We start from the raw sequence: 142,392 nt of genomic DNA on the forward strand, positions 1-142,392 counted from the left end.
CTCCCTGAAGTATTTACAGCTCCCTGGTATGCCATTACAACACTCTGCGTGTGCATGTGTTGGAGGAGGGGGTTGTGAGGGCATGATTAGACAGGGGCCAGGCAGGCCGCAGGCAGATGAGTGGGGTCATGACAGGACAGGATGACAGGTTACTAAGTGGTGAAAGGAGGGCAGCGGAACTGATTAACGGGGCTAATTTGTGACTGTGTGCAGCTGAAAAACAGTTTTGATGTGTGAAAGTTTATGGCTGACTTTCGTATCCCTCCATTCAAAACCTGTACTTTTCCACTTTGTCTTCATGTTGCCCACCACAGGTCAGGATTAAACAGTACAGGATGGATGTTCTACTAATGTATATGACACAAACATTGCATGGATTAATATATTGATGGAAAGTTAAACAGTTATGGTTTAAAAAATTGATCTATTCCTCACACCATTTATCTGAACCCCCCCCCCCAAAAGAAAAAAAAAAAAAAAAAAAACCCAGTCAGTTTTTCTATCTTTATTACCAGGATTTGTTATAAATCTCTGGATTACTGTATATAGGATTTAGACTTGCAGTTGCGGCAGCAATACAAATTCATAATACTGTTACCTAAAGAATTTGGTGTGTGCTGGTTTACATATAATGTGTTGAATTTCTGGTTGCCGTGCAGGTATCTGTTTCTCTTACTGCTAATGAGACCATGCCAGGGGATGCTGTGACCCTCCACGTCCAGGGAGAAAAAGGCTCATGTGTTTGTGTTGCTACTGTGGATAAGAGCATGTATCTACTAAAGCCTGACTTCCAGCTCAGCCCAGACAAGGTTAGCCCGAACTTTAAAGTCAATTTTTATTATTGTATAACCCAACATTTCCTTAAAGTGAAAAGAAAATTCATCCTAAACTAACATTTGCTTTGTCTAAAGGAAAATAACCTCATAAACGTGATGTTGAATATGGAGCAGTGAATTTAGTGTGTATCCGCCTTTGACCTGACTAATGCCTTTCTTCTGTTTTCTCTAAAAGGTTTTTAAAGAGCTGGCAGACTTCGATGTGTCGGATGCTTTTGGCGTTCCCAAAGATGACGGACACTTCTGGTGGCCTGGGTTGTCATCAAAGAGACGCAGGCGTTCGTCTGTCTTCCCGTGGCACTGGGACATCACCAAGGATGCACGCTTTGCTTTCACAGTGAGAGCACACATTTAGTTACAAAAGCTCATTGATACACTGATCAAAAAATACTCATTGTAGTCACTTTGTATGTTTTTACTTCTTTGTGTGTTGAACTCAGGAAACAGGACTGGTTGTGATGACAGATATGGTGAGTTTAAACCACCGGCAGAGTGGAGGCATGTACACAGATGAGGCCGTTCCTGCCTTCCAGCCACATACGTCCACAGTGGTTGCTGCAATGCACCCCCGACCCACTACCAGGTAAATGGCCTACTATAGCGAGATTTGGAAACAAATAATAACATAAATCTCAGGTACTTACAAATGCAGATGTTCTGTTCCAACTGGGGCTCTTGAAAAAACTTTTTTTTAAACTTTTTAACTAGTCCATTATTAGTGAACACAAAAATAACACAACACATTTAAATATGAACACACAACTACATTTCTACAGGAATGTTGAGGTGAATGTCTGACTTTAAATTTAAAAGAAACACAAACATAATGTTAGTAATGCCTGTTAGTTGTGGTATATTTATGGTTGGGTCAGTCTCTCTGAGCCTGAGTAGGACAGCAGAGTTTTTAATTCATGATAAATACAGGTCAGCTGTTTTTGAGATGTACTGTGTAGCACTCTGAGCTGAATCAGCCTTTCAGGCACAAAGGGACATCAAGTTCATAAGGTTAGAGTATGCAAATCTAAGTTTAAGTCCTGATAACATGTTGCAGCTCAGTTGCCAAGTCACAATTTAGATTAAACATCAATAGAGATAACTTTAGAAGGGTTACTTTAAATAGAGGACTGTATGATGAATAATGAATTTGAAAGGTGAAATTGTATTGCTTAATATTTGAAGCATTTAATAGCTTTCCTGTGTCATTCCAAAGAAGCATACCGGAAAGATGGTTTAACATAAAGGTTTGGTGCGATGAGCTTCGAAGAAAAAAAAATAAAAAATAGACCATTAAAGAGTGCTTACTGCCTGGGTTCCGGATAGATTTAGTGGAGAATCCAAGCAATGCAGGGATCGACAGGCTGCTTGTTGCCCAATGCAGCTTCATCACTACACATTCAAAGAAAGACCAATTAGTTGTGTATTCATGAAAACAGAAATTTGGAAGAGTTAGATCAAAAGTTGGGGTGTAATTTTAAAGCTGAACCTCCTTCGGCTCAAGGTGCTTACCCTGCCAGACAAAAATAAGTCAGGATGGTTGAAAAAGGATCTGGGGATAAAAATGGGTGAGAATAAGATACCTGAAAAAGTACAAAAATGTAGGTAGGACTGAATAGACTTTTCCTACTAGAGACCAGGATAGAGGCAACTACTGTGTCCGTTTCTTTTAAGCTTGGTTTAACAAACTGGAGAAGTTCTCTTTTCATAGGTTTTCCTATATATTAATATACTGTATATAAAGAATATATATGTTGAATGATATGCCCAAATTAGAAAACCTTTTTATTTTAAATGACATATTATTGATGGGCATCAGGTCTCTTTTCTTCAGACTCAATTTATATTTTGAAAACTGGCCAAACTGACATGGTGGAGACAGACAATAGAACAGTTAAGTGCTACGGTTTGAGAGAAAGAAAACATCATCAGCATAGAATGAAACCTCAGACATTTTGTAACTTAAGAAAGTTGCGGTGTGTCGACAACCAAATAAAAAAACATGGGATTTAGAGGGTACCCCTGGTTCCTCTTTGTAAATTAAATGGCATTGACTGCTTAAAATTGGTGCAAATTGAGGCAGAATGTCATAAATTTGGCAGCTTAATCCAATTAGTAAAATTGTCATCCTAATCCAAAACTGTCAGGACCTGGATTCAACTCGGTCAAAATCTTTTTCATTCTTGAGAGAAGCTAAATCTTCAGGTACCTCCCCAGGAGCAGAACAAATAACATCAAACAGGCTAGAATATTAAAATAGGAGTGTCTGCTTTTGATAAAGCATGTTTGGTCCTTTGATATGGTTGTAGGGAGGACATTCTGTAGTCCATGAGCCAAGACCTGTCCTAAAATTTTGCTTTTGTGTCTAAGAGGAAAATAGGTCCATACAAGGCACATTCCTTTGGGTCTTTCCCTTTTTTAGTGATGAGAGTGATGCAAGCTTCAGCGAATGATTGAGGAAAGGAACATTGTAATATTCAGATCGGACAAAGAAACACTGTCTGGAGAGATCGGTTATAAGGAGAACTTTGTTTTTTTCTTGATTCCACCTGGTGATCATCAGGACCTGAGCATTTATAGCCAAAATAGTTTCTGCTCGGGTATGGCATTGTTTTTCCTCCTGAAGTCAAATGAAAGTTACTCCTGCATTATGGTCAATCTGAGACTAAAACAATCTGAGAATAAAAATTCCAAAATCTTCTCCTTTTCCTTTCGGCTTTTCCCTTCAGGGGTCGCCACAGCAAATCAATTGCCTCCATCTAAGCCTGTCCTTTGCATCCTCTTCTCTCACACCAACTACCTTCATGTCCTCTTTCACTACATCCATAAACCTCCTCTTTGGTCTTCCTCTAGGCCTCCTGCCTGGCAGTTCAAAACTCAGCATCCGTCTATCAATATATTCACTATCTCTCCTCTGGACATGTCCAAACCATCTCAGTCTGGCCTCTCTGACTTTATCTACAAAACCTCTAACATGTGCTGTCCCTCTGATGTACGCATTCCTGATCCTATCCTTCCTGGTCACTCCCAAAGAGAACCTCAGCATCTTCATCTCTGCTACCTCCAGCTCTGTCTCCTGTCTTTTCCTCAGTGACACTGTCTCTAGACCAAACAACATCGCTGGTCTCACCACAGTTTTGTACACCTTTCCTTTATTTTAGCTGAAACTCTTCTATCACACATCACACCTGACACTTTCCTCCACCCGTTCCATCCTACCTGTACACGCTTCTTCACCTCTTTTCCACACTCTCCATTGCTCTGGACTGTTGACCCTAAGTACTTAAAATCCTCCACCTTCTTGATCTCTTCTCCCTGTAACCTCACTCTTCCACTTGGGTCCCTCTCATTCACACACATGTACTCTGTCTTACTGCGGCTAACCTTCATTCCTCTCCTTTCCAGGACAAACCTCCACCTCTCTAGCTTCTCCTCCACCTGTTTCCTGCTCTCTCTGCAGATCACAATGTCATCTGCAAACATCATAGTCCATGGAGATTCCTGTCTAACCTCATCTGTCAGCCTGTCCATCACCACAGCAAACAAGAAGGGGCTCAGAGCTGATCCCTGATGCAGTCCCACCTCCACCTTGAACTCCTCTGTCACACCTACAGCACACCTCACCACTGTCTTACAGTCCTCATACATGTCCAGCACAGCTCTAACATACTTCTCTGCCACTCCAGACTTCCTCACACAATACCACAGTTCCTCTCTGGGCACCCTGTCATAAGCTTTCTCCAGATCTTCAAAAACATAATGCAACTCCCTCTGGCCTTCTTTGTACTTCTCTATCACATCTTCAAAGCAAATACTGCATCTGTAGAACTCATACACTCACAGTACTCAATAAAAATTCCAAAATGTTCCACCGATTTGCAAGACGTGCTGCTGCCATCCCTTAAAACGTAAGGATATTTTGTTTCACACTAAAACTCCTGAGCTGGTTAGCATGTGATCACATTTATCTGTCTCAAAAAAAACCAAATCTTATTTTCTAAAAGCAAGTTTTCAGTTGACTGAATCACAGACACTGGAGTTAAAAAGGAAGGCGTGAATGCAAGATGTTTTTTTTATTGTACTAACAAACATGCTAAATAAATTAACAGATCCAGCTAGCAGGTAAAATTATCGCAAATTCGTGAAACTACGTGTTCAGAAAAGTTGTGAAAACAGAAAAATATACGAGACAATTCACAAATACAATCAATTCAGTGTTAAATATCATTGAAATAATATCACAGCCACAGACCTTGTCATGGACTATATTGTATGTTTCAAAAGAAATATTTTAGCTGATAAGAATTGAAACCCCTCTGGCTTTGACTTCAAAAGAGAAGTGAAAATACCTTACACTCCAGCCTGAGAGTCTGAACTGTGAATACCAGTTTCTTGTAGATGGATTTTCTAATTTAAGTTGATTCAGGTGAATTCTATTCTTTTAATAGGCTGGTTGAACCCTTTATCGTTACTTGCAGATTGATGGAGAAGAATAAAATGTGCACATAGTGATCCAAGTGTAAACTGTAGGCTGGAGCTGTGTCAGATGAGTACTTTAAAGGAAAGAAAAAGACAACTAACCCAACCATGAAAATTGAAAATGGTAAGAAACACGTTTTGGAATAGATCTGTAGATGGTGAGACTACTGGCACTACAGGAATTTCATTTGAACCAAGATCTACTTTCTCTTAGATTGAGTGACTCAGATTTGAATTTAAAAGATGATGAGATGATAAAGCAACACAAGTTTAACTGAAAACAAGAACGTCAATCAAGAGGAAACGCAGCACCTACAAGAATCAAGTGTACAGTCTTTTTTTTTTTTTTCAGGAATGACATACAGAACAACTTTCTGCTCAGATTCTTATGATCTTACATCATTAGCAGATCGATATACTGTACTCACCTTGTCTAAAAGCTGTTTTGAAGAAATACCGAATATAAAGAAATACAAACGTAACTACAAGTTAACTTAGAGGAGATTGAGATTTTGTATTTTGTTCAATGAAATTCATCCATCCATCCATCCATCCATCCATCCATCCATCTTCCACCGCTTACCCGGAATCGGGTCGCGGGGGCAGCAGCTTCAACAGGGAGCCCCAAACTTCCCTTTCCCGGGCCACATCCACCAGCTCTGACTGGGGGATCCCAAGGCGTTCCCAGGCCAGTGTTGAGATATAATCCCTCAATGAAATTCAGTTTTCTGAAATGCATATAATGACTTAATAATTACAGTCAATGAAAATGTTCATAGGTTTTCTAAATATTTTGATATTCTGAATTCATTTTACTGAGATAACCTTTCCTTGATTGAACACCACCAACAAAACAGTGGACTAATGGTTGGCCTGAATACAAAACTAGGTTCTGATCAGACTTGAAATGGGATGCTGTCATCTACAGTGGCTGACCAAGTGACAGTAAAAAGTTGGAATTGCCAACTATGACAAACTATGCCTGGATATTAATTACTAAAAATGATGGATTTTACACTCTAATTGACTGAAAAAAGATTTTAAAAATTCAGCAATTATCCATTTATATGTTAGGGTGATCTCTAACTATTATGGATCTATTATTTTTTAAATTATCCCATAAAGTATTCTGAAAGCAGTTCATCTAAAAAAAAAGTTCACAAGGGAACAACTACTACTTACTATATTCTCACAATACACATCCCAGTATTTGTCATGCTTGAATTTAACAAGGCTCACGTAATGACTGATAGATAAGCATAGAAAAAACATGGCAGCATAATTATTTTTGTTAGTTTGGCCATATTTCTCCATTCCTTATCATCACAAATGCTTCTCAGTCCAGTGATGAACATTAAACACATCATACTGCTTTGAGAATGTCAGCATGGAATCCAGAATAATACATTTTCCAATTATGGTTTTGTTTTATTATGAGCAGCTGAAGTCTTTTTATTGATGTCAGCTTGTGTTTTGTTTGCAGAGCCGAGAAGCGCAGGCGTACATTTTTCCCAGAGACTTGGGTGTGGCACTGCCTCAACATCAGGTATTTAAATGTTTATAGAAATATTTCATTTATGTGCATGTGTGTGCGTCTGTGTGCGTTTGTGGTACACGCCTGTAGCTATGCATGTATCATGGACACCATATTGTCCATACTTACTGTATATTTGACTGAGTCACAATCTAAAGCATTTAGGGAAGCAGAAAACTTGAGAGGATAGAGGAGTAAGAACAACTAAAGCTGAAATAGAAACAAGAGGTTCAGACTATGAAATTGAGAGAAAAAGAAGACAGGCATTCAGGAGAAGAGAAGATTTAAAGATGACATTTAAAGCAGAGGAAAACACTTCTTGTATGCAACAAGATGAATGTTCCATCACTCCAGCAGCGCCCACCATTTCCCCCCTTTTGGGTGTTAATGTGCCTCATTTAAATTGGGCGATCTTGGAAGAGATTGTCACTTTCTCAACAGTTCCTTTCATTAATTTTCCTCCAATATAAATTAACTGCCCATAGATTTCCATATGCTTGATTCCTTTGGATGGGACTCCCGCTCTACCTAATTTCCTGTGAAATCCAACACTCTGATTTCTTTAAAAGTCTATTAAAGTGGATTTTGGGCAACTTTGATCAAGAGGAAGGGCATACATGCAGTTTTTAATGCCCTATGACAGTTTGCCAAGACCAACATTAAACATGTGTTGCCAATAATGATCTCAGTCCATTTCATTGAAAGAAACAGATCAGGTCAGCACCTGACAGTACCTCATCCAGTGTTTACTGGCGTTACATTGGTGCAGGTGTTGGTGTTGACACAGGTGTCAGAGAATGATTCAACCCCCATTGTATAGCAGAGGAAATCCTTGAAGAAAACAACTGGCCATCTGTGAGGAAGCTGTAGCTCAGGCGTCATTGGACATTCCATAAGGACAATGATCCCAAACATACTATAAAGTCCACCAAGGCTTGGTTTCAGAAGAAGTACTGGAACATTTGTGGTCGTCACAGTAACTTGACATAAATCGCACAGAAAACTTAATGTAAACCAAGGAATACACTGCAAAAAAAAAAAGAGTAACTACAAAATTCAATTAAAATAACTTAAAAGTTTTAATATAGTTTGGTCAGTTTATAAATAAGTTCACTAAAAAAAAATTATAAATTGCTTGTAAAAGAAGATGTTTAACAAGTATTTCTAGATGTAGGATTTTTAACACAAGGAGTGGACAGGGGGGGGGGGCAGCATGGTGGTGCAATTTGTATTGTTGTAGCCTCATAGTCAGAAGATTCAGGGCTTGATTCCTTTCTGTGTGGAGCTTGTATGTTCTCTTGTATGTTTGCATGGTGTCTCATTCGGTGTGTACCCCGCCTTTCACTCCCGTAGCCATCTGGGATAACTATCTCAAAATGTGTCACTTACAGCTCAGACACCGGGGAGGCTGAGCTGCGACTAGATGTGCCAGATTCTATCACCACATGGGTGACAGAAGCTGTGGGCCTGTCAGAAGACAAGGGGTTGGGCTTAGCGAAGAGAGCAGAGCTCCGTACCTTCAAGCCCTTCTTTGTTGACTTCACTTTGCCCTACAACTTAATCAGGGGGGAACAGACCAAAGTCCCCCTCACCGTCTACAACTACCTGCCAACCTGCGCCGAGGTGAGGTGATGAATGAGGGGGGAGATGGAGGGGAAACAAGCTGCTTCTCTACAGAGGAGCAATAAAACTCAGCTGTTGTCGTTACCCAGTACAAACACACAACACCTCAGTCATACGTCTGGAGAGGACAAGGGCAGCACTTCTGTCAAGTTGTGTAATTTAACATTATTTTAAGCCATTTCTCAAAAGGTCTTTGAAAATCAGTGCTAACATTTCCTCTGTGTATCTACAGAGGCATATTACACTTACACATATGTTTTTGGGGATATTTTATACCCCAATCAGTCTTTCACAAGCAGCCAGATTTGTTTTTCAGTCTTGTTGTGTTGAGACAGATTTTTGTTTTGTTGTCCATCTCAGACCACAGTGACAGTAGAGTTGTTTCAGCATCATTAGTATCCTTTCATGTCATATATTCCCATTTATTGTTCTGATGGTAGTGATTGTTTGTGACTAAGACAAGACAATGCCAGTAGTTTTTGATAGTACTACAGCACTAGGAATTACTGAAACAAATAGCTGTAACAATAGATACAATATATTAGTAGATGATTATTGGCCATTTCTATGTGCTTTTTAAAACTTCTAAATCTAATAATTCATCACTCAAGTGAAAAGAACTGGTTGCTGACTTCATAGACATCAAATGTGGGAGTTGCCGTTGAGAAAAGATTGAGGAAATCCTTGAAATGTATCAGAAAATGTATCAAAACTGTGTGAACAGTTCCAGAAAGTTGATCTTAATTAGTAGAAGAAAGTAGGTTACAGCTTGATATCCCAGTCTTCTGTCTTTATATCCATAAACACATGACGTGCTTCAGAGCTGATTGGTTAAAGCTTACAAACCATTGTGACCTTAACATTTTTTCTCGTTCTGCAATTATCATGACCGGAGTGATGTCAAATCAATACAAGACTTGTTCTGGTCTTACAGGAAGCACATGTTTACAATGTGCAGATATGAGATCAAAACACACGTATGTTTCAGTGCTCACTTTGACTACCGTATGCTCTGTCTTGGCCATAAATGGGTCCATCCTGTGCTCTGCAGAGATGACATCATGGGTTAGCAGATAAGCAAAGTGTGTGTGCTGCCCTGATGTCATGTTTAGTGAATATGCAATCCAGAGCATCCGTTCCTTTCATGCCCACCCAGCAACATGGGATTCCTGTTGTTTCTGCTGGCTTATTTATGACTTGTGGCATGTCTGTGAAGAAGAGTGAAAACATCCCTTTGCATTACTAAATCCTCTGTAAAATTTGGGACAGTGATTGAATCTTAATCCTTCAGGGAGGTTGAAAAGCATGAGTCAGTCAGCATGGAAAATTCACAATGTGATTTAAAAGTTCTCTCTTGGTTTCAGAGCTTTGAGGAGAACACGCTATATGAGGGAGGGGCATACAGGCTGACATGATGTCATTGTGGTCTGTCACAGGGGATCTAACTCCTCTCCTCTCCTCTCCTCTGCTCTCCTTTCCTCTCCTCAGGTTCATGTCAAAGTCTCAGTTCCTAAAGGCATAAAGTTTGTTGGCCACCCTGGAAAGCACCATCTCACCAGGAAGAAGTGTGTTGCTCCTGGAGAAGCTACACCCACATCCATCGTGTTATCGTTCACTGAACTGGGGTCAGCAAACATCACAGGTACCATAGAAGCAGGTGTTAGAGGGTCACCTGTATCTGTTTGACCATTAAGAACCTTTTAAGGTATTTAGATAAATGGGCTTTCATCACTGTTTGTAATGTTAGAGAAATTTTTATTTTGTTTAACATCACTTTGTTAAGTAAACTAGATAAAATTAAAATAATGCTATGTGTCAAACTCATGGCCCTGTTGAATCACCAATCTTTTACAAGAAAGAAAAAAAAAGTTGTAATAATTTCAAATTGAAGTTTTCAGGTTAACATATCCCAGGTACGATAAATGTAAACTCTGATTTCACTGCAACATAGACTCTTTCTTAAATTTCAGCCACTTGTGTGATCAAGTTTGACACCCCTGAATAATGGCATAAAAATATTAAAGTGACTTCAGGTTTTCTATAATGATAAATTGATGCAACAATAAGGATAAAGTAGTTATATGTCCAACAATATATGTTGCAAGATGGGACTGAAAGCCCAATAGAAAAGTGTTTTCACAGTTTGATGCTTTTCTGCTCAAGTAAAAATAAGAGATTGTGGAAATTCACTAGTGTTTTGTGCTTTAAAATGTGTTCATGGCAGCATTATAACAGCACATCAGGGCCTTCAGTGTGATGCCTGACTAAAAGGCAAGCCTGTGACTCAAGAGAGTTATGCTTGCCAAGAAGCCGGGCTGTGTGTGATCTGGTCACCCACCCAGAGTTACAAACAGTCCCCTCCAGAGCGCATGTGAGAACAAAGCAGGCCAGCAGTGGGGGAGAAACCAGAGCTGTGCTGTGACACTCAGTGGCATGTTGATGAGTTTGCAGGTCACTAGTGGTCAATGGGCCCCCCATGGCCCACTCCTAGTCCCCTGGCCCCTTGCATTTCCCTCTCAGTACACACACACAAAGAGACGACACTGGCGCTGGGCCACATTTCCAATGTGCTCCCCAGCAAGAGAACTGGGAGTCCTCTTCCAGACACGTTTGCCCCTGTAACATATGTCGGTGTCCCATAAAAGACATATGAGGTATGGTCTTATCCAGCTATTTAGAGATGTTTGATGCTTGACAAACACATTGGTTTTTCTTCTTTTCCTCAAATCCATATATAATTTAACAACTTCATTAAAAAACCGTATCAACCAGCAGTCACAATCTTCTGGAACACTAAAGGCTGATTGTAAACAGTGTCTCATCTACCAAGCAGACAGATTTAGAGGACTTGACCACACAGGATATAACTGTGCTCTCCTACCCCTGTAGCCCCAACCCTACCATTAGCATTTTATTCAGTACCACTGCATTTAGATATGGGCAATAACTCAAATGTAGATTTCCTCTGACTGGTTAAAACCAATAACCTTTCAGGCTTTACAGAGCATCTTTGCCATCTATGCATGTTCCTTGAGTTGTTTTGGAACCTGGTGACTAACTGAGGGAAACACTCCACAGATCTTCTAGACAACCAACACGGGAAATATTGAGCTGGGACGAAATTGAGAGGAGGAAAGCTGATTCTGTTGTTTGTTGTCCCAATAGCCCGGGCTATTGCCTACAGTGAACCAAGCTGCTGTTCAGATGGACTCCAGACAGGCAAAACGGGTAACGACATGGACGAAAGAAGGGCCTCAATCGGTTTGGACTATGTCCGTAGGACTGTCCAGGTGGAGGTAAGAGAGATTTATAGATCTTTACATAAAATTCTTAATTTATTCAACATAGGACTAATACTATATTTCTGAATGTTACCGCTTTAAAATGTGTCGTTAAAGTGGGATAACGATTTGATCTTTTTAAGTGAGACTAGGACAAATAAAGTTTTGGCTAAACCATTTTTGTTTTACAATTTTATCTTTATTATAATTTGCTTTACTCTTACACTTTCTGTCCCTTTCCCTTTAGCCAGAAGGCCTGCCCAGAGAATACACCTACAGTGTCTTCTTCTGTCCCAATGGTCAGTGCAGATACACTTTCCTGATCAATTTTTTTTTCAGGAGGCCAGCAGCAAATGGATCTCTTGCATATCCAGTCCCTAATTACATCTCTTAAACTGATTAATACATAATGTTTGTACTGGTATACTTTCTTTAAAAAAAATTCTGTGTGTATTTAATATTTCCATTCTCAGAGAGAATCCACATTTCCACCCCCAACAAATATGAGTATCAGTATGTGAAAAAGCCAGCCAGGATGAGCCAGTTCCAGGTGGCAGTCAAGACCCACAACGACGCCCATTTTGCCCTCTCTACCAGTCCCCACGATAGTGCTGAAATGATAGAAATTGTACTCGGAGGAAGACAAAACACTCGATCCTGGATCTCCATGGGCAAAATGGGCGAGCCTTTGGTCAGTGCTGCTACACCAGGCATTCTCTCTTGGGATGAATTCCGCAGCTTCTGGATCAGTTGGAAGGGAGGCTTGGTCCAGGTGAGGACGTGATGAAATTGGGCATACGCACTTCAAGTTAAAACTAAAAGTAGCAGTTTACTGCATTTATCAGTGGTGCACCAGAGGAAATGTGCATCTTTTCTAAAGGCTTTCCTCTTACTGCTATTTTTATGTGACGTGTTTGCTATGATCCGTGAAACAATTGGAAAATTCCAACATACCAAACTGAGTCTTGATTACAAATGCATCTGCCTTATTCTCCAGGTTGGTCATGGTATACATCCATCCAATGAGTCCTCGATCCTCCAGTGGTTGGTGGGAAATGTGCAATTTCATGTACAGGTTTGTCTCCTTCATGGTATTTTCACATTGGTCACAATTACTTATTTTTGGAGATCATAAAAAAAATGTTTGTTTTTTTTACCTAGGTGCGTCACATAGGGTTCTCCACAGGCTGGGGCTCAGTTGGAGAGTTTAAGATCTGGAGGAAGGAGGACTCTGATGAGAACCACAATGAGGCCTTCACTCTGGGGGTCCCACACAATGTGGTGCCTGGATCTGAGAGAGCTACTGCATTTATGATTGGTATTGGTTTATTATGTGTCACATGTCCATTATATCTCTTATAACTTTTGTCAAGAGCATGCATTTATTAATTTGAATTTAATACTGCATTTTTTGTGTGTGCATCTTTATCAGGGGATGTAATGGGTCCAACCCTAAATAACCTGGACAAACTGTTGAGGCTCCCGTTTGGATGTGGGGAGCAGAACATGATCCACTTTGCCCCCAACGTGTTTGTTCTCAAGTACCTACAGAAGACCAGACAGCTCAGCCCGGAGGTAGAGAATGAAGCAACTGACTACCTGCTGCAAGGTAAGCTACATCTGGTTTTCATAACACTTTGACCAGAGCTTTCCCGCTAACTGAACATGTCAGGCCTACAAAGCTTTTAAAGAATTGCTGCTCTCTTATCTTGTCATTTTGTTACAAGTATCTGTCAGGGAAATATGGGTTTCCATTTTCACACTTCAGCATTGAATTCTTTTATTTTTTACAAAGTGTCTTTTGGTGTTTTACTCTGTTGAAGTTCTCACTATAATTTTGGTTTCGATATGATGTCCAGTAAAATGTCATGCAAAGGTATTTATTACAAGCTGAATGTCAGGAACTCTTAATTCTTACAAACTATTGGACTGCTTACTTCAGACATACCGATCTACTGTCTATTACTACTGGTCATATAAGTGATACCATATTTACCTAAAGATGAGCTGCATTCCTAACATCCTGCTGACCTACCTCCAATAAGACTTCCAATTATGACCATTTGTATCTTGTTGTTGGGTTTTCTGGAAACTTCTATAGTGAAGTTTACTTTGGATAAAGCTTTTTGTTTGTGGAACATTTGGTTTTTTGACATGAGGACCTTTGGTCTGGCTGGTACTTCATCCTTTGGCTCATGGATTGGAACAAGAAGCTAGATGCTGTTACTCAGATCGACCCTGACTAATCTTCCCCCCACTTCTGTTTTCTCCACTTACCTTCACAAAGACTCTCACATTCAGTAACTTTGGCTATGCGTTTCCAGCATGGGGCCATCATACAGATGTTATGTGGGGTGATGTTAAAGCTGATTACAGGCAGCAAATGACTCTGAGGAGGCAGAAAAGACTTGTACAAATTTTGCAAAGAGAGGCTTAGAGGACATATGTATTTGGAGTCTTATGATCAGATTGGAATTCATTTCAATTTTGTCTAAAGACCACACACCTTATGAAGTTAATAAAACGCACCATGAAAAAGGTAGAAAATATTAATCCAGCTGTTCGGCTCTTTAAAGTGTAGGAATAACTGCTTGTACACTGATGCTTGCCTAGACTTCCTCTCATCCCAACTTCTCACCATGTGTGCTGCAAGAAAATACTGAATGAGTGACCAAAGAGTATTTCAAGGTCAAAGAAAAACCACATGTGGAAGTGTTGCTTTTGCCAGTCTTAGCACCACTGGTAAAATATTGCCAAGACTTCAGGTTGAACTCTCTGCGTCTTGTTTCCTGCCCAAAACTCATATATGGCAAGATGAAAGCAGAACACTCACTTCACACCCTGACACGTTTCTAGAACATAAAACACAACTTGATTTAAAATCCATTTGCTCGAATATGATGAGTTTACATCCTGCATTTAGAATTTGTTTATCCCACTGCGTATCGTATGCGAGGATCCTATGGCATGCTTTCTTTGAGCTGTGGGAGTGATAAGAGTGTTTTTATGATAATGATTGATAGGGAAAATGTTCAGTGCAGTTCTTAGAGAAGCAAAAGGTCGTATACAAACCTGCAGCATGTAGGTAATAGTCACCTCTCTTGTTCCTCATTCTTTACCAGGCTACCAGAGACAACTGACCTACAAACGACAGGATGGTTCCTACAGCGCCTTTGGAGAAAGGGATTCTTCTGGCAGCATGTGGTAAGTCATCATAGGTGTAACTGTTAAAGTTTACACAAGTCATACCAGCCAAACTAGACTTATCCGAAGCCACATTCTTCAGATTTAACCGGGAAATAGTTTGTTGACCAAAGTAATGAAGTTTTTTTTTATCAGCATTTCAAGTGTGTTATGCTCAAATTAATGTATTCCTGTTGTGTTTAAATGATGGGTGAGTGTTTATTATGTTTACGCTCCTCAGGGGCAGGCGGGCAGACAGAACCATCTCATGATATTTATAAAAGTGAAATCAATGCTCCCAGTGGGGACCTCCACTGCTTGCATTTTGAGGCCCATGCACAATGTGCATACCTCTGGGTGATTTATGAGCTGAGGTGGGTATTGTGATATTTAATAGAGTTAGCATTGTGAAGTAGCAGGTTACATGAATGGCAGGGTGTCGTAAATAAACTGCATAATTAAATCACAGATGTAGGCAAAGCTGTCAAGATTTATTTGCATTTAATCAGACTTCATATCCGTGACGCTGAGTGGATCCCTGTTGTTTTAGCCCCAACGAGAAGCCTTTAATACCATAATTGGAGATGGTGTTATCAGTTGTCTGGAGCCACTTCACCAAATTATTTGCTGCCGTTTTTCAACACAGCCTAAAAAATGGTGGAGCACGACTCCCAGTGAGTCACTACCTGAGTGTAATTGGTAACATTAAACTGCTATGGAAACCTTGAACCTTTCCTGTGATGACTGTGGGAGGATATGAGGATGTAACAAGCAGTGGTTTGGAGTTTTCTTTGGCGGCCAGGGCTACAAGTGTGGATTGTGGGCACAACCTAGATGGCAAACTCTCATTAAACTTGCATCAAACACATTATGAATCCATCAACAACATGTTCACATCCAAAACAAGCACAGCTTTTGTTTTAGTTCCAGAGTTCACGAGTAGAGCAGTGCATTTACAACCTGCTTAAAGGTGCCCGTAATGCAGTGTTTATGTATTCCAGCTTGTAAAATGTACCTGAGTGGAACTTGACAGGATCTAATGAAAATATTGAACTTAAAGACAAGTGCTGGCATTAATGGTTTGGTGTGCAGCATAAGCTATCTTTTTTGCCAAGTCTATTAACACTATAGAGAGAGAGCTGAAAGTTTGCTGACTTAATGCAATCAAGAGTGGCGCTGAAGAGGAATAATAAGGGTGATTAAAGTTTGTTTTTAATCCCTGGTTCTTCTGATGTTGACTTGAATGAGAGCTATCCGCTGCATTGCAGACTCAGCGTTGTTAAACTCAACAGTGAATACTTGACTTGATCTTATAAAAGAAGCCTGTAGGTTTATATGTATTCAACAGCTTCAGCTAAGAAACAACAGCTGAGGTTCCAACAAAATTTAACTTAACAATACCGTAAAAGAAAGAGCAAGATAGGTCTTTTTTTCATGTTCTCTGAGTCTCATTCCTTGGCTCTACATGTTGAGACTGGCATGACGTTCATGTCTTCCCAGAGACGGATCTGAAGCTTTAGCAGGGTTGGGGGACTGACTATCAGAGATTGAAAGAACTGATATCTGATGTGGGAAGTCCTGTTCCGAGCTGGCATGTGGTGAAGAGTTATTTATTCCTTTATCTAATTCTTGTAATCCTCTATCTCTGTGTTCACCAAATTAAGCTTAGCACAAAGGTAAAACTCAGATAAAAAATATCCACCAAATAGTAACAGGGAAACAATCCACCACAACCATTTGTTAACATCTCAGTCATATTAGGATTTAATTTACTCCCAATGTACTCCCAATGCAAAACATTTATTTCCATTATATCAGGTAATACAGTTCATTCTATAAGTTGATGTAATAAACTTCTAAATACTTTTCAAAGCAGCATGATCAATAATGTGTACATGTTAAATACTTTTGAAACAAGTTTGAAACATGACATTCCCCTCTAAACTTGCTGGCAAGAGCTTCAGGTTTGAGTGTTATTGGAGTATTTTTAGTCTTTCAAAGATTCTTCAGATGTACTCTGTGAAACATGTCACTAGAACAGAGCAGCTCAGAGAAGAAGTCAGAAAACTGCATAGGAATGATTAAACTTTATTGGTATTGCACAGTTGTCTGTCATTAAACATACATAGCCATGGAGATATATGTTGTGCTTTTGAATGACTTCATCAAAAGTAAATAAGGCAGGAGGAGACTGGGGATGAAGGGGAGGGGGTGACCCAAGCAAAGGGCTGTGTTGAGGAAATGACTGTCGAGTTTTTTCTTCCAGGTTCTAATTAATAAAGCAGTATTTTTCCTGTGATCCAAAGTTTAAAGTGTGTTTCATGATTTTATGTAATGATATGTAAATAAATAGATACCATTTGTTTGTGCCTTCATCCCCGGTTTTAAATAAGATCAAGTTTCCAGTCATGCTAGATTTAATGTTTGCTTTATGTGAGCAATATTCATCTTTTGCTGCTTATCTCCTCTGGTATTGTCTCCTGGATTGCAGTCCCTCTCACAAATGTAGAAGAGAGATGCAATTATTAGTCAACAAATTGAATAAATTATCTAAAGAAAATTACTTAGCAATAGCTTTAATAATTGAGTATTATCATCATCATTTCAGTCTTGCATCATAAATTAGTTCAATATTTACCAATTGAACTTTCTCAAATGTGAGGATTGGCTTTTGGATTTGGTTGTGTCAGACAAAAGAACTGTCACGTTCATGTTTGGGGAATCATGATGAGATTTTTCTCCATTTAAATTTTTTTTTTTTGCATTTTAAAGACTTCACTATTAATCATTTAAGCTTGAAAATATTCAGCGAATTAATTTGAATAAAAGTAATTGTCAGTGACTGACCTACTACTGAAAAACTACATTTTGGGTTTCTTTATAGCTAGCAGTTTGTCTCATCCTGTAAGTTAGTTGTAGTCAGAGGTACCTCACAGTCTTGAGGTGTTGTTGGTCAAAAACTGCAGCTTTCAATCTCTACTTACTGGGAGGTCTATTGTTTATGGATGAGTGTGTGTTTATTAGCTCAGCCGTGTCCCCCAAGGTTGACCTTGGCCTTTCTCTGTGGTTCCCCTGGTCCTCACCATCAAATTTCAGACGCACTCCTACACCAGCCAGATTCACAACCTTTGCCTGCCGGATCAATGCTTGTTTATGTCGTGAAATGTGTCATTCTTTCTGGGAATGGCCAACTTTTGAAAGATAAATGCCAGGCTTGTGAGTTATTTCACAGTATCAGTTGCACAACATATACATCCCTCTGTTCTCTCTGTTAATTAATATTCTTTAAATCTGTGTATGCCTACCAGTCTCCCTGTATCTCTGACAAAAACATCCCTCCATCTACATTGTTCTCCATCAGGACCCAGTCCTATGTTGACAGAAGACATGACTTGTTGAAGAACTTGTCATTTGATTGAAAACATGATTGTTGTCCAACTCTAGAAAGTTACCTATTTTTTTGCAGGATTCGCAAAAACATGTTGTAGAAAATTTTAGACAATTTCCTTTTGCCTGTTTGTACTTCCTTTGCCCCTTCACAAACCTTCATCCGCCTCGCATTTTCCACTTCCTTCTGTTCTCTTTCTAGGTTGACAGCATTTGTGCTTAAATCCTTTGCTCAGTCTCGGGGTTTCATCTTCATTGATCCAGAGGAGCTTCGTGTGGCCAAGTCCTGGCTCATCAAACACCAACGAGATGATGGCTCTTTCCCTGCCATGGGGCGCATCCTCAACAAGGACCTGCAGGTAGGCTTGTGGATGATGATGGTTGAGGGATGAGGGTAAGATGAAGAGCAGGAACAGACTTGGAAATACCAATGGTTTGCCAAAAGAATTAAAAGGAGCTATCTACTATAAGATACTCATTAATCCCTGAGATGATGATGATGATGATGATGATGATGATGATGATGATGATGATGATGATGATGATGATAATATGGATTAGGACCAGAGTGGTTGGATCCCCACCCCCTGCAATCTACATGTCCATGTGCCTTGTGTGAATCAGTTAGCTTCCAGTGTTTGTGTGTCATATCAAAACCAGTTTTTGCAGAAAAAAGTTCTTGGGCAAAATCAACCAAAATATTTGCACTTGGCAAAAACTGAAACCTGAGATGCTGTTTGCTGTTACCTTTTCCACAGGCTGACTTTTTCATAAAGAGTGCCAAACTCGTAGCTGCTGCAGAATTCACATGATTTACTCACATGGATTTCTGGATGAAATATTTGTTAGTCTTCTGTGAGTTTTATGAGAGTAGCCTTGAAATTAACTGAAAACTGATATGCATTTCTGTCCACAGGGAGGGATCCATGGGAAAATATCACTTACCGCTTATGTGGTAGCTGCCCTTTTGGAAACTGGGATAACCACAGAGGTAAACAATCCAACAAAAAGCATCAGCTTAAGCAAAACAGCATGTGATGTTACATTAAAAAGCCTTTTGAAGGAATAAAGACAACTCATTCTCCTTGCCTGATCCGTGTCCTACATCAATGCACTAATATATTATTATTAATCATCTGAAGCAGCATGTTGAGCACTACCTGTCCGATTAGAACCATTTATTCCCATAGCCCGTTCTACCAGCCTGCTGTGAATGTAAGTGCAGGTCATGTGTGGACATATCTCTGCATTCCTGATATAGTTGTGAAGAATGGTGAGCTTGCAGTTACCCTACTTGTATTTGTTATGCTCCAGTTCTGCTAATCTAATTAAACTTTGGACGACATCAAATGATTTAGACTTCTAGAGATGGTAAAGCTCTGCGAAAGACACTTTGGTTCACATCTCTTTTTTTTTGTATTGAATATTTTTTACTCTGTCACTCCATAATTAAACATCTGCATCACATGAATGTAAACACTGTTCTTAGCATTTCCTCTTTCCAGCTTGTCTGCATACCCCCCCCCCCCTTACTTCTGCAGTCTATTCTAATGGTTTTCTGTCATTTACTATTGATAAAATCTCCAATTATTCTTCACATCAAAGTAAAACCTCCAACCCAACTTAATTAAAGGACAACTGCTGTAATAATAATAATAATAATAATAATAATAATAATAATAATAATAATAATAATAATAATAATAATAATAATAATAATAATAATAATAATAACAGTGAGTAGCTTGAGGCTTATCGTTCAGAGATGAGCTGAAGGTCACATCTGCATGAGATAAAAGACAACTCTCAAAGTTTTAATGGCCAAAATCAATGTTTAATATCTGCACCTGGTGAAAGGATGAATATCAGAGTTCCTTTTATATAAATTTGCTTCAAATACACACTTGACTTCACGCAAATGTCACCACTGGGTCATTCATGAAAGGTAATGGAAGCTTGTGAACAGCCAGCAGCTGAAATTAAGTAGAGAGATGATTTCAGAGCTTAGAAGATAGTTCAATGACTTCACAAACTAACCCCCGCTTTTCATCAGTCCCCCAGTAGCTGCTTGAAGTTGATTTAAATGGTTCTACAATAGCTTTCCCACCATTACTGCATCCAACATGCTCGGTGCAGCTGATTTCACTAAACATCATCATGCTCATTTTCTCACTCAAGTTAAGATGTGAAATTCTTTAACGTGTGGAAAGATGCAAAAAGACTCAATTTGCATTGTCCAGCACAAATTTGCAGCTCACAGCGTTGACTTAATAACTTTGGGTGCCTACAGGACGACGCAAAGCACAAGTATTTGCACATTTCAACAATAGCAGGTTGTCAACAGAATAAATGAACATCAATGTTTTGCCATGTCTCGTAAAATGCAGATCACCACGGTCATAACACTCTGATTATATTTGTAATATGTACTGTCCTGTCCTGTCCCAGGAAGAGAAGGTGGCCGTAGCAAAAGCCAAGAATTTCTTGGAGAGCAACACCTATTCTGCGGATGACCCTTACACCACGGCCCTGTCTGCATACGCCTTGACTCTTCTACGCAGTCCTTACGCCCCACTGGCCCTGCGTCGCCTCAACCACATGGCCATCACGCAAGGTACTGCCACACACACCACTGGGAGTCACAACAAGTTCCTTTATTCAGAATTAAGTGACCTGAACATTACATGTTTTACCAGCTGACAAGCAGATGTGGTGTGAAAATACTGAATATATTGAAATGTAAAACTCTGGGCTTATTTCTGTGGTCAGATTTTTAAAATGACCCAAAGTCTAAAGAAACCAAATCAATAAAATGTAATGTAAACATTTAACAAAAAAAAAAACATGCTTATGTTATTCATGAAACATTTCAGTTTAGATTGCTGTGCAGCTTTAGATAATTTTGTAACAATTTATTGTACATTTTTAGGTGGAAAATTTTTTCAACAAACAGAAAAAATTAGAAATACATTTATATAAGTGATTTGTTATCTTGTCGTTGAATTAATTCTTTGGATGTCTGGTAGTTTGGCTGAGGATGTGGAATCTCTCCAAGTTTGTGTTTTGTTAGTTCAGGTGTTAATAAATTGTGATAAATATCTTTATTTGACTCATGAACAATGAGCATTGTCAGTGTGGACTGCAGTAAAACATTATGAATTCTGCCCCATTATTGTGGCTGTGTGCTATTGCCTGGAGTTTATCTTGTCTGCTGTCTTTGTGAAATCCATCACCTTATGCTAGACACAAGAACAGAAGCAGCTCACTGACTGGTGATTATCATGATTATTTCTGCTGTGTGATAGGCTAAAAAAATCAACTCATATTTATATCCAGATACCAGTATACCAATATACATTTTTACTGGATCCCTAATCAAAAGGGTTTTTTTGTTTTATCTTTCAGCACTAATTACACATTTGCTTTGAAAGCCTCCTGCCCAGAGGCTGCTTGTAGTTTTAAAGAATCCAGGCTCAAACCCACCTCCCCTCCCCCCTCTGTCTCTTATCTATTTTAGTTTCCCATTGCCATTTCCTTCACTTCCTCTTAACTCAAACTTTGTGCAAGTTTTGGAAGATTTTACTCATTTTAGGGGGAAAAAATGATGCCATTACTGGATCAAAACTTTTTACTGTACAGCAAAGACTCAAGTCTTGGTAGCATAGTCGCTGAAACAGTTTGATCATTATCATATTGCTACAGTGTGAGATAATGCAGGATGCCAATCCTGCAACCTCCCTGCCTTTATCCACTGTTTGTCTTTGCAGATGGACTCACCCACTGGAGTCTGACAGGCAGCACTATGACAGATGAGGACACTTTCATGGGCTTCAGCGATGGCCTCTCTCAATCAGGTATACAGTAAAGCATAACTACTACTCCCACGGTGGGCGGCACAGTTACTCAGTGGGTAGCACTGTTGCCTGACAGAGTGAAGGTTCCGATTTGATTCCATTCTGTGTGGATTTTGTATGTTCTCCACATGTCTTCATGGGTTCTCCAACTTCCTCCCAACTCGAAAAACATGCAGTTGAATTGGTCACGCTAAATTGTCCATCGGTGTAAATGTGAGTGGTTTGTTTTTGACGAGCTGGCGTCTTGTCCGGGGTGTACCGCATTGGAACTAGAATAGACTAGAATAGTTTCATCTTTAAGGACATGGGTGGATGGATGCTACACCTTCCTGCATTACAGTACTGAGGCCACATTTTCAATGAACAGAGGGTTGATTCATCAGAGTGAATTTAGCAGTAAAGATGTTGGTGGGTTGGGCAAGTCTGTTTTGAGGTCGTAGTATCAGGTGAACCACTTAATCATGCCGCAGTGGTAAAGTTTATCTGTTGTGTAGTTCTGGTCTGTATTGATGATCAAATATTGGTCAGTAACTACTATTATTATTATCTTGTCCAGCCACTCATAGCTCTGGTATTTTTGGAAAATAACATGAAGAATCCAATTCAAACTCAAAATCTGTTCTTTTTTTTTTTTCAGTGGTGTCAGCAGAGGTGGAGATGACAGCCTACGGTCTTCTGACCTATACCCTCCTCGGGGATGTAGCTTCCGCCCTGCCTGTGGTCAAATGGCTCTCCCAGCAGAGGAATGCATTAGGTGGCTTCTCCTCGACACAGGTAGCCCTGTTTGTCTGTTTTCTTGTGTTTTAGCTACGGGTAGCAATATCATTCCGTAACTAAATTAAGTTAAACCAACAAAAAGCTGCTGGCTGTGCAGTGTGAATAAAACAAACGTACAAAAATACAAGTGTAGAGTAAACTGTCCTGAATTCTATGTGCAGGACACGTGTGTGGCTCTGCAGGCCCTGTCGGAGTATGCCATCTTGTCCTACGTCGGAGGGGTCAACCTCACCATCTCACTGGCTTCCACCAACCTCGACTTCCAGGAGACGTTTGAACTCAGCGGGGAGAACAAGAAACTCCTCCAGAGTGCCAAGGTGACCGCGGACGGAAACAATTATAAAACGAAACATCCTCTTTGTGGCTAGAGTCCTCCTCTGTGTTTTCGTAAACAGATGAGGCACGAGATGATGCCTAAAGATCGTTTGCCAAGGTTGACGGCACTTTATCGACAGAAATCGTCAAAGACACTAATTGATTGCCAGTGGTTAAGGGTAGAAATTTTATTGAAGAGAACGTAATGCAAGTTAAAAAAGGTTCCCTCCTTATTACAGTGATTGATGAGCAACTATGCACCAGAGTCCTAGTTTGGCATTAAACAGTAAGCTCCATGTTTCTGTGTCCGGCTGTTTGGTAGCCAACCTTTTCACGTTGCCAAACCAAACCTGGCCTGAATGAGCTGGATTTCCCAAAAGCACTTTGTTGATATGATGATTTAATAACTCTGTTTTATTGGCTCATTTACCCACACATTACAAACTTGACATTGTGGTCACAAACCACCGTGGCTGTGGCGTCAGGTCAGCACTACTGAGAATGTAGAAGAGCTTCATCAGACAGACAGAGTGGTTCAGGTGAGAGCGCGGTATGTTCCCTCTGCCGGGCATGTTCCTCTGCTGTGATTAGTGGTGTCAGCTTAATTTGGGGTAATTAAGTACTGCTGGTTAGTAGCCAGGGAACCCCTAGTGGCAGTCCAGCAGCCTACAGCATCCATTCACCTCCTCCTGCCCTTTCTGACTCTCTTTGTTTCTCTCCTTGCTTGTCTTTTTTCAGATCCCCAGTATTCCCACAGGCCTTTTTGTCAGTGCTAAAGGAGAGGGCTGTTGTCTCATGCAGGTACTGTAGTGCTCACATACACAAACTCACACATATGGACATATTTCCAGTCTTGGACATTGCCCAGGAAGGAACGTAATACTTAATCTGCAAAGAAATGTAATAACAGAGTAATCAGTTGCCGTTGCTTCATAATGCCCAAATTCCTCAGTGTAATTTTGAGTAATCCGGTAGAGTTTACAGAGTTGTTTTGGAATGTGTTGATTATTCCTGTTGTCGTCTGGACAGGACGCTGCGTACTTCCTACCTTGTCACTGGCGAGGAGAAAAATAGTTTTCATAAACAGTAGGCGTCATTTTTCCTATTTGTCCGATGGTATTCTGTTTGAATGTTTGCCTGCTTTAAAACCAAACAAGGCATGAATGAAAAATCATTCATGATCAAAACGTTTTTAAATACAGAAACTTGCGTGATATGATTTGAGTCGAGGTAGAGCCAGACATAGCCGCTGATGCTTTGCTCTCTTATGCAGTAGCAAAAATGTCTTTACGTGGGTTTCTCACACACAAATGCAGAGGCTTTCTTCACACCTTCCTGCTCCTCTACTTTCTCTCCGTCCACACTTTTCCATGCGTCAACACACCCCTCTTACAGCCCCTCAGGCCAGCAGCACCTGGCCTCTCGTGAAATGTAAGAGTGGAGCAATCAAAGAGCCCTGTCTGAAAGCGAGTGTTTGTAGACATGCTCTGTGATGAGTACGGTATATGTCCTCTGCTTTGGGATTATTATGCAGTAGCTTTGCAAAGGTCTCAGATCAGATGTACACACTGGATGATTTATCTCATGTGTACATTTCTGTTAATAATGATGTTCTGCAAAATTCAAAAGAGCAGTAAGTTGTCCTCGGGCTGAAATAGTAGTCTTCCTCAATACTCAGGTCCAGTGAATATGATTTGTGGTTTATGCTTGAAAGGGCTGCTCATGTTTTTTCTCCCTGACTTTCTAGTCTTTTCAGTGCCAGAGGTGCTAAATGTTTGAACTAAGCAGTGTGTTTCCAATCCATGATGCCAAAAAGCATCAATTTTAATCCTTCATAGAAAAACATGGCTGCCTCAAAGACATACCAAATATTTGGCAAGCTCGTGAAAACCTGTCTTGATAGTAGACATTACGAGAAAATATCAAATAATTTGTCATACGTTATGCCTTCTACAGGGCCCCTGCTTGCTATTGGTCATATTCTCTCATGAAAAAGCAAAGATAAAGTCAAAATAAGGCATTATTAGCGAAAGACTTGCTGTCCAAAATCACAAATGTTTTGCTGAAATGGCTGAGTGGGTCGTGCCAGGGGCTTTCTATTTTGGCAAATTAACAAAGACAATGTACAGTTGAAGATAATGTAAAGTTTAGGCTAATAGGCATGTTATTATTTTTTTGCTGATGTGAAGCCACACAGCTGCTGCACATTTTAACTTTTTTCAAATAATAGAATTATATTTTGAGTCAAATGTTCAGTTAAGTTCTTCCAAAAGCATAAATTTTAGCCTCATGATGGAACTAAAGGAAAATTGAGGGAATAAAAAAAGCCAGGAAGGTCCATCCTCTGGGAATCCAGAATATCTAGTGACATTCTGGTGTTATTCCATTTAAAGAAGTTGATGTACTGTATTTCAACTTGAAAGTGAAAACTTTCGGGAGGCACTAGTGGAAAAGGCATTGGCATCATCTTCTGTGCACCATGAATGCTATTAAAGATCTTTTTAAAAATTCTAAAGTAAACTTGTAACAACTGCTCATCTTGGACCAAAAACTGTGCAAGAAGGTGTCACATCCCAATAGCAGTTCACACCGCCCTAATGGAGTATTTAAAGTCTCATTTTAACAGACATCATAAAATACTTCCCCCTCAATTCTCTGTCTCCAGATTGATGTGTCTTACAACCTGCCTGACCCGGTGTCAAAGCCTGCCTTCCAGCTCAAGGTGGACCTTAAGGAGCCTTTTCAGGAGCGACAGCTGCAGACCTCCTCCTCTTTCTCCTCCTCTTCCCGCCATCCTTCTTCACGCCCCCGCAGCCGTGCTGACAACCGCTCCGAGCTTAACCGGAAGCGACGAGCTCCAATCGATGATGACGACCCAGCAGCCCACCAGGACAAAATGGACTTCCATATTTCCTTAGAAGTCTGTGCTAGGTAGAACACCCTCACACACCATGTGTAAATAAATACAGCAGCCTCGTTCGTAGCTCTGATTCTCAAAATTTCTAAATCCAGATGGCTCCATTCAGGCTCTTCCAACATGGCTGTTATAGAAGTTCCCATGATTTCTGGCTTCCGGGCAGATGTGGAAAGTCTAGAAAGGGTATGTATCATATAATTAATACACGTACCATCACTTTTCACCAAGATGTTTACAGAATGTGCATCATTCTAAACACACAAACATATCCACAGACTGCCACTGGTTATTTCAGTTGGTCATAGTGACTAAAACCTAAAAGTTCTCAGAAAATGGTTTGAATGCATGTGAAAGCTGTTTGACAGTATGTCAGCGAATTTATCTGACTCATGTTTCCTTTGGTAAACTCCAGGTTTACACATTAACACACCAACACAGGAAGCATCTTTAAACATAGTCGAGTAAACAAACGAACACATATTTTGGATATGGATATTATTTTTGTGGTACAGTCGAAGGTGTTCGGGTAAATATTTGTTAGAACAGGAAGGAGTCAAGTCAAGTGTTTACCACTTATCGCCTCCATTGTTGTAAGGAGATGCTGTACAGAGCAGCTCTTGAAGATTTCCTATAAGTGACCCTCTACATGCTGCATGCTACACGCACAAGCCTATGCAGTGTGAAAATATTTCACGTGTTGTCATGTGTTTGTATGTTTTACTGTCACAGGATTGGTCATTAAGGTTTGATAAGGAAAAGACCAACCTGCTCAGGTGCTGTGGCGTATTTGTCAAGCACACACGTATAAAATACAGCAGCTAAATTCGGATGTTCTGGAGACACATGCAAATGTGTAACAAATGGTTTGTTCAGTGTAGAATTGTTTGACACTGATGTAGAGCCAGAAACACTGATGAGAAATATAAGGGCTGGATCCAGGTCATCTCCCCAGCCACCCATCAGAGGCCTGTCCCTCATTACCAGACAGTTAAAAGGCTTCCACCTCCAAAAGAGCCACCTCCCTTTACACATTTACACACACACACACACACACACACACACACACACACACACACACACACACACACACACACACACACACACACACACACACACACACACACACACACACACACACACACACACACACACACACACACACTGCTGTGACTGTGTCAGTCGAGTCTGACCTGAGTTGTAGTGGCTAACAAGCTCAGTTTACACCCCTGCTGGCCTCCCTTGGAGTTTTACTGCTGCCTGCCTGACTGCCACTTACATTCCTCAATTTATGGTGGCAAGCTTGGCTTCTGCAGTCATGTCTGGTTGCTTTCTTGGAATGAATGATTAGTCCAGTGACTGAATGGAAGCTACCACATCCACAACCTCTTATCACCTAATGTAATGAGCTTTATTTAAAAGCTTAGAACACGCTGTTTGAGCAATGAGAGTTTATGGGCAATGTTTAGTTGCGAGATACACAAACGACAGTTTTGTAAACAGAGAAAGACGGAGAGAGAGAGAAAGAGAGAGAAAGAGAGAGAGAGAGCGAGTGTGTGTGTGTGTGCGTGTGCGTGTGCGTGTGTGTGTGCGTGTGTGTGTGTGTGTGTGTGTATCTCGGTGGCGCCAGCTCAGGCTGAGCACCTCATAAACCCCTGCTGTCCAAAGGCTGCCACCTTTGACAGAATGAAAAATCTCCCTGTGGGGGAATTAACTCTGCTGGCTCCTTATGCACACACTCAAATGTTCAGTAAACAGCTCACCCATGACTCATTCATGCACTCTTATTTACTAGATATGGTCATGCATGTTAGACCTAACTGTACACTTTTGCATAAGGTTCCCAAAATACCAGAAACTGTCTCCAGCACAGATCGGGAGATCCGAGAGGAAAACTGGGATCCCTTGTTGATTTGCTCTAATATAAAGCTTGCAGAGTCATGATTGGTGGTGACCTGTACATTTTCTAGCCCTGCCATCATTTTATGGTGGAGTGCATATGGTCTGCATTGTAGCTGTGGCCCACAGAGCACATTCAAATGCAGACCATGTGGCCTCTGACATTTGGATTGCATGGTAATCAAGGTGCAAGTCAGGAATCGATTCAGTTCAGTTGAAAGATTAGTTTTTTGATCATAAACAATTAAAATCTCCACTTAACGTTAGTTCGATAGGTACAAACACATCACCATTCATAAAATTGTACTGTTTAACTGCAGTTCTGTCTTAACTTAATTGCCAAGCTGTTACCACTTTCCCATTCAGTAAAAAAGTGATGGCAAACACTATTTATATGAGCTCTGCTGTCACATTTTCACAACACTTTTCACATTCTGATTTTGTTTTTATCGTTAAATAATCTTTTTAATATTGTCAGCTGAACTTGTAATGAGTTATGATAGCTCTTAGTATCCAGTGAGTACTCGTCAGTATCTGTATATTCAGACTACGTTGGTATAGAGTAGTATATAGTCAGCCTGAGGTTATGTAAGATATTTAATCCTTGACATTTGATCTCTGACGTGGAGCTGTTCAGTCTGCTGTGGTGCTGATTGCTAATTTTGACAGTTTCCATGTCCATGACTACCAGCTGTACATTAATAATAGAATTTAAAGTGCTCCAGCTCGACCACCAGCCTTGTGTTCGCTATTCATAAATAGACATTTTATATTCCTCATCATTAACAAGTCTCACATTTAAATAGATTTTAATCCAGAAAGATTCAAAGCAAGAGAACTTTAATTTTTTGTTTGTTTGTATTCATTCATTGTGCCATGTGAAATCATGTAGTTATAGAGGAAGTGGTTTCCATCACTATGTTTCCACAAGATAATGCTAGAAACACGTCACATCATACCACATCTAGCACACTTTATTTTAAAAAGTGTCCGCTACTATAGTGCCTCACTCCTCATGCAAACAACACACACCTACAGTATGTACGCAGACACTGCAGCACTTTTGATCCACTTCCAGGAAAAAGCCAGAAAAACCTCCAGGCCTGTGTCTGCACAGATCTGCTAAAGTCCAGTTACATTGTGTGGTTTTTTTTATGTAATGCTTTACTGGTGTATTCCTCCCAACAGCTGCTGATGGACAAGCGAGTGGGTCTAAAGAGATACGAGCTGAATGGGAGAAAAGTGTTGTTCTACTTTGACGAGGTGAGTTCAATTTCAAATGACTGATTCTTTAAAAATATCTGTCAGCATGTGTAGTTTTTCTTCATATCTGTGCTTTTATTTCCATTTGTCTCCCCTGCTCAGATTCCCAGTCAGTGTATGACGTGTGTGGCCTTCCAGGCTGTCAGAGAATACATTGTAGGCAAGACAGCGCCTGTTCCGGTCAAGATCTATGACTACTATGAACCAGGTGTGCCTCTGATGAACACTTGAAGTACTGCTCTTTAAAGAAAAGCAAGGAAAAAAAGTCCAACTCACCTTGATTTATGAAGTGGCTTCTTTTTTTGTGTGGAAATGGTTGTTTTCTTTATGTGCATGACCTAGTTATGGTGAGCTTCATCATTGCTTTGTGTGTGCGGATGTGTGATTGTGTCGTTGTGGATTTGTGCTTGTCATTCAGCATTTGAAGCAACCCGGTTTTACAACGTGAGTGAAAGCAGTCCACTGGCACGGGAACTGTGTGACGGACCTACTTGCAATGAGGTGGAAAGTTCAACCAATCAGTGGATAGGTGAGGCTCATCATGCAGCCTGAATAATATCTTGCCTCCATTGATCTCCTCATGAATATTTTGTCTGTAGGTTTTGTGCAGGCAAACCAGTGCAACAATGTGTTTGGCTGTCTGGAAGAGGAGCAGCTTGAGCGATGCACTTGCTACAGAGACTGCGGTTATGATGGGGAGCCAGTTTGTGGCTCAGATGGTCAGTTGTACCAGAACCAGTGTCAGATGGAGGTGTTTGCCTGTCGAAATGGGACACGAATCAAGCAGGCACCGCTCTCCCAGTGTCCTCACAGTAAGGGCTTTAAAATATGACCCTCTCTCACCTGGATTTACAAATACATGTATATATGTGTATGTCATAATTACTCACTAGTGTTACCTGATTCCAGACTTTCAGCCCAGTTTTATTTAAAGATTCAAATAGGTTCTCTCTCATTGGAGAACCCAGAGACCAATCAAGTTTAGTAGGCAGGATAAGGATGAAGACGGTGTCATTGTCCTATATAATTAGTGTATTAGCTCACTAGATCTCTGAGAAATCATGAGAGCAGAGTGGTACCAACTGTGGATGAGTTTGTCTTGGCTATAAAGCCTCATAGAAAAACAATTCTTAAATGAATTCCACTGTAGATGACAGGACAGTTGTGTTCCTCATTGCTGGTTGTTAAGGCACAACAAAATCAGAATACCAAGCCTAACTGTCATATTTACATCACTGGACCTAGATGTCTACTTTTATTTTGAAGGGAATGAGTGTTATTATATCCTGCTGTCTGCATTACTGCTAACTCAGTCAAAATGAGAGCATTCGCTCTATAGTGGGAAAATAACCGCTCTGTTCAAGCTCACACGGACTGTGTAGTTTTAATTTATACAAAAACAGGACTGTAAATAAATGATATCTCCACCATATCAACTGTTTGTCATGTGTTAAATGTATATTCCTGCAGCTCTATGCAAATTCAGCCTCATGTCCAGTGTGTGTGCATCTGTGTGTGTGTGTGTGTCTGTTCACATGCACATGACAGTGTGTCTGCTCTCCTGCGTGTGTTAAATGATCTAAGTAGAAAACATCTGTTCAGGTGTTGAGCTGATTACTGGATGAGTTTCTGAGGGGGAGCCACCCGCCGCACACCCCCTCCACTCGCTCTCTGCTGTATTACAGGGCTCTCTCCAAATGACAGAGTGCTTTTGTCCAGCCCTTTGAAATCCTTGTCACATTCCTTTCCGACGCACAGCCCAACAACAAAGGAGCCTTCATGTTGTAGAGCACATTGGGAAAAGGAATAGACAAAACTGTGGTGGGAAAAGACCTCCGTTTGTGCCAAGTGCTGTTGATTATCAAAAGAGCTGTATTTTTGTCTCCTGACCTTGTTTGTTTGTGTATGGTAGCACAGCAGAGATCCATGCATGCATTTTCCTGTTTTGAAAAGGAAAAAGATATAATTTGTTTCCACACACAGACTCTGTTTTGGCTCCGGCTATTTCTGGAAAGATTCTAATGCAGGCCTCGGTTGAGACTGAGGGTACATCATTGTTTTGCCAAGAAGTGTTGCTCAGTGGGATGGATAAGGCTTCTGGGCAGTATTTAGATGTTGGATTCCTGATTACTGGGTTTTAGGTGGTGTGGTAGTCACAAAAAATGTGAATAATCTGAAAGTTGTGTGTTTTTGTGTTTCCAGTGGAGGCCGTGGTGGAGGACAGGCAACCAATCGCAAGCCAGGAAACAGAGCAGCCCTCAGTGCCTGTTCACACAGGTAACATCTTATACCACACATTTCCCTGCCTGCACACAGTTATGCATCACCTGAGTTCTCCCTGACATGTTCTCCTCCACAATGTTTACATTTCAACTCTATCTTGCTCACTACACCATCATAAGCCCGCTAAGGACAGCTGCAGAATTCAGTTGTAATTCAATGGATAACCTACCTAAAGTAGGTTTTACTCCTGCATTTGAAGCTGCATCGATTAGACGTGATATTCATGTTACAGTCAGCAGAATGTTGTCTGCTGTCTGAATGCTTCAGGTTATTCTTATTCAAGCAACGGATAATATGCTCCATCAGCTAAATGCAAATTTAGTCAAAATTTGAAGCATGTTATGCGATATTTGCATTTTTTTTTCTTTGTATTGTGGAGACCCAATGACAGGAAGATGACTGAGTGAGATGTAAGGAGATTAAACAATGTGTGGGAGGTGAACTGAGAAGGCAAAGAGGACGGACCAATAGTCAAAGAGGGATGGATGGGAGGTGAAATCAAGGAAGGAAAAAGAAAATGGAGCAGAAAGAGAGAGAGGATGAGAGGAGGAAGAGAGTGGGAAGGTGGGTTGGGTGTGTGACAGTGCATTCCCTTGCCACCGCATCATGTCTGGAAATGGTGTGATGAATAGGTTGATAGGTTTCACACTGCAGGCCTGTATGTTGCTTAGCCACAAGCTCAGATCAGCCATCGCTTCCACAGAGGCAGCCAGAGAATTTCTGATAGGATGTTTGAGTCTGTGGAGCGAGGACGAAGCTGTGTTACATTTGGCAAGGACGAAAAGACGAAAAGGCACTGCAGTCATTCACACGACACGTGTGTGTGTGTGTGTGTGTGTGTGTGTGCGTGTGTGCATGAAAGAGACAGACAGAGAGAGAGAGAGAGAGCGAGAGAGCGAGAGATGACACAGCTTGCGCAGACTTGTTTTCCAGCATGCAACTCCAGGTAGAAGCAGCTTCCAAAGCTGCACATAGTCAAAAAGCCTCAGTACGAACGCTAAGATATCATACTCACCACAGGAATGCTGGTATGCAAATATGTAGAGGTTTGTGTGGATGTGTTTGTGTGTGTGTGTGTGTGTGTGTGTGTGTGTGTGTGTGTGTGTGTGTGTGTGTGTGTGTGTGTGTGTGTATATATATATATATACTACGTGTGTAGCCACAGCTGCCCTGGGGCAGACTGATGGAGGCTTCTACAGCTGGCAGCGCAGAATCCCCGCGTTTTTGTTGATAGTCCCGTCTTTGTTCTTTTTATAAACAAACTTTCCGCCCAAAGGTCCGAGTGGGCTTGCCTCGCTCTCCTGTGTCGCGTCCATTTCTATTGTCACTCTGCTTTTGACTACTGGCGCAGATAGGAAGTGACGTTACTGCAGCCTACGGGTCCTTCAATGGGCCAAATTTAAAATGCTTGTGCATTGACTTGCCACTCGCAATTAATTGCGTTAATTTTTATAGCGCGTTAATTTGCAGCGTAATTAATTAATCTAATTAACGCGTTAAAGTGACAGCCCTAATATATATATATTTATATTTACAGTATACAGTATGTTACATACATATAATTAATGTAGCTGCAAGAGAGCACAAGCCAGTGTCTTATTGTGCTGGTCCCAAGCCCGGATAAATACAGAGGGTCGTGTCAGGAAGGGCATCCGATGTAAAACTTTACCCAAATCAAACATGCGAATCAAATCTATGACTTCCACACCAGATCAGTTGAGGCCCGGGTTAACAATGACCACCATCGGTGCTGTTCACCTACTGTTCACCTACTGTTACGGTTTCCAAAGGAACCAGGTGCGAAAGTCAAAATGCCACAAAATCCAAATCCTTTAATCAGTCTGTTTTCAAAAACCAGGAAAGCTCAGATTTACAGCACCAGGGGAATATCCAAAATCGTGGTCAAACAGGCAAGGGGTCAAAATCTTAAACAAGAACAGACAAGGCAAGGCTAACTCGTGGTCGTACAAAAAGCTGTCAAGGAATACAATAACGATTGGCATACACAAGACTCTCTGCTCAGAGGAATACTGAATAACACTGAGACCACGCTGAACTAAAGTGAAGGCCTTAAATAGACAGACCAGGGTTCTATATTTGTTGCAGGTGGAACTAATGGTCAATTAATTAACTAGGGGAAGAACTAAACATGGATTGGCTAAAGACAAAACGAAACAATTATGGAAAACAAACCAGGTGCAGCGAATCATGAATAAGGCAGTAACAGAAAACCAGAAAAGTATGTGAACTGAAAACCAATAAACAAAAGACAATGTCAGGAACGTATAGATAATGCAAAACAGGACATGGCAGATGCAGATCATTGCACCTACAGGGTGTCGATGGAAATTGGACTATTGTTGGTCGAAGAAGGAGAGGTGGAAAGTGTGTTCGTAGGAAGAGAGAGAAGAGGACAGAGAGTAGGCATGTTGAATATCAGAACTATGACAGGAAAAGGTAGAGACTTGGTTGACATGATGCAGAGGAGGAAGGTAGACATACTGTTTGTCCAGGAGACCAGGTGGAAAGGTAGCAAGGTTGGAAGTTTAAGAGCAGGATTCAAGTTGTTCTATCATGGTGTAGATAGGAGGAGAAATGGAGTAGGAGTTATCTTGAAGGAGGGGTTTGTTAGGAATGTCCTGAAGGTAAAAAGAGTGTCAGATAGAGTGATGAGTCTGAAGCTAGAAATTGAAGGTGTGATGTTCAACGTTGTTAGTGAGTATGCTCCACAGCTAGAATGTGAGCTGGAGGAAAAGGAGAAATTCTGGGTGGACTTTGATGAAGAGATGCAGAGCATACCTAGAAGTGAGAGAGTTGTCATTGGAGCAGACTTCAATGGATATGTTGGTGCAGGAAACAGAGGTGATGAGGAGGCGATGGGCAGGTTTGGTATCCAGGAGAGGAATGCAGAAGGACAGATGGTGGTTGACTTTGCAGAAGGATGGACACGGCTATAAGAAATACTTTCTTCCAGAAGAGGCAGGAACATAGGGTGACCGATAAGAGTGGAGATAGGTGCACACAGGTAGACTACATCTTGTGTAGACGGTCTGAAGGAGATCAGTGACTGCAAAGTAGTGGTAGGCGAGAGTGTAGCCAAACAGCATAGGATGGTGGTGTGTAGGATGAGTCTGGTGGTGAGGAAGATGAAGAGGACAAAAACAGAGCAGAGGACGAAACGGTGGAAGCTGAAAAAGGAAGAGTGTTGCATGTCTTTTAGGACGGAGTTAAGACAGTATCTGCGTGGTCAGGAGGTGCTTCCAGATGACTGGACAACTACAGCTAACGTCATTACGGAGGGAGGTAGGAGAGTACTTGGTGTTTCATCTGGAACGACAGTAGATAAGGAGACTTGGCGGTGGGATGAGGAGGTACAGGAGTGTATACAGAGAAAGAGATTAGCTAAGAAGTGGGACACTGAGAGGACTGAGGAGAGTAGAGTTCAGGAAGATGCAGCGTAAGGTGAAAGTAAAGGTAGCAAGGGCCAAACAAGGGGCTTATATGACTTGTATGCTAGGTTGGACAGTAAGGAGGGGGAGACTGATCTATACAGGTTGGCAAGACAGTGAGACAGAGATGGGAAGGACATGCAGCAGGTTAGATGCGATTAAGGATAGGGGTGGGAGTGTATTGACAGGTGCTAGTAGTGTAATGGGAAGATGGAAAGAGTACTTTGAAAAGTTGATGAACGAGGAAAAATGAGAGAAAACAAAGACTAGAGAGGTGGCTGTTGTGGACCAGGAAGTAGCAAAGATTAGTCAGTTTGAAGTGAGGAGGGCATTGAAAAGCGGAAAGGCACTTGGTCCTGATGATTTACCTGTGGAGGTATGTAAGTGTCTAGGAGAGGTGGCAGTAGAGTTTCTGACTGGGTTGTTCAACAGGATCTTAAATAGTGAGAAGATGCCTAAGAAATGGTGAAGTGTGCTGGTGTCCATTTTTAAGAACAAGGGAGACGTGCAGAGTAGTGGCAACTACAGAGGAATAAAGCTGATGAGCTATAAAATGAAAAGAGTAGTAGAAGCTAGACTAAAGGCAGAAGTGAGCATTTGTGAGCAGCAGTATGGTGTCCTGCCAAAAAAAACAGTACTACAGATGCAGTATTTGCTTTGAGGATGTTGATAGAGAAGTACAGAGAGGGCCAAAGAGAGCTGCATTGTGTTTTTTGTAGATCTGGAGAAAGTTTATGACAGGGTGCCCAGAGAGGAACTGCGGTATTCTATGAGGAAGTCTGGAGTGGCAGAGAAGTAGAAGCGGTGCATACATGCAGGACATGTATGAAGACTGTAAGACAGTGGTGAGGTGTGCTGTGTGTGACAGAGGAGTAGGTGGAGGTGGGACTACATCAGCGATCAGCTCTGAGCCCCTTCGTGTTAGCTATGGTGATGGACAGGCTGACAGACGAAATTAAAAAGGAATCTCCATGGACTATGATGTTTGCTGATCACATTGTGATCTGTAGTGAAAGCAGGAAACAGGTGATGGAGAAGCTAGAGAGGTGGATGAAGGTTAGCTGCAGTAAGACAGAGTACATGTGTGTGAATGAGAGAGACCCAAGTGGAAAAGTGAGGTTGCAGGGAGAAGAGATCAAGAAGGTGGAGGATTTTAAGTACTTAGGGTCAACAGTCCAGAGCAATGGAGAGTGTGGAAAAGAAGTGAAGAAGCGTGTACAGGCAGGATGGAATTGGTGGAGAAAAGTGTCAGGTGTGATAGAAGAGTTTCAGCTAAAACGAAAGGAAAGGTGTACAAAACTGTGGTGAGACCAGCGATGTTGTTTGGTCTAGAGACAGTGTCACCGAGGAAGACAGGAGACAGAGCTGGAGGTAGCAGAGATGAAGATACTGAGCTTCTCTTTGGGAGTGAACAGGAAGGATAGGATCAGGAATGAGTACATCAGAGGGACAGCACATGTTAGAGGTTTTGGAGATAAAGTTAGAGAGGCCAGACTGACATCGTTTGGACATGTCCAGAGGACCAAAGCTGAGCTGCTAATTACCTTCAGAAGATCTGCTAGTGGATGTGATTGCCTACGGGAATCATCACTGACACCAACATGCTGATTCACAGTACAGCAACAGCAATCCTTGAGATGCTTGGCTACAAGATGGGCTAATAAAATAACAAGCAGTTCCCTCCATGGATGAGATGGTTAGATAATGGCAAAATAAAGAGAATTTAGCCAGCTAGCAGAGTGAGCGGCAGACATTATATTCTTGTTGTGAATAAAGGGAACACAGCAGGAAATACAACACACTACCCAAGGCACTCAAAACTGCCAAACACGGACTAACAGCTCTAGCCACCTGGTTGAAGAGATACACTAAGGAAGTAGAGGCCAGGAGAAGAAACAATGGGTTGTCCACTGTATTGGCCAAGGTGTATTCTCAGTGGAGGAGATATAACAGTTGTTCAGACCCACCAAGAGCTGAGATGGAAAAATACTGGAAGGACATACAGTATGTAAGAGAGAGGCAGCAATGCCCAGTGACTAACAGACCTAAGAGCTGACCATAATAACCTCCCAGAAGAAGATCCAGTAATCATCCAAGTGGCAGACATCCAGGAAAGAATAAAGAGCTGGAAAGCACTGGGCCCTGATATTATCAATGCATACTGAGAAAGCTAACTGCAAGGCACAAACGCCTAGCAGAAAAGAAGAAGCAGCTGCTAAGGAATGGGAACCTGGGCAGGACAGTCCTAATCTTGAAAGACTTCCAGAAAGGACCCATCTCATTCAACTACCAGTCAATCACGTGTCTCTGCACAATATAAGTCATTTCAGCATCGTTGTGGCTAAGATGAGCAAACCTGTGGCTTAATACATGAGCAGGGCTCAGAAAGGAATCAGTAGTAACAAACACCAGCCAAAGACCAGCTGCTTGTCAATAGAGGAGTCTCCCAAGACTGCAAGAAAAGACTAACCTGAGCACAGCCTGGATTGACTACAAGAAAGCCTAATACTCACACAGCTACTGGAATGTGTAAATGTGAAAGACAACCATAGAGGCCAACTCATTGCTGATATCCTAAATTACATATATCAAGGAGATGCACTACTACCACTGCTGTTCTGCATAGGCCTGAACCACTTTAGTCAGATCATCACAAAGAGTGGCAATGTATACCAGTTCCGAAATTGGGCAACAATCAATCACCTGCTCTACATGGATGACATCAAGCTGTATCCCAGCAATGAGTGAGAAATCGTTTCACTGTTCCTCACCAGGATCTACAACAACATAGGCATGTCATTCAGAATGGACAAGTGTGGCCAGATGACCCAAGATGCAGACTGATTCCCCTGAGAAGGTCCAGAACATAGAAGCAGCACATATTAGCAGGGTGTAAGATGCTAGCTGGATCAGCTGTACATGGAGAAGCACAACAAAGTGACAGGGATAGTGTACCAGAACATCTGTACCCAATATGGAATAGAAGTACCCAAATCCCAATGGGCCATATTACTGAATGTGGCTGAGAACAACAGGGTTCAGTGAGAGTTCAGCTTCCAGACTGACAAACAGCTCCTGGCTAAATAACCAGACAGTGTGGCCTTTTTGGTAGTGAGTGCACTTGGTGCAGAACCCCAAAACTGTGAGAGTGGCTCCAACAGATACCAGGAACAACATCTGAGGCCTCAGTCCGAGAAAGCGCAGTTCGTGCAAAAGTTAAGATACTGCAGAGAACCCTCCAATTCCAAGGCAAGCTTGAGGATGATACAAATGCCACCCTACGAGGGTGACGTGTGTGTGTGTGTGTGTGTGTGTGTGTGTGTGTGTGTGTGTGTGTGTGTGTGTGTGTGTGTGTGTGTGTGTGCGCGTATGTGTGTGTGTGTATGATTAGAATGAATACATATTATTAGAATATTGATTACACATTTGCTAAGAGCCTCCAAGGAAATGACAGTTTCCATTGCAGCAGTGGAGGAAGCTCAAAATCTGGAATTAGCTTCCCTGTGCAGACTTGTCCCAATAGTGAACCAGAAGACAACAGTATGATGAACACACAAGCTCACAAGCTTTATTAGAGATGACCGTTTCCTTCATGTGCATATGTTTAACCATTTAATTTATAAGTTTGTTAAAGTTATACATTTCATTAGAATTTAGGGCTGTGTAGTTTTTGCGTGGACAGCATTATGAAGTTGTTTTTTCCCCACAAACCTATGAATAAAATCTGAATAAAATGGATTCATAGTAGGTACTGATTAGAATAAACATATACTAAAGCACTACTCTTCTCCAAAAGTGTGGTTTTGAAGTAGCGCTCTGTGTTTCATACAACATTTTAAGCAGGGAGGGACCCCTACTGTCTGTGATGGGGTATTTCCTTTAGATGTACAGGATATTAAAGGTGCCCTGTGGAGTTTTCTTGTAAACAAGTTATGTTTACATACCCTGTTTGTCACCGGAAAAAAAAGGTCTTAGAAACATGTTGAATGTATTTTCTTCCTCGTAAAACATTTGCAAGGAGTTTTTTACCTCAGACATGTAAGTTAGCATCTATCTCTCATGTTCCAGTGCGGGTGTTATATTTGTCACCAGTGGAATAAAATAAACACACTGCCTGGAATGTTGGATTTCCTGCATGGACAAGCATTTTTGGTGCTCTGCCAGACCCAATAGAAGACATAGTTTTAAGTGTCATTTAAGCAGGCAGGTGAGTTCTGTAGTGAAGCACTGGCTGGAAGCAGATGGTTGTAGTATCATGGACCAGCAAACTAGCCCTGGATGTCTGTGCACATTGATCCTTTGCCCGACTCGATCTGACTCAGCATGTCAATCTGGTGCTGCAGAGATTTGTATCTCCATCTCAACAGGCTTGACGCCACGGTTGTCTTAGTTCGATCACACTCAAAAATGGCATGCTGGTCCATGTGGCGGCTTGGCGAGAAGCAGCAGTAAAAACGACGTGAGACACATTTCATTTCCTTTGCTATTTTTGCTGCAAGTGTTTTTCCTTCGTGCAGCCCGGCAGGTGAAAGTTGTTTACCTGCTGGAAGTGAGTGTTTGCTGAGGTTCACTAAAAGAGCTTGTTGTCTACAGGTCTTCATCGACATTCCAATGCAGCTGTCTTTGCTCGTAGGCTTCCTTTCTGGAGTATTATTGAAGAATAGCAGAAAACAAAGCTCTCCTAATTCAGTCATAAATATGTTTAATTTCCTTGGAATTCTTTGATATGTCCCCTTATTTTTTTATGAACTAATTTTTTTTTTTTTGTAATACAGTAAAGTCATGTTCAAATTTTAACCGCTTTTCACCTCCCCTGATCTCTCCAGGTGAAGAGGAGCAGGGATCCATGGCTGAGCTGTCCTATTATTCCTATGATTACGACCCAGATTCTGAGCCTTTCCTCGCTGATGCAGACAGAGGGGATCATTTTGACCTCCCTGAAAGTGGAGGGGATGTCGGACAGAAGGTGCTCATGTCAGCAGATACTCAGCTACCCACACTGGACACAAAAAACACCCCAGAGCGATGGTATGTTGTTTTCATTCATTAGTGTACAAATCAGACTACAACTTCAAGAATGTTGTTCCCGTCATCTGTCTGGGATTATTTTCAGATGCACATGAAGACACATTTGGTCTTTTGGTATTAATAGCCTCAGGAGATTTACAGTATATGGGACTGTCTATAAATAAACTAAAGTGGCTATATGCGTATGACATGCTAATATTGTTCAGTGTCAGATGTTTTGGCAACACCTGAAATGTTGGTCTGAGGTGATGCAATAAAACTACAATCTGTTTTCTTGTCGTCCACAGAAACGCTTGCAGAGTGAAGCCATAAACGCCTCCAAATTGTATATTATTTGTGAATATGCTAGTGAATGGAAAAAGCAGAGAGACTCGCGGTTTTACCCCGCCTGAAAGGAAGAGATGATAGAGTCTGGAGAATGAGAGTGTGACAACCTGTGCTGTAATTTGTTGTGAGTGAATGCGTGGATACATTAATACGTTCTTGGATATGACTGTGTGTGAGTGCTACGAGACGAGTGTCCCTTCAGACTTTAAATTTTCTTCCTCCAGACTCCTGGTCATCAAAAGGCACCATAGCATCTTTGTTATTCACTGTATGGCCTTTATAATCACTAGAATAAATAATCAAGTATTTATGTTTGTAATTACACCTGACTTTAAACAAAATATTTTGTTATATTTTCTATCTGTGGTATTTATTTTTAGCCAGAGGTCATATCATTTTTATTGTTTTTGTCATTGGCGGCCCATACACTTTACTTTTTGCCCATGTGATTCACTACACTCAAAAATATGTACTGTCAAGAACTTTTTTTTCATAGCAAGCTTTAACCCAATTACTGAAATGTTTGATGAATTTCCTGTGCTGGTATCCTGCTGGAAAAAAGACATATGTTACACACATGCTTTACAGAAAACATAAGCTTGGAAGTTTTTCATTTTTCAAAGTTTTTGTTAGACAATGCAGTAAAGGTTGACAGGAAAGAGAACATGACCGTGAAATTAACGGTTACAAGTCTTTCAACCACTGGACCACCAGCCCAAATTTTTCTGGAACCATCATCTACTCTCACATCATTGTTCACCTTACCTACCTTGAGATTTGATTGTACAGTTCATAAGCTATTGTGTTTTTGTTTTTTTGTTATTTTGATTCATGAAGTAATCAACCTAAAAATCAAGAATGAAGTTTTAAATTGCTGTAAATGTACCAAATTTGATTGAGTGTAGCCCCTATTCATATCAAAATAGTGTGCTTTCAAAAACAAAGCAGAATAAAATTTGTATTCTATCAAAATTTTTTTTGATTTTAATGTGTTTAACTCATGAGTTCATCCACTGATTGTTACCTGGGTGTGAGTTGTGCCATCTGCACCTCCTACTTCTGTTTTAGCTTTAGTTTGAACTGTAGGGAGAAGACTACCCTGAATTAGGTTAAATATAATCTTTTTGAATACATCTGCTCTTCTAGCAAAGAAACTGCAGTTTGTTTGTGAAAGCTGTGTAGCTCCATTTCCTTTGAAAGGGTTGTTAAGTCTGGAGATAATTTCCTGTCAGCAGTGAGCTATATTACAGTCCTGCTGCTTCAGAGGACCTTCTGCTTTGATAAATGCTGATTCCTGACATTCTTCTCTGTCAGAGACACAAAGAATGTACATGTGTGTTTCGGTTTTATACATAGTGTACACATGTCGAAGGTTTGAATTTGTTTGTGTAACTGCTAACAATAGATTCTGGTTTGCTAAAGAAGCAGACCTGGGGAGAGTGAGAGTCCATTAAAGCTTAATGTCTGTTTTCAGCACACATCACTTGTCGGACCTCTCAGTTACTGTGGCCTCGGGCAGGTGAGGCCTTTAAACGAGTCAAATCCCGACTACAAATTATCAGTGGGATTTGACATCAAAGACAGCATAACTGTAACCGCATTGGGGTAAACAGTTTGACCTGAAGTTAAAGACGAGAAACTAGAGAGTTGCATTTTGGCACTTCAGTAGAAAGTAGACAACCTGTAACTGCTCCAGGTGTGCTGCACTGCATCTGACCCTGCATTATGGTTGACATTTCATGCATGAGTGTTTGGGGGAAGGAGGAGTCAAGTCAAGCATTGCACTAAAATTTTAGGGACAAAGCGGAGATAAAGCTGTTGAACTTCACCCTCTAAACTAAAAGCAGATGCTGCAAGATTTACTTCTCCAGCCTCAATTGAACCACTTCTTGAAAAACTCTCTTCTGTGGTGTTGGTGAACCAACAGAGTGGGGGGACATGGCTGCAGCAAAGTATCCACAGTAGTCTCTGTGGCAACTGGTGCATGGCTGAGGAGTGATATTGCATCTCCACACAATGAGCAGAAAGAGTGAAAAGGGAATGGAGGGGGGCTGGGAGGGTATCTTGGTTTCATGGTTTGCAGGGAGGTAGCATTACATGAGAGAGAATCAGGGTGATGACATTGTTCCTGAGAAGCAGCTGAATGCACCCGTACATCCACCACTGCAGAGGACAGGCTACTCACCTGTCAAAGCCATCCCAGATGGAACACTTGGACAAAGGGTCACCCAGGCAGATGGATAGACCCCTATTATTAATTGTAGAGTCTGCTTTGCTGTTCATAGTTTGATATGTGTTACACAGCTCATGTGTCATCATTGTTTCAGAGGAAATTAAGGATTGATTCAGGGCCATCCTGTGTTCTGGATCTCACTGTCAGCCAGGGACCAGGCGATGCCGGATCCAGGAAAAAGAATACTATTATATGGAGAAAGACCTCCAGGATGGACAAGGAGTGAGGTGCTGCCCTGATGCTCACTTGACCACTTCAATAAAAATATGCAGCCTGCTTCATCTGTGGATGAGGGGGATTGTTCCTTTAACCTGCATCTATTTGTTAAGATTGACCTGTGTGAATATTTAGTAGCATTGCTTCACTGAGGCATTCCCGAGGCATCCATCGCTATAACGGCGTGTCACATGGAGAACAAGCACCCAATAATTGCAGGAAGAGAAAAGGGTAAGTTCAAAAAAGTTAATCCAAATGTTTGACATTTGATATCTCGTGTGAAGGCATCCAAGTCATTAGCTGTGATCTTGCTGGTCATGTTTTGTCATTTCATAATTTCAAGCAAGGATTACTGACTTGAACAGACTACAGTTTTTCTAAGACTTGCAGGGACTCGCTCCTTTCAGTAAAAAAATGTTCTCACTAGCTCGACTTGTGCACATGCCCCTGAACCCTTGTATGCTGATGTAATGTTCACCCTGATGATTATCTGTATGTCTGACACAGTGCACACTTGATAGGTCAGCAGTCGGCACCAAGTGTCGGAGAAATGTGTTGCTACATGCAGATACAGCCTTTCTGACTCTTATTGGCTGATAAGTGGTCATTCTGTTATGTAATGAACTATAATATTGCAGGTGACATGCACGTAATGGTAAAGCATACTTTATGCGCATGACCATTGTACAGCTGCAAGAAATTGCTCTACATTAATTCAGCAGATGACTCAAACTATTCCCACCTAATGTCCCTTACTACACACCAGTATCTGATATTCAATGATGATGAATCATTGAGAGCTTATGAAACTCATGTGTGCTATTTCCTCGTCACTAGGGCCAGGACCTGGGCGCTATGGCCTTCCATCTACAATTGGATTTGCAGGTCATGACTTCACCAAGCCAACATGCCCTGCCTATTCTTTCCATGGCAGAATGAGTGACAATAGTGGGTTCTCCATTTAGATGATTGTCAAATATCAGTTAGTGTTGTATTAAAATACAATTATAGATGCTTTTAATTTACATAATTAAATGCTTTGATATTGTTTTAATCTATAATCAAACTGTCATTTAATAATAAATGAGAAAAACATTCAAATTAATCTTTACTTACATGACAGTGTTTTTGCTTCATGTTTTCAGAATAATTTCATCTCCTCAAATACATAATCTAAACCACAGGCATAACCCATCTGATGTAATGTCAGAATACAGCCACTAAGGGGAGACATCTCATAATTCTGTAGTAAATGTTTGGCCTTCAGTTCATATACTGTATATTTGAATTGATAATACATTTTAATTTCCTCTCCAGTGTACTATGTTGACTCAAGTCCAGGACCCAAGTATCACATTGATGCAAAGATCACTCGATTTGGAAGGGATGGCACACCTTCATACTCAATGTTAGGCCGGATGAAAGCAGAGAGTAAGCCCCCATTCTAATTTGTTTAATAAATTATTCTGAGTGCATGCATTTTTAAATATTAATTTGGATGTTGTAAAAATGCATTTTAATCCAAGACTAGTAGCTCCTTTTTCTTAGAAAAAACTCCTTTAGCAAAAGCCTCTGTCGTTGATACCACTTCCAGTGATCCAGTCAGCTGTTACAACAGAAAACTTGAAATATCTGCTGCCATATGGTGTTGATGGTATATGATTCAACCGTTTTTTGTTCACCAGAGGAGCTTTTCCAGATGCCTGGACCAGGTGCATACAACCCTGAGAAAGTCCCACCATGTAACCTCCAGCGCAGAGCCCCAGCCTACACGATGAGCTCTCGCACTCACTGCAGAGGCACTGACTCAGTTCCTGCTCCCAACAAGTATTTTCTCCCCCAACTCATGGGCTCTCAAATCCCAAACAAGGCAGCCAGCGCAAGCTACACAATGTCAAGGAGTTATAGCACAGGGGGACATTCTGTGGATTTAGCCAAGACACCTGGACCTTGCAGGTACAACAGCATAGATCCAAGTATTTATCTACCCCGACAGCCAGCATTTTCCATGCTGGGACGTCACAGCTTACCCCGAGATGCCACCAAGATACCCGGCCCTGGAACGTATAGCCCAGAGAAAGTGACAGCACACCAGGCTCGGGCCCCAGCCTTCTCCCTGGGCATTAAACACTCTGAATTCATCACTCCTCTAGTAGTCAATGTTTCTGACTGAATTTCACCCATTCTCCAAAACTACAAAAGACAAAAACGTGAAGTTTGTTTTATTATTTTATCCTGTTATTTCAGCTGGAATGAATGTACTGAATCAGCATTTACTCAGTTTCCATACATGTAATATTTAGAAATAATATTAAATACACAAGATAAACAAGGATTAAGAAAACATTCAGACAATTTCACATGGGCAAATCATAGGCTTGAGAAATAAAATCCATTGCCTTTATGAAAACTCAAATTAAACTTTAAACATTAAAATGTTTAATAACCACACAGACATTCACCTTCATATATTTTGTAAGGTTATGTCTCACAGTCAAATCAAGCCATTTGTCCCCCAGTACCTCTAAAAATTGAGGAGTGTTGAGAAAAGAAAACAAAAAAACACCAGAAATAGAAATATTCTCTACACAACAGATATATGAACATGGAGGAGATGTATAGTCCCAAGATGAAATCAACAACAATTATACCAAGCATTTTACAGACTGCTTCTACTTATTCCTTTGGGAGAGGTCTTCTGAAAAGCAGTATGTGTGGCTCTGGAGAGTAAAACAAATGAGTTTCTGTCAGAATCATCCACAGTACAGCAGTTATATCATACCGTCATGCATACAGCTGTGTGTGACGCTGTATGGTGTGCATCAAATCGCACAATGCAGGACACGGATAGATGTGCTTGGTTCGGTCTCTTTCCTCTCCATCTTCATGCAACACCGATACGATCAATGTTTGATTAATGTTTAACATTTTTTATTATGATCTGTCTTCTCCACACGTGTTACAAATAGATTCCTCAGAACAGACAGGTTATCTTTAAAAGTACAAAGTTTCACTGTTGGACTTATCAATATTGTTTGTTTGCTAAGCAGTATCGTACTGAGTGTACCGTACTGAAATACAAACAAGAACGTTTTTCAAAATAAAGTTGCAAATAACCGTTTCCAAATAACAATTTCGTCACATCGTAGATAATACCTTTACAACGATCAATGGTACTAGCAGGAACCCGTGGAAATTCCACGATAAAATAATAACATCAGACTTCGTTTGTTTCTTTTTTTTCCCCTTGCTGTCACAAGAAAACAAACTGATGTATCCGACGAAGCCGTAACGGCTCCGTGTGTGTGGGACAGACGAAGACAAAGGCCGCTTTGACGTTACGGTCCGGCCATCTGGGTAGACGCTGGATTCGTGAGTTCGGTCCAGGTGAATAAAGCATCGGGATTCCCCACACGCCTACGTGAGGTCCGTCACAATCAAAGAATATAAAGCGCTATGTTTTGACAAAGCCAAAACGGCTCCGTAAGTGAGAGACATGGACAAATGTGAAGTCTGCAGCTAACTCGGCTAGCGGAAAAAACTTCCGGGTAGATGCTGGTCAAAACTGTTCACAAGAAAACGTTTGTTTTCTTGTGTACAGTGTGTTTGCATTATATGTCAATGGACATTAAACATAAAATAGAGTATTTTTTGTGGTGACAGGTGTAGATTTAATTCCACAATGCTCCCAGGAGCTCTTGTTCACCTGATTCCTTCTGGCAGATGCGCCGTGATTGGTTGGGCGCTTGATTGACAGGTGGAGTTAAAAACCTTGACAGAGTGAGGTTTTAAGGTGAGCTTATTCAAATATATAGGTGGGGAGATATAGCTACAGGTTATATAGATACAGGTTAGTCCGTGGCTACTTGCCTGGTTTGTGGACCATGTAGTGAGTCCAGCCCTGGCTCTGCTGGACCCCCAGACCCCTCCACTCGTCCTCCGCCATCAGGTGGGTGGTGGGCACCAGCTTAGACAGCTGCTTCGGAAGCACGACGTGTCTGTCGAACATGGAACAGTTAATTAAACAGTCAACAATGACAAGGATTCAAAAGAATTCAGGTCACTTCAAGCATAACAGAGCCTGGATTTACAATTTTATTAACACACGTAAGTGTTTGGTGTCACCTTTTTCACGACGGAAGCGTTAAAGCAGCGTTCATCGGACCACACCACACCGGACCGACTGTCACTTAGCTGGACGGCGACTGTTAGCAAGGCTAGTTGTTACGTAGGCAACACGGTATTTTTTGCCGTCACAGGAAATTAGTCTATTGTGAAATTTAACGTAACACAAAAAACAAACAAACATATAGAGCGTTGTCTTTTCGCTGACTCACCCAAAACAGAAAAAAATTGTCAAAATTATGAAGTTACGTCTGTGGTGACGGAGCCGTTCTAACCTAAGACTGTGGCTTAGCGTTGGGCTAACAAACGTTTTTAAAAAGCAACAGTGACATTAAAATATAGAAATAAAAACACTTTACACACCTGTACTCGAAGTCTTCGTCGTTGTACTTGTCAGAGTAATAAATCTGTTTTTTGGACATTGTCGGTTCCTTGTCAGCAGGGAGATATGAAGTCGAGGACGATGTTTTCGGGTGAAACCAGCGAGCGCAACAAGTCTGTCATTTGCCGCTGACAATTCAAACGCCAACGGATTCACGGGTGTTGCGGATTGGACGAGGCAGCGGCACGTGGACGGTCCTTGTGCATAAATCGTCTATTTTGGAAAAGATGTCTCACTCGGCTCTGGAAACAGGACGTACAAACGAGGAAGCACCAACGTACGGCTGTGAGTGTGTTTCTCTATATCCTTCAAGAATCAATATTTTACAGACATTTTAGTAAATTTGGTATTTAAAATCATAGAATGAGGGGTATTAGAGTACGTTTTTGACCTGGAGTCTGGTTTTTGTTAACGCGAAAAGTAGGTGAACGACAGCTCTTTACCTCATTGTGACAATCGCTGTGAGCGCGACCACAATCCAGAGGGAGGCGTTGGCAAAACGCTGAATGAGGTGAAAGGCAGGGGTGGTGGCCAATGTGTCCAGTTTCAGACAGCAACGCTGACCTCACTTTACCAGTATTAAAGCCGCAACTACGGTGAAGCCACCAAACATTTATTTTATAGGACATTTAACCGAACAGAAGCTTTCAAGAAATTTGCAAATCACGAAGGCCTGATATACAGAATTTAAAATGATTTTTAATACTAAGTCATTTGCACGGTCTTTGTTGAGCATGATAATCACACAGGTGACAGACAGGTGTTTGGGGGTTTTTCTGTGAAAAGTAACCACAGGATTAATATGAAGTCTTTTTCAGGAGCAGATCTGAATATTCATCTCAGATACGTATGTTTGTTGGGTATTAGTGATATATTCATCCTTTAGATTCAAGTTTTAATCCGGTTTGGGACTGATGCTAATTTATCTTGGGTTTTCTTTGTTTTCTATTTTATACATTTCTCCTGACCTAATATGTGCAATTGGTAATATTTTACTATTTAATATTGTGTACTCTTATGCACAAGAAATCATGTTAAAACTTTCCCTTTACATTAATATATTACACTCCTTGGTCACGGATTTGTAAGTAAATTGAGAGTAAAGTCACATCAGAATTAAACAGTCTAGTTAGGACTCTGTTTTATGTGTAACACATGTTTTTTCAATCATTGTTGTCAAGGTAATGCCTGCTAATGAGTGTTGTTGTATTCACTGCATGATTTGTTCCACTTGTATATGCAAACTGCTGAAGTCAGTAACTCGTAACATATGTGAAAACCACAGCACAATCACCAACCAATAATCAAGTAAAAATTAAGCAACTTGTCATTTTAAAGTAGTCAAATACTTGTTTTTTAATTACTTGACTTGAGGGAATAAAAATGCTGTATTTTTTTTTTTACATTTTTGTTGATGTTGCTAGCTTTTCTTCTTCTTTTTTTTCTTCTTTTTTTTTGCAGAAAATAGGACAGAACATTGTGACCAATGCTTTGTGCATTGGTCACATGCACTGACTCCACCTGGTTTATCAGTAACTTGCTCTAACACATTATAGCAAACAACTCAGAACTGACTGCTTGTTTGGAGGAAGGTGGTGTTGCAGTGGTGTCGGGGTGGGGATGTTATATTGTGTCTGATGGTCATGTGTGTATGTCTGTGTGTGGCTTTCTCATGGTGTATAAATTTAATGTCTGCTATCTAGACTCTGGACATTCACTGGGCTAGATCATATTTTCCTCCTCTTCCTCCTCAGACGCTGGCATACAAGTAAGATTCTGTTTCTGAAGTTTCAAATATGTGCTCAATTTGAATTTAATTTGTTAATTTTTAAAAAAAATTTCAATTTATCTGAATCATATTTTTTTTCTTTTGAGAATATCTTCATTTCTTACTGTGTAGCCATTGATTCAACAATAACATGATCATGCACTACTGTCTGAAGGGATTTATGTGTCAACACAGATTGTAATGGCTTTCTGCATTGGATTGTAACAGTTGAAAGGTACATAATGAGCTCTTCCATGTCTGAATAGGTGATAGTATATAGTCAGGAGATATCTCTTGTTCTCATAGAACAGATGACCCTGTTATTTCACAATCAGTACAGAAATTGCTCTAATCTGTATTTACTGACGCTTGTTTTTGAACACAGAGGCTTCTTTGTATTTTTTATTAGCCGTTTTCTGACTTTTTTTTTCTAATTTTCTCAAAATGACTAATCTCTTTGGCTGTGGTTGATCACTTCTGACGTGATGGAAAGACATTAAGCTTTTTTTTTAAACTCACCCCCACCTTCATCTACATAATCTTAATAACAAAGGTCATCATGGTGCACATCCTTTCTTCTCCCACTTATCTTTAACTCTATTTATCCTGCCCTCAGATGCTTCCTCATAATACATTTGTATCATATGGGTACACAATTGTAATTGGAAATGGTGCTAAAATTTAGAAAATTATATCAGAGAAATGGTAGGGAAGGAATATGAAGATGATAACATGGAGGGCTTACAGAATCATGGTAATATGGCTTATTGCCCCCCTGGGAGGTGGATGGGAGGGTAGGTGGAAGGAACTTTCAGGCAGATGGGATAGGGTGGGTGTGAAAGACAAAGATTCCCTTCTCAATGTGGATGCATTGTTGCCCCTTTTAAGTTGGTATCTATTACGTGGAAATACAGAATTCTACATGCTTGAGTTAATCGTAGCTGATGTTTATGACAAATAAGTAAAACACAATGATAAATAACACAACAGAGGGACAGATGGGATTAAAAGATATTTGTTGTGGGGACCAAATACAGAGAAACTGGATCAGTTTCCTCTCTGTTAGCTTTACTTCATTCTGGAGGGTATGATGGTCTACATGTGTTTTGCTACCTAACCTCAGTAACACCAATCATGGACGATCTTGTGTTTTCTTCCCATTTGATGCACATCAACAGAGACAGTTTTGAATTTGCTTCAAGATACCTAAAGTCAAGTGTATAACCTAAGTGTATTTTATAAATCATTGTCCTTATCATTTCATAGGAGCCTTAACATAGTCTGAATATAACGCATAGTGACATGCAAAATATTTTTTCTGTAAAAAAAACAAACTAAAAACAAAAACGGGGGCTCTGCAGTGTGAATGTGTCTGAACACAGGGTGGTTCAGGCACATGTGTTTTAGCTGATGCAGGCTGGGAGCAGCCATGAAGGGCAGGGCTAATAGATCCAATGACATCATCTAGAGAGAGAGAGGCTGGGCAGATGAGTGAGCTAGCCTAAGGCGGTGAGGGAGGCAAGCCAGCTCACACACACACACACAGACGAGTGGCATGAGGCTGGGACAGTGTGTGTCCGTCTGTGTGAATGGGAGAGGACCAGACAGCAGTCGGTTGAAAGGATACGGGACTCCATCTGGAAGATTTCCCTTCTAGATTTCTCTCTTCATCCATCACACCCCCCTTCCCCCTTTCCCCTCTCCCCCCCTCCTCATCCTCTGACCATCACCCGCTGCCACCCCCCCCCCCAGCTCCTGCTTCAGGCGACTCCTCCGGGCATGCTCCTTAAGCCAAAGTATGGCCGCTTTCGCAACGAATCTGTGACCTCCTCCTCTGACGACCTGATGCAGAGCTTAGCCATGAGCGGCAAAGTTGTGGCCACGCCGGTGGCCCCCTCCTCCACTCCAAGCCTCCCTCTGCCCCCGCTACCTCCTCTGGATCCCAGTGGCAGATCATCATCCTCTGTTGGGGCTGCAGCCTTAGTCGACTCCCCTTGCCTGGATGGGGAACAAGATGCCACCACTACCTTCTGCATGCTCATCCCGAAGATGCCCCAGTGGAAGTTCTCTAACTCCCTCCTCAGCCGGAGCCCCTCCAGCTCCTGCTCCAGCAAGGACTCAGGCAAAGCAGCAGCTCCCTCCCAAGCATCTGCCTCCCTTCCTTCATCATCACAGAGGGCCAGTGGAGTGACCTCGGCTAGTGGCCCCGTGGCCAGCCTGGCAGCGGTGCTTAACTCCTGTGACCCTGTTTGTGTTACCCCCTGTTCCTTGCAGGCCTTTCGGGGGCAAAGGGCAGTAGCCGCAGCACATACTGCCAATCCGACTTCCCATGGATTTGGGGCATCAGAGGCCATGTCGAGCCCTGGGGGTTTCAGCAGCTCCAGATCAGGAATGAACCGCAGGACAAGGGTGGAAGGCATGTGGTTGGGGGGAGACGACTTCATACAGAAGGGTACCTTCATCAACAAACCCTCTCAAGGCTGGCTGCATCCTGACAAGAAGATTGCAGGACCAGGGGCCTCTTACATTGTCAGGGTGAGTCACTTGTTTTGCAATGTGTACTGAATGTGTATTGTTAAGACGGATCCAAGTGGAGTGTTTTTAAATTTTTCATTTTGCGATAATCTGATGTTAATCAAGAGCCCACAGTGATCAGTGACTCATATGATGTTGATGACCACAGGTGAAGGTTGCTCCATCTGGGTGTGAAACAAAAGGAACCTCAGTGCCAGGTGGTTTGTTATGCAGCTCATGTGGCTGAGCTACAGAATCCATAATTTAATCCAGAGAGATGCTCAATGTGGCCAGTAGAAAGACTGCGTCAGGGCGGAGACGGACACACCATGAAACCATGCATGCCCAGTCCATGTAGGATCTGTATATTGCTGCAGTTTTTACTATATGCCCTATGTATCGTATAATTTACTCAAAAGCAATAACGGTCTGCACCTACAGTAAGTGATAACCTGAGTTCCCACAGGAGGCTTGTGGGAGTGGTATCCTTTGTGTGTATCCGGCTTTGTTTACATCCATGTGAGAGTAATTTTATCCATAGAATGTGATTTTTACACAACCTGACAGCACCGTAACATCCCGAACCATACCATAGCTGGCATCAATACAACAGAGTATAAAAATGGAGTGACCGTTAGTATAAAAACTTTTGTTATTATTAGATCAGCTAAGGCGAAGTGGATGCTTCTTTGTCCCACTAGAGAAAAGAATTTTATAAATGGAACTAGGCAATTTCCTCTTTCTAAGAGTTGTCTTTGTCAATGTGTTCACGTAATTTGTGTTTTACAAAGGCTCGCCAGCCCCAGCAGACTGTTGATGTCAGTGCAGTACCCTCCCATCTGTGGTGCCCCACACCTCCGCCCCCTCACATTGGTCTTCCTCCTTCCTTTTCCTCAAACTAATAACATGGCTCTTGATTAGTCCAGCCTGGAGCCCAAGCACACATTCTAATGGCATTATACAGGCACCATTCATTCCTATATTGAATTACAGTTAATCACATTCATTTCCATCATGTGATGTGGAAGATGTTGGATCGTTATGGGAGAGACCCAGCCGTGAGTATGTATAGGCTCTCCTTCCCCATGAAGGGCTTCCCTAAATTCGTATTTCAGACCAGCTAAAGCAGTCTGTATGTATAGAGCTGAATTAACTCTCCACTGCTGACATTTCGTACCATCACCCTGAATCTAGTGCACAATATTTCTCCATCAGATTCTGTGTATCGATTTAGTTGTTTGTTGGTGCATATGTCAAAAATAATCCTTCAGTGCTTCAATAAGCCAAGCATATTTTTATTCATGTACAATCTTTTGTGAATAGTCCTCCAAAGCTCTGAAGGAAGCTGAGCTTCAAACAGCGTTTCAAACAAGACATGGTGCTGTACAGCATTTTCTGAACAACCCTAATCATTCAGTATCTCCGTGGTACAAATGTTGTCTGGCAACGAGCACTCGAACTTTTAATGTTTGCCCATCATCTGCCTTCCGTTTGGTGTAGAAAATGCATGGATCTTCTTGAAAACTGAAAAAGTATTTGGCAATAAATGGTCCCATGCGACACTTCCTGCACTAGTGAACAATAAACCCACTCAAAGAAGTGAACCACGATGTAACAATGTTTAATTGCCATTTTAAATTCATGAGGAATTCTTCCTGGAAAGTCGATTTCTTAGAAGTCAGGAACCTTGTTTTGGAGATTTGGCTCGAATGACAGGAGCACAAATAGGGTTATAGAGGAGGAGATGTCTTAAAGCAGAAGATTAGTTTGTGACTATGTACACAATGGCAGTGGGAGGAAAAGAAAAAAAGAGGGAGCGAGAGGCAATTTCTCTGATGGAAGCCTCCTCCTCCAGATCTGGTTAGAAAGCTCATTAATCTTGGGCTCAAAGGCTCTCTTTTTCTCTCTCTCTCTCTCTCTCTCTCTCTCTCTCTCTCTCTCTCTCTCTCTCTCTCTCTCTCTCTCTCACACACACACACTTGTGAGAGCGCTGCTGCCCTGATGTTTATCTGCTTTTTTCTTTATTTGGATGCCCATTAGCCTCCATAAAGTGGTTGCAGGTCTTACTGGGGGTGTGTTCACTGAGCCCAAGTTCTTCAGGAGAGGATGAAAATAGCACTAAACTCATCAGACACCTAATGAAACCCACCGGCTCAGATGCGCTGAAGCATACTGAATTCTGTATGAGATTTTAGAAATTCTAAAATGATTAGCTTACTGCTTTTGATGGAGACAAACCTTCTGATTTATAGCACATACACAACATTGAGTTAAATGTGATCAAGCATGTGCACCTAATTCTAGTCTACAGAGCAGCAAGAACAAGCACACAACACATTCTCAAGCTTCCTGCTCCACAAACAAGAGAATAGACATTTGATTTTTACAGGTTGTTGGTAAGAATAAAGTTGTATCTGTATGAAGAGGCAGTGTCTTAAGTTTCTGCATAGCAACAGGGGTGTAGCAGGATATATGTCTACTGGGGGCACAAGTCCCGTTAATCTACTGCATCCATAATGTGATGCATTGTTGGATGTCTGGAGTTATAAATAGAGCGTTGTTAACATTTTAAATCCAGCACACAAACCTTCCTTTATTGAGATAACTGAATGAATTTAAACACTACTGCAGCTTTCTGGCAAATTTTGTCCACAGCTAACGTTAACTTATCAGAAGAGAGATGTTTTTATATTTGATAATGCTTAACCTGTTACAGAGCAAACATTTAAATAGTTGAATACCATATCAGTATCATTCTGATGGAAAACTACAAATCCAGTCCATCACATACCCAACAGTTAAGTTAAAGTGGATTTTACCCCATCATATGTTCAACTTTGGTGTGCTTTCAGATTTTCTATTTCTACAAATATATTTGCCGTACTCGTCTACTTGTTTTTGTTGTTGTTTTAACTAAAATAAGATTATGGTATTTTAAAGCTTACTGTAGCCCCACCATATTGTTACTCAAGTCTGTTTCTTTCTCCATACAGTATGAGATGGAGTAGAGCAATACTGGGGCATGTGCCCCTGTTGTATAGATGTTAAAAGAAATATGAAACAGCATTTTGCACAACATTTTTGGTATTTCATAACCTCAGAGCAAAACACTTAAGTACAAATCATCCTCAAATACAATGGCTGTATCCAGAAATGTGCGCACACTCGATGCATCTCCCGGAGGCATCAGAATCGTGTCCGTGTGTCGGAGCTCTGAGTACTTCTAATTTGGTCAAGCTACCATCAGCATCTCATCCTGACAGCCATTAGGGAGCTCCTCAGCTGGCTGCTACTTGCTGCACGTACCATAATGGCCGGTGTAGACTTAGATTATAAACTATTGCTACAAAAGGTTGTTTCACCAAACAAGTTTCAATGCAATCTTTTTCTTGAATGCTTTTACTACGACTTGTCATATTTTCTCCAAATACAACGTCTGGTACAAATACCTGACCTGATTTTTATCTCCCTGATAAATAGTTGTGCTTCATATTATATTGATAAGATTTCAGGGTGACTCCAAGGTTGGGCGTCCTTCATATCTCAAAAATAATACGTCATTCTCATGCATTGGCTGCACATTTTTAGGGGTGAGTCATGGAGATATGTCATTTTGACTTGAACAGATTAATCTCAGTCCTTTCCTGTGTGACTGAACTGGTTCACTACTACTTTTAAACCAATGATTAATGATCAGTGTATGTCTGTGCTGGTCTTCTGTAGTACATGGGCTGCATTGAGGTACTGAAGTCGATGCGTTCCCTGGACTTCAACACACGGACTCAGGTGACGAGGTAAGATGTGACCATCTCTACCGGGAGCAGTAAATCATCCACCATGATATCAGATCAATGACTGTGATGCTTCTGTTTTGATCTGTTGATTATTAGCTTTTTATTGGCTAGATCAATGCTTTTTTTAAAAATAACTGCTATAGCTTTTAGTTTGTATTCTGTAACTTTGCTGAGCTGTTTGAAAACTTTATTTTTGTTTTATTGATGTCAACACAACTTTAAAACTATTCATTTCTCTCATTAAATGTGTTACCAGTGCAAGCATAAAATATTAATTAATGTTTCACATTGTCAGAAAAACATTTATGGCTCTACATGTTATGAATTGTTTATTTTTAATCACCGATGTACACTGGTCATGTCTGTATTGGTGTGTTTTTATGCCATACATGTGATGTTAATGTCATAAAAGCAGAGTTCTCTCCATCCCCCCACCCACTACTTCTCCATCTCTCTCTTTCTGTCCCCCGTAATCGATCGGCTGTAATCGGAGCCCACTGTGCATCTAAGGCCTAAGTGTGGGGGGATGAGGCAGCAGATATGGAGTGATAGAGATGGAGATCTATTATTGATGATTTTGGCTAATGACTGTTGAAAGCTGCAGTGGTCCTTATGAACGTACCCTTCTGGATAATGTGTGCAGCTGTAACTTCTTCTGGAAGAAGGGAGGATGGAGGGGGGGTTCACACCAAAACATTAGCAGAGAGAGTGAGGGAGGGAGAGAGGGAGAGAGAGACAAACCATGCCGAGCATGAGCCGACCTCACCGGGCTTAATTGTATTATGGCTGCATCAGTTTTCTCATCACAGTTTCAGTGAATGTTTTTGTTGTGTTTGTATTTTCTTTCTATTTGTATCCTTGTGGTTTTTATCTCAAATGATTTTGTAAGTGTGCGTGACCTTAGTCGAATTCACTGCATCCTTTTCCCATTCTGCAGCAACAGTATGATGGGAAGCTTTAAAGGACTTCTAACTGTTGCAGTGATGCCAGTGACAAAAGTCCTGGGATGTCATGGGACCAGCCATCTGTCTAAAGTCCAAAAATCAATGATTTTTTTTTTTTTTAAATCTTAATCAAATCTAACAAACAAATTGGATTTAAAAACCTAATAAAATCCACCGGTTGCCTCTATGAAGCAACGGGGGCTAGCTTTCCCCCTAGTTTTCTGGCTCGTACACAAGTTAATTTAGTCCTGGAAAACCACAACAAAATGTTCAGTCCTTGACGGAATTTCAAAAATGTTCTTCAGCTCCAGGATTTGAAGAGGGTGCATTCTGTCAACACTACTCTCTGTGTCACCACGTTCAGCTAGACGTTCAGCAGCAACACTAGCGATAGTGAGATCCCGCATTTTACTGCACCAGAGGCTGGTAGACAATAACAACAACACCCTGGCTCCTCAACCCTCTCGTCAGCATGAGTCATTCAAAACATCATGGTGTTTTTTTTCAAAAGTCCCTGACTAGACCTTTACTTGAAATGGGGCCCGGGACGCTGCTTTTTAAATATTTACAAGCCACTCGATAGGGGTAGCTGGGTTCTTCACCGCTGTCCCCGCTGTCCCCTGGCGGTGAGGGTGCAAGCCCAATCCTCAACTCTTATACCTCACGCCCACGTTCAGACATACAAAGACCGAGGCTTTAAAAGCCCATTATGCAGACATTCCCAGGAGTTATGGCAGCTTCGCTGCAGAGTGGTATAAAATGCGTAAAAAGAATTGCACTGCAGGAACAGCATATCATTAATGGTGCGGTTAACAAGTAGGGAGGGAGACTTTTTGGTGCTGCACAGACTGGAAACGTTCTGTTCGACATACTCTTTAACAGAGTAAGTTGTTTTCTTAGCCTTTGAACATTGCTTGAAACAACTGTTTTGGACATCCTGACACCCCCTGCCTCACCTTCAGCCTGTGACGGTTCTGTGAGTCGTATCACCTCAGCCCAAACAACGAGTCTCTGTTCATGTTTAACCTCATGTTTCTTTATCATTGTGATGCAGCAGTTTTTGAGTTGGGTTTTTTTTTTTTTTCAGCCTATGCTATTCCTTAACGTTATTAATGTCCAGCAGGTTTAATGAACATTAAATATGAAGTTGACATTTCTTTTACGTGGTTAAGCAGCACCTCAAAATGAGGTTTTAATTAAGTCAAATGAACTTTTGTTAAAGAAGTATTTAGATTACTGTTACAAATAAAACAGAATTATTTTACAGGTTGGAATTTGGATTTCTTATTTGTAAATCATTCAATCCACTTGTGCTTCTGTAGTGTGTTCTGTGGTGATGTCAGAAAGGTCACCAGCATGCTGACGTTTGTGATCACCCCTCCCCCATAATATACTATGTTAACTGAATAACCAAAGTGACTGTCAGAATGCAATGGATTTCTTGATAGTTCGGTGGTTACTTTTCTCTAACTTCATTATTGCTTATCAGCTGATGTGAATTAAGCTTCTCTTGGTAATGATGAATTTTTACGTTTTGTTTTTACAAAATATATTCAAGCTGTGGGGGACGGAGAATCCAGTAATTGGTGAATCATAGTAACACACTCCATGCCATATATTGGAAATCAGAAGTGCTGCTATGTTGAGATCACCACTCTATGTAACAGTGAAGTGTTCTGATTGGTTTGCTGTCTTCTCATAATCGGCATTTATTGAAAGTTAACTTTACAGAATGTTTAAGTTTGGTGAGGTTTTGCAAATCCTGTTATGTCCAAAGTGCCATCTTTTTGTCAAAAGGATTTTTTAATTTTTTTTAGCATACAGCACTTTATTGTGTGAAATAAACGTGTCCTTTTTAGCCAATTGATGAGAGACCAGTGTGTCACATGGCCTGAACTTTGACCTTCCTTCATTCCCTTAATTAGGGAGGCCATCAACAGGCTGTGTGAAGCTGTCCCAGGTGGAAAGGGAGCTTGGAGGAAGAAGGTTAGTCATAAATCTTATTGTCCCATTTATAAAATGAAAGAACTTATGACTGCTTATCATTGGCCCGTTCAGAACCATGATGCTACAAGCCACACGCTATCTACTGATGTCGTCCCATCCATCACACCCAGACAGTTTCTTATTGTTTAGGTCTACACAGGCCTTTTGTGGGTGTTAGTGGCCGGTAGGAACCTGTTTGTGATATGCAGCAAGCGGATATGACAATCTCTTTAGTGGGGACACAATAAAAATGATGACTTTTACTGTGGAGGCTACCTGATCAGTGCGTGCTGGGGTGGGGTGGGGGGGTTGAGCAGGTTGTGACATGTCTGCTTCATTTTAGCTCCCACATTTGTCATCCATCTTCAAATGATGCTCATCTGTTTACAGCTAAGTTTACAATTCATCTCTGTAATTAATGACATTCTATTGAAGTCCTGTAATCAGGGGTTACTTTTCCATTTACAGCACGTCACTGTAGGATGTTAATGCAGCAGAAAAGGCACTACATTTCATTGTAAATTTACAGTGGAAATTTTAATTTTTAAAGTTATTAATTGTAAATGTTCAACCTCAGATGATAAGGTTTTGTCAAATTTGGTCAAACAACGAATGGCGTGATTTTAGGAAACGATGTGACTCGGTTGTAGATTATTTAATCCCTGCTGGATAACGAGACGGACACAGGGTTGGTCACTAGTTTTAAGAAGCTCGTCATCGATTCTGACATTGATAGCTCTCATGGACTGATGTTCACTGGAGGGCTTGATAAGTGGTACAATACAGTGTATGACAAGTATTATAGTGTATATTATAATAGAATGTTTACTGTGTTGTTGTCTGTCATTTAGACACTGAACAAAGCTCTCCAGTCCATAATGGGGAAGAGTAACCTTCGATTTGCAGGCATGAGTATTGCAGTAAATATTTCCATTGAAGGCCTTGGTCTGCTCATCCCTACCACTCGACAGGTATGATGCTAAACCACAGAACGTTCCTCTGTACAAGGATCAGACTAATCCATTTAACAAAACGGCATAATTGGTGTTAAGTGACACCCTGAACACTGTATGTTTGCACTTTTACACCGATCCTACTCTATGTGCTTTCAATTGCCCATTGGGGACTAAAAGTTTTTTGAATTTGAATTGAATGATGTACAAAGAATTTCTCTGCTCTACTGTGATTTAAATCAGAAGTCCCCAACCCCTGGGCCATGGACCGGTCAATTGTTACCGCATAGATAGAAAACATAACTTACATTATTTGTTTCATTTAGTATCTAATCCTGGATGTTTTGTTTTGGAAAATTACCAGATTCTCTCTTCTACATCTGTCTGAGTCACTCTTGATGCTTGTCAAGATGCTTGCCTTGGTCACATGACTTCCTTCTTAAAGGGGAAATTCCACCCTGTATAAGAATACATTATCGCGAAATTGAAACTCCATAGTTGGCAAAATGGAAAAAAAACAAAACCAAAACTCAAACATCTTTGGAACAGTTTTCCTTTCGCTGGGTAAAAGATCCAATAAGGAGACAGAAGAAGAACCTACGTCAAAGAAAAAGAAAACTGTTAAATATCAGTTTTTAAGCTGGTCGTATCATTTTATTTTATTTAAAGGAAAGTCTGAAGATATATCTGACGTGTAACCGGTCCATGGTGCAGAAAAGGTTGGGGACCACAGCTTTAAATGATCTCCAAATGCATTTCTTTTATCAGAACAAAAATATGTGAAACAACAATTATATAGTAGCACTAGATGTCAACTGCTCTCCACTTTAGACCAAGCGACATCATTTAAAAGGGCTTTTAAAACCTGATTTGCATAATTTTAAACATCTGCCTCAGTTGTCCACTTTCTCTTTCAGGTGATAGCGCACCATCCCATGCAGTCCATCTCCTTCGCCTCTGGAGGAGACACGGTGAGTGCAGCGTTCGACTCCCCTCACCTTTATGTCGCTGTTGGAATGGACATTTTGGCAGACTGCACATATCTGGCTGGACTCAATTTTACTGATTTCCAATCTCATGACTGAACAATCAATGAGGCCTTTTAATTTAGTTATATAGGTCCAATTCATCTGCTTGTAATTGAATTTCCCCCCCCCGTTTGTTGCAGGACATGCCAGATTATGTTGCGTATGTGGCCAAAGACCCAGTGAACCAGAGAGGTACTGTATACCTTCAGAAGCCTCTGCTTTACTTTTACTGTCTGATTCATAACCATCAATGCAAATACTGGATTGAATACAAAATAACACATCATAATCCTAGAAGTATGTGGAGCTGGAAAATAAGGTTTCTCTTTTTTTTGTCGCTCCAGCATGTCACATCTTGGAGTGCTCGGATGGTTTAGCCCAGGGTGTCATCAGCACCATTGGCCAAGCCTTTGAGCTGCAGTTCAAACAGTACCTGCACAGTCCTCCCAAAACCATGACGTCCATGGAGAGGTAACATCTGTCATGTGAATGTGCAGTATTTGAGGACTGAGGAAATAACACTTGCATCTCCTTTCTAAGAAACAGCTGTGGACTTTCTAATACTCCTTACTATGAATTTCTACAAAGTGCCACCATATCACTGATTTCATGAATGTAAAATATATACAACTTTAATATAGAGCGTATTAAAACCGAACAGGGCATCCTGCAGAGGAAAACGATTATCTGCCTTTTCCATAACAGCATCCTGATGTGCTGTACGACTCTCAGATCCTTTTATTGCTTATGACAAGAAAACATGATATTTTGTTCCCATATTATCTCAAAAATCCATCCTATAATATAAATCCTCATAGATCCTCTCTCCTCTTTGAGCAAACCTGAAGTGTTGTACTGATGCCCCAGCTGTAATGGACATTTCTGTCTTTCCGGTTTCAAATGAACGTCTCCCTGCTGCTGCTCCGATCTAAATAAATCACCAGCAGATTTATATAGAACACTTTAGGATGTGGCGATGTCATCTGAGAGGACTGGATCTATTTCAGAACAAATATCTCCTTATCAGCATGACCTGTACTGATATCACTGAAACATCTCTAAATTGCTAATTATCAACACCGCTATTGTTGTGTTGTTGACTTAGTGATGTGAACACTGCATTTGTTCAGACGTTGAGCTCTGCATTAAATAGATCTTACCACCTATGTCCATCCTCAGGTCTGTCAGGACAGAAGAGCTGGTGTGGGGGGAGGAGGAAGACTTCTCAGATCACGATTACTACAACAGCATCCCAGGAAAGGAGCCCCCTATTGGGGGAGTGGTGGACTCCAGGCTGAGGCAGAGCGGCTCAATGCTCGGTCACATCCACACACAACCCCAGAGCAAGACAGCAGCACAGGTGATTCTGTGAGCTTTATTTTGGAAAAGTCTGGTTCTGGAGGTGTATTTCCTGCTAGTACTGCCAAATATGTGAGGATAAGATTCCACCTATAATCTAATATTAAGACAGAAGTAAATGAAGCAGCATCTAGTCAGAAGCAAATAATCCAGGTAAATTTGTCCAGAAAATGTGGGTCAGACTCGAGCAAACCTCAGATAGTTGATAGGAAATCAAACAGTACAGTGTGTGCTGTGATTGTCTCCTGATGTGGTTGCACTATAATAGTCAAAGATAAACCTGATTACACAAAAAGCCTGAGCTCCTCTGTTTGGATGAGAGACATCATCTCGTGATTCTAACTTTGAACATAAACAGCATAAAGGTAATCGCTTCGAGCTTCAAGTTTCAAGTAAAGTGCTTCTGAGTTGTCCATTCAGGTATGAGGCTATGCAGTAAATGTATTAGATGTTTTCTGTGTGGTTTCCCAGACGAGCTCACCGGCTAGGAGGGAGCAGGTATCTTATGCCCCAGGCCAGCTGTGCTACGAGCTTCACTGGGACACTGAGACGACCAGCAACTCCGGTGAGAGACCTTGTGGTCGCGTGCATGTATAACATCTAAAAATAAAACTGCTCACTTGTTTGTCAGAACAATTCATATTTTAGTTGATACAGAAAATATAAATTTGTTTAAACATTACGCTTTGATACGTAGAGATTAACCTGAAGGGTTTCTCAAAATAAACGCCACATATTCTCTTCCCTGTGAACATGTAAGTGTTATTATTGCTTCATTTCATACCCTCAAAGAAATGTACTGACCTTGTGGAACAGACTGTGTTTGAGCCCTTCTCAAGATGACTGATATAATCTGATTCTTGGAAGCCTCTGATAAAATTTGTTTTTGCATTTCCTAAAAGAATTTCCAAGTGTTTCCTAAAGGCTCCTAACACTGAAAACCAATAGGTGTACTTGTCCTCTATTTTCCCACAGGAGTACTGTAGTTGAAAGACTCTCAGCGCGCTTTATAGTTTCAGACACTAGAGGGCGCTAAAGAATATTAAATATCAAATTTTCATGCATAAACAAACATCTACTTGTCCAGCAGGCTGTCTGAACACTGATGCTTCACAGGTCTGACGTCTGATGGTTACCTGTGTGCGGACGGTCAGCCACCAGGCAGCAGAGATTATGAAGAGCATCAGTATGTCAATACCCAGAGTATAGACAACCTGAATTCACTGGGGGCAGAGGGATCCAGGGGGGGCAGGGCACCTGAGAGTCCAAAAAAGGACCTCTTTGATATGAGTAAGTCCTGGAATTTAGCAAGGCATATTGTTATAACCACATATTATAAATATTATAACATGACTGCACTTAAACATGTTAAAAATTGTGAATTAGGGCCCTTTGAGGATGCCCTGAAGCTCCATGAAGCCTGTGGTGGAGCTGCTGGGTCCAGTCTGTCTGTTGTAGCTGGAGGTGTCCAGGTTCTGGAGGACCAGTGGCCCAGCCCTCCACGCCGTCGAGCCCCCGTGGCCCCAAATGAGGATCAACTCCGCAGGGAGATGTGGTACCACAGCCGCATGAGCAGACGGGATGCAGAGAGACTCCTGGTCCGAGACGGAGACTTCCTGGTCCGGGAGAGCACCACCAACCCGGGACAGTACGTGTTAACAGGAATGCACTGCGGCCTACCCAAACACCTACTTCTGGTGGACCCAGAGGGAGTGGTGAGTACGGCAACAAGCAGGAACGGCTCAGGAGTGATGTGTGTGGTAGACATTAACGTCACAGTAACTCTCTCCCTCCCCACAGGTCCGAACCAAGGACATGCTGTTTGAGAGTATCAGCCACCTCATCTCTTACCACCTGAAGAACGAGCTCCCGATCGTAGCAGCAGAGAGTGAGCTGCACCTCAAACAGGTGGTCAGGAGGAAACAGTGAGTCTTCTGTCCCTGAATGGTAAATGGGAAGTTTTCTACACATTATTCATTATTCTACTTCTGTAAGGATTCCTGAGATCAGGGAGGGACTGGATGGAAAAAATCCAATTCATAACTGGATGTTGTCACCATGTGGTCATTTTCACACTTCTTTAATCACTAAAAAGTAGACAGTAAAAGTACACAGTATATTTCTGAAGTAAAGTTATGGGTCTTCTGCCTAAATAATTACTAAATGATTTACCTTCATCTGTGCTTTCTTTCTGTACATTATCTCTCAGGTGATTTTTTTTTTCCACACAAGACCAAAAATGGAAAGCACTCCCCTGGATGGATATTTATCTCAAACAATGGATATCAATGATTCATTTTTTTGCCACGAACAAATATCTTGTGAGGAGAATAAGGTGTTTGACATGTCTATGGACCTTCTCTGCCTTTTGCCTCCCAGGATCAAGTGATCTGTCACAGATTCCACAGCATGCTGCTCTGACCAAAACCAACTACAATCCACTTTTGGGCTCATTTCAGAGTTGGAAACCTCAAGCTGTTTCAAAAATAAGAGGCAATTTCAGGAAGTCAAGCATGGATTTCAAGTGCTGTCTTGCAGTGCCTGTACGAGTGGCGTGCTTCTGGTGTATCGTGGTTTGCAGTTGATCCAGTGAACAAATAATCGACTTCATCGGAACGAATCTGTCACTTATTTTCTGGTACAGATTATCTCTGATTGGTGTCTCAATCAGTGCAGGGAATGAAGGCAATCTGACTACAAGAGACAGCTGGAGTGATGTCTCTTTCACTGGGATGTTGAGACAGTTTGTTGTCACTTGGACTTTTACGGTACCTGACTGAGAAGGCACAAAGGAAACTTGCTGAATTACGTGTCGGATTTCTAAAACGACAGCCACACATTTTTCTGCTCCTTTGTTCATTTCTCCATAATAATCAATGATCAAATCCCTAGTACTTTGAACAAAACCCTGCTTTTGTACTCACTTCATTGAGACAGCCATGCAGTCATCTGATATATCAAAGTTTTATCAGATTTATAATAAATGTCTTTCTTTGCATTGCTTGTAAGGGCAGCCAGACGTGTCAGCCAGTGAGGATTACCAGTCAGACTGTTACTCAGATTAAACCACCACTCTGCATACAAACTCGGTGTATTCTGTATTTCCAGCCCCAGTGCCTTAATAACTGCAGAGACAAACATTTGTGTCAAAGTACAGGTATATAAAATATGCATTTATGTTCTTGATGCAAAACACTAGTTTCTAGCTTGTTTATGAAAGACTGAACAAACTTCAGGATGATTAAGCTCTTATACTTGAACAGTCGTGTAAGCTGCTCTTGTTGTACTCAATATGCTGTTTTATTGTGTCATGAATGTCATTGTAATTACAACAACCTCCTCAGTGAAACCTTTTTTTTTTTTCTTCTTTCAAAGCCATAGATGAGGCATGTTAGAGATTTGCTTGTTTTTCTAATGCTTGGCTGCAGTGAAATGTTTCCTACCCAGTGTCTCGATGTTACTAAAGGTGGGTCCTATGCTTGTAGAAATTCTGTCTTTAGCATATTTTAATGCAAGCCCTTCACCAATCTTAGCTGTAGCCTCATGGACGCACAGACATGGGGGTGGCGAGGCTTTTGGTGAGGTCAAAATGTGGATTATTTCATGTCTCCTTTTTGCTTTCTCAGGAATTTCTTAGGTTGTTTCTTCTTTGATTACATTTAATGGCTTTTTTTTTGTTAATAAAATGCATTACAGAAAAGTGCATCTCAAATTGTGTTTGGTCATCTGTATGTCTCCATATCTGCCGGCTAATCCCCAGCTGTTCAACTTTCCATGCACATGTGCTGCTGCCAAATTACGACTTCAGATTTCCATCACCAAAAATAGATGTGAGGCATGATGTGGAGGCTGCTGTGTTCTATCCTTAGTGTTCATGAGGAGCCAGACAAAGACTGGGATCAAAAGAAATTCTTTCCCATTTTATAACATGATATAAAATCAGTAAATTTTCACACAATCAGTGCATCGGACTATTCTAAATAACACTTTATTCTCATTCACCATCTGCCACCATAAAGCCTTGACTTGGGCTGCTGTCATCTCATTTATCCAGTCGTGAAGGCACTCCACTGATCTATTTGGCCCTGTTTCATTATCAGTCAACCCCTTGAGACTGTTATTTGTTATGCATGCAGATATGTTTGACCATGAATCAGGTATGTTTCACATTCTAGAAGAGTTCACGATGACACCGGTCCCATCGCTGTACTGGAACTGCTTCATGCTGATCTGTAAAGGACTGGAGGTGGTGTTGGGTTCATTGCCCCTGATGTGACATCTTCAGTATTTGCAATAGAAGATTCTGCACCTCTTCATCCATTCGTCCCTGTTGTGTGACAAACACCAAAAACACAAACTCAATGTTCAACATTCCATCTGACAGGCTCCTGGTTTTGTGAGTATAGGGAGAAGAAGTTATAATGTTCTCAGATTAATAAAAAAAACTCCCAAACCCTTCCCAAATCAATGAGGCTTTAAAGGCACAAAACCTAAAGCTTTGGAGACCAGATACCTGCCTACAGTAGACTACAGGCAGATACTCAGTGTCCTAAAAGATCTACATCTAAACAAACTTTCATTAGGACCTTGGTAGTGGAGCGTAATGAAGCACAAAGAGGTTCTATCCTTCACTGTGGACATCTATTTGTGTATTCCACTGACCTGCACAGCTGCCAATAAATGGGAGCGGTATATAGCCACCACCTGTTTATGTTTTCTCTCCCAGTCCTGCAAGAAACCCATCCAGATGATGTTACTGTCAGGTCAAGCCTTTGGGACGTCACGCTTTTGTTACTAACCTAATAAATCCCTCGTGTTAGTATCCTCCGTACCTGGACCTGCTGGGTGAGTATGGAGATCCGGTTCTGCAGCGCCACCTGCTGCCCAGGGTTACCATGAAGGGTGGCTGACGGGGTGGAGGTGATGCCGAGAGGAGGCGACAGAGCTCCAAGTGCCTCCTTTAGCCGGAAAACTTCTTTGGACAGCTCTGTTATCTGCACAGACAGAGACATCAGAGCCTCACAGGTGCTTCAGCAGCAGATGTGTGAAGTGAATTCTCACCTTACGGTCCTTCTCCTTGACCAAGCCCTGGGATTCCTGGATGTCCTTGTGGAGCACCTGGATGTGGCTGGATTGGGTCTGGAGCTCAGTGAGCTGCTGCTGCACCGAGGCCAGCTGGGACTCCGCAACCTGTCGCTCACTCTTGTTAAAGAGAGCTTCCCTCTGCACCTGGAACACCTGGATCGGTAAAACCACCAGGGGTAGTGTGTCACCATAGCAACAATGTCTACGTTTGGTCAGATCTATGATTCAGACGCTTTTTGCTTTTTGGTTCATACAAACTGAAGCCCACAGTTGCAGAATAAACTTTTGTGAAGTTATATCTATTTATGCAATTAAATTGTACTTGTTATCCAGTCTGACAGATTCAACATTTCACCGCTGGTAATTGGTAATTACTTCATTTATAAAGTACAATGGGTTTTATTTATTTGAATGAATTACACTGGAAGGAGGCAAACTGAGCGTACAACAGATCTTTGCATCAGTTCACACACACAGAAGGATCTATGAAACAGAGGACTGAATAGAGAAAGCAGTACACACATGAATAATGTAGAGGCAGAGAAGAGACCTTCATGGAACATGGCTCTCTTTGTGGTTCACACAATAACATGCAGCGTGGAGTTAGAAAGGTTTGGAGAGGCATACTTAATGAAGCACATGTTGGTATGCACAAACACACACACTCACATTGAAGCAAACACACACCTCAGTGCAGGTCTTCTCATGTTTGCGGGTCAGATCGTTGAAACGAGCCGTGACAGCGTTGATCTCGGCCTGCAGAGACAGCCGCAGGGCCTCGTGATCCTCCTTTGAGATCAGGCCCTGCTCTGCAGCCTTCTGGGACTTGAGCTCTCTCAGCTCCATCTCCTTCTCACTCAGAGCCTCCTCAGCTGCTGCTGCACTACTCTCGTTGGCCTGCAGGATGCGCTGGAGCTCTGCCTGATCCCAGGAAACACAAGAATTCAATGATCAATGCAGTCTGACCAGCAAATGCTGATTAGGCAAATGTACTCCAAGAAAGAAAAACAAAGCCTCACGTGCTACATAGGTTTTTCATCATTTCATAGTAAATCAGGACTTGAACCAGAATTTTTTTGCCCATCGGTTCATTCCAAACAGAAACAGTATTATAACGTTTACGGTTTTACATTCCACCAATGAATTGACGTTCCTGAACCGGTTAGAACAAAAAAATATAGTTCCCGAAACATTCTTTGCAAATATAAATAGGTAGGTGGCTTTAGGATTTTTTAAATTGGCAATGAAGTCAATTAGTTTACATACAGTAGATTTGCCCCTACAGTAAACAAAACAACAGCACTGATCCAGTTACAGAACAGAGGATGGAGAATCAGAGGGAGACAGAGAAGTTTCAGCAGTTAATGATGCAACAAAGTTTCAAAGCTTCAAAGTTTCAGAGCAGAGTTCAGGGAGTTCTGCTCTGAAAATGGCTGGAGCCAATGAGTTAATGTCTAAATCAACATTTTTTAAGATTGACAGACTGTTTAACTTTTATGAATACAGTCGAGGTCGAGTATGAAACATCAGCAGCTCAGGTTGATCATAAGGTGTGAAAGTCTCCAGCTGACCTTCACTTTCTCATGCTCCTCTGTAGATACGGCATCCTGCAGAACCTGCAGTTTGGCCTCAAATCTGGCAGCTTGCTCCTCAGCCTGACAGCGATGGCTCTTCTCCTCCTGGAGTTCCTTCAGGGTCTGAGCTAGCTGCTCTGAGACTGCAGACAGCGCCTCCCTGTGTTTTGAGAGTGACACAGCATCCTTTAGTTGCAGCGCGTCCTGTGCTCGGCCTTCCCGTTCGGCGCACAGACAATCCAAAGCCTGGGCCGCCTCCTGCCTCGCCACCTCCAGCTCTTCTCTCACCGCAGCCAGGGAGCGTCTGGAGTGGTCTGCTTGGACAGACGCATGAGCATTAATAAAACCATCAAGGAAAGGAATCTGAAAACTCCAAAACAGGCCTCACACACCTGATACGACAGAGGGCCCTGAGCTTTCTGAGCGGTCCTCCTCTTCTTCCTCCTCCTCTTCATCATCTCCGTGTGGAGGAGGCCGGAGTCTCTCCAGTTCCAGGAGAGCATCGTTGAGCCTTCTCGCCACCTCAGCCCTCTCTCTGGCGAGCTGCTCGCATTGAAGCCCCAGAGCCACTTGCACTTCTTCCAGCTCGGAGCGAGGCACGTGGCTCCTCAGCTGCCCCTCTAGCTCCCCCAAACGCTCCTGCAGACGACGGACCTGATCTCTATCTCCTCCTCGCTCCGTCCCGGTCGTCCTGCTTTCGGCCAGGGATGACTCCAACTCGGCTATTTTATTACGAAGGCACGTCAAAGTTTCTCCATCACTGTTTGTCTCCTCTTTCTGTTTTGTAAACTCTTTCTGGGCCAGAGCAGCTTGGAGCTCCTGAACTTTCTCTGTCAGCTGTTTGATTGTGTCACTGCTCTTACGCCCAGCCTCACCCAGTCTTTTAGAAAGCTCCTCCTCCAGTTTTGTCACTCTTGCTCTCAGCTGCTGTGTCTCTTGACCCTCCTCTGCAGCCCCAGACCTGCCCTCGCTCCCAGCACCTGTTGCAGCCGTATCCGCTTCCCCACACTCGACAGACAGCACCCCGAGGCGCATCTGTTCCCTCAGCTCCTCCAGCTCAGCCTGGGAGGAGGCAAACAGCTCCTCCAGCTCATGCAGCTTCTTTTTCAAAGACTCCACACTTTCTGCATCCGGAGACTTCTGATCACCGCTGCAGAGCAAGAAAGAGGTATCAAGCTTTTGAGCATTAACCCAAACAATTAAATCCTCATATGAAAAACTCCAATGATAAATTGTAATCCCACAATAGGAGACAGTCCTCTCAATTTAGAAGGTGATGTCAGAAAATGAAGGTGATTTTTGCTTGATGAAGCCAACCATCCATAGCTGCTTCTGGAGACCTGATCTAACAGTTTTCCTGGATCTGATTTGTGATGGCTGCTTCAGTCTGCCAGCACAACATGAGGCTGAATGTATTAAATCAGTGGACCTTACCGCTCCTCTGCCATGCTGGAGGCCTCGTCTGAAGCCTGGGCCTGAGAGAAGCGCTCCTGAAGGGCTTCAAACTCCTTCCTCAGGGTCTCATACTGAACTATGGGAACAAAGCCTGAGCTGGAGGTGTCCATGTCTGTGTCATCCTTCTCAAACATCTCCAGCATCTACACACAATACAGAGAATAGGCTGATGATCCTCACCTTACTGCTGTAAGTGTACATAACATTTCTGGTGACAGGATTGAAAGTCATCATGGTGGGGCAATGCAGGAAATTAAAAAAATGATTCAGTGTTTGTACGTTCCTAAAGTTGTAGCACCGATGATGATGATGTTGAAGGAATTCCTCAACAACAGAACAATATTCCAAACAAACTTCAGTGCTTCAATCAGCATGACCCTAAGGAACATAAGAAAGTCTTCCTGCTGCTCCCATGTTTACATCTGATGCTGCTTTATTTGTATCTGTGTGAACACCCCTGTCCGAGTGTAATAATGCTTCAGAAGGCAGTAGCATAACTTTTGAGTGGAATGACCAATGCCTGAGTCAGCAATATTAAGCTTCACGTGAACCAGCACCGTCACCTTCTCCTCGGGGTCCATTTGTTAATGACATTCATTAATTTATCCTCCTTAAAGAGGCTGATGTGTGTGTGTAGTGTGTTTGTACACTTGTACTCTCTCTGACCTTACCTGTACTTTGAGAGCTAGTTCAGAATTTTGTGAGGACAGCTCCTCTATTTGTTTGCGCAGCCCAGCAACCATTCCTGGGTCCCCCGGAACAGGATGGGTGTGTGCCGAGTTAGCATCCCCATGAGAGATAGCCTCATCCTGAGTAGGAGAGGCTCTGGAACGCTTTGAGAGCAGCTTCTCTAGAGGAAGAATTCAAAAACTGATCTGTGTACTTTACTAACAGCTCCATGCTGATGAAAATCCATGCATGGTTTCCATGAGGGCATGAATCATAGACTGCATACCTGGAAAGTCAAACATTTCATCCATGTCCTCAGAGTCACTGGTCCCAATGTCATGGCCTCCTTTAAGCTCCTCAAGCAGCTTGTCTCTCTCTGCCTCTGCCTTCTCCATCCTCTGTTTTAGTTGAGACAGCTGTAGTGTTGGCACACACAGAAAGGTAGTGGTTAAAAAAAAACTACAAACTTTAAAAGCAGATTAGTTTCTCTGATACAGGTGCACATAGAGATATAATAAAAACATCATCATAGATCAAAAAGCATGTAGTAGAGGCTTGAAAGAGAAGAACATTTGTTGGTGGTACCTCCTCCAGGGCAGAGAGAGCACTCTGTTGCTGCTGCTCCAAGGCTTTGATCTTCTGCAGCAGACGGCCTCTCTCCAGACGGAGTCGACGAATCTCCTCAAACACCTCCTCATCCTCCACCTCACACAAACAACCAAAGTATTAATAAAAACCCCACAAAGTGCATTCCATGCTGGAAGAGGGACAAGCAGAGACTATAACTAAATGAAATCCAGATTTACTGTGCTATCCTGGGCTCGTTGCTGTGTTTCTGGAGGCTGAGGAGAGAGAGGAGGGGACTGGGGCTCAGGGGACGGGGCAGATGGAGCAGAATTCTGGGGTTGCAAACCCTGGATCTGTTTGATGAGACAACAGAAAAAAAAATCTTAATTAGTCACCAAATCTAAGATTCTGTCACTCCGAAGAAGCATTTCTCTTATAGAAACAGTGAAGTGCAGTAAAATTATCAAAAATGCCTGTATCTTTCATGCAAAGCAGTACCATATGGGTAATATTGAGTTTATTTATTCTGGTTGAATCTGGTCTCTTCCAAAGTGAAATAATAACATAACACCAATAATAAAAATTTCAACAATAACAATAATAATGACAAAAATAAATAATCTTAATTGTAATAATAGGCAGCATGGTGGTGTAGTAGGTACCATTGTCACCTCACAGCCAGATGGTTCCAGGATCTATTCCTTTCTGTGTGGAGTTTGTGGCCACAGCTGCCTCTTGGCCATAATGAGCTGGGATAGGCTCCAGCAGACCCGGAATTCGTATTTCAGATTGGGGCTACCCACTGCACCACCATGATGCTATGTTTTTCTCATATGATAATAATAAATAATAATAACAATAATAGCAATAATAATAATAATAATAATAATTATTATTATTATTATTATTATTATTATTATTATTATACAGTAATAATAGTAATAATACTAATACTAATACTAATAATACTAATAATAATAATAATAATAATAATAATAATAATAATAATAATAATAATAATAATAATAATAATAAAGGCAAACAGGTCTCAGGTGAAGGGCCAGACAAAGAATGGTTCAGAAGATCCTATGAAAAATCGGAAAGGGAAAAATCGGAAAAAGGGAAAAATGACCCCGGGGCCCACGTCTTGAGCCAGGCCTGGACGGAGGGCCCGTCAGCGAGCGCCTGGTGGCTGGGTCTGCCACAGGGCCCGGCCGGGCTCAGCCCGAAAAGGCAACGTGGACTCTTCCCACCCCTGTGGACCCACCACCCGCATGGCAGACCGATGGGGTCGGGTGCGCTGCCATATGGGTGGCAGTGACGACAGGGGGTCACGACGGACCAGACCCAGGCGGCAAAAGCTGGCTTTGGGGACGTGGAATGTCACCTCACTGGTGGGGAAGAAGCCGGAGCTTGTGTTGGAGGTGGAGCGTTACCAGTTGGATCTGGCAGGGCTTACCTCCATGCATATGGGTTGGACCTTGTTTTACTCCGGAGTTGCGTCAGGCGTGAGGCGCAGGGCAGGTGTGGGGATACTCACAAGCCCCCGGCTGAGCAACGCGGTGTTGGAGTTTACCCCGCAGGATGAGAGGGTCGCTTCCCTACGCCTTAAGGCTGTGGTGGTGGTGGGGAACTCTGACTGTTATTTGTGCATACGTACCAAATATCAGTTCGGAGTATTCGGCCTTCTTGGGGTCCCTAAATGGGGTCCTTGATGGGATCCGTGCAGGGGACGCCACCTCAGGAGGGGGAAACGGGGGACCATCCAAGCTGTATACAGCAAAGATGGGAAACTGTTGACTTCCATTGAGGAGGTTGTCGGTCGGTGGAAGGAACACATCGAGGAACTCCTGAATCCAACTACCCCAACTGACCCGTCCTCTGTTGCAGAGGCAGAGCTGGGGGATGATGGGGGATCCGAGTCAGTCTCTCGGGGCGAAGTCACTGAGGTAGTTAAACAACTTCACGGTGGCCAAGCCCCGGGTGTTGATGAGATTCGCCCGGAAATGCTGAAGGCTCTGGGTGTTGAGGGGCTGTCACGGATGACACGCCTCTTTAACATTGCGTGAAAGTCTGGGACAGTGCTGAAAGAGTGGCAGACTGGGGTAGTGGTTCCTCTTTTTAAAAAGGGGGACCAGAGGGTGTGTACCATCTACAGGGGCATCACACTCCTCAGACTCCCTGGGAAAGTTTACTCCAAGGTGCTGGAAAGGAGGGTCCGGCCGATTGTCGAACCTCGGATTAAGTAGGAACAATGTGGGTTCCGTCCTGGTCGTGGAACAACGGACCAGCTTTTTACTCTCGCAGGGATCCTTGGGGGGGGCTTGGGAGTATGCCCATCCTGTCTACATGTGTTTTGTGGACTTGGAGAAGGCGTACGATCGGGTCCCCAGGGATATACTGTGGGAAGTACTGTGGGAGTATGGGGTGAGGGGGCCTCTCCTCAGGGCCATCCAATCCCTGTACGCCAAAAGTGAGAGCTGCGTTCGGGTTCTCGGCAGTAAGTCGGACTTGTTCCAAGTAGCTGTTGGCCTTCGCCAGGACTGCGCTTTATCACCGATTCTGTTCGTGATTTTCATGGACAGGATATCGAGGAGTAGTTGTGGTGAGGAGGCTTTACAATTTGGTGGCCTGAGGATTGCATCACTGCTTTTTGCAGATGATGTGGTCCTGTTTGCGTCATCGGCCTGTGACCTGAAGCACTCACTGGTCCGGTTTGCAGCCGAGTGTGAAGCGGCGGGGATGAGGATCAGCACCTCCAAATCTGAGGCCATGGTCCTCAGCAGGAAACCAGTGGACTGCCTTCTCCGAGTGGGGAATGAGGTCCTTCCACAAGTGAAGGAGTTTAAGTATTTTGGGGTCCTGTTCACGAGTGAGGGAACAACGGAACGTGAGATTGGACGGAGAATTGGGGCAGCAGGAGCGGTATTGCAGTCGCTTTACCGCACTGTTGTCACAAAGAGGGAGCTAAGCAGAGAGGCAAAGCTCTCCATCTACCGTTCAATCTTCGTTCCTACCCTCACCTATGGTCATGAGCGATGGGTCATGACCGAAAGAACGAGATCGCGGATACAAGCGGCTGAAATGGGCTTTCTCAGGCGGATAGCTGGTGTCTCCCTTAGAGATAAGGTGAAAAACACTAGAGCCGCTGCTCCTTTGCGTGGAAAGGAGTCAGTTGAGGTGGTTTGGGCATTGGTGTGGATGCCTCCGGGACGCCTAGCTAGGGAGGTGTTTCTGGAACGTCCAGCTGGGAGGAGACCTCAGGTATATCTCAACACTGGCCTGGGAACGCCTTGGAATCCCCCAGTCAGAGCTGGCGGATGTGGCCGGGGAAAGGGAAGTTTGGGGCTCCCTGTTGAAGCTGCTGCCTCCATGACCCGACTACGGATAAGCGGTTGAAGATGGATGGATGGATGGATGGATGGATGGATAATAATAATTAACTCAGTCAATCAATCATAGACATACTGTGCGTAACCGTTTCTTGAGCCCCATGCTAAAACTTACGGAGCCAATGAAGTACTGTAGATGAATGTAAGTGATGCACACACAGCAATATGTGGAAGCTGGCCACAGCTTGTAAGTCAAGGTGTTTCTCACAGTACCTGAAGAGGAGAGCGAGGTGGGGGAGGAGCCTTCCGTTTGCGAGGCGTGGTGCCCCCTTGCATTGAGGAAGTGGCCGAGGGGACTGTAGGAGACTGTGTGGTGGTGGGAGGGGATGATAAACAAGCAGAGGTCAAGCTCAACTCAAGTGTGACGTGTAAAGGAAACGTGATCGTCAACAAAGGGAAATGAATGCACAAAAGAAATGACCTCATATTGGAAAACATGCACAACATGATCAACCAAAGTAGCCATGATCTCATCTGATGGGTAGTGACCCAGCAAACAGCTATGCAGCATTACCTCTTCGCCTGTGCCTTCAGAAGCTTTGTATGCAGGGGGAAAGAAACACACAGTATGACAAATTAAGTCCTAAAACAAAGCACTAAATCAAACAGCAGATTCCGGTACATTCTCCTACTTCATGTCACTTTTGTAACATGTAATTTTTATTTGTATCATACATGTACCTTGCAGCAAAATCAAAAGAATCTGCAATTACACTTAAAAAAAAACCTTTGTGTGGACACATCATATGCTCACCAAATTATCTCCTTAATCTCCTTTTCAAAGCAGCCACACATCTGCTTCAGATAAATCAGCGGCATCTTTATTGGGAGATGAAAGGGCAAAAAGCCTTTCGTCTATGTGTCCCTTTCTTTTTTAAAATCCCACTTCACAATTACACCAAGCTGTCTGCCTGATCCACTTTCTACTATTACCACTGTGTCCTGAAGGAACAGCAGAAGCTGCAAATGAAAGCCATTTATTCCACCTCATTTAACAGAACTAATTTAATTAGATTTATGACATGGCCTTGTTGGTTACATGCAAAAAGACTTCAAGCCTCATACTGAACCTGGAGGTGCTCCATTCAGTAACATCTGCATGATGTGATGGTTGCCTGTGGTTACGCTGTAGTCGGTGGCTTTGTGTCCGAGGGCGTCAACCAGCTGCGTGTTGGCCCCGCCTCTTAGTAGAGCTTCCACAGTCTCTACACTGTCACTCTCACACGCCAGCATCAATGCAGACCTGAGGTCCAAAATAAAAACAAGTACCAATGCAGTCACAGACTGCAACATCCCGTGACACCCCTGAATTCAAGTTTACCCTGACCTACTTGCATAGATCAAAGATCACAGCTAGTGCTCTGACCTACTTTCGTAGATCAAAGTAGTAGCTTTTATCTATGGTCTTACTCACACTGGCCTGCTCCCTCGTCTTTCTATCTTATTCGGTTCCTGAGTGTACAAAAGTTGAAATTTGACCTTGACCTAGTTTCCGCAAGGCCAAGCTCATCATCTCATTTTCATCCCCTTTGCTACCCCAGTAAAGTGCTTTTTGGTTCATCTTTCTATTGCGAAGATATTTGGTGGACTAAAGGACAAACAACTAACGGACGAACACACAAACGTTGACAACTACAATATATCACCACTTTGAAGCGGGATGTAATAAAATTAAACAGGAACAAATAAGTATCAAACTTGCTAGTAATGCAGCAGAATAACATGTCAGTAGTAGCCTGGATGGATAGGATCAGGAATGAGTACATCAGAGGGACAGCACATGTTAGAGGTTTTGGAGATAAAGTCAGAGAGGCCAGACTGAGATGGTTTGGACATGTCCAGAGGAGAGATAGTGAATACATTGGTAGAAGGATGCTGAGTTTTGAACTGCCAGGCAGGAGGCCTAGAGGAAGACCAAAAAGAAGATTCATGGATGAAGTAAAAGAGGACATGAAGGTAGTTGGTGTGAGAGAAGAGGATGCAGAAGACAGGGTTAGATGGAGGCAATTGATTCACTGTGGCAACCCCTGAAGGGACAAGCCGAAAGGAGAAGAAGAGTAGATCTGCAGACAGTGAGAATGGCCCAAAGGTTTGATAGCAAGCTATGCTAAAAAAGTTGTTTCATGCCCTACTCTTGTGGTCCAGCTAACTCACCAGCCCAAGAGAATGAGTAGAAAATACTTTTTCTGTACCTTCCCTGGTTGTCTTGTGTGTTTACATTGGTACCTCGACCCAAGAGAAAGGCACACAGCTCCATTCTGCTCATCTGGGCCGCCAAAATCAAAGGAGTGGCTCCTTCCTGACAGGGATAAACATGCCATCATTCAAACATCATGGCGCAACAACACGGTTACTTGTTAAGAACGTCTAATGTTCTGGTAACAAATTGAATCTCTATTAATCTTTCATAATAATTCAGCCAAAAAAGTGAATATTGTAGATAATCTCTTAAACTTACTCCATCCTGAACATCCAGGTCACATTTAAAATCCCACAGGGTTTCAGTGCAGGACAAGCAGCCGCTGACAGCTACAGGAAAAACATTCAAATGATCCTAGACTGCATACATTCTAACCGTTGTAATGTATACTATTAAAGCTATACTGACTACTGGTGTCGATTTTTAGTTCAGCAGCTTACCTGCGAGATGAAGGGGTGTCCTACCGATGCTGTCCCTACAATCTACCTCTAGTTTCTCCTACCAGGGAAAATAAACAGAATGAAATGAAGGGATGAACCATTGATAATTTGTGGTCAGAAAAATCCCAAAGCGTCCACAATTCTTTATTAAAGCTGAGCTCTACCTGTAAGAGTCTCTTCAAGCACTCTGATTGGCCGTTTTTGGCTGCGAGGTGAAGGGCGCTGAAGCCTGGAGCCAGTCACAAACAGACATTTATAAACAAGCCACGACAGACAGGACAGCCTTGGCAAACGAGATACGAGTTTATTTGACAGTAGAATCACATACCAGCGCCGTCTGGGATGTTGAGGTCTGCTCCAAGAGCGATGATGACCTCCAGACAGTCGAGTCGACCTCGGGATGCACAGAGGTGGAACCTGCCGGAAGAGGTGGGAAATTAGGAATAACTGTTGATTGTACTCTTAAGTTTCGTTTAGTTTGGTTTAGTTTAGTTTAATTTAGTTTAGCTTAGTTTAGTTTAGTTTAGTTTAGTGAAAAGTAGGAAAAAGAACAAATACCCAACACTATCCAAATACTACGCAGCCGAATATAAAATGTTGTATAAAGGGACTGTTTTTCTGCAGAATTATGACTCCTGGATTCATTCTCCTCTTCCATCAATGTAAAACAAGCGTTACAAGGCTATTCCTGACTACATCCTCATTGGTGCTGGGATTAAATATAAAGCAGGTGCCATTGATTTAAATTGATTTGGGATTAACAGATTACAGGTGGATGTACATTTTTACAAAAGAGATTTTCAGAACTTGCTAAAACAATATCTTTTTATGCTGAGCATATTTTAAAGCTCTTGGACACATGGGTAAAAAGTAATAACACATATATTTGTAATTTTAGGCAGTCATAGACTAATGAAAACGTGATCATAACCGTTCCCAAGTCTGTCATAAAATTAAACATATCTGAATACAGTACTTCCTCTCTTTCCACAATTCTTAACATTGAACTGCTTTCAGAGACTAAGATAAAAATGAGGTGAACAACTTACGCCGACTTGCCCTCAGCATCCAACTTGGTGGGACAAAGACCTTTTTTGACAATGAGAGCGGAAACCTTGTCGGGTTCATTCTGCTCCACGGCCTGCAGGAGCCTCTCGTCACTCTTACTCCAGTCCTGACTCTGAGGGGGGGTTAGGGATAGGGTCAGGGTTAGGGTTAGGGTTAGCGTTAGGGTTAGGGTTAGGGATAGAGTTAGAGTTAGGGTTAAGGGTTAGGGATAGGGTTAGGGTTAGAGATAAGGATAGGGTTAAGGTTAGAGATAGGGATAGAGTTAGGGTTAAGGGTAGGGGATTAGGGTTAGCCACCATACCTGCCCCAGTAGAAGCTGAAACCACACTGCATACTTCAGAACTTACAAAAGAATAGAATACTTTTTTTCTGCCCTCAGATCATTAACTGAATATGCCAAACTATTTTTAGAATTTTGAACAAATCATGGAAAAGAGAGATAAACTAATTGATTTTAATTTCTGTTACTCATAAGATTAGTAGATAATGAGAGAAGATACCTACTGGCAGCGGCAGCAGGCTGACACAAGAGCAGAGTCGCTTCATGAGGCTAAAAACAGGCTGCTCGGGATCCATAACAGCTAGCAGGGCATCACACACACAACAACATGCAGCTGCAGACCAGCAAGCCACTGCTTCATCACAAACATACTCATTTAACCTGGAAACTACACTGAACTAGAACCAGACAACCAGACACAGAAACGTCAGAGTCAAATCTACACAAAAAATTTACCATCTCAATCACACTGTCAGTGGAAGCCTGAATCTCAGCAGACATAAAACTCTGACAGACACACACACACAGGATCTGCTGTCCTGAATAAAGTCTGTTTGTGCAGCGCTCCCCGTCTGCATCCAATACGCTATCCCATCATCCTGCTTCAGCTGCTCTGAGGACACAGCCAGTCCGTCGGCACACGGCCACCTCCTACCTTTCCTCGCTGACCTCCTTTCTCTAACCTAATAATTTTCCTGCACCCTCTTTGTCTCCATTAGTCTTTTTTCGTCAGGTCCTGTACGGCAGCCCCCAGGCAGCGTCACACTGAAGATCTGTTTCTCTGCACTAACTAAGCAGGGCCTGTGTGATGTGAGGACTCAGCAAAAACAGCAGTAACAGAGCCAGCTCTGCTCTGCTGATTTGGATGGTCATTCACACGCAGAGGGGATATCACGAGTCACACAAATCAAAACCGAACGCTGGACAACTTGTTAGGATATTAAGGGGTTTATGTGGGAAACCCTTGGAGATACATGCATGCAGGATATCTATCAGGCTACGTACAGTGTCTAACCTGTATATCCAACTATTAATAGTACTGTAACACAAGAGATCATTATGAATTGTGCACTCGAGGATTTAAGAGAAGTAGATGGATATTAACAGGCTATAATTATACTAAAAGTGAGAGAAGAGAGAGAAGAGGATGCAAAGAGAGAGAAGAGGATGCAAAGCACAGGTTTAGATGTGAGAGAAGAGGATGCAAAGGACAGGTTTAGATGGAAGCAATTGATTCGCTGTGGCGACCCCTGAAGGGAAAAGCCGAAAGGAAAAGAAGAAGAAGAATTATACTAAAAGTATTGTCAGGGTCCAAGTGCTCTGACCACATATTAGCTCCAGTCATTCCTACTGGTCACTAGAGTCCCATTATGAAAACTGATAAGTGTCTCCATTCAGCAGGGAGAAAGCAACATCTTGAAAATACAGTCCTGTATATTAGAGAACGGGGTTACAAAGGTGTGTGTGTGTGTGTGTGTGTGTGTGTGTGTGTGTGTGTGTGTGTGTGTGCGTGTGCGTGTGCGTGTGTGTGTACATGTGAATAATTGAAAGCTACCTGAGATCTCAGGTTATAGCAGCAGGCCGGAGACAGCACTGCTCTCCTGCTGCTGCTAAGTGACACTGAATCCCAGAGACCATCAGACACACACACACACACACACATGTCACATTGAATGCTCCCATCTCTAAAATGTTTGAACGACAACCAGGTGCTACTTTAAATAATAAACATGTTTGATTTTTTTTCTGTCTCTTACCTCATTCTTTTTAAATTTTGCCTTCAGACTCTTCATGGTGGTTTGGGAACCTCTGTACAAGGTGACAAGACAATGAGTGCTGATAGAAGTTACATCTCATTAAATTTGACAAGTTTTCATTATTTACACACACCTGTTGGCCTTGGCAACATGTGCGCACGCCAAGATGCTGTGTAACATGAGTATTAAACTAAGGCCACAATGTCATTACCCTTAATAACGCTAATATTCTACTTACCATTCATCCAACCTGTGGAACACAGCCCTGCTCCAGGTGAGGTGTTCTCTTCCCATCTGTTCAGTAGAGCATTAGAGTCACTGCAGAGCAAGATTAAACCCGCCCCAATCGGGAATCAACCAATCAGCACTGCGATCTGACGCGCTAGCATGGAGGTGCTATTTAAACCGGTGTGTGTGATAACGAGCAGAGCTGTTGTGTGTTTCAACGTGATGGTGTATGATGTGAAGTGCATTATAATCAGTCACAAAGTTGTTCAGCGGTGGTTCTGGCTCATAATTCAACGAGGAGAGTTGTCGTAAAAGTTCCTTAGTTTGGACTTTTAAGCCAATCACCAAGTGGGAGAAGTGAATCAGCCAATGGGATCACTAGAAAAGCTGAACCCGGAAGCTTTCACTTCCTGCTCTCAGACACGATAGAAGTTGCTGAAAAATGTTTCTATACTGTACATTTAGCGTTATCTCAGTGTTTCTGTGCTACTTAATGTACTACTGGACAATATATACAAAAGAGAATTTTAGAGACGCCCTGATCTTAATGCATTATTATTTCTTATTAACGAATTATGAACGTCGCTAAAAGTGTACATGCAATACACACAACCCGCCAAATGGGGGCAGTAAATACACGACAGCTGAAACAATGAAAGCGCAGGACATGTACACGTATGTGTGCAACTTGTATATTCTCCTCCTAAATTTAAACAAACTGCACGTCATCATTTTAAATTAACGTTCATTATTTTTGAAAATGAATCAGGTTGTGTAGCTGTCAGGCTCCTAAGTGATGCTGCGCAAAGAATATACCGGTACATCAGAATGAGTGAAGTTCAGAGAAAATAGCGCATCCATATTTAGCTCGAGATAATGAAGGAGTCTAATTAATTTTCTGAATTATTCCGCACAACCTCATCGATTCAATTGAACATTTGGCTCCCGTGCAGTAATATTTACTTTGCATTAAAATAACAGATTTTGTGCGCGCCTGTCTGCTTGTCTGAGATAATCTCTCACTCAGAGATTCTGATTGTCCATTTTTGTTCTCCTCTCCCCATGCATGTGTATTCTTCTTGCTTGCCTCTCTCTTTGTCTGATTTTCCATATCTTGCTCAGTTTCAATCTTCGACACAGTTCTGGCTCCCAGCCCAGCCAGGATGGAACCAAATTCAATGTATGCTCAATATGTTCCTGGGTTGTAGGGAAAAGGTGAACCAGCTGAAACTGTGCAGATTAAAAGGTGCAATCATTAGTAGAGAAGGGGGATTACAGAAACTCTCAGATATGTGACAAGACATAACGGTGGGGATATAGGAAAGAATTGCAGTTTGAGGGTTTGGGTGGACGCATGGGGAGTGGAGCAAGATTAAAGTTCTGAGTCTTTAAAGAACTGAAAGATTGTATTTAAGATGTGAGGAAAAGACCTTAACCATCAGTTGGACGGTTTTATTTCACGACGTTCCCTTGGTAATAATGTCAATATGTGAATCAGATATCTTTACATCATGGAGACACTGACCTGCATGGCTGTCAGTACTGGAGAGGGTATTTCCCACAGAAACATATTTGTCATGTATTTTAGAAGGATTTGATCCAGTACTTGATATCTACTGGATAACAAAGTAAATGTCTGAGTTGTGTTTGTAATGACATCATGGATTTTGGGACAGAGTAATTCAATAAAACTAATAATAATCTGTGTCTTCTCGTGGTGAATGTTTCCAAATAATTGAGTTCCATCTCTAATAATGTTTATTTTTCTTGTTTGAATCTGAATGTAGTAATTACTGATGCGGTTTATAATCGCGATTGGCTGAAGTTTGTGACTTCCTCCACATTCGGTCACAAATTACTTGTTGATTATTGTAACAAATAAATACATTTTAGCGGCTACGGTTAGATTTTCATTAAGGCAGTAACATTTAAACTGGACTTGATGTTGCGCCCCAACTCTGGGACATACATGTTATTCATCTACATAAGTAGTAGATCTGTTTTCTGCATCAGCAGATATTCAGATTCATGCATCAGAATCAGATCAGAAGTGGTTCGACTCGACTTCTTCAAGACTGAAGTCCTAAAACTGATGTTTGAAGCTTGTAACTTTCTAGGACTTTGGGGATCCTCCAGATGTTCTCAGTGGCAGCCCTCAGTCACCCCAGACCTTCGTCACAAACAGCCTGGGTGTTGATTGTGATGGCCGTGGGGGGTGGATTATGGCTCAGTGACCTCATGCAGTCCACGTCCCCCTGGGGGGGGGGGTCAGTGATCTCACGGGTGTAGTAAAGAAAGAGGCTTTTATGGTCTTTTAACGCACTTAGCCGGCCTCACCCACCGCATCACACCACCCGGTTCACCAGCGTGGATCCGGGCTGAAGGGACATCTGTGGGGATGAGAAAATGAATGAAACACACTACAAAAGGCTTTTCTTTCAACCACACTAAACGGGTTCCGGTGCTATTCATCTTATTTTTTTTGTGGTGATGAGTGTTTTATTTCTATCCACACTTCTGTACATCGACAATTTCCATCCCATCTGGAGGATGATGGATTCCTCCAAAATCCTCTTTAATGAGTAACATACCAGTTTGGTTCACCCTTCACTGGCTTCTCTTTTAGTTTTTTTCTTGCAGGGAAAACTTCACCATCGTGTCTCTCAGTGATCCTCCAGTGATGTCATGTGAATGAATAATTCACATTTTTGGAGCACATTCGTGTGAGCTTTTTTTTTTTTTTTTTTGCACTCAACCCTTTTCCGTTGTTGTGATGTTACACACTAAGTCTTGTTGCATCCGGTGAGATGTGCAGATATGTCAGAGCCTGCAGGAGGGGGGACTAGGAGTGTGTTCCAGGGGGACCGAAGCGCCTCCCCTCGTGTCGCCGGGCTGAGTGAGTTCGCGTCGGAGCTCCACTCGCTCGTCTGCCGTCAGCGCAGCTCCAGGCGGATTTAGGTGCTCCCTTATTTTATTACAAAAAAAAAAAAAAAAAAAAGCAGCACTTTTCTCCATTTCGCAAGCAGTGGAAGCCGTTGTTTATTTCCTTTCCCGTTTTTCTTCTGTGATCGAAATGAAGAAACGCGAAATAAGGCATCGAAAGTGTCTGAAGGACTGAATCGGGTTGGTGAGTGTTGCCTTCTATCGCGCTGCGCTCGCTGGGATTTAAATCCGGTGTTTTTGGTGCCTGTTTTAGCGGAAAATCAAGAAAAAATAGCTTGTTTTTTTTTTTAGTTTGTTTGTACCGATTTATAAAAATGTCTTTGCAAAAATAAAAAAATAAAGAAAAAAGTATTTTAGGTTGGTTCCCTGACAAAAGCAATTATGTGTAGACGCAGGGCAAGTTTGATTCTTTCCTTGCGTTGATGGTCTCTTTCAGTCTTTTGTCTTCCTTTTCTTCGGCATGTTAGTGTCGAAATTTATTGTATGGGTGTGAAATGGAACTGCAGCCTTCGGGTAAAGTCCAGATGTCAGACGATTGTGCTCCTCGTGTAAAACAAAAGGAGTCTGTACAGCCCAGCTGTTGGTGTAGTTTAATGACACATGAGAGATGCAAACGCACGCAGATTGTGGAGAAAGTTGTTGAACAGAAAAGAGAGGGAAAGAGAACAGAGGATGGATTTTTCTTGCTATTTAAATGAAAATTGTTTTTAACCCTTTCTCAGCACAAATCCAACCCAGAGCTAAATCAATCATCATCAGATATAACAAGGGAATAACCCCTTCCCTATCTATCCCTGTCTGCTTCTCCAGCCTCCTGCTCTCCCTCCATCATCCACTAACACGTTTAACACGCTGAACTGTGATGGCCAAGTGGCTGAAAGACTACCTGAGCTTCGGCAGCAGGAAGGTCCCCCCACAGCCTCCTACACCAGACTACACCGAGAGCGAGATCCTCAAAGCCTACAGGCTGCAGAGGGACCTGGACTTTGAGGACCCCTACGAGGATCTTGAGAACAGGTCCAGGGGTGAGTCTGGGATGTCTGACCCTGCCACCCCTGTGTTTGGGTCTCCCATGAAGTCGTCCAGCGTGGACATGAAGTCTCCCAAACACAGACTGATCAAAGTGGACTCCCAGGAGCTGGGGCGCACCAAGATCCTCCTCAGCGCCATCTCTATCGAGGACCAGCAAGAGCCCGTAAGAGCCTCCGTTTTCTCAGCGTGTGATTGTAGGTCTTCAGAGCGTAAAGTGTGTAGTGATAAAATCCCTCTTTCATGTGGTTCGCTCCTGTGAAATGAGTGAAATAGAGAGGGAGAGATGAAGGAAAGGCAAATAAGTGGTGAAGGATGAAAAACACTCCCGCATCTCTCTGGTCCTGCTTCCATCACCGTGGCAGCTTTATTGATTAGACTCCATCAGCAAGTGACTGGTAATGTGTGTCACGCATATGCATTGTTTACATAAATCACATTAGGCCCCATGCACCACATAAATTCACCATCCTATGTGAAAAAAATAAAATTGATGACTTGAGCGGACCATTGAGACAGAGAGGGTCACAGTCCCTTGAGTTTATGCCCTTCCATAAATAATAAATGAGGTTTGGTTTTGCAAGCTGAGAGACCCCTCCCTCAGCACATGTTCGGGGCCATATACAGCAACACGCCTCATGATGATACGCCGAGGGCCACGGGGAGGTGTGATTTATACCACAGCACTGTTTGTGTGTCTCTTGGTCGTGTTCTCTATGTACCGCTAGAAAGAAAATGATGTTGAAACTGAGCAATTGGATCAGAAGTAAGTGATTTATAAGGAAATGGTCCTCATATTAATTCAGCTCACATGTGCTGAGTAAGTTGATGGGGATTTTGGGGATTTTCATTGCCGCAGTAAATCCACGACTCCTGGAAAATGTTACAAGTCCAAAAGTCCTGTAGTGGATTGAAGTAATAATCTACATTCGGGTCGCTACAGCTGCCCCTCTCTACTCCACTCCCCTCCTGCTCTCATTAATTTCCCAGGGTCTGCGGGAGCATCCACACTCTAATTAACATCAGCGATTCCAGAGCATCAATAAGTAACCTGTTACAGAATCAACACGGGATTAGGTTGTGATTTTGTGAGAGTGTTAGCATGGAGAGCAGGAATTCGGGAACCGTGCTTCGGTAAAGCTACTTTCTTTATGAGACACGGAGATCTAGGAGGAGAGTTCTTTGCCAAAGGACGTTTGAGTTTAAATGTGTGTGTGTGTGTGTGTGTGTGTGTGTGTGTGTGTGTGTGTGTGTGTGTGTGTGTGTGTGTGTGTGTGTGTGTGAGAGAGAGACCATATGGCTGCCTTTGTAGCTGTCAGCGTGCCAGATGACCACTGTTTTTCTTCTGTGTTTGCATGAAAGAACAAATGCTCTTGACCAACCAACCTTCTCCCTCTTCACTCGCTGTGCTCTTCCTACAGCCTCCCCTCATCTTCCTCAGGCAGGGTGATTTGTGGCTCTATGTGTCTTCAGTGTAGCAGCGGAGAGAAATTATAGTTCCCTCTTCCAGGGGTTTAAGACATAGCTACTAAGCATGCATAGTATTTGGTGAGGTACTGTGATTTTGCACATTAAAGATGCAAATGCGCGTCTTGATGATCCTGCAAAAGCGTGTTGCCTGTAAGCAAACATATATTTAATGTGCCATTCAGTGAGGCTCTTATTTTGTACTGCTCTCCATCTCGGGTCGTGATGAGCTTTAGTCAATGCAAAGCTTCTTCCTTTTTATGCGCTACAGACTGAACTGTTTTAATTATGTAAAACCGTTTGGATCCTTTAATGTAGGTGTATCATTCAAAAATGTAAAGTGGAGCTTTTGCGGAATTGTGATTGACATTTAGAAATGTTTTGTATTTCATCTCTAAAGTCAAGAAATATCAATGATATTTTCTCCAATGGGGTCAAATTTATGTTCTGTAATCAAACCCATTTTTTTCTTCATGAGTATGTGTGTTTTATTTCTTAGGTGGTGCCATCTGCTCCACTGGCAGGAGACACAGATTACTCAGACCCGTTTGATGCACGCTTGGACCACAGATCTGAACCAGACCTCCGACCTGTTCCGTGTGAGAATAACGGCTACATGGAACCTTATGAGGCCCAAAGAGTCATAACAGGTCAGTGGACAGCAATGCTCATCATTTGTCAGTCTGAACAGTATCATAGTTTCAGAGGTAGATTTAAATTCACCCCCCCCCTTTTTTTTGGACATTTTTATTTCCACTTATAATAGAGTAAAATTCCATTCCTGAAAAAAAAAAGACATTTTGCTTCATGATATGATGAGCAGATAAATTTCTGGTAATTTCCTGAATTTCAGGTTCACCTAACTATAAATAATTTGTTTCTTCATATGTAGTTTTGACTTATCACAAAATTTCTGCTGTGAATATGCAGCATTAGTAGATCCATTATACCGACCATGTGTTCATACAGTTTTAGAGTATGGTGTTGTGTCTGTCAGCCCTCCCCACAACACCACCTATTATCCCATCTCAGACCCTCCCTCCTCCCCTGTGACTTTCTCCCACATCGTCTAGTTCTCTATCGTTCTCCATTTGTCTCTCCTCCTATAACGTCTCTGTCTGCCCCTTTCCCCGCTCTCCCCTTGGTCTGTCCCAGTCGTTTAGTGTAAAAGCCTCCCCTCCCTCCCACCCTTCCTCTCTGTTTCTCTGTCTCTCTTCATCTCGAGGGCTCTCCCCGGCCCTGGGGGGGTTAGTCTGGCTGCCTCTCTCCGATCCGTCCATTAGCAAATTTTATATCCTGTCCTCTCTGGTGATGCTGGCTTTGCCTTTTTGGCGATGAAAGGAAGTCGCTAATATCTGGCGTCAAATAATTGGAGCATTCCTTTATGTTCCCAGCTGAGAAAGCAGGAAGAAAACCATTTCTAACCCCGTAGGATTACGCCAAAGGAGAGATTATATTTGCAGCGGTGATTGTGAAGAGTGTGGCATGGTATCGTCACAGCGCTTTCATTTGTCAATAGATTGCACCTGTCACTCCAGAGCTGTCTGAAAACTGCTGCTATCTGTCTCCATCTGTCTCTTACTCAGTCGCTGCTCATTAAAAAACCCAGCAGAGCGCCAGAAGACAGATGTGACATCGGAATAGTAATCATCTCGCAAAAGACTGTTAGAAAGGACACCTGTGTGCTTTTTCTGACTGTATGTCTAAAAAACATCATCAGCGCAGTTTAAAAGGCCATTTTCCATTTTCCTGCTCCTTCATGCATGTTTATCTAAACACTCCCCCAGTTCTCCCTGTTGTCACTCCTCTCAAATCTCTCGGCTTTCTGTCAAATTGCTATGTTCTCACCTTCCTCTCCTGTGTTTCCCACCACCGTGTTCCCTGTGAGTTTCTCATTTGACTTCCTACATTCCTGTTTTTATCTCGCTGTCTTTATCGTCTCCATCTTCACGCTGACGCTGTGGGTTCCAGGCAGGTAGAGCGCCGTTCAGCCCTGCCGCGCCTCTGTCTCAATGACTTAACATCAAACTTTGACAGACACCCACAGCCTCCCACCCTCGTCCTCCTCTCCCATCATCGCTCTTTTCACCTTGTTTCAACAGCGCTTCTATTTCCTCCTCCTCCATTTCCTTCTCCTACTCTTCGCCCCATCACACTCTTGTTCCCTCCTCCTCTTCTTTGCTTCACCTCTCTCCCATTCCATTTCTCCTCTAACCTCGTCGTCATACCCTCAGGGCCTTTCCCTGAGGCCACCGCTTGGTCACCATGGCGACTAAAGGGCCGCCCAATGGCAGTGTATTGTCGGGTGAAGGTGAAAGTTTCTGTCTCCGGTTCACTAGTGAATCCTTCCATTTTTTTTCCTCCTTCTTTTTCACATGAGCGCACTTCTTTTGCGAGGCGCCTGGCTGCGTACATAAAAGATGCCTCCCTCCTTGATTTTTTTTCAATGATCTCTTCATACGTACCCTCTGCTATTCGAACACCGTTGATGATTTTTTATTTTTTTTTGCAGTTGTAGCTCAGATGCTAATATTAATGGGTCATAAATCAGATTTCATTCTTCGAATTGCATCAATGACCTCAAAGCTTTTTTATCTCCTGGCGTTTTTTTTAATTCCTCATAGTAGCTGCAGGTGCAGAAAGAACAAAACATTTCTTGGTTGGATCCCACTGAGAATGATATGAAGGTATTCACGGGGGGGGAGGGAGTTTGCTAGATTGCTGCTGGGACTTTCGGATGAGCAAGTGAAGGGGGGGGGCGGGGGGAGCTGGTTTTGTCTACAGAGTTGCGACTCAGCATCTAGCCCAAGGCCTTGTTAATCCACCACATATGAGATTCTGAGCCCACAGCAAGCTGTGCAAACATTGTTTGTCGCTCTTCTCTAATTCTAGTCATGTCAGAGCGCAACAGGCAATTTGATTTACTTTGTAGTACAGAATAATTTTTGTGGTGTGTAGGGAAGCTTATCACTGCTGGCAAATAAATAATGTTAATATTGTCTATTTGTCTTGCTGTGAATGAGCTAAATGCAAACATCCAAGAAAATGAATTCTGTATGTTTCAGTGTCTGCGTATTAATTTATGCTATAATACACATGCAGAGCTGCAGCGATGCCCGGGAGGAGGAGGACGGCCACGGGGCGGGGTGCAGCTCTACGACACCCCTTACGAAGATGAACGAGGCCAGCGCCCGGGTCTGTTGTATGGAGAACATTTGGAGGAGGGCAAAGAGAGCAGCAGGCTGCCACAAGATGATGAGAGACCGGCTGATGAGTACGATCAACCCTGGGAATGGAAAAAAGATCACATCTCCAAAGCGTTTGCAGGTAAGCAGATAAAAAAAAAGCAGTGGATAGCCTGATGAAAACCACTTAACATAGATGTAGGCTGTGCAATATGACTGATAAACTGTGCTGTTGGGTATTCTTCCTACACCTGTTTGAATCAATACACCATAAACTGGGTTATCACATGGGCTAATGTTCAAAATGAAATTACAGAAAACTCGTGTCAGACTTTCTCGGTGAAGCGACTGAAACAATGCTTCATTTTGTTCATTTTGATTTTTTTCCAAGCTGCACTAAACACATCATTGTCAACAGCCCCTTTCTCCCAGATAGCAGGCCCATTGTCAGGCAATCAGTTGATTAACCACTGTCAGCATTTAACCAACACCACCCAGTTCAGAAACCCACGTGTTTGCAAGCGCCCATCCTCACATGGTGTTTTCACTTAGGCGATAAATCCCCACGAAATCTAGAGACAAGAGCTCTCGGACCTTCTCTGCATTAGGTTAAAAAAAAGAAGCTGAAAATGAAACCGGTGAAACCTGGGTTAAAAAAAAACCTGTTTTAAAGGTCAGAGCCCCTCAAACCGACGAGCACACCGGGAACCCTACTGCTAATATTACATGATGAAACACTCATATAACTGTCTTGACCTTTAATGAAGCATCTGCCCCACCCCCCCACCCCCATCTCCAAAGCCATTTTTTTCCTGGATGTGGTGCTGAAACCTTCCCTGTCTCAGCCTAAATGAGACACATCTTTCTCTGGCTTCATTTAAACACCTTCAGTTGACTATTGATTTCTTCCTGTCTTTGCTCTCCCACATATGTCAGAGCACCGCTACAACCACCTCCTAGACGACTATTAGAACTGACAGAGACATCTTGTGCATGAATGTGTGTGAGGAGAGGAACAGTACACTAGTCTTCACGAGGAGAAGGTCGGCAACAGACATATCAGGGTTTGTTTTTGTCATCACGTTATCTGCAGTATTCTTTGAGATAACTGGCATAGTACATGATAATTATTTTTCAGTGTTGCACTGACAATATGCGTCGCATCGCATTGAGCTTCATCTACTGAATATAATTGGGGGAAAGACAGGAGTTGAAGTAAGAGAGATGGAGAGCAAAAGAGAAACAGAAGCTGACTGATGGGTCATTTTGGAGTGGATCAGCTCCAGGCCGGGTCAACTTAATTGAGCTGCATCTCCAAGTCACCAAGGTCAAGGTGATGGGATAATAAATCACCCCCACCCCACCCCTCGGTTCCCACTTTCCTCCCTCCCCTCATTCCCATCCTCGACGCTCCCCCTCAGTTAATTACATGCCTACATGTGCATGACTGATCCGGCGCTAATAAGAGAGTCATGGTCAGCACAACACACATCCATGCAGAGATAAATCCATTCTCATCGTGTTCACGCTCCAATCACATTACCAGGGGGGCAGCAAGGAGACACCACAGCTTATTGAGGGTGGATGTGATTTGAAAAGGAGGTGCTCAACAATTGATTAAAAAAAAAAAAAAAAAAGCCAGTATATCCTGTTACCTGCTTAGCTCTCATTCTTTTCCTCTCCGTCGTTGTCTTCTCTTCTCTCCGCCACCTGCAGCTAGCGCTCCTGCAGTGGAGTATTTAGAGAACACCGGAGAGGAGAACCCTCTGACCCCTTGTTGTTTTTTGTTAGCCCTTTAAGCTAGTGTGATCTCTGTCTTAGCAGACCGAAGCACTGAAAGGTAAACATGCCAGCAGTATTTTCCATTCTCATTTAATCCATATGATCAGATCCATTTACAGTATTTACTGCACTATAAAGCGCACTGGAGTATAAGGCGCAGCGGACTATAAGGCGCACTGGACTATAAGGCGCACTGGACTATAAGGCGTACTTTCAATGAATCACCTATTCTAAAACTTTTTTCATATATAAGGTGTACTGTCGGTTTTTGAGAAAGTTAAGGGCTTTTAGATTTATAGTGCAGAAAATACTGTAATGTCGCTGGACACAGCCAGGGAAGGAGTGGAGAGTCAGCAGGCCAGAAAAAGACATGAGACGGAGGTACAGTATGATAGAGAGGCTCCAGAGGAAGCTAATTGGAGAGAAACTGGAAAGTGTCTTCCAAGGTTACGGTATGCTTGGTGGGAACTCAGTGGCTGTTTTTTGGAGGCACGGTGATTCAGAGGGGAGGGATGCTGAGGAGAATTAATGGTCAGGTACTGTGGCAAACAGGAGGAGGATCCGGGGCCATTGTTGCAGGGTGCAATCAATCATCCACTAACACAGGCACACATTCTCACACCAATGCAGCAGCGGTGACAGGGTTGTCCCCACATCTCTCCCTCCCTGCAGATGTGACACACTCACTCAGATAACACGCAACAGAGGCCAAAGGGGGGGGCATCACAATCTGCCGGCGGCCCCTCATCCTTATGGATAAGGATATATGCACACAGACCCACACACACGTGGGTTCTGGACTGGTTTTCCCAGCACTGGTTATCAAGCATCTAACTCAAGGGTGGGAAGAGGTTGCGTGTTAACACAAGTGAGTGTGTGGTTGTTGGGGGCGGGGGGGATTACTGTTGCATATTGTATGCAGACTTGCATGCATTGCTTTCACACAGGCCCTTGTGAGAATCTCTCTAATTATGACTTCACAGCTCAATGATTTAAAGTAATCGCCGGGATGAATATTGCACGTCGCAGCTATTTTTACCTCCGCTAGCGAGGTAATGTTTTTGCCAGCGATGAGTTGTTTGTTTGTTTACAATATGACTCTGAAAGTTCTGGACAGACTTTGATTAACTTCTTCTCTTTCTTTTTTTTTTTTTGGAATGGAAGGATGTGTCCCAATGAACAACCTGTTTGGTTTGGATGGTTAACATTGGAGAACAGGAGCTTTAAGATGTTTACCTGCAACTTCATTTGTAATTTCTACAAGTCCTGCCACACATTAAAGTCTGATATGGAACCAAAGACAGTTTTATGTAGATCTGGTGACTCAGAACAATTACATTGATTTGAGTCACAGCAGATTCATGACACTGATGAAACAAATGATGACACAGACTTTTTAGGGTCAGAGGAATCTTAGATCCTTTCTTGTCAGGCTCTATTGGACGAATCTGTGATGCTCTCCCTCAGCTGAAGTACTGAGCAGTGTGAGGAGGTGGGTGTTTCCTGCTCAGTGGGTCGAGTGTCTCCAGAGTCAATCATCAGTTGACTGAGCCTTTTGTTTTGGACTTGAATGTGTATGGAAAGGGTTTTATGATTCTTTATGTCAGGGTTTCTCTAACTTTTCCCATCTTTGATTCCCAATTTCCACCTTATTAGGGGCTGGTTTTTTAGTCGGTCGGTTATTTAGAGAGAATCAGTGGATAGTTTTGAGGAGTTATAATTCCCTCTGCCACCTTTACACAAGAGGACTATCCTAAAGTTCAAACTCACTGTAACACAACTGAGATTGTACTTCCAACTGTTCTGATTCAGTTTGGTGTCCAAGTTGGACGTTTGCCTTCAAATGTCAGTTAGAAGAAGACAAAAATCTCATCAGTGGAAGTTTTATCTCAAACTAACAACGATACTCTTGTGGTTCCAAATTTTAGGGGCAAGTTCTCATGGTTAAGCCCAGGTCAGACTGTCACGGGTTTGTGGTTTTTTACTTCTGTGTCAAAAACAACCTCATCTCCAGTGCATTTCATTCATTTTTGTGAAGGTGAGTGTGAGTCTGGTCATGTCAAAGGTGAAAGGTCCTTCTCACCCGGTGACTTTTAATCAGTGTTAGAATGCCGTCACCACTCAACACCTTCCAGCTCAAATTACAGCTCTCATTAATCCCTGACAGTCACCAGACACTCATGCAATAAAATATTGGCCCGGCAGCACATTCAGGACCAATTAGTGAGCCAATGAAAAGTATAATCTCATTACCTCTCTGATTGCCACACCTAATGAACAGATGAATATATGTTTCATGTTTCGAAGTTTTATAGTCCATTTGTTGCGGATGATGGTTGTATAATGTTGGAGGAGAGGACGCATGATGAGATGAATCAGACAAACCAGCTGGAAGTCTGGGTGGGGAAGGTGAATGAATAACATCACCACCCCTGGCAATTTAGTCTGATGTGCTACTGAAATGAAGCCGGAATCCTGCGTTTGTTCCAGTGCAGTCGCTCATTAGGCAACAGCAAAAGAGGAGGAACGGCGAGGGAAGCTCCTAAATGTACAAATGTGTGCACCCTAAAGGCAGCAGCGTGACATGATAGAACAGGAAGCTTTTTAGCATTCACATAAAATATTTCTATCACAAGGCAACTTCCCGGTTGACAATCTTTTGATTTATTGCCGTTTTCTGTGGCAATTTGATTTAAAAATGTTATAAATTATGCATTTTTTTTTTTTTTGCAAATCTGTAATCCAATTTATGTATGTATCGGAGATAAATGTAAAACTTTCATGGTGCCCATAATAGCTTTCATTTGCATGTCCATAGAAATGTTAATGTCCGTCTGTCCAGAGGGAATTATCACACATCTTCTGGGTTGATTCATCTTTATAGAGGTTTTGATGATGTTATCATAAACTAAAGCATTGCTTTATTGCTTTAGCAAGAAAACTATTTCCAGAGCTATCCAGAGCATTAGGTTTATTTTTCCATTCTTGGTGCATGTTGAAGGGTGCTGTGAAGTGTTAAAACATACAGAAGTTCCTTTTTTCCAGAGCTACATTATAAATGCATGTGTTATGTCTACAACGTTTCCTGTGGTGTTGTGCTGTTGTGTATGTCCCAGTGTGAGCTGGGAAAAAAATGCAAAAAAGAAAATTAGATTTCTATTTCTGGTGTGATGCTGCTCTCTGTAGCTGTAAACAGGTCCTGGGGCTTCTGAGAAGCCTCTTCATCAATTTACTGGCACAGTGGAAGACCTCTTGTCAATCTCGCTCTCTCCATTACTCTTTCTCTCTCTTTCTCCTTGTCACATGTCCTTCCTCTTGCCCCTACCCTCTCTCCAGCGCTTGCCTCTTTTTCTTTGTCCCTCATGAGCCCTTGCTGACATTGGTGAGGAGGCATATCCTTCATGATTCCCTCTTGCTGACCACTATAGCGATGATGAAAGTAAGATAGAGCAAGACAGACGAGGAGTGGAGCAAATTGGAAAGAGAGATAAAGCCCCACATACAGGATGACAGGTGAAAGAAGGAGGGTAAAGTAAGAGGTGTATTCAGTATAGAGATGGAAATGATTAGAGTAGCAAGAAACAACAGGGGAACTCATCCAACCAGTGCTAATACACACACAAGACTGTGTATTAAGATGCTTTTAATATCGTATTCATTTTATGCAAGGTAACCTGTGGGACTGCAGGATTTTTTTCTCCCTTTACTGGAATAAGGTTTGATTGTCCTCATGGGGGGCATTTTGCCCAGCTGAAGGTCTTTGTGTTTGGGCCGCAGATGGGATGAGTAAAACACATGTGCTCATTAATGGACCAAATGAAGCTGTGTTATTGTCTGTGTTTTCTCATCCTTCACTACGACCACAGAAAACAGATGATTTCAGTCAGCAGCCATGTCGGTTATCCATCATCGGTGTGCGTTGTGTGAGCACCACCAAGAAGAAAGCCTCATCTGGTCACCCCCCCCACCCTTCTCTCTCTCTCTAGTTGAGGTACCAGGCACATGTGGATTCTAGCAGACCACAATTTACTGAATTGCTGTCACCTGTTTCATCTGTGGGGTTCAAATGGGTGCCAGAACTAACAAAAAACAAACACACACCCTCTTTCCGTCCAGCATAAATATGGTGGAAGACGTTCATCATGAATGTAGAGTTTGGACACCGCTTTGAGTCGCTCCTTTGTCTGCAAACCATTAGTTTGTCTCATTGTCTGGTGTCGGAAAACAAAGGGGAGCACTAACGGCTCTTTTGTCTGACAAGTCAACAGGTTCCCATTAGGAGTGAATGGGAGCCAGATGTTCTCTGCTGGTGATGGATGGCATGGTGGGATTCTGTGAGCATGGTATTCAGCCTTTTGTTGTCTGTGTGTGCATGCGTGCGTGCGTGTGTGTGTGTGTGTGACTAGCCAGTAGGGACTGCTGTCAGTTATCCTGGTACAGCCTGCAGATTTTGCCCTACATCAAAATAAGAGTGTGTGGTTTTAATATAAATATATGTGAGTGTATTTCTTGAGGTTGATTAGATCTATTCTGACAGGTAGTGGAAAGACTCATCCAGTAGAGCTGTAGTAGCGCGTCACACCACAGCCCTGACCTATATTGTGAGCATTTACAAGTCACCCAAATACATGCAGCATGACCTGCCTGCCTTCAGTTTGATGTCTATCTGTTGTGTATAGTTCGGGCGTGTGCGTGTGTGTGTTTGTGTTAATGAGTCACAATATGAGCCACAGAATCATAAACACTGTATTTACACAGTGACATTTTTTTCTAGATTTAAAATCCCAGTGGTAGACTTCACTGGTTTTCACGTAACTCATTTACAACATTTTCCGCACTATAAGTTGCACTGGACTCTAAGGTGCACCTTCAACGAATGACCTATTCTAAAATGGTTTCATATATAAGGCGCACCGGATTATAAGGTGCCCCTTCAACGAATGCCCATTCAAAAACTTTTTCATATACAGTATAAGGCGCGCTGGATTATAAGGCGCACTGTCGTTTTTTGAGCAAATTAAAGGCTTTTAGGTGCGCCATATAGTGCGGATAATACTGTACTTTGTTAGTTATTTGCTGCTCAGAGCCCCACTACATTATTTTCTATTTGTTGTGAGCTGAACAATGAATTGATTAAACTGCAAGAACTTAGTATTGTGTTAAAGATGTGTACGCATGATAAAATATTGCTACTTCAAGGATCAACAAAAGTCCGTGGTAGAAACCACTGACATGTCTGATGACGGCATTTTCTCCTCTGTTCCTTAAACACCTCTTCCTGGTTCAGATGCTCGAGTACGTTATCTGATCTCCAGGAAAGTGTCTCCATTCATTTCTTTGTTTTCAGTTGTGCTAGCTTTCACTTTTGTTTTGTCCATCTCCTTTACACCATCACTTTTTAAAATTAGAGGTGTGAAATACGTCGTGGGGGGTTGAGTGAGCAGGCAGCAGAGGGTGGCGACGGTCGTTGTTCCGGAACGTGTTCCGTTTATGAGCGTTTAGGTGCGTTTAGGTACTTTGTGTTTGCGTGTACGTCTCCCTCTGAGGGGTGCCGGGGCCACACTTTAATCCTGGCTTCTGAGGAGGTACGGCCCGCTCCAGATGGGGGCCATTGTACTGCGTCATGCATCAATAATTCATGGAGTGGCAGAGTGTGTCTGCCTCCTCAATAATTAACTAGGTAGGGTGAGAGGCATGTATGTACAGCCTGGGTCCCTCTCCAAACGCCCATTCAGATGGTCTTTGATGTTGTGGGCCTGGGGGGGTGGGGGGTCTTTGGATTTGGCGGCTCATTAAGACATCACCCCTCTCTCCTTTTATTTGTTTTGTAATCCACTTTCACTGTGAGCAGGAGCTGAATGTGTGTGGTGAAACTGGAAAAATGTGTGTTGAATGAACGGCGCAGGACTGCAGTTAAGACTGTTGTAGTAGATGGCTGCCTGCCACGGTGGATAGATAATGAGCTATTTTCGGTTCTCTCCCACAGCGCACCTTCCACCACCCTCTAACTGGAGGTAGGACAGTGAATGCGGCGTTATTCTGCCCCATGCTCCTCAGGTTCTCTGTCACACTCTAATGTGGACTGCAGGGCACCAGAAGTCACGCTGTGTTGTCATTGTTCGGCGGAGATAATTCCTTAAAGTGGTTTTGTTGTGATGACTATAAATAATGCAAACCTACCCTCTCCGTTTAATCATCTCTGCTTTTTTTTTTGCAAAATAACTTATGACAAATGACTGTAAACACCAAGACGGGAAGTTTTGTCTTCAAAATGATAGTCGACATAGTTGACTCAATTTCTCGACATCGTATCTCTTTTCACAAATGGCCCCTCACCCACTCTTAACAAGACTTTCCTTCCGTGCACTTCTCATCTCACAGCTTACTTTCACATTGAAATCTGAAAGAACATAATTTCTCACCTCGTTTCTTAATCATCAACGCCTCTCTCTCTGACATCTCCCTGTAGTTAACTTTATTCTAACCCATCTGCTGTTTTCTCACTCTATCGTTCTCTATCTCTATCTCTATCTCTCTCATCCACTCCCCACCCCCCTCTATTAGAAATGAGGGAGTTGTCGGAGTTGCCCTGGCCTGCCCCGGTGGGTCAGCTGGAGGATGAGCCCCCAGTCAGAGAACAAGGTGACCTCCCGCCCTGAACACATCCCTCTCAACCCTTCCATCCGTTATTGCCTGTTATGTTCATTTACGCAGTTACCCTGACCTTGGTGACCCAAGCTTTTGTGCTACATCTGCTCCACCTCCATCCAACTGCCTGCATGAGCACCACCCATATCCATCAGCTGCACTTGTCAACTTGTTTGCATTGAAAGCACCCCCGTCCCACCGTATCCCATTCTTACACAAACCATGCATGACAAGCTCTCAGAATTAGCATGTCTTCTTTGTTTGTCTCAGGAGAGTTAGTTTCACTGTGGTAAACCTTATCGTTTAATTACAAGTTCTGTAAATTGAATCACATCCATATCTGGTATAAAAGGGGTAACTAACACTGAAGGCTACACGTTATTCGCTCCAGGACAGAATTGGTATGTGCACATCCAGGAAACATGATAGTCTACATTTAAGGCATGCAGGGTAGCCAGGCAGGGAAGACGCCATCTCTCCTGTCTCTATCTGCCCTCAGGGTCTCATACAAATGTTGATGTTGGTAATTGTGATGATGCAGATAGTTTTGTATTCAGTCGGGCCGGGTCTGGGTGTCCTCTAGTTTGACTCTTTTATGAGGGGTTTCTGCTGCATGAAAGGTTTTTGCTGTAGCTGAATGTTTGATGCCCCTGAGGTTCAACCCTCTTTGATCGTACCGTGACTCACTTTTTTCTGTTCCCTTTGTGCCAGCAGTGCAATTTGATGGTGCAGATTGGGACCGCTCCTCATCTCCAACGGAGCGGTTGCGTCCTCAGGGACCCAGGTCCAGCCCACTAGCAGGAGGCGGGATGAAGTTCCGAATGCCACAGGAAGGCCTTTCCCTGGTGGGGGAGAGAGTGGACCCTACCCTGTCCCTGGAGAAGCAGGTGTATGTATGCTCTACACCTGTTGCTGTACATTTCAGTGTGTCAAAATAGAGATCTCACTTTGATTTAATCAGGATAAAAGCTTTGCATGTTGGGGTATTCACTGACTTTTGAACTTTGATGATTGAGTGTCTCTGTTGCCACTAATTCAATTGCCTTGAATGTAATCTGGAATAATAAAAACAGCTTGGTCTTAAAAGAAACATATCAGTAAACAGTACTGGTCCTTACGACCAGACAACATCTGACATCAACTAACTTACACACTGATGTAGTAAATGAAGCTGAGCATTATTTTGCATTGTAGTTTAAAATCTATCCAACAATCCTGATGAAGCAATTAAATATCCTGTCATTATCTGCATGGCAGCCATCCTTCTTTATAAAACTGATATTTAGAATTCAGGAGTGAACACTTGCATCCGACACACAAAGATAAAAACTCATTTATGCCACCACTTTGAATTGTTCCACGGTGTGGACACATTAAAACAAAGTGGTTATGTGTTTCGGTTAAGGAGCGCTCATCAGAGCTTACAGAATTACAAAAGGTTAGAATGAGAACTAATTAAGTCAGAACATTAAAAACACACATTTACTTTGGTCTTGTAATTTCAGACATCATTGGTGTTATTTATGTGCTGTTTATGCACACATAAAAAGCTGTGTTACTAATGAAATCCAAGCACATGACGCCCCTTAAGCACACATGCACATGTGCACACACACTCGACACACAGGATAGGCAGTGTTCTCTGGAGGTTAGTAGTTGATTATTATGCTCCATTACTCTCTGATGATCCCTAATGAGGTTTCCTTCTGCACCACTTTAAACAAAGAAGCAGCATCAGCGTCGACCTGTGGCATTCAGTTCATACACACAACCAAGATGAGCTCATCATAACAGATATTACTTCACTATACTTGAATTGATTCTGTTTTAGGAGTACCGTTACATGCTGGTTGGTTTATTGTTTGCTGGTTGGAAATACCTCAAGAGTGACTGGATGGATTGCTCTGAATCCTTCTGCAGGCACTGTTGGTCTCCTGAGGAGGAACCCTAATGACTTTGGTATTACTGAGTGTTACTCAGTCATCCATACCTAACGGGTTTAACAGGGTCTAGCCACGTCTTAAAAAACTGATGGATGAAAGCTCACACATGCTTTGTTGAAGGCATGCATGTCATGTTGCTTGTTTTTGCATTTTAGGTACATTTGAAGGAGGGTGATTGCTGCCAGTGCACGTGACTTTAATTCTGTGTTTGCAAGTTCAAAGTTTTAACACAAGACAAAACTATGTTTAGCCGCTGTAAAAATAAAAAAAGAGGAAAAAGAGTTGGACAAAGTGGAGATCATTGACAAAAGAGTAATGTCAAACATTTCAAGACTCTGCAGATCGATAGTAACGCATATCCAGTTTCATTTCTGTTAGGTTATAATCAATAGGCATCAACACAAATTGAGATTTTCCAGAAGGTGTTCCTCTGTGTTCTTGGACACAAATTCTGGTGCCTCTTGTGCTTTCACCCTGCTTTAATTTGGATGTAATTTTACAACTGATATTAAATTGATGGTAGATTGATGTATTCTGAACAAATCTGCTGCTTCAGATGAACTGAAATGACAGTGGTCATAAACTATTTCAGCGCCACCAAAATCAGCAATCTATCTACTGACCACCAAAGCAGTGTCATTCCTATTAGCTTTAGATGCACTTCGGTTTTAGATCTAATTTGCAAATATCTACATACACAGGTGCTAATATCACCTACTTTACACCTGTCTGTTAGCACTGATGCTGTGATGGCGATAGCTTTTTGTTGTGACCGTCTCAATCAAGGCATCGCTGTGTGGAATGGCAGCTCCACGGAGCTGCTGGCATGGCTGTAGGTTCTGTGTTCTTCCACCTGTTGTTTTAGTATCATGTTTAAGACCGTGTGCTGATGGAAAGAGCAGCTGCAGCGTGTTCCAGAAAAACACATCCATGTGCTCCACCTCTGTGCTCTGTGTGTGAAAGGTTAAGCCGCTGCTGAGAATCTATTCTCTATTGCACAATAGAGACCATTTATTGTTCAAAATTAATTTTGTACTGTGCCTGGCATCGATACACTGTGGAGGGTTAATCTCAACATGTATCGCTCTACGTATCAACTTTTGGAATCAAATCGGGGGGAGGGGGGGTTTCTGCAAGGGTCAGTGAGTGAAACGCAGTCTCTTTGTGTGTTTTCTGTCCATCAGATGGTATCACGGCTCTCTGTCACGCTCAGAGGCAGAGTCGCTGCTAACGCTGTGCAAAGAGTGTAGCTACCTGGTGCGGAACAGTCAGACCAACCGCTCTGACTACTCCTTGTCTCTACGGTAAGACCTGAACACACACACACACATGCACACACATACACACACACACAAAGTGAAGCTGTGGCATGTGTGCCTTCAAAGTCATCCTCCAATAACCATCGTTATAATTTAATTGCACACCTTTCTTTTTTTCCCAACCATTTCACTCAGGAGAATGTGTGAAGTGTGTGTGTGTAGCTGATCTCATATCGCAGTCTCCACACCTCTCCATCTGTCTCTCCCACCCTCCCCAACAACTCCCCCCCCACCTCGTCACCGTCCCACCCCCCACCTGACTCAAGATCACTGCTGCAATGATTCCTTTCCCAATACTCATTTGTAGGGCACAATCCTGCTTATCTGGTCAAATCTCTCTCTTGCAATTACCACCATGGTCCATCGTCTTGGCCTCACACAGCTCCCCATCATGCCTCTGTCCTCACCCCATCCTTGTTCCTTCTCCCTGGCCCCCCATCATTGGCCCCAGAGGGCCTTCTAAGTGGTAATCAGGCAGGTAGAGCACACTTCAGTGCACACATCATCCTCTCCATAATCACTAATGAATATGAATTACCTTCTGTGAGCCACACAAGAAGGGAATCAGGGAGGGAAAAGGGGGAGAGTGATGGTGGAGTGGTGGTGGTGGTGGGGGGGGCAGGATTGTCACAGTGTTGTGCTGACATATCAACAAGCTCATGCGTTACCCATTTAAAACTGTGGAGCAACTTTGATGCAAAAATGCACATTTCCTCAAGGTAACTTCTTCTACCGGTTATTGCTTCATGTGAGATCTGGAAGAAGTAATATCTCTAAAATTAAAAATATATGAATTGTCTGGTACTTATTTAAAAATATGAATGTCTATCAAATAGCCGTTCATTGTCCTATCCAAAAAAAAATAGGACATGCTATGGAAAGAAACCACTCGCTTTACGTTTTATTGTTTCATACAATGTGCCTCTCATTGTCCCCCATCTTTGTAGTCCACAGATGTCAACAGATTAAACAATCCTTGATGTTCATCAGAAATATTTTCCCACAGACATTCACTGGAAGGTATCAACACTGTTCATTCATTGTTTGGTTCTTGTATACCTGAAGGGGGTTTATGAGAAGATTGTGCATAAGGTGGTTTTGTACCACTTGTTGTTGACCTTTCAGCTCCCAGCCAGCCTTTCAAGGCCGGTGTGTTAACATTTACCCTCGAACTCAGAAGTTTGGATCACATAGTTGAATTATTAACTAGTCTGGTCATCAGATCACTTGTGTTTGTCAACCTATTCTAGCGTAGCCAGATTTTAGTAGTTCTTTTGGTGGAAAAGAAATATTTTTAAAATAGATTTCCTTCCATTAATATATTTTCTTTTGTGTCTGGATTGATGGAAGGAGCAGGTTAATCTTAATCAGTGTTGTGACTGGTTTGTTGGATGTTTTACGTTCATGACCTTCTTGCTAGTCTGGTCTTCAACGAGGTTTATGTGATAAGAACCCGATAATCAGGTATATTTTGTATGAACAGCTGTGAATCTATTTTAGATTTCTTTGGAAGAAGCGACCCACACCCACTGCATATAAACTATAAACACAATCGAGAACAATGAAAGGAACAATGAAGGTGGTTAAATGGAGACAAAGTTAAGCAACAATCAGACGGCCCTGAAAATATAAATATTTATGAAAGACACAGCTGGTGTCTAATAGGGTTTGTGATACAAAGAGTCCCCAAATCATTAAGAACTGGATAAAATCCCACTGTAGCCTCATAGCGCTGACGTGATGAGGCATCAGTGTCTGGAGGTCACCTGGGAGCCTCGAACGCCGCCTGTTGTTTGACTGTTTGCAATGACAAGGGCTGTTCCTTTCCTTTCCTTTCCTTTCCTTTCCTTTGCAACGTTCTTCAAAATTAAATTTTTTTTACTGAAACAATGACAATTACGGTGACATGTTGCAGCCCTTGTCTTCTTCTTCTTCCTCTATAATTAGATGTACACCATGACAGGCCAGCATGCTCTTAAAGGGGAAATCCTGTTGTGATGACCTGACATTTAAAAGGAAGGAACCAATATGGTTCTTCTCTGTCACCTTATCTAGCCTTGCCATTCCTTCCATGTAGGTGTTACGTCAGGATTCTATCCATCATAATATCACACGGTGTTAAATCTGTTGCTCCTTTTCATGTTGGATCTCTCCTGTTCTCTGTCCTTGCTCTCCCACTTCAGTTGTGTCACACCTCTCTTCCTGTTTTTCTTCTCAGGAGCTGCCAGGGCTTCATGCACATGAAGTTCACTCAGTGCAAAGACGGCAAGTACGTCCTGGGACAGAACAGCCTTCCCTTTGACACCATCCCGGAGGTCATCCACTTCTACACCACGCATAAACTCCCCATCCGAGGCGCCGAGCACCTGTCCCTCCTGTTCCCGGTGCTGGTGCAGACGCTTTGACCCAAACACTGACTCTCTTCCTGGATTTAATTGTGATGGGACTTAAGAATGTTGACGGGATTCTGTTTTCTTGTTGGACGGGACGACGTTTGATGATTCAACACACCAGGATCTAATGCCCTCACCCACCACTGCTGTCAAGCATCACAAACATCTGGAGGATCAGTTCTCATGAAATACAATACCTGAAACTCAGACCACCTTTGCTCTAACTCCTCACCGTCTTCTCTTTGCTGAACCGACTTCAGGACATCTGAGATTTTCTTTCCCTTTTTCCATTTCTTTCACAATTGACTGGAATGCAGAGGGAGATAGCTGGAAGTAAGCTTGTACATTCTGAACGCATCGAATCTCCAGCTTATAGGACATGTGCAGAAAATTTAGATACCGCTCTTCCACATAAAAAAAACAAAAACCCTCTGGTACTGGTAAATAAAAGAACATTGCTGTATTTGTAAGGTGTAAGTGACACTTAGCTGGTCTTTCATGTTTCTGCTAGGATCAATGGAAAAATTGTGCCGTAAAAGATGGAAACCTTTCAGAGACTCTTTTATAAATGTCGGGAAATCTACATGCTATTTTCAAAGATAAATGGTTTTTACCAGCAGCAGTGGTATTTCAGATGCGTTTCTATACAAAACCAAACCTGTGACTCTTCACTGAGTCTGTTCTATATACTGTCACGTCACGCTGAGGATTTGCTCCGTGTTACTTGTTGATTGTAAGCTGTAAGCAACAGAGAAACTGTGTTGTGTTGGTACTTGTGTTGACCTTGCTGACCTGTATCTCCTATCAGTTTCTTGCATTACATTTTATGGATGATGCTGGCTTTGTTAAAAACAACCCGTCACTACTGTCATTGAGCTTTTATTGACCTGAAGCTAAACTTGGACAGTGAACAAAAAAATGCTAAACAGGAAATGACTCATTCTGACTATATTGGCAATATTCTGTCACCTGCCACATATTTTTGTTCTGCCTCAGTCGTCACAGGCTTGTTGGTGAGGTCTGTCTGAGTTAAATACTTGTCATTTTGAACGGTCTTCTATGTCTGCTGCCTGGTTGCAGCATCATGTGACAGAGAGGACCGAACACATATTCACCCTTCAGAAACGACAAATGGAAGAATTATTTAAGTCATGTCTCCATCTGAAAATATATTCGCTGATTTGTATTAATTATTATTTTGACTATTTTCTATCACTTGTAAAAATGATGGGATGTATAAATTATCTGCTGGATTGAAGTCTTTCATCAGTATTCAAAGCCTTTCTAAAGTGTGTTAATTCTACATGTAGATGATTATGCATATCAGTGGCTCCAAACCCGGGGGGCTGAAACCCCCTGAAGAGTTTCAGAGAGGAGTTGGGTTAGAAGTAACGACTAAATTATGCTTTAAAATATTTTTATACACAGCCTTTGTTTGACTTTTAATAGTTTTATGTGTTTATTTTTACCAGTTTGGTTCAAATATTGATCAAAAACAAGTAGAAGAGGATGCATGCTAAAAAAGCATGTAACCAGTGAACGTTCTTGTTACTATGGGGTCACCTTCAGTAAACATTAGGAACCACCAATGTAGTTAAAAATGATTTTAATCTTGTGTTTGATTGAGAACGAAAATATTTTCTGAGTGTATAGATTTAGGAGTGGAGCTGATCACAGATCAGACAACAGACTCATTATCAACCCAGAAAGAAAGAGTAGGAGGCACAAAACACTTGGCTAGATTGCAAACTTCACACACACACACACACACACACACACACACACACACACACACACACACACACACACACACACACACACACACACACACACACACACAGAGAGGGAGAGAGAGAGAGAGAGAGAGACACTTGCTTTCCTTCATCCATTAACAGCAGGGTTGGGAGGGAGAGGGTGAGGGCTGGGGGGGTAAGGTGTGGCGTAGGAGGGGTGAGGCGGCCCTCATTATTTGGGCTGCGCTGCAGTGAAAAGCGCTGGGATTGCTTTCATTACTGAGTGAAATGAAATAGCGGAGGCTGATTACCCGTGTGACGGAGGGGGGAGACGAGCTGGATCACTCTATGGGGAGAAGGGGTGAGGGAAGGGAGAAAAAGGAAGGAGGGAAATGAGGAAAGGGAGAAGTCAGGGGAGCAGGCAGGAGACGCTGCCTGCCTACACTTCCCCAACAAGAATCCAAAGAAATGTGTGTATGTGTGTGTGTGTGTGTGTGTGTGTGCACGGGTCTTTGTGAGTATAAGAGAGGCGCTGTGACATGGAAGGGGGGGCTGCTATAGTCCCATTTTTCAAGCGTGGCTCCCAAGGGAGGGACATGAATAATAACGCCAGCAGCAGCTCTGTTAAAAATCAAACAAATATCACGCTCACATTTCCCTGGCTTTTGTGCAGCTCCTACCTTCTGTACTGATTTCCTCTGAGCTCATGTCTACAAGTCTGCTTGGTTCCTAATATAATTTCATTAGCATCTTTGTATAGGTTAAAACAAATAGGACTGGCATTGCTGCATTACACTATGATTTTGGCATGTGTGAATTGTGTGTGTGTGTATGTGTGTGTGTGTGTGTGTGTGTGTGTGTGTGTGTGCGTGTGTGCGTGCGTGCGCGTGTGTGTGTGTGTGTGTGCAGCTGTTGAACTCAGAATACATGTTATGTCAGATCTGGGGGGGTGTCGGTAATCGTACAGCGATGGCAGCTGTTAATCCATCAGACAGGCTTGGAGGAATGAACACCTGTGATCACTACAGAGCCAGAGAGTAAGTTAGGGAGCCATGTGCACACACACACACACACACACACACACACACACACACACACACACACACACACACGGTCCATGAAAATGTTCAAAGCCAGACATGTTTTTTGGAGGCGTTTTGACTCGTCCATGTTAAAACCACAGATGGTGATATCACTATTATCTCCAGATGAAGGGTTCTGTATTACTGACTTTTAAAACACCCTAAAAGAGGTTCTTATTATAATCAAGAGGTTCAGTTTTAATTTTCTTTCTAAAAATAGAACAGTTGTGCTTTTCTGCCTGAATTTCATCATTAAAATCTTGTAGCAGTCTTGGGCTTTAGATGCACACTCCAAGTGTGTTACGGGCGACTTCACCTCTGGGTTGCCCTTTCGCACAACACACAAATCTCCAGGCGGCTCGCATGCACCGAGGAAGAGAACCAGCCAGCTGTGAACACACGCTCAAAGCTACAAGTGTGGGGCAGGACACGCATGTCAGACTAAAAGGCTGCCATCCTCCCACTCACTTATCCCCTGTCCCAGACATGCTAATCCCTGCAGTTGTGGTGGGCAGGCATGTTCGGAGATAAAATTGGAGGTCAGTGTGAGCAGGTGGGCTCATACCATCAGACCGCCGCCGGAGAAGGTTTGGAGTGAAAGCAGCTGGTGTTAGGGGCGATACGGGAAAGGGCAAGACTGAGGTTAATTTGAAAAGACATCCCTTATCCACTCCTGCCATCTATCTGTTGGAACTGAAAGGCTGCTTAGAGCAACAGCTTCAAATTGATTTATGTGGCTTGAGAGAAATGGAACAGTGATACGTTTCTAACTCAAAACAATTCAACCGTGAGACAAATACAATCAGAAACATTTAAAGTTCTTTAAGAAGATCCAAACATCTCCATGGCTTGGAAAGTTCATTTAATTATTTTACTTCCAAAGCAATAAGGGAAAGTTGTTCCCTATTCTACTGAGTCGATTTAGAGTTTATCAACCTTTACTTCAGTCAATTTAAAAGAAAAAAAAGTTTTAGCTTTAATCCCTGTCTCATTTCATCTATGTCCATTATCTGGAATAAATTTTAAAACATCACCTTGGGCTCTGTGAAATGGAGACTTTCATTTTTGCTCTTTCACTGTGTATTAAAAATTCTAATAAATAACTGATAAACCTGAAGGATGAATCAAGAGTGAAAACAAATATTAGTTAAGACAAGAGACACAATTGGGGTTCACTACTCCCTTCTGTTTGGATATACGAGAAATGAATCTTTTCGTTGCTAAAGAATAAAGAAACTAGATGAAATAACTGAGGTTTTAATCGTGCAGTATTACTGCTGTAACTCAACTTGACGATCCCAAGACAGGACGATTAATAGCTGTGAGGATACTGGGAGGAGTGTCCACCAATTTACAGTCAGTCACTTCAGATGTCCTCCTACAAAGTGACCTTTGCCTTCACTCTCTTGGCCTCTCCCTGGATAAAGCTCTATGATCTGGAGGAGCTTATCACCAGAGTCTGCCTGGGCCCCCACACCCCCCTCTGCTGCATGTGTAATTGCACCACGCTGAATTGAAAAGATTTGGAGATGAAGGTGTTCGAGGAGAATCGTCTTCAAACACCAGATTAAGTATCTCACGTTGAAAGAAAGGCACGGCTATCTGGCCCCGGTTGCATGGCGGCTCCGTGTGTGAACAGAACAGATTGCTCCCGATTCAACCTTCAAGGATTTGTGTGTGAACAGTCCCCTCAGATGAGAGCCGCTCTCCACCTGGAGCCGCTCCACCTCTGAGCTGCTTCAGAAAAGGGATTTGGGAATGATGGTGCGTTACATCCTGGCACATTCAGAGACTCGAACCAGATGGAGTCTTTGTTCTTGCTCTCACACACGTTTCTGTGCATGCACACCTCCTCACCACACAGCGGTATAAAACCAGGATCATGATGACAGGGGGTGTCGTGATTCTCTTGTCCTCTATTGTGTTCACATTAGTCATATGCAAATCATTATTGTGCACAGAGAATAACACAAATCCACCGTGTCTAAATCCTCAAAGAAGCCTGGTGATGGCTGGTTAGTTAACATGATTTATTAGGGTTATTAGGGTTTGACCGACTTAGTGCAGGATTCCATCATGGCTGCAATTTAGGGACATAAATAAAAGGGATTTTGTTAATGTTCACTAGATACGTGTGTGTTTCTTTACTAAATCAATAATGACACTGCAGACAGTGAAATGTTTCGTCCTTCAGGCTCCTCTTCATTGCATACCTTAAAATGTTCATAATGAAACATTTTTAGAGCATCATCTGGCCCTGATGGTGGCTTTATGGTGAGACTTAAATGAAACCTTAGACCAAGTCTGTTATAAAGAGTTCTTTCTGGATCATCTCCTTACCTGAATTACTGACAATGGAGTGTTCTAACCTGCTGGGCTTTATAAACATATTTATTGCGAACAAAGACCATTAAACTAGAAAGCCTTCAGAGAGCTTGTACCTCCATCAACATCAGTGTCACTAATGGATTTTTTAAACTTTACACTATGATGATGTCATCACACTGGCGTTAATCTAGTTAGAGCTGACTCATGCCATTAGGTAAAACTACATAATTCCTTGACCCTGGAAACATTCCTTAAGTTTAGAGCCACATGTTTATCATCAAGAGTTTCACAGATACATGAAATTCATGAGGACTGGATCTTCTTAATTCCTCCAAATCCATGTTTTAATCTACCAGATCTATATTATAATCTAGATCTGGATCAATTTGCTCATAATGGTAGAATATTATGAGTTGTTAAGTCTGAGGTATTTTCATTTTTATTTTATTCTTTAATGATATGCAAATTATTATTGTTTATGATACTATGGAACCAACACCTAAAAGAGAAGGAAGCAAAAACATCATCCAGGACTTGCAGTTTGACAGAACTGTTCCTGAGCCCAGGATCCACTCCTGCATAAAACAAAATCTGAATGTTTTGAATGTCACCATCATCAGGGGAGCGTCTGTTTGAACATTTGTGAAAGAAATCAGTCGCTGACCTTTAAGCTGGAGATGTTTGGCTGTTGTTGCATCCTGGCTGTCTTGTCTATCAGATATGCAGGTTAGAGCACAGATGGCTGCTTTACCTGAGGTGGATACAAAAGGCCAGTCTGTCAGCCTCCATCCGTTCTTTCCTGTGATGTGTTATGAGTGAAAAACTAAACTATTACAACAAGCTCATCTATTGCTTTTAACAAAAGCTTCACATTTGTTGGAGCAAAGGCAAAGGTTAGATGCTGACCCTTAAACTGCTGACACCATAATTTGCAAAAAACTGTTTTTATATGTATTTCATTGACTACCTGTCCTCACCGAGCTGGAAAAGCTTGATTATATTAAATATCAAATGTTTCTCTGCATTATTCATCTGTGGTCCAGCTATGACAGTAATAGGTGAGCACCAGTCAGCTTCCCAGGACAATGTTAATCGAATGAAAGAGGTAAAAATTACATTTTAACCATTTCTCTCCTCCAAGCTGAAGAGCAAATGATGACGAATCACAGCATTCAGGTATTAATATATGTATGGTTGAGGTATTCATGTGAACCTTCAACCCTAAACCATTCATACAGATCCTATATCCTGGATGTATATAAGGTCGTAACATGAGACTGATTCAATATGAAAACATATGACAGACGAAAATCATATAAAAGGGAAGAGGATTTTTATTTTATATGGTATATAATTGTATCAGGCACTGCACCACTCTCAGCAGAAATGTAATTTACAGTATACCTCCATTAAATAATTCACATCCAGCGCTCCTATTCACTAGTGGTTAGTTGACATGTGAGTGGTATCTAGATATGTTGATTTGAAAAAGCAAAAAATATCCACAATGTGACGTATTTGCCGGGCTAATTCAGTTCACAGTGCAGCTGGTGCCAGTGAATTGAGCTTCTGAGAGATGTGAGTGGTCAGTGCTGCTGATGACCAATAAGCTACAAAAGTGAAGCCTGCAGGTTTAAGAAAAATCCTTGCTCTTCCTGCAACACCATCATCGCGAAAACCTTAAGGCTGTTGCCCAATAGTGTAGTGGTAAGAGTCAAAAAAATAGCAATTTCTAATTTCATTTAACAAACATTTTTTTGTGGTGAGGAATAATCATCACAACCTCATGAGGCCATTAGTCAAGTAAATTTCAAATCATAACTTCCTCGTACCATAATGGATTTATTTATGCACACAATCTGTACTAAAAATACTACCTATATTAAGATGGCAAATGTTTTCATAGAAAATAGTTTACCAAGTTGTTTTGGGAAGCGCAGCTTTTTAAAGAGTATTTGCATATAGCCCATGCAAAAACGTGCCCAATTTGAACATGTCTTTATAATGACAAAATAAAGTTTAAAAATAAAAATAAAGACACACACAACGCTAACTGGACAGCAAAACTGGGCCAAAGCGGCTCATACTCATACTTAACTTCATATTTTTGAAATTTCCACATTAGGCCTTGTGTGAAACAATATGTCATTTACCGTGGTGTTCTAAACATTACTGTTGAGTTGTATATAGTGGCTTTAGACGGTTTTGATTGTACTTCACTCTGTGCTGATGTGGTTAAAGCAGAATTACTTCTTTTGTCCATGCTATTCAGGCCATAGTGGATGTAAAAGTGGCGGATAACAGGACAATGTCAGTTCTGTGTACTCCTGTGCGACTGTAAAGCCTCGCTGAGGCGTTTCCACTCAGAACTTGCTGAGTGGCAGAGCTCCTGCCTTCACCAGCACGGCCGAAAGCAGGTCTGCAGGTCCGGAGGGAAGAGGCAGAGCTGTGGCTGAGGGATCTCCATGTTTACTATCAGAGTTCATAGATGTGGGAACCTTCCCTCTATTCAGTGTGGACTTGCCGGCCCCACTGCCCCCTCCTCCACCAAAACTCGTCTTGCTGTTCTCTGCCGTGGGAATGACTGTGCCAAGATGGAGATTGCCCACTCCAGGTGTCCCAGTGGATTCCATGCTGGTCTGACAGCAGCACAGCAGACGGAAGAACGCCGCCCTCATCTCCCTGCTGGACAGAGTGTATATCAGAGGGTTGAGGGCAGAGTTGAGCACGGCCAGAGCGATGAACCAGTCCACCTGGTACAGCACAGGACACTTATGTGGACTGCAACCAACATCCAGAAGCAGCAGGAGGAAGAGGGGCGTCCAGCAGATGACGAACACTCCGAGAACAATAACGACCGTCCGCAGCAGGGCCAGTGAACGCTCCGAAGGCCGGCTGCTCACCCTACGGCCGCTAGAGGTCACCAGGCGGTAGATCCTAATGTAGAGGATGACGATGGCCACCAAGAGGGCACTGAACACACTGATGCAGAAGGCCACGTAGCTCTTAGCATAGAGGGGCAACACTGTGGAGCAGGAGGCCATATTGTTCAGGCAGTTCCAGCCCAGGCTGGGCAGGGCACTGAGCAGCACGGACACAACCCAACAGGCAGCCAGCAGTCCTAGAAGTCTCCCCCTGCCTGCTGTCTCGCACGGACGCAAACGCACCATGGTCATATGCCTCTCGATGCCAATGGCCAGGAGGCTGAAGGTGGAAGCGCTGAGGGCCACGAACATGCTCCCCTCTCTGGCCAGCCACTGCTCCGGCGTCAAGAAGAAGGTGTTGTTTCCTGAGGTGAAGATGTTCACCACATAGGCCACTCCAGCCAGCAGGTCGGACAGCGCAAGGTTTCCAATGAGGAAGTACATGCGACTGTGGAAGCGCTTGTTCCTCCAGAGAGCAAGGAGGACAGTGACGTTCTCCAGAACGATCAGCACGCAGATGATGATCAGCACGGCTATCTTACAGGGACCGCCGCTACGAGGCCGGTCCCACTTCCCAGAATGGTTGTAGTGGCTGACTATGACATTGTTCATGCCTTCCTCCAGTATGTTCCCCATACTGCCTGCCTTTCGTCCTTCCTCACACAGCAGAGGGCGCCACAGCCCTGGACACAGCAGCGGGAGGCGAGGCAGCTCAACCGGGCAGGGACACGGCTGGCATCCCAGAGCCTGAGAGCAGATAGGAGCCAAATTTTACTGTAAACACTTCAAAATTTTAAATTTAAAAAAGTTACCATCAACCAGACAATACTTAATTTTAAAAAATCATTCAAAACAATAATCAAGATTAAAATAAGAACAAGAGAACTCTATGTAGCGTGGGTTACATCTATGTTATGCCTGAGTTCCTGAGTAAATAACTTTATTGAAATACAAAAACTTCTCACATTAATGCCTGGCAGGATACCAGCTCACATTATAAAACATATATGTGATTTAACACAATATAAATAAATAATAGTTAATAACTGAGGTACCTGTAAATCATAGTACAAGGTTGTTTTTTCCCCTCATATTGTTCCCTGTAATAATCTTGAACAAACAACGGTGGCATTTACAGCTGTTCATAAATCCTGCCCTAAACGGTAACTCTTCTGGCTGAATGCACTTTAAACTACTGTGGAATTTACTACTAGCCACTAAATGTCAGTGTAAATAGTTACAGAATAACTGAGTATTTTTGTTTTGTAACACTGCGGTTGGATAAAATGTGTTTTTATAATAATCAGACTTGATTGTTAAAGTTAATTTAAGAGTTATTCTTCATGAGAACACTATTGGCAGATTGTCTGAACACGTCCTTTGTTGATGGAAAAATCCTTTTCGCTCTTTCCTTAACTTTTTCTACTGAACAAACTAATACAGCCTTCACAAAAGTTATAGTTATAGTTATCTCACCCTTTGGAGATGCCGATCTCATTCACACATCCCGTTAACTGCAGCAGGTATTCTCTTCTGCGTAACGACGCGCTGCCGCAAAATCAGTGGATGTTAGAAACGGATCAACTTAATCGTGAACTCAGAACTCCATATCTTTCCTTCTCTGTATAGAAAATGTCAAAACTGTAGGATTTCCACCCCAAACATCCACCGTCTGCTGCGTCCTGGATCTCCCAGCCTTCCCCTCCACACCGTGTCTCTCTTCAGCCGTCCCGCTCTCACCCCTCCCAGACAAGTGGGAGGGATCCTCCCCTACCTCCACATTTAATTATGAGTCAGGAGAGAGATCCGTGCCACTCGTTAAACTCTTCCATGTTCAACTGTGCCACTTTACGCATATAATCCGAGTCTACATTTCCAAACTAAGAGCAATGAGTTCAAAATTGTTGGTGAAGTCTATTGCAAGCGCGTCTTTTCTTCCTCCCTGGGTCACAGACCGGCTGACAACAACACATACTGTAATTATTTTGTGTCACGTTTTCATGTCCCAACACATGTTACCGCGTCTTGCCCCCCGGGCGCACGTATTCCCTGAAGTCTGTCATAGACTGGCTTTTGTAGTGTGTCATGATAACTGATCTTTATTTTTATGGTTGAAAATAATAAACACGCACAGAAAATATAATTCTATAAACTAAACACGGGTCTCCTGAAGGAACTGATGTGTTTTTATTTGTTTTTCTGTAGAATTTGTTCTCCCCACTGACTGGGTTCAAGTCGCAGCCAGTTTTACATCTGTGATTTGATGACTCACTTTTTTTTTCATGTTGGAGTGAAGGCTGTCTGGGTCCCTTTGCTCCTTCAGAGTGTGAGATAGGTCAGCCCTCTCCTGATGGTGCCAAATGGAATGGATGGGAAATGAAGAGTCACACTTTGCTTCTGCTCTTATGCACTGCGTTATTATAAATAATTATGACAGATAATATAATATGACTTAAATGGGTTATAATAATTAGGAAAGAAGGGCGTCTATACATAGCAGTCAGATACAGAGTATGATTTCCTCCGTCACCTGTATGAAAAAAGCTGGTTGGGTCATTAGGTCAGAGAGAGGTACACAGACAACCACAATAGTGATGTTCAATCATTGTCACAAGAACGAGACAAGAAACTGAGCAATGGTCATGCAAGTAAGAAATATTCAAGAACATGTGCAGAGACAAAACTGTAAAATTCCATCGTGGAATTTCATGACACATCCCTACATGCACCAGTTAGCATTCCCTCATATGGTCTGACTTGAGAAGGAAGAAACCTGGATAGTGTAGGACATGCTGAGAACTGTGTCCTCTTCAACAAATGCTAATCCTATGTCCCTGTCTGAGTCATATTTTGTCTTTAAAATTCCCATTCCCAAAGGATTCCCATTGTGTGCATGTATTCAATGATAGTTTTCCCACAAGACTGCCACTGCCTTCTAGACTTTAACATTCAGTTTGGAAGAATGTCGAAAGACAAGAATATGAAGGGAAGGAAAGAGTTTAGGATCAGGAGAGAAATTATTATTGAATCAGTTTATGACAGGTCTTCTGTCCTGACATTGTTGGATTTAAGATAATTGTTGATCAATAATTTTGTATACACTCATAATTTGAATGTAGTTAAAGGCATTTCTTAAATTAATCTACTGTAATATTGCAAAAGTAAAAATCTGAGTCACTGGTGCTGTACATGAGATTGCGTTGTATTTCTTCTCTGGGCAATGTCATCTATTTGACCAGGTTAGATAATTTACAGATTTGATATCACAATGAATGTTATATTAAATGTAATGCATAATTAACTTTGAGGTTGTCCACATTAAGTAATTCATTGTAAATTTCTGAATATTCTGTCTGACATACAGTATATAGTTTCTACTTTTCACTTGAAACACTTAACCAACATGAACACACCGGTGAACACAAAAAAGCACACTGGCACTGTATATATAAGAGATTATGAGGTGAAAAATTGTGCTGATAATTAATGACAATGATTAGGATGATTATGACGGTGATGATGATAATGATGATGATGATGATGATGATGATTTGTACAAATGGTATTATACATATTGTTAGCATAATCTTTTATTCCATTTTTCTCTGGAATTTGGGGTTCCCCCACCTTTCAAGTCCTACTTGAACCTCTGATCATTGTGGTTATGGAATAATGTCCACTTCATTCACTTGATGTGATTGGCCTGTGTTCTGGGTTCTTATGAGCTGAGAGACCACACACATCTGTTCTGCTGCTTTTGTCTGCAAAGGCGCTACTGACCTCAGCAGTTCTTAGCTCCTAATATCACCGCTCGTCTCTGCTGGGGACTGTTTCAGTGAAAAAAGACATTCCGGGGTTGATTGCCTGGTTTTCAGTGGTTCTCTGAGAAAGTCCAGCTTCAGGCTTACAATCTAATGCATCAACTCCTACAATGAACTAATGAGAATAATCTGGTAATATGAGGAAAAAGAGCAGATTGTAGGGAGATCTAACTCACCAGACATGTTCTGTGCCACTGGGTACCATTGGAACAGGACATTCTGGGAAGTGAGAAGGAGAGAGGAGTCAACACCAAACCGTATTCTCAGAGAAAGCGGGTAGAAAGTGACTAGATCCAGAAACAGCTGCACACCCTTGTGGATGCCAGGGAGAGGCTGATCTGTGACCAACCTGGCCTTGGCATGATCCATCTGGTATTCACAGTACTGCCCGCAGATGAACCCTCAGCTTCAGAAGACAATTCACAGAATAAATATCCTCATGGGAGGTGAGGTACCCAAGAGGTCTATCAGACAGTGTGACTGCAGTGGACTTGAGTGTATTCATGAACCTTCTTGAGTTCCAGGTATTCCTGTGACTCTTCCAGCCAAGGATTTACAAAGTGAACTGGAATTCACTAAAAATGATTACCTGACATACTGAGGCCCAGACAAGATAGCTTATGTATTAGGAAATTCAACTATCAACAGCAGTAACATTGATAGACGCTCCCAACTGATGTGTGTCACATTGTCCAACAGGTTCCACCAGAATCTATGGAGACTGAAACAGTGTGATTCTGACCACAATAGAAGACCTGCATATGGACATGAGGCAATGAGAGTATATGATGTGACTAAACCTCACGTGTTCTGGGAAGCCCACGGAAATTTGTGCAGTAGCTCTGGAGGTGGAGTGAAGAGTCAAATGAAAGTTGAGGTGGTTAGAGGTAGGATGTGGTCTCCTGCGGATTCACGTCAATGTGTTCCGGCCTGATTGGACTGTTATCTGGTTGCAGATCAAACCCCAATGCATGATGTCAAGATAATCCAATTCAATGAAGCTCTTTATTGACCTTTACTTAAATAGGAATGATGGAGTCATGAGCCCCAAACCAGGAAATCAGACCAACAAGGAAATGTGTTTGATAAGGGGTCAGTCAGAGTTATCAGCAAGAGCCAAACCAGCAGGTCAAGCAGAACAGCCTCAAAGCGCACCAGAACATATCCATCAGGCACACAATCAGTTAACCTGAGACTGTGGATACTGAGAAGATGAAGAATGAAATGACTGGATCTGAAATGGCAGGAGAGGTGGTGATACTACACAAAGCCAAGGGGGGAAGTTAACATGAAAAACCTGATGAAGTCCTGACGTTTCTGGAGTCCGTAATGTCTTCAGCAGGTGGACTCGTCCATTTATTATGGAAGTTACTTCAGCTTGAGACTGCTGGATTTTTACCAAAGGGCATGAAGGACATTCAGTCCCATTCACGACAATGGAAATACAAGTTTTATTCCAAGTAAAATCAATGTGCAATTAATTGATTTCATTGGTCTATAAAACGCAAATCTACAGAAATAAAAGAGAACACTAAGAAGAAACCAATAGAGAAAGAGGGAGATCAGGAGATCAGCAATAAACCAGAATGCCTCCACCTTATGCCTTGGGGAGCGGGGGGAGTTACTGCTGATAAAGTTATCAGGAGTAACCAAGTCAGAGATACCAAAACATTAAGAACTTCATGGACCACTAACGGTATTTTAGATGAGATTGTATACTGTACAGGAGCCAGAGAAGTGATTTCCATCTGGGGGTAACATGTTTAGTGTTCATGTACATGTAGGCATTTTGCCTGGTGATAGCATTACAGCAGGCTAATCTGCTGTGATTCAGTGTATTAACCAATGCATGGGGAGAACTGAGCCATAAGGAATTCTAGAGGAAATTTTGTATATTTAAAATTACCAGCAAAATATCAAACAATTTTAAAAAAGACAACAAAACCATTGACTATTTGACGTTTGTTCTTGTGCATTGAAAAATGCTAAGGTAGGTTAAGTGACCATCCATATCTCATGGTATGAGTGGAAATCATCTTTTAAATAGCATCGCTATTTATCCTCAACTGAGGCTAAAAAGGACATGCTGCGTTGTATTTTTAGTGATGTCTGCCTTATTTTTCCGATTTTCCATCTCCTCTTTTTTTGGACTTTTTTTGTTTTTGCTGGATCTAATAAGCTAAAATGGGACAGAACTGGGCAGGAACTGAGACTGTGATGGATGAGGGCATGTGCTAACAGAGACCACGGCATAGCAAATGTTGATAGAAAAAAGAAAAAGGAAGATGGAAAGACTCAAGAAAGACCAGCAGACCAAAGAGACGATTTTCCTTACCCTCCCTCTCCCTCTCTCTTTCCCCCTTGTATTGCTTATTATGAAGGGTTACAGCCATTCTGTCCCTCTTGCACATGTCAGTCCAGACATTGCAGATTAATGAATGACCCTCAGAGATGTTGACTTTACCCTGAGCAGCAAGAGATGTACAGACATTCTGACAACCCATTTATAACCATGTAAAAACACCCCAAAGGCCTTGGCTGTGTTGTTGCAAGCTGGATGCAGACTTCCTGGACAATCGGTGCTGTGGTGGAAAGAGGAAATGTAGTTACAGGTCACCAGATCATGAAAAAAATGGCCTTGTTGCCAAGTCCTGAAAAAGTTTGTGCAATAGTGATAGTGATGCATGTGTACGAGTGCATCGTTGTGTACGAGGCTGCTGTGTGTGTTTGTGTGCAGCGGCATTGTGAGTCAGTGTATTGACGTGGGCTCGATGGTGAGATAGATGTTTGGGAATGTAAGATGCAGTGGGAACGAAGGAGAGGCAGCAGTGATGGAAAAAGGAAGCCCTCACAGATCGTCGCCTTACGGCTCAGAATTCCAATAGTTTACTGAAAAATCTTTAACACTAACTGGATAATCGACGTTGCATGTTTCAGCAGGATATTTTATCACATAAACATATACCTACATTCATATATAACGTGTGTGTGTGTGTGTGTGCGTGTGTGTGTGTGTGTGTGTGTGTGTGCATGTGTGTGTGCATGTGTGTGTTTAACTAGAGATTTTATCTTATTTTATTGCTCTGATTGTATGGCTTTTGCTTTTACCCATGTTTTAGGTTTTTGATTAATTTATTTTACTTACAATATTTGAGCCATTTTGTCTTTTATCTATAATGTTTTTATTTATTCGTCTGTACAACACTTTGGTCGACTGTGGTTGCTGTAAAGTGCTTAACAAATAAAGTTGGATTGGATTGGATGTGAAGTACATGTTATGGCTTTTCACACATCCGGTGCCATAAGGAGAGTAATGTTGAATGACTTATTTACCTGAATGTGCCAAAGAATAGATGTGTTTATTGTGTCAGAGATAATCATGTGTTCAAAATTGTTGAAAGTGGGCCAGAAGGTGAGCAGACAAAGACACACCAACAGAAATTCATGAGACTGGATCCTGCTTAATGACACATTGCTGTGTGACTAAGCACTTCCATCCTTTATTTGCCCCCCTGCCCTCTAACAAGAGGTTCCACATAATAAGGCAAAGAATATTCAGGTTCTACAATGCAGCAGGTGGGATACGTAGCTCCCTGGAGCACCTCCTATATTATACATACCATCATCAAGCTACTATGTGTTTTAGCTTTTCGGTATACTTTTATTCTACTTTCCTTACATTTTAAATTATTTTTTATTTATTGTGAGCCAGTCTGTTCCTCTGTGTGGTGGATGATCTGAATGTGAATAAAGTTCATCTTGAATCTTAAAACATGACTCATGCTTGTGAAATAAACACCTGCCCTGACATTTAGGACAATTTATTAATTTATTGTATCTATTTCTTTCAAAGAGATACAACTATAAAGTAATAAACAACAAAGGTAAATATACCAATGAGAGACACAATGGTATATAAGGTAAAAGATAAACCCTTATCTTGGAACAAATATAAATATATTACTATAGATTTTTTTTAGTCCACTTAAATACATCGATTGAAAAAAATTAAATCAGTCTAATGAGGCCTAAGTCGAGATTTTGCCTTTGGGGAAAGATCAAAAGATAGATTCTCCTTTCATAGTAGAAGCAAAGCAGACATCCTGTCCCTGATAGCCTTCCAGAGCTAAAACAGTGCCCACGATGCAATATTTAACAGAAAACCCGTGAAAAACACTTTTCCACTTGTTTTTGTTTTCCATCTAAGCACTTTTCAGGGGCCCTGTGACTTTTTTTTTAACCACTTCACTGAAACAGCTACACACACCCATTGCCAGATTTTCAACAACAAAATAAACTGGAAAATCATCCTTACACTGAAACCGATTCAGTGACTTCCTGAATTAAATTGATGCAATTTTAATCATTTTGTAATCGCTTCAAGCATCCCTCTTGATCACCACTATGACCTCCTTACACTGTGGGGAGGTCATGTTCCTCCAGATCACTGTTTTCTGATGGTCCTGGGTCAGATCCAAACAGCGATGCTGCATTCTGTTCTTGCATGAGGTTTGACTGTTGGAGGATGTAAGTGGAGCTCTTGGGTCTGATAGTGTATCTGGAGTAACGGTGCTGTTGTTGGATTATCAGTGGAGGTCGGAGGTCTTTCGGGGTGTAAGGTGACTGCTTGTCTGAGTAACAGTCTGGCTGCTTCTTGTAGATAACCTTTTTATCTGTATCCAGCTCAAAATAGCAGCATCAAAGGATGGACAGTTGGATGGATGAATGAATGAATGGACGCATGACAGACCGATGCACGATGTACAGCGTTTTCATGTTGAGATGGTCTTTTCGGTAACGTTTCTTTCCAGTAAGCGTGATCGTTGTTTCACTCAATCTCCTTATAGACAGATTTTTTTTTAAAAGATAAGTGAATGTAGACAGGAAATAAAAGATAAAAGTTGATGCTGGTGTTAGGAGTTGTCAGAAGGAAGGAAATGAAGAGTTATCAGAGGAAACGGAAAGATCTTTAATCTACTGTATCTTTCTCCTGCATCTCCAAAGGTTTAGCTTAATGCAGATGCAACTCTTTGACAATGTCATTTAGAAATCATAGACAGGAGGCAGGAATTACTCAAGTGAAAATGTTTATAGCTCATTATAAAACTGTATGGTTAATTAACGTCAAATGCGTCAGTTAGGATATATTAGTCGTCTCTGAAGATGACATCAAGTGCTCAGAAACATGACGCCACACTTAAAATCCTAATCGCCTCTGTCATCTTTAAAATGCCACCATGTCTGTTCTCACACAATCAGTCTGGAGGTCCAGATCTTTACGTTGGAATTTATTTTCTTTACAATGAAGGACATCGAACACAAAATAGACTTCAACCCCTTGCTTTGCCAAAATACGTTAAAAATAACTTTGACCTCAGTCACGTAAACAATCATGCTTGATTTTCTCAGAAATTTTCCTCCAACGTGTGGGAAAGCTTGTGTAAGATTCCTGTGTGTGTGTGTGTGTGTGTGTGTGTGTGTGTGTGTGTGTGTGTGTGTGTGTGTGTGTGTGTGTGTGTGTGTGTGTGTGTGTGTGTGTGTGTGTGTGTGTGTGTGTGTGTGTGTGTGTGTGTGTGTGTGTGTGTGTGTGTGTGTGTGGGTGTATGTGTGTGTGCAACAAGATAAATGAGTCTTTGCAGAAAATGAGTTGACCATGCGGGTGCGATGTCTGTCTGTGCCTCCTCACATGTGTCTGTGTTTATTTCCTCTCCTTCACATCATAACCATGACAGTCTCATTTACCACACACACACACACACACACACACACACACACACACACACACACACACACACACACACACACACACACACACACACACACACACACACACACACACACACACACATCAAGGGCTGAAATACACTCCCAACACTGTCCATACATGCTTCTATGAATCCTACTTTGGGACATTTCTGTATCTTCGCTGGGTTTGTCCTTCTGTTTTTCAAATAATAAAGGGTCAAAGTTAAAATTCCCCTAAGACAAATCCAAATGGTTCTGCAGTATATCTTGCTCCACATACGGTCCACTAATCCCCCAACATTCACCATCTACCACCCCCAACACCAGCTTTTCCAACAATCTCCCTAACTTCCCAGACCTCCCTACTCTTAGTAGTGGTCTAGATTTGCAGCCTCAGCCCTTAAAGAGCAGGAGCTTGAGAACAAAGTAACCCACTGACAGAAACAGACCAGATGCCATCAGCACAGATTTAGAATCACCTTAGTCTTAGAAAGACAAGCTTGTGCATTTTTTCTTCATGAACAACAAGGCCTCACCATAACAGCTAATACAAACAAAAATATACCATGTGCTTATCATTTTGATATACTGTATTATGTTTTCATTTGCTTCCATACATCACCTGGCTTTAACCGCCCTGTGTCACATCTGTTCTGTGGTTCTTTTGATAGACAAGACATTTATTGAGCAAATGATTTTATCAAGACTCATGACAAGATGTGGAGGAAATTAAATGATTACCCACATTTGTTTATTTGTATGTTTGTATGGAAGAAAAGTATGGAAAGTTAATTTTGATTACATTTTGTGTTTATGGGGGAAATGTGGGCCTAGATGAAGTTAATAAAATTTAAATTTTTGACTTGAATGGTGGCTCCACGATGCACTGGGTTCATGTCTGGGTTGTACCCCGCCTCTCTCCTGTAGTCAGCTGGGATAGCAACACCTGTGACCCGCAGAACAGAAAAGAAGCTGAAGACGAAACAGTTCTGGTTATCTTGATGGATGGATGAATGGATGGATGGATGGATGGATGGATGGATGGATGGATGGATGGACTTTGGATGTGAGGAAATTGTTAATGTTAGGACAAATTTGAACAAAAATATTATAATGAACCCATGCTGCATTGGCACTACGCCCAGAGTGTACCTTGCCTTGTGCCGAAGTCTGCTTGGATAGGCTGCTGAGGGTGAATGAATGAGTGAATGAATGAATGAATGAATGAATGAATGAAGGAATGAATGAATGAATGAATGAATGAATGAATGAATGAATGAATGAATGAATGAATGAATGAATAATACAACTCTACAAACAAAAATGTTCAAGCACAAAAAAATCCATCACTATGTCCAAAAAGTTCGAAAAAATATGTTTCAAATGTTTTAAAACTCTTAAAATATTTTTGTACTGTACAATTCACAAAGATCTTTGCTTACTACGTTTAAACTGTTAAAAGTTGGATGTGAATCTGGGCATGAAATACATATTTTGAAGAGTATGTAAGTACTCTGTCAGTGCAGTAATGAAGAAACACAGAGACATGTCACTGCACCCTTCTGTAGCTGAGATAATGCAATCATTCTAATTGATTTTATGAAAGTATGAAAGGATATAGTGATCCACAGCACAGGTTCACATCTGCAATGATGAAAAGCCATGCTTTGTTTTCAACCAATGAACTATTTACTGACGATGGTCTAGAAATTGGTGTGTGGCAGAATTGGGATTTGACAGAAGGGACGTTCCACTAGAAATGGCTAAGAAAGGCTCTCAGGTGAGATAGAGTGGTTTTTTTTAAAGCTGTAGGTGGCAGACAAATGTTTCCGTGTGCTCATTAAGTAATGAGGTGCTGCTGATTTTCTTACAGTTAGACAGAACCACACTAGATGTTTACTGTAGTGTAGTTATGCTAGACTAAAGAAAGCCAAGAATAAAGCTGGTGTAACTTTGTATTTGTTGACAGCAGATGTTTGAATTTGTCCTGAGTCATGAGATCTCATATCGTCATGTGATTCTTTACTTTATATACGCTCGTTCTTTTCCTATGCTGAGCAGAGTTGAAGTCAGAAGTCTATTCCAGCATGTGATCCTGCTATAGACACTGTTTGAAATGAGCGTGGATGTTTGTGAATGAATTACCGTTCGAATGACACAGCCGGGTTAACAGCCTCTCACAGTGACAGTGGGCTCTGTGGCCTGTGTGACACTGCAATGCTGTGCATAAAGAAAGGCTCGATAGAGATCTGCAGAGGTAGGATTGAATACCACGGGTCACCAGCAACAACAATAAGACAGACCGGCCATCGGGCCTGCTGTCCTAAAGCTCCCTGGCTCCAGGGGCATGCTGGACAAAATAAAGGCTAAAAACACACACTTCACTTCTCATTAGACAGGACCACTGTGACAGCTGACTGAAGGCACAAACAGGTTAACACAGCCCAATGACCTCATTAAAATGTGTATGAATGAATGAAAAGGTTGATATTTTTTGCCTGGCATACAAGTAAAGTGTGAGGTGTCCTTCCAACTAACATACATAATACTGCCACAATATGAGGGGTCTTGATATCTTTATAGTTTTACAATTTCCATGGTCTTTATATATTTAATTCCCCATTGCACACGCGTGTTTATATTGTACATATCTGTTTATTGTGTATTTTAGTGTTAGTGTTGGCTTTCTGTGGATTGAGTCTGGTTTTTGCTTTTTACACTCTGTATTTCTTTTTTTGTGCACCAATTCTGATTTGTGTGCCTTCAATTACCCTTTGGGGACAAATAGTGTAAGGTTTTTTTAACTGAATTGAATTGAATTGAATTGAATTGAATTGAATTGAATTGAATTGAATTGAATTGAATTGAATTGAATTGAATTGAATTGAATTGGATTGGATTGGATTGGATTGAATTGAAAATTTGTTGTCTAGTTTGACATAGATATGGAGTTTCTTAGTGAGAGGTCCAGGCCTCACCATGGGGTGTTCAGTAAAATTTAATTTAATGCAAATACACAAATGTACAACTATTTGTAAATTCATTTTATTCACTATCTGTACAAAAACATCTGAAAGTCAAGTTTTATCAGGTGTGAGAATGTATACCAGATTACTAAATTGGATGTCTTCCCGTGGTGTTGGTTTAGAGCTCTTTGACATTTTGGGCAATCAAAAGGTTTTATGATTTGACCTGTTCCATAAGCTTGAAGCTTTAATATCCACATTAGTACTCAGCTCAACATCAACCTGTGAGCTTTTGCATCACTGTGATTGTGATATTAAATGATCACTCTCAGTCAATACTGAACATGCACTGTAATTCTCTTTGACATACTAGAACTTTATTGAATCATTATGTTATATTCATACGTTGCAGTTGGTCTCTTGTCATCTCACTCTTTACCTCATCATCATTTCCTACATAGTCCACCTTTAGGAATTGTTTGGGACACATCTATTGAAAAGTCATTAATGATCAAACCATTCCTGATTCATTCCACAGCTCCACATTTTGTTAATGAACTAATCATTAACTAATCATGAGCTCTGCAAACCTCCATTAGGAGTTGTTCCTCAGGTAAAGGTTAGCAGATGGTCTCCTGAAGACTCCACATTTGTCCTCCAATAACTACTTCAATTAAAATACTGTAAGCTCATTTGTTAAAAGAGGATAAAAGTGAAGTTTACCACAGAAATTAAATATATGTCTAATATTATTTCATAACTAAAAATCCTAACAATAGCAAAGCGCTTTGAAAGCATGACATTCTATTATGGACACTTTCACTTTTTATACTTAACAGTGTGCTGTGTTAGAAATTTTTTTTACGTTCGTTAACTTGGTATCGTCAATATTGTGAGGACATGATGAACAGTTCTTCAATCCCAGTCACTGACGTTTTCTGATATCGCCATAAAGTGCAATGACTTCAAGAGGAAGTGGTTCTGATAATGGAATGACCATCACTCAGCTGTTATAATGATATTTTGACCACTACACATGTAATTTTGTGGTCACACACATCCTCTCTCACAAAAGCAGATTCAGGTTGGCACTGGAGGTCCAAGCCTGCAGTAGCGGACCCCAGCTGTTTTTTATACATCTAACACCACACACATCTGACATCCCAGCAATCACCTCCACCTCCCATTCAGTAACTCGTCATCCCACAGCTGTCCTCCTGTTCCTGTCGGTGTGCAGACAGCTCTTTGGTGGTGCAGACAGCCAGAGCGGTCCAACAGCAGCATGCTTCATCAGCGGGAGAGAAAGGGTGACTGTGATGGCCATGGGTTGTTTATTGAAGTACCAAGTGAACAAGGGAGAGGAGAGGGGTGGAGGAGGTGGACAAGGTTACACGAGGGGAATGCACTGTGAAAATAAACCAGGAGGGCTGAAAACAGTGGAGGGAACAATGGAGCATCACATCCAGGTCTGTCAAAGGTTTACGTGCCCTCTGTGTAAATGTCCAACACCGTCTGGTTTCTGAGCTCATCCTTTCCAACAGTTTTGGTTAGACTAATGTAAACCTAATATCAACACATCTTTCCAGCAGATGCACAACTCACAAACACACAAGAGCTAAAACCGTGTCCTTGCCTTGGAACTCTAGACTATATTCCCTAGAGGCAAAAGTAAAACAATCCAACCACCACCACCACCACAGGAAAGTGAACATATGTCTCAAACATGTCCATCACTTTCACAAGCCACAAGCAAGCACACATGTCTTAGTACAGGATAGTCTTAGGATAGTCTAATTGTAGATGGTCTTTAATTTATTCTAAAGTGAAAAGAAAACTGAAGAACAACATGAAAAACAACATGTGTTTCTAAGGAGTTTGGGACTTTCTGGACTTCATGTTTTCTCAACAGCTCTCACCCTGCTGGATTGTTTTCCATGGATGCAGACCAAAAGATAAAGATGCAGATTCTAGGAGACCATCACCACAAAGGCACTTGCTCTCTTGGAATTCTTGTAGCCTTGGAAAATTTCTTTGCAAATATAGCCTTAAACGGCTGAAAGACAAACAATGTTTGTGGGTAATTAATAACGCACAGCTATTGTTGAAAATTCACAGTTTCTAAGGCGCAGCCTACGGACGTGGGTTTTTTTTAGCTTGTGTAAATTCATATTTATCATCAAAGCCTGGCACAGAGATTAGCACACAGAGTTTCTAATATTAGTGAAAATCAGGATTTCATTTGTTGGTTGTTTTTCTGATTATGTGTCAATACACTACAACAATACAAACTGATCTCATACGTATATAAAATGACAGTGATCAGTAGGAGATGAAATGCTATTCAAATACACATGAACTCATTCACAAGGTTTGAGGTTTTCAGTGGCAAGTCATATGATTTATATGATTCAGAGCAGTGAGAAGCAGTGGCCGTTGACTAGTGATGTAATATGTCAAACAGCCCATATCCATATGATGGTGTGGTGGTGGGGGGGGGGGGGGTGGCGGTCACGATCGTGGGGTAACGGTGGAATTTAAACAATAAACTGGTTGTGTGCTGCATCTATAGCACATGTGTGAACACACATCAGTGAGTCCTGGCTGTAAAAGGCACATGTGTCTGGGCGTCAGTAACTTAATGACACCACTTACTGGCCTGATTCACACTCAGGTTCTTGTGCATATTTGCAAAAAAAAAACATGCAAGGAAATCCTACCAACAGAGAATCAGTTGTGTCAGTCACATTGGAAGGGGAACACTTTTAGGGTGTGTATTTGACCTTGTTTGATGCTTCCTCTTGGTCAAAACAGAATTCTGTTTCGCCTTTTATCCTTTGGCAGGATTTCAAATTGGCAACCTGAAAAGTTTCTTTTTTTTTATTATTAAAAAACGTATGAAGGGAATTAGGACCAAAAATGGTCAACTGAAGGAAAAGGACTGGTTTGACCTCAGAGTCACTGAAGAGAGCGAGAAACATGTGGGTTGGAGGGTGGAGAGAGACAAACAGGACAGGGCAGAGCCACACACATCTTTCCTCTCCTGTGTTTTTATTCAAGCTCATGGCACCTCACAGGAAATGCCCTCCACTGTTTCCATGAAAAAGTCTTCTTTTCTTCTATGGTAAGAGAAAGACTATTAATAAAACATGAGAACAAAACAGAATACATTGTTGGGGGGTAAATGCATGTGCTTCCTGCGTTTGCTTTTACTCTAAACTATTCCCCTAACATATGGGAACCTGCAGTCGGTGCTTGTCACTAAAATAATTTCCAATAATAACTGACAAAACACAAAAGAAATGTTCATTTCTTGTCAGATTTACTGTGAATTGTCCCCCTTCTGTCTGTGGCTGTTGAGGACCAAATTGAGGTTGGGTAAGTCACTCTTGTGCGGCATTGTTTTGCCATGAAGCAACTTCTCATGATTCAGATCCTGTGCTCCACACACCCCTGCTCAGCTAGGCATCTAATACAAGCTGTGGTGAGTTCACACGCATAGCAGCACAATACTCGGAAACAAAGTCTCCTGAGTCTCGTGATATCACCTTTGAATGTAACTGTTGTGGCCTGAATTATTAGGCATCATAAAACACACACTTTCAAGCTTGGTTCCTCTTGCAAGACAATCCTCAACAGGGAAAGTGCACACAAGCCTATCAGCTGTTGTCTGCTTCAGATGAGGAACGGCACACTCAGAGACCCATTCTTTCTTATTGTCATATTCATCACTCCACTGCTAGGCTTGCAAAGACAATATTATATTATTTGAGCATGAACCTGGGGAGGAAGCAATTTCAAATAAAATATAAAGCAATCTTCATTGTCAAGGCAGCGGAATCCCAGGGGAAGCATGTTGTCGGCTGCGTGGCCTCCTGTGTTTTGTCGTCTCCTGCGTGGTGTTGGTTTAGCAGCGAATCCGAATAGAAGCCCTAAATCCTAGTTAATCTGTCGCAGCGCTGGGAGAACTGGGCACTTCACAGCCATGCTATCTGATCATCAGCTTTGTACTGGTCTGCTCCTGGCAAGCCCTGCTGAGACACAAACATCCTGTTTGGAGAGGGAGTGGGACAGCAAGTAAAAGAGGGAGATTTAACAGTTTGAATCATCAATAAATGAACAGACTTAAATGTTTGCCAAAATATGCAAATTGTACCCAAAGATTTAGTGACTCATAAAAGTATGCATGCAGAAAGCTGAGAGCAAATAGAGCAACCACAGAACGAGAATGAGCTCCATTACGACTCCATTCCACTGTTTGGAATCTCTGATTTCATCTGTGCCAGACAGACATAATCACCCTGACAATATGAAACTAACACAACAATGCTTTCAGGATCAATAACCAGACTTGAAGAAACACCGTGTTGACACTTTATTGAAGTAGATGTAGAAAGAGTACTTCATGACATCAAGTTTTCTAGTTGTGAATGAGTCCATGCAAAGGGCAGCATTGCCCCCTTGTGGAATGGTAGTAAAAGAAGCAAGACTACATAAAATAATGCACCGCATACAGATACAGTATACGTATACAGTATATGTTTGCAATTTTCAAAAAAGTTGTTCAATTGGTGTGAATCACATTTATTTTTAAAATATATTAGAAACTATATACAGTACTGTAATTTATCTGCTGTTTGTGGACTACCATGCTGGACTGAGTGTGTCCATAGAGTGAAGGATTTTGTCACTACAAAGGAGGCTCAAATACATATTGGCGAAGGCTAGCATGACCTTGTATGGCCATCATATGTCATCATATGGTCATCATGTGTAAACTGTGGTTGTTAGTCCACTGCTGACAACCATGTGCTCTGTTTTCTTGATGTTGACCAACCAAGCTCCAAAAACACAGGAAGTAACCTGTGGAATGAGGAAATAACTCCTTCCTTCCATTCTTTTCCAATTTAATACTCAAATAAGGAACCAAAGTAGATGTTTCTTGTGTTTGATTTATAAACGTAGACAAATGGTATGTTTACAGTCTAGTCAAAGATATAGAAATAAAAGCTACACTTAACGACACATTTGTCTTTATTTTCAAAATAGTTATTTTATTCTTTGTTTGGTTGGAAGATTTATTTGTGGAACGTCTTCACAGAACTCAATTTGAAATGTCAGGATCACAAATATTTTTAGGACTGTAAAGATGTTTCTTTCTGTGTTGCCCTGGTGATCATCTGGTTGCCTGCCTATGGTGAACCCGTCTTCTTGACCCTATATGGATAAAAAGTTATCGGAAATGGTTGGACAAAAAGACTTACGTACCTCAGGTGACATACAGTACACATGTGATGACTCAGTGGTTGGCACAGTAACTCAGGCACAAGTAGGACTTGAGGAACCAGTCGTTACGGACCCCTGGAAAGGTCAACCTTTGGTCCAGTTGGTTCACGCTGAGAAACTCATCAGTGCTGCTGGCAAACTGAACCTAAACAACTAATTAATAGACCTCTCAGTCTCTGCTTGTCTGGGTGATTCAGGCATGTTGTCAATCATTTCCGCTGAATTCAAATGACACTTCCTTTTCTCCTCCAGCTTCACTGAATGATTAATGAGAGGATTAGTTCTGGTCAGAAATGATGGTGCTCTAGGGCAGCAGTTCTATCTGCTTGCAGAAAATTTCATGCATTTCATCATTAAGAAGTATCATCAAGACCCAGTGAACAATTCTACTCTACTCTACTCTACTCTACTCTACTCTACTCTACTCTACTCTACTCTACTCTACTCTACTCTACTCTACTCTACTCTACTCTACTCTACTCTACTCTACTATAAGTTCCAGTATAATTAAAGGGCAAAAAACAGTCCTAATTCCAAAAGAGTAATGTTTCACCCCCTGCAGTTCATGATGTTGTCAAATGATTCAGAGAATCTGGAGAATCTAGAGGACAGAAACCAACACTGAAGGCCAGCGACCTTCCATCCCACTGGTGATGCTACTTTAAAAACCCAACATGATTCTATGGAGTGTTTCACTACATGGGCTCAGAAACAGCTTGTAAAACTGCTGCCAATAAACACAGTTCATCACTGCAGCTACAAAAGCTCTGCAATGAAAATCACAGGCCCTAGCCATTGATATCTCCAGGACAGACAGTAAAGCAACCATCCAGACCGACACCAGTGTTTTAATGCTAGTATCTGTGACGGTATGGGGGGTGTTGGTGTCCTTGGTATGGCTGACCTACACTAACTTTTTAAAGGGTAGCTGATCTAAAATAATGGTAACAATGGTGCCTATGTCTCAACTTACAATATCTTGTCTTTATACAATGTGCAATTCCATTTAGGTTATACAGGAATTGTGAACTTTTGATTACATTCTGTTTTTATTGACATTCTACACAATGTCCCACTTATTCAGAATGAGGGTTTAATTAATACATTTCCTACAACAGATAAATGTTCTGCCAGTGGAGTAAGAGCTGCTGATATGATACTGAATAACCTCTTATTTAGTGTGGGCATTCCTTCAGCAGTTTCCTCTGTCTTCTCTAATCTAATTCCTAACCATGTGCACATGACTTCTCATTCTTTTCCAGCCAGTCCAAGAAAACTATAATGAAATTCTGTAGTTTCTGATGTGACTTTCAAGCCACTGATGCTGTCCTAAAAATGTCTTGATTTTTTTCTAACCCTGTTTTATATATATATATCTATTTTAAGCCATCCATCAGGAGCAAAAATTACTGTCCTCATCAAAGCTTTTGATCTATTGATTTACTATCATTTTTTAAATGAGCTACACACATTGGTCTTTCCTAAAGCCATTGCTGTGGTTTAATCTGCACACTCCCAAATGAAATGAACACGTTGTTGGGAGAGGTTGTGAATCAAACTGAGGCAGGTGGTAAGGATCTACTGCTCATCTATCACTATTTTTTTGATTAGTGTGTTTTATGTGGACGATTTTTCTATTTAATATACCATATATTACCCTTGATCAGTAATCCAAGACACAATGCAAACTGGTCCAATGCCTCTAGGTGGGATGCACAACCTCGCCACCAGCTCCAAGTATTTGACTGCAAATTCCGATGGTGGTAGATCTATTCATAAAGCAGAAAATTAAAATACTGGACTGATCATGAATGAGTACGTTTTGGTTTTAGCATCATTTTATATTTATTTATATCTGTTATGTATAACAAATTCAAAATTAACCTATCAGTAGCAATGCTGATATTCTTCATGAAAATGCCATGAAAATGTGTCTCTGTAGAATAATACAACGTCAGACACGCCAAGGGAACTCTGTAAATCCTTCCTGTGTAAAAAGATTCATTTTGATTATACTTTACATTATGTCTTCATGCTTATATTGTTTTTTCTATTTGGAGAACGGGAGTGAGTGAAACCTCTTGAACAATGTGATGACACGTTTCAGGCAGCTTGTCCTGAGAATAAAGATTTCTACAGAACTGTAAACGCTACATTTATTTTTGTTTGGTTTTGCGGTGAAGGCAGAACAAATTAAAACATGCTTATTGAAGGGCAGGAGAACATAATGAAGAGCTGCAGACTCCAATGAACATTTTAAAGTCTGAACTTTTACATGTTGATTTGTACTTTCCTCAGTGTGTCTTTTGTGTCTCTACAATTTTCAGACTTTTTGTTCTCTCAAGAAAGGCAAAAAAGTTCACTAGACACTGAGACGTAACCATCACTGGTTCTTGGTCATAAACCACAAACTGAATAATGAAGACAATCATGAAGGAATGTGCTATTCATGGGTCGTCACAGAGCGCTTTACAGAAACAGGACAACAACATGTCAAATATTTGACTGACAAACAAAGTATGATGCATAAAAACAAAACTCTGATCAGTTCTCTTCAAATTTCATCACAGGGGACATGAGTTGTGTTCCCTGCCACAGCACACTGTTAAGCGTCATGGCGTACAGCCCAGTTCCCCATGATGCACTGCAAATTCTTCTCTTTCTATCACCACACCAAGAATATATTCACACTGCACCCTGTGGACTGAAGTTTCCACTGCACTCATTCCCCACTGAACCAGAGAGAACCAGGCTTACACTGAGAGTGAGGCACGGTCACCAACAATCAGGATGTGTTTTATAGAGATCCCTACGACACACGCAACAGCAGTTCTGTTTTTACACCAATGTGGTAGAAAATCCTTTGGTGGTACAGTTTGAAAAAAATTCACCTCTTGACTGATCAGTCTTTACAGAAACTACACAACTTTGGAGAACTCCTCAGTCAAGCCTCCAGTTAACTTAGAAAAACACAAAACCACTCAATCATCCTGGGACATGGTCAGAAATATAGAGCTCTTCTGTGTTTTGTGTTGGGCAAAATGTTATTAATAGTACAGTTAGTATTATTTGCACAAGTTTGACCAAAATCTTCCCCAGTATTAGAGAGAATTTCACATTTTTACAACCAAACAGCACAAGTATTATATTTTTTAAAGACTTCCTGTGTTATTCTCAGTCACAGTTCTTTGTTATTATAATGAGTGTGGTACACAACATCTAACCCTGACACGGTGACAATAATATATTCTTCTATTACTTAAGAACAACCTCAGTGACTCAATACCGCTATACTGTGCTTACAAACAGTTTTTAATAAAATTAAAGTTCTTTTTTTGTTTGTTCTTTCTTGACCTCCCAGATAGTAATACTGTCATTCCAAATGAGGGTTTACTGTATTTGTCAGCTTTGTGGATCTCATCCACATAAAGCCATTGGTCCTGCCTATAAAAATCCAATGTTTAAAAAAAAAAAATTCTTATCTCTAATATTTTTTAAGCATATTGTAAGTTTAAATACTTTAAAGCAAAGCTGCTGCAAACACTCATCGAAATGTTCCTTTTACTACCCCATTGTTCGACATTCTTTCACTTTTCTTTAGTCATGATTTTACTGTTAATGTTATTTCCTGTTATTGTCTCAGGAAAACTTTGTCCCTGTTGGTGTAAATTATGTTTCAGGTCTCTGAAATGAAAACAACCTTTAACTCATAGCATCAAGCCTCTTGTCTTCTTTTCTTGACAGGTTTTTGTAATAATGGTTATTGGTGAACATTTAACTGGTTTTCCATGTGTACAATAACACTACACTGTGTTACCTTTTTTTTTTTTTAAACTTCTTTCTCCCCCCTTTTCTCTTCTCTACCAGGTCCTAAAAATACTCAACTGCTTTTTTCTTTTCTCATTTGCACAGAACACCTATACAGATTCCAGACTCTGAAGAGATAGAAGACACAGCTGAATGTCTTTACTTGTAAAAGCCTTTCACTGGGGGGGGGGTAATAAAACAAAAGGAGACGTCTTCCTCTTCATGTTGATGAACAAGTAATGCACTACTGGTTCACATATGTGCTCAGCTGTCAGCAACAACTTCCATATGAAACACAAAATATTAGACAAGCCCATCACGCCTGCTTTGAAGACAGGGATTGAACCATTTGTTGTTCTCTTTACTGTTGCTGTGAAAGTTGTTTGAGATCTATTACTTTTATAAGCACTTCCTGCACGTCCTTTTTTTTCTTATTATTGTGGTATGGAAACTAACCAGCTCCCGACCCACAGCATTAAAATAGGAAAACAATTCAGATTATTCCCCTCTAACTTGTCCATGACTGCACAACACAGATACATTCATGCATGCACAACCAAATCCAAAGAACAGTACAAAGCTTCTCCTGACATTCATGATTATAAAAGCTGTACGCGGACGCATTTAGTGAATCCATGCTCTCCCCTGATGTGTTTGATTCTGTTTTCCCTCTAGGACAGGGGTGGCAAAAGTTTTGACCGGTGGAACACACAGAGTTCTAAAATTAGACGGCCAGCTGAGGAGCAGATGGATGGAGGGTTTATTTGTAAGAATGCAAATGATATGTAAAAACTATTATATAAAAGGTTTTGACCTTTAACCGCTGTAAAAGCATACATATGCAAGGCTTAGTGTAAAAGTTATTTTACAACTGCATTTATTACATAAAATTAATTACATAGTTTAAACAAGTTTGGCGTGCCAAATTACAAATCCTAACGGGCCACACATGGCCCGCGGGTCATAGTTTGCCCATGCCTACTCTAGGATGTGGTCTGTCGTTTTTTGTTTGACACAAGCCCACTTCTTTTCATTGCAACTGTTCGTGCATACTGACTGAGGGAAAGTAGAAAAGTAGAAAGTTGGAAGGCATACAGTGTAATGTGGAGAAAACTCATCTGATTTGTTCTTACATTTGACAAAGTCAGTAGATTTTGATGCGCGTTGCAGCATTCAGTTGATACACTGTTGAACACATGAAAGAAATATAGAGTGCCAAAGTTTAAACTCTATATCAACACATCCTCTTTTTGAGAAGTGAGAGCATGTTTTAAAAAAATGTGATGGCAACCTGTGCAAATGTAGTTTGTACGATAAACTGCAGTTTCTTATTTTCTAACATTTTATATTCAATAATGTTGAGTAAAAGATATACATCTGCAAAAATATTTCAAAACTTTGTTTCTGCTAAACAGCAGAGTTCAGGACTGTTCCTATGATCCCCACAGAGACCAGAACTACAGTAAGAGCCAGATGTTCTATCATCCTTCTTGATTGTATTGTGCACCTTCTTCCTTACATTACAGCCATCTGGGATTTTCATTCACTGTAGGCCACATCTGACACTGTCTGTTTTTTAGGTGTCACTTTATTCTACTTGTTCATAAAGTTGTGAAATTTATTGGAGAGAGCTTGTTGGTGAGGTGTTATTCCTGTTTAAAGAGCTACTTCATTCTTTCACCTCATCATAAGACCTTTTTATACTTCCTTAATCACATGCTTATATGGATGGATGGATGGATGGATGGAGACAGACAGACAGACAGACAGACAGACAGACAGACAGACAGACAGACAGACAGACAGACAGACAGACAGACAAACAGACAGATAGACAGATAGACAGATAGACAGATAGACAGATAGATAGATAGATAGATAGATAGATAGATAGATAGATAGATAGATAGATAGATAGATAGATAGATAGATAGATAGATAGATAGATAGATAGATAGATAGATAGATAGATAGACTGGATTGTGTCAGTGGTGTTATATAATGCCTGCCCCTCCTATCTCTTGGGACCCCCCCCCCGGCCGTTTATCTCGATCTCTCTGACTCCGTCTCCTCCCTCCGTCACGCACAGACGCCACGGTGACATCTAACTTCAGTTTACTGTCCACCCGCTGGTTAAACAAGGACAGAAAACACGGGAAGCAGTATAGGACATATGCATTCATATAAATAAAATATATGAGAATAAAAGTTGTCACATAATATTTAGTATTTCCATTCAGAAGTTTTTTTTTAGATGCAGCTGTGGACGAAGAGGATATTCTAAGAAGTGATACCGAAAGTGGGAGGGAACTACTTTCAAAATAAATTGATTAATTTAAAAAACAACAACAACTATGAATGAATTCTCAAAAGCCGGCTCCAAACCGATCCAATATAGTTTCCTGACTTGATAAATAGTGAATTTAAGAGCGCAGCTCTGCGCTCCGGGTCTTTTGCGGCACCAAACGGAGCCGTGCGGCGCGCAGACCGACAACATCCGGGCAACAGTCCGCTTGCGCAGAAACGGAATGGCGGAGGTAAGTGAGCGAAAACGAGGAATGTAATAACCCGAACGGTTTATGATGGAAACTGGGCCGGATTTCATGCTTGTGTCTGTCCTTGCGGTTCACACGCCTGTCGGCCGACTCGCCGGCCGGGGGACGCCGGGTGAAATAGAAGCCGCTGTGGGCGAGTGAAGTGGGGAAGCGGAGGGAGAAATGGAGATCCTCTCCAGCTTATCGCTTCTGTCCGTGTCCTCGGCGTCAGGGAGCCTTCCCCTTCGCCTCGACAGTGAAGGAACACACGGGGAACCCTCCGGGATGAGACGCGCTGGTGCTGAAGTGTTCCAGGTGCGCTCCGGAGTGGATCGCGAAGAAAAGTTGGGAGATATCTCATGACTCAGCGTCGGTCCGCTCGGACGTGTGTGTGTGTGTGTGTGTGTGTGTGTGTGTGTGTGTGTGTGTGTGTGTGTGTGTGTGTCGGAAACACACAACTAGTGATTTCCTCCTTGTGCCACTTGTGCGCCGGGGGAGAAAGAGACGAGACGTTCAGCACCAAGTCGCAGGAAAGCGCCCCTGGTCGGATCAGCAGCTTCCGGTGGGTTGAGGGAGTCGCGCCGCGTGGATCCAGAGGTTTTCCCCCCGCCGCGTCCCGCCGGAGGAGCGGTGTCACCCGAGCGTCACCCCGTCCGATGGGTGTCGGTGGGCTGTCGACACCCTCCTGCCGCCTGTCAGGAAGCCTCCCCACCACGTTGTTTTTTTTCTGTGTGTGTGTGTGTGTGTGTGTGTGTGTGTGTGTGTGTGTGTGTGTGTGTGTGTGTGTGTGTGTGTGTGTGTGTGTGTGTGTGTGTGTGTGTGTGTGTACCACTGTGACTTCTTCATGCGCAAAGTCCACGCAGGAAACCACGTTGTTCAAACATGATCTGATCAGAGGAGACCAAACAGATGTTTTATCTGTGTGGATGCAGATCCACGTCACCGTTACTCTCCTTTTTCTTTTTCTGCTCTTTTTGACACTTTGACAGCGTTAAAAAGTTATTTTACTATTAGTCCAAGCAAAGGATTTAAATTCAATATTAAAATAAATATGTGGAGGTAACAGAGTGAATAGAGGCTTAAGTCATAAACTAGTGATGCAAAAATACAATTACATATGCAAATGTTTTCTAATTTGTTTCAAGGCAAAATACTCCATGGATGCATCACCGTAGTGTGTGTGTGCGTGTGTGTGTGCCCCATGGTGCAGTGACAAACATGATCGTATTGTTCCTGGGTTTTATTTTGGCCTGGATCCTATTTGCTGATGTTTCAGCTTTCCTCAATGTCGGCGATGTCGGCGTGCAATCCGGACCGTTTTCTATCATCTAATGATTTCACGTGAAACCACACGTTCTGCACAAAGCTGTGCAGAACCGATATGTCAAATGGGATGTGCAATCAATCAGTCAATCACAAATGCTCAGAGGAATGTGCAGCATATTGTAATGACCCCCAATTCTGCTGTGCATGACCTCCATGTGAATATTCATTCAAATTATACACTGTGTGTGTGTTTGCGTAGGTGGCTGAAAAGGCCCTGAGGATGAGAGTGGAGGTCATGGCCTGGTGAAGAGTGGGTGAGGTACAGTGATGAAGGCCCTCGGCAGGAGACGCAGGAGTGTGAACGGGCCTTAGAGGAGTTGGAGGAGACCTTTCACCTCATGAAGATGGCAGCGCAGTCCCAAACTGTAAGGTCACGCTCAGTTCTGGTTACTAATCATAGGCAATCAGTAGCTGCAGACCTCACTGCATCACCCTCATACCCATGGTCACATGGTTTCTAGCACTATGTAACTTCTGCTTTCCAAAAATAATAGATAAACAATGCTGTTTTTAATAAATTGGTAGAGCATTATCATTCACAATCCCACATAACCAGGGCAGAAATATTTTGTTAAACAGACAAAGCACCATAAACACGCAGACATGCAAACTCCGCACAGAACAAGACTCGTACCCAGAACTGTCTAGCTGTGAGTCAACAACGCTACCCACTTCGACACCATGTCCCTCAAGACAATACATACAATGTGCCAACTGATAGAGATTATTGTTTTGGGGTTTCTTTTTAGAAATGTGCACTCATTCTGAATTTGATCCCTGCAAAACATTTCTAGCAGGTTCTTCCGGATGTTACAATCCCAAAATACTGCCGTGTGTTGATAATTATTTGACACATCCTCCATCCCTGTGGTGAGCCTGGTGTCTTGTTCACTAATTTGAATGTGTGCTTATCGGAAGTATTTTTACATATTAGTTATCCAATCCATTCATCCATCTTCTTGAAGATGAGATGATTTTAATCGCAGACACAGGGAGAACATGTAAACTCCACACAGAAAGGAATCAAACCCAAAACCTTCTCGCTGTGAGGCGACAGCACCAGGTTTTGAATTATTATTGAACATAAACAGTGTATTTATGTTATTATTTAAATATTATTTATGTTTATTGTTTATGTTTATACTGTTTTTACACTAATTTTGCACTTTTACACCAATCCTGCTTTATTTGCTTTAAATTGCACCTTGGGGACAAATAAAGTTTTTTGAATTGAGTTGAATTGAATTGGAAAAAAAAAAAAAGATATTCCAAAAGAAAAATCTGGGACTGGAGAAACCAGACTGTCGAGTTGTGGAACATTCCAGAACCGTTTGGAGGTCTGTAGTACAATGCAGGTTTTGCAGTTATCATGGAACCTCATTGTTAACATTGTAGTGATGGGAAATCATGGTGACTTATATTGCATTCTTCCTCTTCCTGCAGCGAGCACGGTAAAAGCCATTACCTTCTCCTTATACTGTATATGCCAGTATCATCATACAGTAGAGGCTGAGGTGCCCATAACTTATTGAAGTATCACTGTCATATTGTTGTTACTGTAAAAGAAAAGGTGATGCAGCCCAGAACTGAACTTTTCCAACTGCTCAGAATGTGTGACAAGCATTAAACTCGGGATGTGTACACATTTACAAAAACAATAATGCTTTTCAAGATATATTTTCTGCTGTGTTATTGGTGTTTTCTTTCTGTTCTTGACCGATTAGAAGATGCTTCACTCAGAGCGACACCGTGTTCGCCCCTTGACAAGTTGTTCTTTTTTTAACAGTGGGTGTGCGCTGACACATGCAAACATTGTTGCATCGTAAGCTGCTGGAAGTTCTCTGTCTTCCATTGATTCACCATCCTCTGTTCTGTAATTGGATCAGTCGTCATGACCCTAAATTCCATGATTACAAGCCTGATTTTCTCTGAGAAGCTCCACCAGACGGTCCCCCAACCCTCCCCATTGAAAAATATAGTTAATGAAAATTGCAAATGAGGAACATTTATAGGAAAGTTGCATTATTGCAGTTTCCAATATGTAGTGTAGTGTATGTATGTGTAGTTGTGTTCATAATAAGAGCTTAAGCTTTACTCAGCTTTTTCTAAAAGGTGACTCTCATGGTTAGTTGTATAACCGTGGTTTCTGATAACTGCTTCATATCTGCGGTGCATGGAGTCTTTAAACTCCTGGCACCAGTCAACAGGAACTCCAGCCCAGGACAGTTGTACTACGTTCCACAATTCCTCTACGAGAAACCCCTTGACATCATAATGCTTGCACCGCCATGCTTCACTGTATTCACGGTGAACTGTGGATTCAATTCAACGTTTGGGGGTCATCTGTCAAACTATCTGTGGCCCTTGGACCCGAAAAGAACAACTGACTCTCGTTAATCCACAAAATATTTCCATTAAGGCCAGTCAACATGTTCTTTGGAAAATTGTAACCGCTTCAACAAGTTGTTGTTTTTTTTTAACAGTGGAACTTTGTGGGAGCTTCTTGCTGGTAGCTTGGCTTCACATAGACGTCGTCTGATTGTTACAGTTCTCACAGACAACCTTAGATCATCTTTGATCCTCCTGAAGATGATTTGTGGATGAGCCTTTGCCATTTTAGTTATTCTCTGATCCATTCCAATTATAGTTTTTCTTCTTACTCGCCTTTTTGGTTGTAGCTGCTATTTTAAAGGGGACTTAAACACATTTTTTCATATCTCTACATATACATAGTGAACCTTTTTGGAATATGCCGCCAGTATGTCAGGCGAACTGTCAGTTGCTCAGGCTGTTGTGTGTATTTCTGTTGTTTTTACCATTTTATACTGTTAGCGCTGTACTGGTGTATGATCATCAGACCCTGCTAGAGCTGAGAAGAGATGTTCTCAGGTCCAGCTATTGTGGACAGAGAACCAAGTCTCACTATCTTTGGGATATCCCCCCATACCTGCACCGCACTGTTGCGCCCTTCCCGACGCAGAAACGACACTGTCGCCGATGCCGGGTGAATCGTAGCGGCCGCCTTGTGAGGCTGAGGGCCGGGTTGCTGAGCCCCCATCGAGCTGAACACGGATCCGGACCTCCCCTGTGTGTCTCTGGACGTTTCCAGGACCCAGTTGCTCCCTGCCTCGTACCGATGGTCGGCTCAGGTGTGGTGTTTGGTCACCGTGGACCCTCCTCTCCTCATCTCCGCTGGCGCCGAGTGAATCTGGGGAACCTGCGGCCGCTCTGTTGGGAGTCCTCATCTGCTGCTGGACCCGACCCCCCAGCTCCTGCTAGGTTTGGCGTGGTTAACGCCAGATCACTTGGAAATAAGTTGTTTATTCTTAAAGATTTCTTCACGCCGCAGGATCTGGATTTTCTCTTCATCTCTGAGATGTGGCTGGGTGTCGGTGAGACCTCTGTTTTTACCGAACTTTTACCGGACGAGTGCTCTTATTTTAAGTGTCCACGACGACTGGGCGAGGAGGAGGAATTGCAACTGTTTTTAAGAATGACTTTAAGTGTAAGTTGTTCTTCGGCCTGTTATTCTTCGGCCTCCAAAGAATAACAACGACTTCTTAACAGACTTCTCTTCTTTTCTGGCTGATATTATGCCAAAATATGACGGCGTCCTGGTTGTCCGAGGACTTTAACATTCATGTGTGCTGCCCTGGAAACCCTCTGGCGCAGGACTTTGTAATCTTGTGCAGTCTGTTCTGAGACCTACACATGAACGTGGTCACACGCTTGATCTGGTTTTGTGTTAGGATCTGTCTTTAACCTGGAAATCTGTGATGCGTTTTTCTCAGATCACAAACCCGTACTGTTTGACGCTCCTGTTCACTTTCACATGGTTGGAACTCGCGCGTCTGCTCGCAGATGTCGAGTTGTTGACCCCTCCACTGCCGCCCTCTTCTTGGAGGCTTTTGGACAGAGGTGTGCAATTCCACAATCTGTGTATGAGGATATGGAGGCTCTTAACTCCTGTCAGACTGCTATTGATGTTGCAGCTCCACTTAAGACCAAATGACATAAAACTGCTTCGGAGCCCTGGCTGAACGAAACAACCCGTGCTGCCAGACAGGAGTGTAGAAGAGTGGAACGAAAATGGAAAAAGGACAAACTACAAGTGTCTTTTCAAATATTGAGGGATGGTTGGCGTCATTAGCAAAAATCTGTGAAGGATGCCTAAAGACTATTTCTCTGACCGTGTTGTTTTGAACTCACACATGCCTCGTGTGTTGTTGAATGTAATTAACTCCCCTCTGAATTCACCATCGACTGTTGGAACTGACGCCTCTCCTGCATTGTGTGAAACATTTCTTAATTTTTTCATTCGTTAAGTATCTTCTGCCAGAGCACTTGTTTCCCCTCCATCCAGTGACCCTTCAGTTTCAGTGTCCTGCACTACAGTGTTGGACACATTTGAAGCTGTGACCCTGCCCTTTGTTCAGGAGATTGTTCATCATTTGAAGCCCTGTGGTTCTCCTAGGGATGCTGTTCCTCCTCGACTCTTTAAGGAAGTGTTCCAGGCTGTTGGTATATCTTTTCTTGCGGTTATTAATAGCAGTTTGTCATCTGGAGTGGTCCCGGCTAATTATAAACATGCAATTGTTCAACCTCTGCTAAAAAAACGTGGGCTGTATTCCGCGATAATGACAAATTGTAGATCTATTTCAGAACTGCCTTTTCTTTCTAAAATCTTAGAAAAGATTGTGTACTCCCAGTTTATGGACTTTTTAAATGATCATAATATTTGAGAGATTTTCCAATCTGGTTTTAAGCCATTGTACAGCACTGAATCAACACTTTTGAAAGTTTTAAATACATCTTTTTAGCGACCGACTCTGGTCACTGTGTTTTACTTGTACTCCTTGATCTGACCGCAGCATTTGATGCAGTGGACCATGATATTCTGATTGCTCGCTTGGAGCAGTGGCACAGCACTCAAATAGTTTAAATCCTATTTATGTCAGCAAACATTCTGTGTCAGTCTTGATGATTGTGTGTCCTCCACTGCCCCCCCCCCCCCCGTATGGGGTACCACAGGGCCCTGTGCTTGGCCCTCTGTTATTTTCCCTATACTTACTCCCACTTGGTGCAATTTTAAAAAATCATGGCATATCTTTTACTTGTTATGCTGATGAAAGTCATTAAGAAGTCTGACATCTACAGTATAAAGCTGCTCCTTGATTGTTAACGTGACGGACGTTCAATCCTGGATGTCTCTGGATTTCCTCAATTTTAATAAAAAAAAGACTGAAGTCATGATTTTTGGTGGCACTTCTGAAACCCCCGTAATTGATCTTGATTGGTTGACCAAATACAACAAGACAGTTGTGAACAACTTGGGGATAAAAGTGGATAAGGAGCTTAGATTTGACAGCCAGATTAAAGCAGTGGTGAAATCAAGCTTTTTTCCAGTTCAGGCAGTTGGAAAAACTTAAACCAATTTTAGGGAAAAAACATTTTGAGACGCTTTTGTGACCACTGGATTACTGTAACAGACTTTATGGGGGGGGGGTTAATGGGTCCTCCATTGCCCGCCTTCAACTGGTCCAGAATGCTGCTGCACATCTTTTAACTGGAACAAGAAGGTACGAGCATATCTCACTGATTTTAGCATCACTGCACTGGCTGCCCATACATTTTAGAATTCATTTTAAAATCCTTTTATTTGCTTTTAGAGCCATAAATGGCCTCGCCCCA

At 42.0% G+C, this 142,392-nt stretch overlaps 8 protein-coding genes across 19 annotated transcripts in view; 5 read left to right on the forward strand and 3 right to left on the reverse strand.

Moving 5' to 3' along the window:
• cpamd8 (C3 and PZP like alpha-2-macroglobulin domain containing 8) overlaps positions 1–41,398 on the forward strand; it is a 50,480-nt gene extending 9,082 nt beyond the window's left edge. The window contains exons 16-44 of the mRNA XM_068319735.1: positions 660–809; positions 1,012–1,173; positions 1,277–1,419; positions 6,793–6,855; positions 8,235–8,466; positions 9,955–10,108; positions 11,632–11,762; positions 11,995–12,046; positions 12,221–12,519; positions 12,745–12,822; positions 12,909–13,065; positions 13,180–13,356; positions 14,870–14,951; positions 18,520–18,676; positions 19,234–19,308; positions 20,766–20,931; positions 22,085–22,171; positions 22,809–22,945; positions 23,110–23,265; positions 24,002–24,064; positions 25,929–26,194; positions 26,276–26,363; positions 29,265–29,339; positions 29,442–29,547; positions 29,758–29,868; positions 29,939–30,151; positions 31,542–31,616; positions 39,898–40,099; positions 40,387–41,398. Coding sequence (XP_068175836.1) covers positions 660–809; positions 1,012–1,173; positions 1,277–1,419; positions 6,793–6,855; positions 8,235–8,466; positions 9,955–10,108; positions 11,632–11,762; positions 11,995–12,046; positions 12,221–12,519; positions 12,745–12,822; positions 12,909–13,065; positions 13,180–13,356; positions 14,870–14,951; positions 18,520–18,676; positions 19,234–19,308; positions 20,766–20,931; positions 22,085–22,171; positions 22,809–22,945; positions 23,110–23,265; positions 24,002–24,064; positions 25,929–26,194; positions 26,276–26,363; positions 29,265–29,339; positions 29,442–29,547; positions 29,758–29,868; positions 29,939–30,151; positions 31,542–31,616; positions 39,898–40,099; position 40,387 — 3,858 coding nt within the window. The 3' untranslated portion in view covers positions 40,388–41,398. The remainder of the gene's footprint in view (positions 1–659; positions 810–1,011; positions 1,174–1,276; positions 1,420–6,792; positions 6,856–8,234; positions 8,467–9,954; positions 10,109–11,631; positions 11,763–11,994; positions 12,047–12,220; positions 12,520–12,744; positions 12,823–12,908; positions 13,066–13,179; positions 13,357–14,869; positions 14,952–18,519; positions 18,677–19,233; positions 19,309–20,765; positions 20,932–22,084; positions 22,172–22,808; positions 22,946–23,109; positions 23,266–24,001; positions 24,065–25,928; positions 26,195–26,275; positions 26,364–29,264; positions 29,340–29,441; positions 29,548–29,757; positions 29,869–29,938; positions 30,152–31,541; positions 31,617–39,897; positions 40,100–40,386) is intronic.
• A 1,668-nt stretch (positions 41,399–43,066) lies between these two features.
• On the forward strand, positions 43,067–45,092 carry cimap1d (CIMAP1 family member D). The gene is made up of 4 exons (XM_068319761.1): positions 43,067–43,106; positions 43,713–43,823; positions 44,193–44,306; positions 44,561–45,092. Exons 1-4 carry the CDS (start codon positions 43,067–43,069, stop codon positions 45,046–45,048), a joined length of 753 nt encoding a protein of 250 aa, XP_068175862.1. The 3' UTR covers positions 45,049–45,092.
• A 30-nt stretch (positions 45,093–45,122) lies between these two features.
• Positions 45,123–47,525, reverse strand: cks2 (CDC28 protein kinase regulatory subunit 2). The gene is made up of 3 exons (XM_068319762.1): positions 47,364–47,525; positions 46,746–46,873; positions 45,123–45,595 (listed from the first exon to the last, which is right to left on the reverse strand). The coding sequence occupies exons 1-3, from the start codon at positions 47,420–47,422 to the stop codon at positions 45,552–45,554; spliced, it is 231 nt and encodes a 76-aa protein (XP_068175863.1). The 5' UTR covers positions 47,423–47,525; the 3' UTR covers positions 45,123–45,551.
• Positions 47,526–47,642: 117 nt separating this feature from the next.
• shc2 (SHC (Src homology 2 domain containing) transforming protein 2) lies at positions 47,643–65,433 on the forward strand. Of its 4 annotated transcripts, none has more exons than XM_068319353.1 (15): positions 47,643–47,667; positions 49,086–49,150; positions 51,425–51,685; positions 55,388–55,458; positions 58,328–58,388; positions 59,240–59,359; positions 60,259–60,312; positions 60,510–60,561; positions 60,714–60,840; positions 61,549–61,729; positions 62,200–62,293; positions 62,845–63,018; positions 63,115–63,443; positions 63,529–63,675; positions 63,938–65,433. In XM_068319353.1, the coding sequence occupies exons 3-14, from the start codon at positions 51,503–51,505 to the stop codon at positions 63,655–63,657; spliced, it is 1,575 nt and encodes a 524-aa protein (XP_068175454.1). In that variant the 5' UTR covers positions 47,643–47,667; positions 49,086–49,150; positions 51,425–51,502; the 3' UTR covers positions 63,658–63,675; positions 63,938–65,433. The 4 variants fall into 4 exon arrangements, with proteins under 4 accessions (XP_068175454.1, XP_068175453.1, XP_068175452.1 ...); XM_068319352.1 differs by lacking the exon at positions 47,643–47,667 and adding an exon at positions 48,953–48,996; XM_068319351.1 differs by lacking the exon at positions 47,643–47,667 and having other exon boundaries at positions 48,965–49,150.
• A 189-nt stretch (positions 65,434–65,622) lies between these two features.
• On the reverse strand, positions 65,623–80,518 carry ankrd24 (ankyrin repeat domain 24). Of its 3 annotated transcripts, XM_068319346.1 has the most exons (23): positions 80,454–80,518; positions 80,216–80,267; positions 78,160–78,290; positions 77,439–77,527; positions 77,275–77,339; positions 77,111–77,168; positions 76,929–76,999; positions 76,663–76,769; positions 75,541–75,713; positions 74,985–75,007; positions 74,684–74,776; positions 71,318–71,431; positions 71,097–71,216; positions 70,798–70,927; positions 70,514–70,692; positions 69,822–69,985; positions 68,780–69,537; positions 68,385–68,701; positions 67,501–67,734; positions 66,790–66,966; positions 66,561–66,722; positions 66,391–66,456; positions 65,623–66,055 (listed from the first exon to the last, which is right to left on the reverse strand). In XM_068319346.1, the coding sequence occupies exons 2-23, from the start codon at positions 80,249–80,251 to the stop codon at positions 65,987–65,989; spliced, it is 3,336 nt and encodes a 1,111-aa protein (XP_068175447.1). In that variant the 5' UTR covers positions 80,252–80,267; positions 80,454–80,518; the 3' UTR covers positions 65,623–65,986. The 3 variants fall into 3 exon arrangements, with proteins under 3 accessions (XP_068175447.1, XP_068175448.1, XP_068175449.1); XM_068319347.1 differs by lacking the exon at positions 74,985–75,007 and having other exon boundaries at positions 75,536–75,713; XM_068319348.1 differs by lacking the exons at positions 78,160–78,290; positions 80,454–80,518 and having other exon boundaries at positions 80,216–80,235.
• Positions 80,519–83,200: 2,682 nt separating this feature from the next.
• shdb (Src homology 2 domain containing transforming protein D, b) lies at positions 83,201–104,540 on the forward strand. 7 transcript variants are annotated; one of them, XR_011036727.1, is made up of 8 exons: positions 83,201–83,570; positions 84,197–84,581; positions 86,382–86,532; positions 88,985–89,209; positions 97,414–97,491; positions 98,209–98,390; positions 100,625–100,744; positions 102,978–103,116. XR_011036727.1 is itself a non-coding variant. In XM_068319279.1 (8 exons), the coding sequence occupies exons 2-8, from the start codon at positions 84,249–84,251 to the stop codon at positions 103,162–103,164; spliced, it is 1,272 nt and encodes a 423-aa protein (XP_068175380.1). In that variant the 5' UTR covers positions 83,201–83,570; positions 84,197–84,248; the 3' UTR covers positions 103,165–104,540. The 7 variants fall into 7 exon arrangements, 6 of the variants coding, with proteins under 6 accessions (XP_068175380.1, XP_068175383.1, XP_068175381.1 ...); XM_068319279.1 differs by having other exon boundaries at positions 98,209–98,386; positions 102,978–104,540; XM_068319282.1 differs by having other exon boundaries at positions 98,212–98,386; positions 102,978–104,540.
• A 5,071-nt stretch (positions 104,541–109,611) lies between these two features.
• On the reverse strand, positions 109,612–113,042 carry s1pr3a (sphingosine-1-phosphate receptor 3a). Its single transcript, XM_068319162.1, has 2 exons — positions 112,696–113,042; positions 109,612–111,966 (listed from the first exon to the last, which is right to left on the reverse strand). Exon 2 carries the CDS (start codon positions 111,853–111,855, stop codon positions 110,659–110,661), a length of 1,197 nt encoding a protein of 398 aa, XP_068175263.1. The 5' UTR covers positions 111,856–111,966; positions 112,696–113,042; the 3' UTR covers positions 109,612–110,658.
• A 22,165-nt stretch (positions 113,043–135,207) lies between these two features.
• Positions 135,208–142,392, forward strand: part of mier2 (mesoderm induction early response 1, family member 2) — a 19,331-nt gene continuing 12,146 nt past the window's right edge. The window contains exons 1-2 of the mRNA XM_068319265.1: positions 135,208–135,378; positions 136,901–137,066. Of these exons, the coding sequence (XP_068175366.1) occupies positions 137,040–137,066 (27 nt within the window). The 5' untranslated portion in view covers positions 135,208–135,378; positions 136,901–137,039. The remainder of the gene's footprint in view (positions 135,379–136,900; positions 137,067–142,392) is intronic.

Source organism: Antennarius striatus, chromosome 7 (assembly GCF_040054535.1).
Source record: "Antennarius striatus isolate MH-2024 chromosome 7, ASM4005453v1, whole genome shotgun sequence".
In the NCBI taxonomy this organism is placed as follows: Eukaryota; Metazoa; Chordata; class Actinopteri; order Lophiiformes; family Antennariidae; genus Antennarius; species Antennarius striatus.

What these genes read in the sequence shown, in the direction of transcription:
- cimap1d (XM_068319761.1), top strand. Translation starts at nt 43,067, where the DNA reads ATGGAGAACAAGCACCCAATAATTGCAGGAAGAGAAAAGG. An exon ending in AATTGCAGGAAGAGAAAAGG is followed by an intron (nt 43,107 to 43,712) that starts GTAAGTTCAAAA and finishes CCTCGTCACTAG; the next exon opens with GGCCAGGACCTGGGCGCTAT. An exon ending in AGGCCGGATGAAAGCAGAGA is followed by an intron (nt 44,307 to 44,560) that starts GTAAGCCCCCAT and finishes TTTGTTCACCAG; the next exon opens with AGGAGCTTTTCCAGATGCCT.
- cks2 (XM_068319762.1), bottom strand. Translation starts at nt 47,422, where the DNA reads ATGTCCAAAAAACAGATTTATTACTCTGACAAGTACAACGACGAAGAC. An exon ending in GACGAAGACTTCGAGTACAG is followed by an intron (nt 46,874 to 47,363) that starts GTGTGTAAAGTG and finishes CATGTTCGACAG; the next exon opens with ACACGTCGTGCTTCCGAAGC. An exon ending in CTACATGGTCCACAAACCAG is followed by an intron (nt 45,596 to 46,745) that starts GCAAGTAGCCAC and finishes TTTACTCTCCAG; the next exon opens with AGCCACACATACTGCTTTTC.
- shc2 (XM_068319349.1), top strand. Translation starts at nt 50,930, where the DNA reads ATGCTCCTTAAGCCAAAGTATGGCCGCTTTCGCAACGAATCTGTGACC. An exon ending in ACCATGACGTCCATGGAGAG is followed by an intron (nt 60,841 to 61,548) that starts GTAACATCTGTC and finishes GTCCATCCTCAG; the next exon opens with GTCTGTCAGGACAGAAGAGC. An exon ending in TGAGACGACCAGCAACTCCG is followed by an intron (nt 62,294 to 62,844) that starts GTGAGAGACCTT and finishes GATGCTTCACAG; the next exon opens with GTCTGACGTCTGATGGTTAC.
- ankrd24 (XM_068319346.1), bottom strand. Translation starts at nt 80,251, where the DNA reads ATGAAGAGTCTGAAGGCAAAATTTAAAAAGAATGAG. An exon ending in ACACAAGACAACCAGGGAAG is followed by an intron (nt 75,714 to 76,662) that starts GTACAGAAAAAG and finishes TTTGGACCTCAG; the next exon opens with GTCTGCATTGATGCTGGCGT. An exon ending in AACGAGCCCAGGATAGCACA is followed by an intron (nt 71,217 to 71,317) that starts GTAAATCTGGAT and finishes TGTTTGTGTGAG; the next exon opens with GTGGAGGATGAGGAGGTGTT.
- shdb (XM_068319279.1), top strand. Translation starts at nt 84,249, where the DNA reads ATGGCCAAGTGGCTGAAAGACTACCTGAGCTTCGGCAGCAGGAAGGTC. An exon ending in TCGAGGACCAGCAAGAGCCC is followed by an intron (nt 84,582 to 86,381) that starts GTAAGAGCCTCC and finishes TTTATTTCTTAG; the next exon opens with GTGGTGCCATCTGCTCCACT. An exon ending in CATCTCCAAAGCGTTTGCAG is followed by an intron (nt 89,210 to 97,413) that starts GTAAGCAGATAA and finishes CCCCTCTATTAG; the next exon opens with AAATGAGGGAGTTGTCGGAG.
- s1pr3a (XM_068319162.1), bottom strand. Translation starts at nt 111,855, where the DNA reads ATGGGGAACATACTGGAGGAAGGCATGAACAATGTCATAGTCAGCCAC.